The sequence below is a fragment of the Argiope bruennichi genome, chromosome 11, assembly GCF_947563725.1.
Source record: "Argiope bruennichi chromosome 11, qqArgBrue1.1, whole genome shotgun sequence".
Taxonomy (NCBI): Eukaryota; Metazoa; Arthropoda; class Arachnida; order Araneae; family Araneidae; genus Argiope; species Argiope bruennichi.
In genome coordinates, this window is record NC_079161.1 from 41,475,539 (window position 1) to 41,616,513 (window position 140,975).

The 140,975-nt window shown below is 29.1% G+C and overlaps 2 protein-coding genes across 3 annotated transcripts; one reads left to right on the top strand and one right to left on the bottom strand.

Moving 5' to 3' along the window:
* Nucleotides 1–68,672: 68,672 nt before the first annotated feature.
* Nucleotides 68,673–108,825, bottom strand: LOC129956459 (inositol polyphosphate-5-phosphatase A-like). Of its 2 annotated transcripts, XR_008782695.1 has the most exons (17): nucleotides 108,541–108,825; nucleotides 105,120–105,161; nucleotides 101,252–101,352; nucleotides 98,088–98,175; nucleotides 97,676–97,739; nucleotides 96,550–96,653; nucleotides 94,598–94,714; nucleotides 90,388–90,443; nucleotides 87,614–87,695; nucleotides 86,658–86,750; nucleotides 86,484–86,558; nucleotides 85,907–85,980; nucleotides 83,559–83,667; nucleotides 82,407–82,481; nucleotides 80,432–80,468; nucleotides 79,853–79,992; nucleotides 68,673–73,792 (listed from the first exon to the last, which is right to left on the bottom strand). XR_008782695.1 is itself a non-coding variant. In XM_056068344.1 (16 exons), exons 1-16 carry the CDS (start codon nucleotides 108,598–108,600, stop codon nucleotides 79,958–79,960), a joined length of 1,212 nt encoding a protein of 403 aa, XP_055924319.1. In that variant the 5' UTR covers nucleotides 108,601–108,825; the 3' UTR covers nucleotides 78,675–79,957. The 2 variants fall into 2 exon arrangements, 1 of the variants encoding a protein (XP_055924319.1); XM_056068344.1 differs by lacking the exon at nucleotides 68,673–73,792 and having other exon boundaries at nucleotides 78,675–79,992.
* A 489-nt stretch (nucleotides 108,826–109,314) lies between these two features.
* Nucleotides 109,315–114,815, top strand: LOC129956460 (BTB/POZ domain-containing protein 10-like). Its single transcript, XM_056068345.1, has 2 exons — nucleotides 109,315–109,524; nucleotides 112,865–114,815. Exon 2 carries the CDS (start codon nucleotides 112,915–112,917, stop codon nucleotides 113,911–113,913), a length of 999 nt encoding a protein of 332 aa, XP_055924320.1. The 5' UTR covers nucleotides 109,315–109,524; nucleotides 112,865–112,914; the 3' UTR covers nucleotides 113,914–114,815.
* Nucleotides 114,816–140,975: the final 26,160 nt, after the last annotated feature.

The following is a 140,975-nucleotide window of genomic DNA, read 5'->3' on the forward strand; positions in this document are numbered from 1 at the left end:
GAAACCTCAACAAGTTTCAATGCCCAAAAACACAACTTTAAAATTTACAAATGTGGCTAAAATGCTATATCATCCTTTCTCCATTTTTGCAGACTTTGAAAGTTTGACTAAAAAAGTACATACTGTTTTGCCTTCTTCCTCAGCTAGCTATAGTGCGAGCATAGAAAGACACGAGGCTATCAGTTACACCATAATTGTTACCAATGAATGATGATAAAATTAATTAATGATGAAGTTATATTTCACGAATATTTTGTGGGGGAAAATGTTATTAAAGAATTTTTAAACACTTTAAAATACTTATCGCAAAAATTCATGAAAAAAATGCATAGCATAATGGCAATGGTTGAAAATCCAAATGCAATGTACGATTCCACAATATGTCATATTTGTAAACAAAAATTTAAAATTGGGGAGTTGAGAGTTGGGGATCATTATCATTTTGAACAGGGATATATTCGCGGATTCGGACATCAGTCTTGTAATTTAAATTATAGAGTTACATATTTTTTACCGGTCATTATTCATAATGCAAAAGCTTAAAGATTGTTGATTTAATAGGAATTCTTCATTATGATTTAGCTGCACAACCTAAACTGTTAATAAATGGAGTTAATGTGCGAATTAAATTGGAACGACAGAAAGACTCTTTCTTTACTGTCGCACACAGATAACTATAAAATATGTCTAATATCTGCTAGCCTTTTCATTCGAAAGATTAATGTAGCAGCATCCGTTGTTTTAGCACAAAAAACTTTAGAACGTGGTCTTGTTAAAATGCCAATCAGACGAGCTGAGGTTCGATCTTTTGCTCTCAGCAGTGGTATTCAATCTTCTACTATTGTAATGCTTCCATTGGGCAACTTCCCACTCGTTTTATTTTAGGATTCGTATCGAATGAGGCGTATAACGGAAATTTCAATAAAAATCCTGGATCAGATTTACTGTACGGTCACCCTTGGCGCGATTTTTTTAGATTGGCGATAAATCTTTCTATATGGCAACCCCCATCCGACCGACAGCTAATTATAATAGGGTAATTGCATTAACCCTATTGGTCAACTGGTCAACTGAATGTAGACGCCATTATTTAATTTTCGTTTGACCACGTTGCACGTGTGCTTTTTTAATCTTCATCTCCCGCGTTGTTTTATTTGGATTTTTTTGTGATGGCTGCTGCATGGGGAATGTCTGAGGTAAGTGCGAGAATGTTTGGTGAGAATGATGTTATGTGGTATGATGAGAATGTTAATTTAAGGTATTTGTATGGATTAGATAAAGGGAAGGAAACGTTTGAATTTTGTATGAAAGCGGGTTTGATTGCGAATAAATATGAGTGTTGTGAGTGTGGCAAGGGCATGAAATTGGTTGAAAGGCACGATATAAGTGATGGTTTTGAATGGAGGTGTAAATCAAAGGTGAAAGGACAAATGCATGACAACAAAAGGAGTGTGAGAAAGGGTTCTTTTTTTGAATTGAGTAGAATGACATTGAATGAGATTTTAGTTCAGGCATATTTGTGGGTGACTCAGAGTAAGGTTGATTTTAATATGAAAGAAAGTAAATGTTCTTCTAAGACTGTGTGTGATTTTCGTTCTTATTGCCGTGAGGTTTGTGTGGTAGAGATGATTGAAAGTGGGTGGAAGCGGCGTGACTGTTGAGATAGATGAAAGTAAATTTGGAAAACGTAAATTTAATCGGGGAAAATGTGTGGAAGGTAAATGGGTGTTTGGGGGAGTTGAGCGCGAGACGGGCAAATGTTTTATGAAAGTTGTGGATGATAGGACGACTGATTCTTTGTTAAGTGTTATAAATGAGTATATTCTTCCGAGTTCGATAATAATTTCAGACTGCTGGAAGAGCTACGATTGCCTTTCTAATGAAGGCTTCGTGCATCTGAAGGTTAACCATAGTGTGAACTTCAAGGACCCGGATACCCACACTAATACCATAGAAGGAACGTGGGGGGCAGTAAAACGTGCTATACCAGCGAGCAAAGCCAAAACACAACTCGATTACTATTTAGCCGAGTATGTGTGGCGTAAAAAGAACAAGCACATGTGTAACAAGTTCATGGCCTTTGTCGACTCCATCATTCGTATTTACCCTCCTCAAAGAGCCGACAAGGAGCCAGAAGACGGAACATCGTCATCAAAGTAGAGGCGGAGTGAGGTGGAAGGTAGTGAGGGGTCGAGCGATAGCGGCAAATAGGAGAGAGGTATGTTTATTGTTCAATCGATTTCAGCGATTTCTTTCTCGTTTATACAAACTCGTTATACATGTTTATTGTTCATTATTAACGATTTCAGCGATTTGGCCGCCATTTCATTTTTTTCCGCGGGCAACATTTTCACTACGCTGTTTTCTTTAAATCTCGTTTATACAAAAAATCGCCATTTTGGCGACTTTTGGCGAGATATTGAAAAAGTCGCCAAGGGTGACAGTACAGTAAATTTTTACCAAAATCCTTTTAATTTTCGCCATTATAATTTAAACTATCTCTCCATATTAGAGGGCTCAAAAATGATCCCTACAAAACCTTTTCAACCTAACTTTGATAATAATTTATATGCTCGCTCTTATCTTAGTCTCTTCACCGATTTGAATAGTTTTCATAATTCACAGAATATAAATATTAGTTATGAAGAATATCCCAAGGGTTATACATTGTACGCAATTGACTTAACACCTGATATGTCAGCAGGTGAAACTCATATGAGTATTAATAGAACTGGCAACATTGCTATTGATATAAAATTCGGTGCTCCTCTACCAGAGACGGTTAGCTTGATTGTTTACGCAGAATACAGAAATACAATAGAAATCGATAAAGCGCGAAAAGTCTTTACCGATTTTTCGAAAAAAGTAACGGAAAATGGATACTTTTACCATATGTCGTTTGGCTTGTGGCGATTTTAATATTAAAAGACATTTTGGAGGGGTATTTGCATCGGATGATTTGCCAGAACAGAAGGGAGAATTTGTATCCTTTATTGTAAATTTAGATCCTAAGAGTCTCCCGGGTAGTCACTGGGTTAGTATTTTTTTAAGCACGATATGGCGGTTTATTTCGATTGCTATGAACGCCCGGCAACAAATAAAAACATTCTAAAATTTTTACAAAAAAATTCAAAGGAAATTCAAGGAGCTGAAAACTAAGTACAAAAATGTCACCAAAGAAGTCATTACATTATATCTTCGCTTTTGCAAGCTATGCCAGGTCAAGCTGTCTAATCCTAAGAGAGGTTTAGTTTCCAAGCCTTTGATATTTAAAGAATTTAACTCAAGATGTCAAGTAGACCTTATTGATATGTAATATAGCCCTGACGGCGAGTACAAGTTTATACTGAATTATCAAGATCATTTAACTAAGTTTGTATAATTGCGTGCTCTCAAAACCAAAAGAGCAGAAGAAGTTGCCTACCAGCTACTTGGTATCTTCACCAGCATAGGGGCTCCAAGCGTACTTCAATCAGATGATGGGAAAGAATTTACAAACCAAATTATAAATGAACTAATGAGCATGTGGCCTGAACTGAAACTTTTTTTTGTCTTCATTTCGTTCTAATTTATCCCAAAGTTTAGACTCCACTGTCTGTTCATAGATGTAATCCCTCCCCCTAATTATTCAATGTTAAATTTCCATCGTAATTGTACTCTAATTACAGTTAAGTGTTTAAATTGCCTGATGCCATGATGATCGGTCTTGCGAGATCTCTGTGCAGTCATTTGGCGTGCTGGTGTGCACGAGTCCCCCCCCCTTAACTTTGTACTTTCATAATTAACCGACTACATAAATTAGAGTTAACCTCTTTAAAAAGTAATGAATTAAATTAAATATAATAATATCTCTCTTCGTAATAGATTATTCAAAATGGTATCTATAATACTGCTTAATTCAATGGATCCAATTAACTTAATTTCAACTTGGCCAGGTACCACAGCTCCTCTCCTCACAGGTTTTGCAGATTTTTCAGGGTTCCTGTGGGGACTGAGCCAGGCAAGGTATGTGGCCCTTTTTATTCCCTCCCTCACACACCGCCATTCACTAATGCCTCGCATACATACACTTCAACACACAATGATTGTTAATGTATGTTCATTCTCGCTGTGTCTCACCCGACACTCCTGCATCTGTTTCTTTTACTTCTGTACCGCATTATATTAGTTTTATTTTAACATGTCTAACTCTTCTCATGCGCCAGGAAACCGTGTTTCTCCTGTGACTGCTTCACTTGTGAGTCCACCCAAGAGTGTTGCTCTACCAAATGTGGTGCTCTCACCGTGCGCGAACAATACTCATAATGTAGCCTCGCTCCCGTTTTTGTCTGTACCAAAGGTTTGCTCCGTCGCCAAACCATCGCTGCAAATTCTTAATCAGTCACTAAATGTGGAACGGCTTGAAGCCATCTTTCGTTCTATGCCCACTCAGCAAGACACAGCGATTGTACATAAATCGGATTATTCCCAAAATAGTAGGGAAGAATCCGAAATCGTCATCACGCCGTGTTCGATTCTGGTGCAGGACATTCCCAAACTTGGCTCCGCTATCTACGAGAGAACCAGATCTAAAATGCCAGCAAAAAACCAGGCTGCAACTAGTGCATCCCCCAACCTGAAGATTGAGTTGAGTCTTATTTTGCTGTTTCCATGTCTCCGGTCCGTTTTACCAGCAATACTTCAAAATGATCCCCACCAGAACTGGAGGGCCATCAAGCTAAGATAGAGGAATCTGTGCCACCGTCAACTCCTCCTGGCATGTTTGCTTCAGCAGGAGTTTCTCAACAGATGTTGTGCTGTGTGAGCAACAATTCGGAAGATATCGGTCGGCATGATCATCCTGAGTCGCCTGAAACTCCAGATGAAGAAGTCCCAAACTTATCACTGGAGTTTCAAGTCCTTTCACCTTGCCCTCCAATTATTTCACCGGCATGACCTCTCTCATTTAGCCCTCCACCACAGGAGGAACAACTGCATTTATCTCCGTCGCCAAATAAACAAATAGAATCGGTGGTAATCCATCTGAGCGACAGTCCGTCCTACAGCAGCCCAGAAATTCCAACTGAATTTGCAGACATTATCCTGGGCACAATCAATGGCCTTCCAAAGTTGAAGCCTTTCCCCGACTTGGAACCACATGGCAAGAAGTTCAGGTGCCACTACTGTGAGAGGGCTCTCTCATCTCCAGCTTCACTCAAAGTCCATTTGGAGGCGGTACACCTAATTGTGAATTCATCGAAAACCACTAGCCATGCTTCCCAACATTTACTGACAAATGTTGGTCCTGTAACCACCCAGAGATTTGTACCTCAGTTTTAATGCAAGAAATGTAGCTACATTTTCCACTTTCGCCCAACATTTCTGGCGCACAGATGCATTGCACTGAGTACGAAACCAACAAAGAGTTTTCCGAAAAACACTCCTCATGCCCGCACTACGAATGTTGCTGAGTCCACTTTAAATAGCCAGACCAAAATCACCCAAATGAATAGAAGAGATTGCGCAACTACTAGTAACCCTACGGGTACTGTCTCCAGCTCCCCCCCCCCCTCATATGCAGCGGTAGCGTCTGGGAAGACCTCTGTGAATCCACCATCAAGGCCAGCTTTCCAATGTCCACTCCGCCTTGCGTTTTTCAAAGGCCCCCTATAGACAAGGCCAGAATGATATTGAAAGAGAAACTAGCCTATTTGATTCGAAGTCAGGAAAATTATTAAATGCCCCTCTTAAATATCCGAGACTAGTTACTAGAGTAATTCCATCTCAGATGCCAAACTGTGTCTCTTACATGTCATCAGCAATTCATAAGAAAAATTCAAAAATAAAACAGATGAAATTGGAGCAACAATATATAGAGAAAGTTCTCCAGGAAAGCATGACAGAAAAAAAAAAGAAATACGATGAGGCAAGAGAATTTAAAAATTTGGAAGAACTAACGCAGCGCATTTCTTTAATAAATTTGAAAAATTTCTGGTATATTCATAAAAAAAATCAATACTTAATTTGAGTTTTGAATATTGAATTAAGTTTTGGTCCTGAAATTGCATTGTCTTTTGCAATAAATGATTTATTAGAGGTGTCAGCTTTTGTTAGAAAAACAAACCTGTCAATTATTCCAAATATTTCTTCTTTACTTATAAAAGTCAATAACATCAACAATTGAATTCAGATATTATTTCCCAGATTCATGGCTCCATGGATAATTTAAATGAAACCCAAGAAAAATTAACCAATGTTATAGCATTTATTAAAGAGCAATCTGCCTTGATTATTCAAAATGAACACAGTAAAAAGTACTCCAATGAAATGATGATATTCTGCGCATTATTTTATTCAATGCCTCCGCATGCATATAAATTTGTCTGAAAATCTGACTAAATTTTATTATCTCGTCCTGTGACTTTGAGAAATATAAGCATACCTATCAGCACTTGCCCTCAGTCAGAGCAGAACGAATTGCATTTCTTAAGGTACATTAAGCAGAAATCACAATTCATAGTATCTGCATATAAAAATGTGATTCCTCAAATAGATGAGATGCACATCAAACCCTACATTGATTACAAAGGGGGAAATGTATCAGGTTTCAGTTACAATTCAGAAAATGCCTCCACAAGTGTTATGACTACCATGATAAATAATATTTCTTCATCATATAGAGATGTTGTTCACATTCTTGCAGTAAATAAAATAGCAGCAGACGCTTTACATACATTCATTAGAAAAATTATTATTGAATTAGAAAACATAGGTTTTAAAGTGATATGTGTAGTAACAGACAATTCAATCAATCAAAAAAGCAATATCTCAGTTCGCTTCTCCTTCACTGTCATATTCAATTGTTTATCCTCATCCGGTAAATAACGAACGACTTCTTTTTTTCATTTATTGAAGAATATTCGCAATAACTGGATCAATCAGAAGAATGCTGATAAGTGTATGTTTTACCGAAATTTTAAAGAAACCATCTCAGAAAAAAATTTACAAGATTGTATTAAAAATGCTCTAGAAACTAATGATAATATCATTCACTCTAATGATGAAATAATTCACGGTTCTAGTAGTAAATCTGACAATAAAGTTGATTTTAATACAGCATCCTTCAAAACATTAAACATTATTGTATGAAACTGAAAAGAATAACATCGTTAAATATGCATATAATTTATCATTACATGCATTGGAGCCCAATAATTTAGAAAAACAAAATGTCAAATGAGTACTTAAAATTTTCAATAAATTTATACCTGAAAGTCTCATGAATTTGAGAGAGAAATATGAGTTCCACACTACAAAGAAACAGCACAATATATAAGAATAATTAATAGAAGGTGGGATATTGTTAATGTAAAAACTCCATTCAAAGATTTATTTAATATTTTTTGAAGTGTCAATAGAATAGAATACAGTTTCGTTAAATACTGTTTTTATTGCTTTCTTGGAGTTGACGCCACGGCAAATATTCATAAAACCCTTTTTGTATGAAATTGTTTTGAAATTAATCAACAAAAACACTGCAAGTGTATTTTTATATTATAATTTAAAAATTTATGTACCATATGTGAAGAAGAATTTTTGAAATTTTCTAATCAAAAATATTTTTACAGCAGATATAATTTTTAATGATTTAGTGAATGAAGAACAAGTATATGATTATGGCGAAGGCATTTCAGGACATAAACCAGAAAATGTTTATAGATTGGTAATTTGGTCTGCAGTCAATGCATTATTGAATAATTAAATGATAGTTTGAAAAGCTCTTCTAAAACCGGAAAAGAAAGAAAACTTGATAAATTTAGTAAAGATTTTCTAACAAAATAATGATAAAATATATAGTTAAAAAAGAAAGCTCTTCTAATGTTTCAAAGATTTATTTGATATTTTTTGAAGTGTCAAGGGAATACTGTTTCGAGAAGTATTGTTGTTATTGCTTTCTTGGAGTTGAGGCCACAGCAAATATTTATAAAACCATTTTTGTATGAAGTTGTTTAGAAATTCATCAACAATTTTCATTCCTTCAATTTTCACTAAATAAATAGTTTTAAATCTAGGAGAGATACATCTACTGGGAAACCTGCCCTGTACATAATGCAAAAAATGGTAATGCATACCAAGCGTCGTACCGTCAGAGTGATGTGGAAAGAGGCTGCATTTTAATTATTAATGAATTCTATAATATATGTGTGTTGAATTGCATGATATGGATGTATATGAAATGATATTAACAAGTAAAAAGTAATTTCTCCCTACTCTCTAGCGAGCAGACTCAAAGTAAAGGGAATGAAGTGTCACGTTTCGTTATGACGTCACGGAAGATAGCAGAGGCCTTGTCTATCGGGGGTTGTGGCAAAGGTCGGCATACACCCTACACCGATGTCCGAACTCGCCGGACAATCACTCCACCTCATGGTTTAATGGAAAAAATTTCAAAGCCGCTCTAACACCAACTGAATGTTGCAAAAATTTAATTCTCAGTAATTATCCACCAACAAGTAAATTTTTTTAATTCTGAAAATAACAATAAATTAGGGTATTTAAAACACGAGACAAAATCTCAGCCAATTTTATAGTTTATCAGTTTAAAATTTAAAATGTACAGCTACGAATGCGAAAATTCTAAAACAAAAAAAAGCAAAGCAAAAAGAGTGAGGCAAAGCTGTTTAAAAAATATAACACACGAAAATTTTAAAAACACTTGACTTAATGAAACTTTGCTTCGTCACAATTTTCTATACAGTCTAAAACACATACTCTTTCAGCACAAGTAACAAACAAAATTTCTTTATCTCCATTTTATGAGCATTACGGGAAAATGTTTCGGTCATCATACGCTGAACAGTCTAAAACACATACACGCTCTGCACAAGTAACAAGCAAAATTTCTTTATCTCCATTTTATGATAAATTATATTTAAATGATGGCATTACGGAAAAATGCTTCGGTCATCATACACTGCACAGTCTAAAACACATACACGTTCTGAACAAGTAACAAACAAAATTTCTTTCTCCGTTTTATGAGCATTAAGGGAAAATGCTTCGGTCATCATACGCTGCACAGTCTAAAACACATACTCGTTCTGCACAAGTAACAAACAAAATTTCTTTATCTCCATTTTATGATAAATTACGTTTAAATGATGGCATTACGGGAAAATGCTTCGGTCATCATACGTTGCACAGTCTAAAACACATACTCGTTCTGCACAAGTAACAAAATTTCTTTATCTCCATTTTATGATAAATTATATATTAAATGATGGCATACATTTCGTTCGAATAGATACATTTCGTTCAGAGATTTCTCTCTACTTGCTTCATAAGTTTTCAATTTAAAATTTTCCAGAAAGCTTTGATTCCTCCAGTACTAAAAAAAAAAGGAAATTCCATGTCGATTTGTCAAAGGAAAGTGTAGCCACGTCGAGTAAAATAGCAACACCTTATTCCATATATAGGCAAAGGCGTATGCCTAGAGCTCAACTTTATCTTCGATCGAAATTTACTTTAAGGACTTTAGGAATATATTGTATCTTGGCTTCATAAAAACCAACGAGAAAAGCGAAGTGAAGAATCGCTTCAACATTTTTCAAAATTTGTCCTTCATTTCCAGAATAAAATGTCAAGTTGAAGGCTCACCCTTCAACATTTCTCTAGTCCGTTCCTGAAGTGTGTGCGTGTCCCTTCTTGCATTTTTCGATTACACTTCTTGAAGTGTATGCCTGTGCCTTCTTCACTTTCTGGATTATACAGATATCTACAGCAATGGAAAATAGTGAGTGCAATTTGTATTTTTTCCTCCTTCGCTTAGATACGTTTCGTTCAGAGCTTTCTCTCTACTTGCTCCGTAAGTTTTGGTTTTAAAATTTTCCAGAAAGCTTTGATTTCTCCAGTACTAAAAAAAGGAAATTCTATGTTGATTTGTCAAAGGAAAGTGAAGCCACGTCGAGTAAAATAGCAACACCTTATTCCATATATAGGCAAAGGCGTATGCCTAGAGCTCAACTTTATCTTCGATCGAAATTTACTTTAAGGACTTTAGGAATATATTGTATCTTGGCTTCATAAAAACCAACGAGAAAAGCGAAGTGAAGAATCGCTTCAACATTTTTCAAAATTTGTCCTTCATTTCCAGAATAAAATGTCAAGTTGAAGGCTCACCCTTCAACATTTCTCTAGTCCGTTCCTGAAGTGTGTGCGTGTCCCTTCTTGCATTTTTCGATTACACTTCTTGAAGTGTATGCCTGTGCCTTCTTCACTTTCTGGATTATACAGATATCTACAGCAATGGAAAATAGTGAGTGCAATTTGTATTTTTTCCTCCTTCGCTTAGATACGTTTCATTCAGAGCTTTCTCTCTACTTGCTCCGTAAGTTTTGGTTTTAAAATTTTCCAGAAAGCTTTGATTCCTCCAGTACTAAAAAAAAGGAAAATCTATGTTGATTTGTCAAAGGAAAGTGAAGCCACGTCGAGTAAAATAGCAACACCTTATTCCATATATAGGCAAATGCGTATGCCTAGAGCTCAACTTTATCTTCGATCGAAATTTACTTTAAGGACTTTAGGAATATATTGTATCTTGGCTTCATAAAAACCAACGAGAAAAGCGAAGGGAAGAATCGCTTCAACTTCCATGTTGACCAAATCCCTGTTCTTCTAGAAGGGATAGTACACATTCAGGAACACCTTAAGTCAATGTAAATTTTTTACGTAGGAGTTGGGATATATCTAAAATTTCCCCCGATTTGAGTGCATGTATTAGAATCGTTCCCAAGTCGGCTTAAAGTTGATAAGGATGATTCTTCTACCCACAATTCCATGAATTCTAATGACTTTAAGGATATCATTGAGAGCATGAAGGAAATTAAAAAGCTTTTAAATGAATTTCCTAACCTACTTATACAGATTAGAAAACTTAAAAAAGATAAAACATAAGTAGACAAAGTTTTAATTCTGTCAGAAATTTTTGCTAATCTAGTCAATCCCTCCGAAAAATAATATTCAAGTGTAACAGCCTGCGTATTGTTTTCTGAAATGCAAATGGCATTTCAAACAAAATTAATGATTTTCGGTCCTTTGTAAATAAGTATAACCCCGATGTTATTCTTATTCAAGAAACTCACCTTAGACCGCAAAGAAAGATTTTTCTGGCTAATTACCACTCATACTATAGTTACAGGATTGATAACATTGGTGGTGGTATTGCAATTCTGGTTAAAAATGGTATACCCCATCATGAGATCACTCCTCCTACGCTATACTATGTTGAAGCCACGGTGGTTGCCCTAGACGTTAAAAATAATCCAATTACTCTTACTTCTATTTACATCCTCCCTAGTTCTGATAATGTTCTCTTTACTTTTGACATGGAAAACCTGCTACAAATCAGTGCAAATCAAATTATTTGTGGCAATTTTGACGCCCATCATATCACTTGGGGTTGTCAAAATAATAATGCACGTGGTAACACATTATATTCTTTTGCACTGCATGCAGGTTAGAAATTTTAGCTCCTTGCTCCCCCACTAGATATGGTGTTTATTCCGCTAGTACAATAGATCTTGCAATTGTTAAAGACTTTCTTTTCCCATTTGAAATAGTATCTATCCTTGAACTCAGTTCAGATCATAATCCAGTTCTTCTTAGCTTTTTTCTTAAATACCCACTCCCTGACAGCAATAGAAAAGTTGCCACTAATTGGACCAATTTTAAACAAATATTGTCTACTGCTAGCTTCGATCAACATTTGGATCCACAAACTCCTGAGCCACTTGACGAAATTGTCGAATATTTTGAAAAAATAATTATTTATACCAAAGTTGCTGCCTCGAAACCGCTGAAATTAATCAAAATTATATTGCCCCAAAAATTCGGTTTCTCCAAAAAGAAAGAAATTATGCCAGAAAGGTCTTTCAAAACACTAGAAACCCAGTCTTCAAGAGTTATGAATAAACTCAATAAAACTATCCAAATTCTTAATGAAAAAACTGAGCAAAATGAATTTATCAATAAACTGGTTAATGCTAACACATATGATGGCACCTTCTGGAATTTTGTCTCTTCCTTTAAAAAGAAAACACAAAAAATTTCCGTCCTTAAAGGCCCGGCTAGTATTGTTAATTCTGACTTTGATAAAGCAAACTGCTTGGCTAACAGCCTTGAGACCCAGTTTCAATTAAATAATCTTAAGCATGATGATACAGATGCTTGTAAATAACACAAAGACTTTCAGAATTCTCATCCTAATTACTTTCATGATGTTACTCCACCATCTATCACTGAAATTTCTGACTGCATTAAAAATCTTAAAATCAATAAAACCCCTGGCTTAGATGGTATTAATAACAAAGTTCAACGTAATCACCCCCCAAATTTAATTTCTGTGCTTCAACTTATCATTTATAAAATCATGGCCATTGGTCACTTTCCTATAAAATGCAAAACAGCTATTGTTGCACCCATTCTCAAACCAGGCAAAGATCCCACAGAACCAGCCAGTTATAGACCCATTTCACTACTTCCCTCCATTAGTAAAATTGCTGAGCACATCATTTTAAACAGGCTAAACAAATTTTTAGAAGACAATAACATGCTTTGTCCGGAACAATTTGGGTTTAGGAATAACTTCTCCACGACTCATCAACTTGTCAGGGTAGTTGAATGTATCGAAGAGGGATTCGCTAATAATCAGAAGTCTGCCGCTGTTTTCCTAGATATTAAGAAAGCCTTTGACAGAGTTCGGCAAGATGGCCTTATTTACAAGCTTATTACTTATAATATCCCTCATTATATCAAAATTATTATCTCCTATTTAAACAACAGATTCTTTTGTGTTCGCGTCAATAATAATCTTTCAGACATAAAACATATTAAAGCAGGTGTTGCCCAAGGCTCCAAAATTGATCCTATCCTTTTTTCAATCTACATTAATGACATTCCAAAACAATTTAATACTATGCTTTGCATGTATGCCGACGACACTGCAATACTAGCCAGAAATAAAAATCCAAATTTCATCTCAATAACTCTTACAAGACATCTTAAAACTCTTGAAGATTGGTTCACTAAACGGAAAATAGAAATCAATCTGAGTAAAACTGAAGCAATTATGTTCTCTAAAAATCAGGTTTACAAGGATTTCCGCCCAGTTAAAATTAAAAATCAAATCATCCCGTGGTCTAAGGAATGTAAATATTTAGGTGTTATTTTAGATAATAAACTTACATGGAAATCCCACTTTATTTATGTTAATAAGAAGTTTCGATACCTAACTCGTAAATTTTATTCTTAATTTCTCGAAACTCTAAAATGAATAGAGACAACAAAATACTTATTTACACTGCCTATCTGCGTCCAGTTCTAACGTACGCATGTCCGGTTTGGGGATACGCAGCCAAATCAAACTTAAGAATTATTGAAATCCAACAAAATAATCTTATTAGAAGATTCTGTAACTGTCACTGGTACGTGCCTAACAAAAACATGTACAAAGCTCTTGACTACCCACCACTTAAGAAATTTATTAAAAAACTTGCCACAAAAATTTTTCCGAATCTTGATTCCCATGAATAAAAGCAGTACTTGCTATTCCTGAATACACTTCTATTAAAAGACCCCGTAATATTCTGCTTTAACCCCCCCCCCCCACACACACACACACACTTTTTTTTTTACTTTTTTTTTATTCAACTTTAATTTTTTCATATATTTAATAAATTGCCCGGCAGCGTTTTCCCAATCCTTGCTGCACCTCCTATCGCATCCTGGCAGCCAATAGAAACATGAGCTTCATCAAGCACCTCCCACCTCATTTCCTGCTAATACTACTTAAGAGACTTCATTGGAATAGCCCCAAAAATAGTCCAGAAAAAATTTCTATAAATAACAGATTTGATGTACTAAATAGAATAGATACTGATAAACAAGAAGATAAAACTGAAAAAATCCCACCTATCATGCTAAAATATGTAAAAGACTTCAACAAAGTCCTGGAACAGATTAATCTTAGATTTGGCACCACAAATAACATTCTTGGTAATGGTTTCATCAAAATATTTACTAATGACGTAAATACCTACAAGAAAATTGTTGAATACTGCAGGGAAATGGGCCATGAATTTTATGTCATAAGACCAAAAAACCAAAGGCCAGTCAGGGTTGTATTCAAAGGACTGCCAGTAGATTACATAGATGAAGTTTTAGAGGCAGAATTAACCAAAAGAGGTTTCTCGGTCAGTAAGATTCTTAGACTGACACAAATCAGAACCAAAAACCCGCTACCTTTTATGATGGTCGAACTTAATAGGAACAACATAGTTGACCAAATATACAAGGTAGATAGTATTGACTATATTAAAGTCACAGTTGAACAATATAGAGGGAGAAACCAGACTATTCAATGCTTCAATTGCAACAACTTTGGCCACAAAGCCGAAAATTGCGGGATGAAACCCAGATGTATTAAATGCAATAAACAACATCAGACCAGAGAATGTGAAATAAAAGAGAGACATCCTAATCCAAAATGCATAAATTGCGAGCAGGAAGGACACGTCGCGGCTTATCGTGGATGTCCCAAATTCCCTAAACCTAACAATAATAACTACACTAATAGAACTCCTCAATTAATCAAGCCCTCTTATACAAAAACAAACTTATCCTATGCACAAGCTTTGAACGGCAACTCTGCCCAGCAGATGGCGCCACCACAGCAGCCCAACGCGAACAAACAAAATGTAAACAACGACTGCGGGGGTGGAAATATCACAGAACTCCTCAGTGCCATTAGTGAAATCAAGAAACTTTTTAAAGAAATACCGAACCTTCTTCACGCAGTAAACGAAATGAAAAAGGCTAATGATCCAATGACCAAATTACTTATACTAGTTGAGACAATTAGCCAAGGTAAACCAACTGGCTAGAGTAATTTATAGCTAGATCATTATCTCTAGTGTACTGGAACGCCAATGGGATTAAACTCAGAATCAATGAGTTTAGACACTTTATTAATAAGTATAACCCCGATGCCATACTATTACAAGAGACGCACCTGAGACCAAATGAAAAAATTTATCTTGCAAATTACAATGTATATTATAGCTATCGCGAAAAACAGGATATAGCGAAAGCAAGTGGAGGTACGGCAATCGCTATAAAATCAACGATCCCACACCATCATTTAATTCCACCGACACTTTATCATACTGAGGCAACTGTAGTTGTAGTTACCCCTAAAAACTCAGATCCTTTTACTTTAACGTCTCTTTACATTCCCCCATCGTCGGATGAATTATTGTTCACCTTCGACCTTGAAAATTTACTGCAGTGCAGCTCTAATCAAATAATATGTGGGGACTACAACGCGCACCACACTGCATGGAATTGCAAAAATTCTAACACAAGAGGAAATACTCTAAAACGTTTTGCAAATCAAATAGGTATAGAAATAATCTTTCCCCCAGAGCCCACTAGAATTGGACATAATTCAGCAACCACTATAGATCTAGCTATAGTCAAAGATTTTCTCTATCCCTACAAAATAGCATCCCTCATTGAACTCAGCTCTGACCACAACCCAATTAAATTAGATTTTTTCTTTAAATATCAACTCCCTGACAATAGTAAAATTAAAATTAATTGGAAAAACTTTAAAAATGACCTAACCAAAACAAACTTTAACTTCTATAACATTAACAGCCCAGACAAAATAGACAACCTTGTGGATGAGATTGAAACCAAAATTAATTTAACTAAAAATAAAAACTCTATCCCTATAAAACCTAACAAAAATTACATCCCCTATGAACTTAAAAATTTAATAACTCAAAGGAACAAAATTAGGAAAATGTATCAAATTACAAGGGACCCAAGCATTAAAACTATTTTAAATAAATTAAATAAAAATATACATAAAATGGATGAGGATATGGAACAAAACAGATTTGTGAAAAAATTAATAAATATTAATATAGTAAATGAGAACATTTGGGATGTTGCACGACGATTCAAGAAAAAGAAAATTGAAATTCCAGCACTAACAGGACAGGCCAGTATTGCACAAACTGATAATGACAAAGCAAACTGCCTGGCTGACAGCCTTGAGACACAATTCACACTCAATGACATCAAAAATAATGAAATTGAGGACACGGTTAAGGACACAATAGCAAGATTCCACACCAACACCAACACCCAAGTGTAATAAAGACCAACTGCCAACAACAAATGAAATTATTCAACAAATAAACAAACTTAAAAATGGAAAAGCACCAGGAATAGAAAAAATTAATAACCAAATGATCAAAAAACTACCTTTAAATGTAATTATAATTCTTACAATTCTGATTAGAAAAATCATAGAAATTGGACATTTTCCCCCATGTTGGAAAACTGCCACTGTGGTCCCCATTTTAAAACCAGGAAAAGACCCCACTAGCCCTGCTAGTTATCGTCCAATTTCTTTACTCCCTACACTTAGTAAAATAACAGAAAGTGTTATCTTAAAGAGATTAAACACACACCTACAAGATAGTAACATCCTGTGCCCAGAACAATTTGGATTCAGACCAAAACTGTCAACTACCCACCAATTAATTAGAGTCACAGAATATATAACAGAAGGCTTTCAGAATAAACAAAAAACTGGAGCAATCTTTCTAGATATTCAAAAAGCCTTTGACAGAGTTTGGCAGGATGGATTAATACACAAGTTAATTAATTACAACACACCCCCGTACCTGATCAAAATTTTAATATCATATCTACAAGACAGAAAATTCCTAGTAAAGGTCAAAGAGGAATACTCTGATATCAAAAGAATTAATGCAGGTGTACCACAAGGATCAAAACTAAGACCGGTGCTTTTCACATGTTATATCAATGACATCCCCAAACAATTCAACACGCTTCTTTGCTTATATGCCGATGATACAGCAATACTGGCCAAAAATAGAAACGTTAATTATCTCAGAATAGCTCTGAATAGACATTTAAAAGCCATCCATGAATGGATGACTTTGTGGAAAATTGAAATCAATGCAGGAAAAACTGAAGCAGTATTCTTCCATAGAGGAACCAGAGACGGAAAATACGAACAAACAGAAATAAATAGCCACAAAATCCCATGGTCTCAGGAGAGCAAATACTTAGGAGTCACACTGGACAGAAAATTAACATTTAAATCCCACCTAACGAAACTCAAAAATAAATTCCGAGGAGCAACGCGTAAATTCTTCCCCCTAATTTCTCGGAATTCTAAAATGGATAGGGATGCAAAAATGCTTATTTTTACTGCCTACTTGCGTCCAGTACTAACTTATGCATGTCCCGTTTGGGGCTGCACTGCAAAGTCAAACTTAAAAATTGTAGAAACACAATATAATCTAACGATTAGAAAAATAGCAAACGCGAAATGGTATATGAGAAACACCGACATCAGGAAGGCACTAAATTATCCCTCCTTTAGAGAAGTAATCAAAAAGCTTGCAACAAATTTTTTCAAATCCCTCGACGAACATGAAAATGAAGAATTAAATAAATTAACCCCATTCACCCCTAACCTTAAAAACAAAAGACCCCGTAATGTATTATTAATCTAAAACACTCTTAAGAAATCACCGGATAAAACAACCCCTCCCCCCACCGACCTATATCTGTGTTTCTTGTATACTTGTCATCTCCCAACCCATAAATAATCTTTCAGTTAGGTATATCCAAAAAAAAAAAAATTAAATCCATGCAAAAACTTCGCGCAAGCAGTCAAAGGGAAAGTAGAGCAGTTGAACACCCTTCACCCCTATCCCTCACTACATCTTGAGGAAGAAGCTGAACCAGAAAAATTAAATCCGTTCTGGAACGTACGAAAGGAGAGCCCTGGATTCGCCAGCCTTCTACACCCTCACCCACACGCCGCTTACGAGACGATTCTGATTGGTCGATGGTAAATCTTATATATACCCTGAGTATACCCAGTCAACCCTATTTTCCTGGTGGAAGTTAAGAAAAGTGGAAATTATAACAACATCTACAATGTCAGATACCTATCATACATCAGAGTAAAAATTGAAACTTACAGAAGACCTGCAAAAGCAACGATGTGTTTCAGATGTGCAGGATTTTATCACAGCGCTCGGAATTGCAGGTGCAATCCGCGCTGTATAAAATGTAATGGAAATCACGCTACGAATGAGTGCTCACAGAAAGAAAAAGTTCAAGAACCCATATGTATCAACTGCAATAATACAGGACATTTGGCCTCATGGAAAGGATGCCCTGCCTACCCAACAACAGCCCCAATGACAAGAAATAGAAAATCCTACGCTGACATCCTCAGAAATAGAAAAAGTAATGCTGAAAAAATCACAGAAACAGCTTTTAATAACAAAGAAAAATCTGCAGCAGTCCTTTTAGATATCCAAAAAGCATTCGATAGGGTTTGGCAACACGGTTTAATCTATAAATTAATTAATTCTAAAACCCCCAACTACCTCATTCAAATAATTCATTCCTACCTCTTAACCCTTTAAGCAGTTTGCCCGTACAGTGTACGTGCTACCCGAAATTGGCCTCATCTGGTTTGCCCGTACGGCGTACGGGCATCGATATTTTCTTCTTTCCTTTTCTGGTTTGCCCACATTTTTCATTATTGAATGAGACTATTTAGTATTATTATTTTTCAACAGATGGCGTGGCTTGTCCATGTAAATGAAATGCTTTTCATCCGGGTTTTTCTATGTAGCGGGAACTTTTCTTTGAAATTTTTGTTCTGCTGTATGCCGTGCTTGTGAATCTTATGGAAATTATGGATGGAATAGACGACGAAAATACTTTCTTGTTAGATGATGAACTACATTCTGATACAGATACAGATATTTCTTCTAATTATTTGGATTATTCCTCAGATGACTCGTTCAGTGAGTTTGGCTCTGATGAAGATTTGAGTTCTGCAAGAATTTTTACCGAGGTTGATGTGAAAAATCCACCTGTTCGTGTCCTCGATTTAAATTTTCTGGTATTCCCTCTGTGCACGTACAATTTGACGACACTTCTGATGTTCTACAATTTTATAAAACATTCATTGATTTTTCACTCATGAGTAAAATTGTGGAAGAGACAAATAAATATGCTAAACAGTGCATCCAATCCAGTGTTGCAAAACAATTCTCAAAGAGTAAATTTTGGGTAGAAACTACTGTGGAAGAGTTGCATGTATTTTTCGCTCTCAATATACTTCAAGGAATTGTAAAGAAACCTGGAATTGATCATTATTGGAGCAAAAGATATTCAACTAATACACCTTTTTTCTCTAAAATAATGTCTCATCGCCGATTCTGCCTTTTGCAACGCTACTTGCATTTTTCTGATAATGCAGCATTTGACCCACAAAATCACGAATGCCCAAAATTAGTAAAAGTTTGGCCAGTTCTGAAACATCTCAATGAGAAATTTAGTGAAACGGTGACACCAGAGCGAGATGTAACAATAGATGAGATCCTTATGCTCTTCAAAGGACGACTAGGATGGAAACAATTTATTCCACTCAAAAGAGCTAGATTTGGAGTAAAATGTTTTATGTTGTGTGAATCTATTTCTGGTTATATCTGGTCAATAATAATATATACAGATAAAGACACTATTCTGAAACCTGAGAATTCTAAACTCTGCTTTTCATCACAAATTGTCCTGACAATGATGGAGCCTTTGCTTCATAAAGGATACTGTCTTACAATAGATAATTATTATTCTTCGCCGGAATTAGCAGACAAACTTGTTTCATGTCGAACGGACACATACGGCACATTAAACCTCAAGAGAAAAGAAGTCCTAAAGGAAATGCAGAAAAAAAAATTGAAAAAAGGAGAGATTATAGCTTTTCAGAGAGGAAAAGTTACTGTGATGAAGTGGATGGATCAGAAAAAAGTTTCATTACTTTCCACAATTCACAATACTGAAATGGAACAAATTCAAGTCCGCTCTGAAATGAAAGAAAAACCGAAAATTGTCATTTACTATAATAATACTATGGGAGGAGTAGACTGCATGGACCAAAATTTGAAAAGTTTTGAAATTATAAAGAAAAGGGGTAAAAAATGTTACAGAAAGATTTTTTTCCATATTTTCGACATTGCTGTATGGAACTCATATGTTGTCTACCGTAAAAACGGAGGAAAAAACACGCAACTAGAATTTAGACTTGACCTCATTGACCGTGTAATTGAAAAATATCATTCGGGACTAAATTTCCACCGTGACGACCAGGTTCGGAGCCTAATCCTCTTAGATTGACAGAGAGACACTTTTTGGAAATAATTGCTCCTACAGATAAAAAACCGAGACCTGCAAGACAATGCGCAGTGTGCTGCTCGAAAAGAAATGAGAATGGAAAGAGAATCCGAAAAGAAACACGTTATTTCTGCCCTGATTGTGATGTAGGACTTTGCATTACACCATGCTTCAAATTGTACCATACACAAAAAGACTTCTGAACTGTTTGGAAAATTGTAAACTTCAAAATTCACAGTAAGTATGAGAGAAATTTTTGCAGAACTTGTAAACCATTCTTTACTGCATGCAGAATGTACTTGAAAAAAGCAAACATTTAGGGGGTTTTGTGTCCATAATTGTAAAATAAAAAATGTTGTAAAAGCATTAAAAGTGAAAAAAAAATTTAAAAATCTTAATATTCTTATTCTATTAAGTATGGTACTTAATTATATGCAATAAAAAAATATGCCTTTTTTGGAAGCATTTCTGGTAAAATAATTGACCGCTTAAAGGGTTCCTCTTAAATCGTAAATTTAAAGTCAAATAATTAAAGTAAAGTGTGTTGAGGAATTTGGGATAAATTTCAAATAACATAATGAAATAATTTTTAAAAATAAAAAACTTTAAAAAAAAGAAGGAAAAGACTTTTATCTAGTTTTTCCATTCAATGCTGAATAAACTGTTATTAAAATAATCCCGATATATATTAAATTATCTAATATTTAAAAGTGAGTTTTATTAGAAAAACTGAAGATGATATGTATCACAATTTTATTAACATTTAATCATTTCCAGTCGACTATAAGAATATTGAGATAATTAACTGAGCTAAATTTAATGGGAAAAAAAGGGGGACCATAAAAATATGTTCTTAAAGAAAACCTAATATAAATCAGAACATTGAGAGAAGAGGAATTTCCAGGTTCATCGAGAGGAAGCAGAAAATATCCTACAATCAACAAATCAAGAAGTAAAAAGCATCCAAAATTAAGCAATTCAATTACAGAAGAAAGAGGGTGACCTTAAAATCTGAACACAAAACTTATCCACACTAAAAGTAATAATAATTCTAAAATATAAACAATTGATCTATCTAACTTCTAAGGAAGATTAAAGAATTCCTGAAAAAATTAGTAGAAATTATCCAAAATAGCAAAAACCTCAAATATTCAACAAATAAGCTGACAAATTATAACTACAAATACAATCAGAGAATTTCTGAAGCAACATAAATGTAAAAGCCTACATACATTTCCCCCCTCCCCCTTTAAAAAAAACAGTCAATCTAATTGTCGGCTTAGACTAAATTCTAGAACTAAGTCAAAACTTCTGATGGAATGACTTAGAAGAAATTCAGAAATGTAAAAACTTTCAAATCTCATGCTCTTTTCACATTAATTACTATTTATAAGCCAAAAATTATTCGGAATGTAACCTAGTTTGAAAGGTTTCAATAAAGTTTCTAACAGATTTAAGTAAAACATTTCAATTTAACAATCTTTATGTTGTTTTATTCTGGTTTGTCGATTTTAAGTTTGCAATAAAACTTTCTGATAGGCAGAAATGTTTTAATGTTTTTCTACTCAAGCAAGAATCAAAAGTGAATAAAATTTATGTTGTTATTAAAATCACAAAACAAAATATGTATTTTTTTTCAGAGTTATTTTGTTCTGTTTTTGTAATTTTAATCCAGGTCAAAGGTATACACATCTAGGATAATAAGAAAACATGAATAAGAATCATTAATAACTTTTACCTTTCTTAAAATGCCTTAATATTCAATTTTTCCTATAATAATGAATATTAAAACTGGACATAAAAAAAAAATCCTCTGGTAATGTCCATACTCAAACAAAATAATTCAGTAAGTTGAAAAACTCACTATCAAAAGAAATTTAAAAAACAAACAATAGAAGCCTCATCAATAAGAAATATTGCGAGTTACAGAATGAATCTCAAAAGATAGAACTAGATTAAGTACCTTATTTTATGATACTTAATGGTAATATGGGTCCAAAACAGATTTGAAGACTTAGAATGGCAAGAATGATATTTAAACACAACTGAATCATTAAAAACATATCAATAATCACTAATTAAAAGTTCTTTGTAAAGTAAAAAAAGATTTTAAAAAATTATTCCTGACTTGATTAACAATAATTTCCAAATGTTATAAACTAAATATTAGTTATCTAAATGGTTGGCCATAATTATTTAGATCAGTATTACATAATAATTTGACAAAAGTAAAAAAGAAAGAAATGGACAAGGAAGGAAAAAAGTAAATATAATTTTCTTCAAAATTTCATTAAGGCAATCATAAGCTAAGTAAAATCAAATTAAAAAAAAAATAATGCAATAGTTGACAATGTTTTGCAACTAAACATATTTGCAGATCCTAAAAATATAAATATGAGAATGGTCATATGTAAAAACTTTTCTTTTGAAGGTAAATAGTAGTTGTGTAATTGAAACAGAACATAAGCTAAAAGGTTAATTAAAAAAAAAAAAAAATGACAGGGAATGGTATGCTACAGAATACATATATCGATACAATCCAAATCCATGGACTGTATCGATATATGTATTGGTTGGCCATAATGAATGTGCCAGATCTGTTAATGGCATATAATAACTTTAAAATGTATTTAAATTTTTTAATACTGCCTCAATATTCATTAAATAAGTGGCGAGTAAAAAAATAGCTGGCAGCTTTAGAATTCTATTTCCAACTCTTTTTTAGTAAAAGATAATCAAGTCCGAAGTCATGTAAAGATTCTTCCATTCTATCCAAACTATCCATTACTTTAATGCAGTAATTTGATACAATAAGTCAGTTAGTATCACCATTGACTTGCAATTCTTATTCAAATAAACAATGGTTGATAAAATTGTCTCTTTAATGCAAATAATATTTATATTAATATTTATTATAATTTTGATTTCTGCTATAAATTATAGCTAAATATAAGCTGGACCAAGTAAATGATGTCCTGTCAGTTAAGTTAGATTGTTTTGATTAATTCGTTTCCAGAAGTTAGAAATTTTCAATTCATATTCATATATATAATTTTTTTTTTTCCTTCTAGTTCAGACTTTTGTTATATGTAGCAAATGACACTCTGGCAGTAAAGGTCAATGGTTTCAAAATTCATCTTTAAAAAATTCTTTTTTTCAATCAAATGAGTTTTAATTTTATAAAGAGGAGCAATGGTTTATGTCCAAACACAAAAAGACTGAGTAAACATCTACATATGCTAACATTTAGACATTTCATGGAACGTGATCGTAACATCCAGAATTGATTAACCAGCCTATTCATGGGAATCTACTGCAATTCATACAACAATGTCCACTCCCATTAAATTGATGACTGATATATAAAATGCAGATTTTTGAAACATTTGAATGCAGTTACTTTAATTCAGGATACAAATGCAATGCCATAATATACCATAATGCAATAAGTGCACATTTTATTTGAAAACACTCATTTCTCCAAGGATGGCAATTTTTCATTTATATTGAAATCTATAATTGATTTCTCCTCTACAGTTGATAATTGTGATTCTTGCTGTAAGTAGATACATCAAAATGATGCCCTGGCAGTAAATGTCAATGATTTTAAAATTCCATTTTCAATGAAATTATTTTTCATTTTATAAAGAGAAGATCTTCATAATATACAATATATAACATCTATAATATATCGTAATCAGTCATTCATGCAATGAGATTTTAACATCCTGCATTGAATATACAATCTACTCAAGAGAGTCTAATGCAATTCGTACAGTAATGCCTAATCCCACTACACTGATGACTGATGCGACAAATTACAAATTTTGAAACTTGCAATCCAGATGTTTTATTTTAGCATACAACTGCTATAGACAAATCACAGTGCATTTCTATTTGAAAACACTCATTTATTAAAAGACGGCAATTTTTCATTTATGTTCATATCAATAACCATTTCTTCAATTGTTTTCATTTGCAGGCTATCATTTGTATTTAAAAAACTGGAAACTTAAATTTCAGATTTTTAAGATTTCATTCTCTTTTAAATTCTAAGAAATATGAGTTTATAGTATGCATGTAATAGTCTTTCCACAAATATATTATAGACAGCATCATATAAAGAGTTGACATTTTCAGATTTGAACACATTGTCGCTTGTTGAAATTTTTAATCTTATAATGCAAAAAACAACAATCCATGCTGTGAAATTGATGCAAGCATACTAGATGTACCAAAAAAGTTTCTATAATGCACAAAAATTAAATTATAATATGAAGGAAGAAATGCTCTGTATTAAATAAACAATCAGTTCCAATATAGCACTGTGCAATTTTCAATTTCATAAGAAATCATAGAATAAACAGTTTTAAAATATATGCATTCAACAAGTTTCTCTATATTTGAATATTATTTCTTAAAAATTTTTGGCTTTTGTAGGACTATTCAGTTCGTCTGCGAAAGAAAGCAGAGCAGTATTTGGAGCAAGAAACGAGATAAATACGAATATCAGTATTTCAAGAATGATGATAATGAATACCATAAAAAATAAACCAGTCACTGCAAATACCGAGTCAGTAAATAAAGAAACACACAAATGAAATTTTCGAAATAGCACATTTCACATAAAAGGGTGGATTTAAATTAGCATGTACAGCATTCCTTCAACACATCAGCTCCACAGAAACTCACTTTTCTTCTCAGAATGTAACATCTACTTCCAAGAGTTGCTACTTTCCAAGGCACCAAGCGCGCGTCAGCAAATTTCCATTTAGAAGCCATGTTTATTGGGGTCAGCAGATGATCAGAAATTTTAGCAGAAGAGGAGATATCGAATAGCTGATTTTACCAAGACAATAATCGCGAAAAAAAGAAAAAGTGCAGGTTAGCAGCAAAGTTCAGAAATTTTCAATAATTTTTTAGAAACAAATACTTAAATTCCGTCCAACACATTTCATCAGTCATATTCTACATTCCGCAGATGGCGACTCAAATGGTAAGTTTCCGGTTTGGTAGTCATTGACACTAGCATCTCAAACCGTCACGCTCAATCCCAACACGGCTGTGTGGTGGACGAAACCATTTTTTCCACAGGTTGGTAAGAGAGTGAGTGAGAAAGCCATGTTGAGATTTTACGTCACATCCGTGTTGGATTCGTTCGTATGCGCGAGATTCTGAGACAAGCCATTTATTATTCTTTGCAGATTTTATTGATGCGAGTGTGCTATCATCATGGCTGAAAAAATACTTTCTACTTTTATTTACGAAAGATGCGAAATAACATTTACGATGTTAAAGAATTTATGCCGTTCTTAAGTACGCGTTCGTTATCATTGCAACCGTTCAGGACGTGACGTCAGATGTGTATATGATGCTTGTGCCATATGTATTTTACTTGAACATTTAACAAAAAAATATAGAGAGAGAGTGGCTCAAAAAATTGAGAGTACACCTTACGTTTACTTGATAAATGCAACTTTCAATAAAAAAATCACATTACCGGGAAGTGCAAACTTGTTTTTATTTTTACACATAACAAATAGTTTAATTTAGAATAAAAATAAAGAAAAATCAACGAAAAATTTCTAAATTGAAAATTTTCAGAAGCATTTTAAATAAACATACGAAGAATTTTGCCTCAAAAAATTGAGAATACACCAATGAAATTTTTGCAATATCACGCATAGGAACAAAGTGTCACTATTAAATTGCATGCCTTTTGGCTCTTATAATGGTCTCTAAACGTCATGGTACCGATTCGACCAATTTTCGTGGTATCTGAAGATATTTTACCCCATTCTTCTCGCACCACTGGTTTTAAATGGGTTTTGTTTCTAATTTTGTAATTTTGAACCACTTTTTCGAGTATGGCCCACGAATATTCAATGACATTGATGTCAGGGTACTGTGGTGGTGTGTGTAACTGTTGTTTACAATGAAAAAGGCATCATATTTTGACGTTACGTGCATTCTGTTTAGAGTCGTTGTCCTGCTGGAAAATGGAATTTCCATCTAAACCCAAATTTTTAACACTTTCGTTTAGATTGCTGCTACCATATGGTTCATCCAACTTGTTTCAGAAACTTTTCAAATCATAGGCAGAAGTGTAAGTGGTGAAACTGTGCTAAATGCCATTAGACAAGCTGGATATAAAAGTAGCATTGTTAGAGAGAAACCGTTCATCAGCTTGCAAATTCAGAAAACGCATTTGAAGTTTGCAAAAACTCATCAATTGAAGACCAATATCCTTTGGAAGAAATCTATATTTAGTAATAACAACATTTTTTGCAGTGGCAACCATCTTACTGTATGGAGAAAGGCTAATACTGCTTTGTATCCAAAAAATTTACGTCCTACAATTAAACATGATGGTGACACCGTGATGATTTGAGGTTACATGGCTTCCTCCGGGGTAGGAAATTTAATTTTTATAGATGGCATTATAAATGATACAGTTTACTTTGATATACTTCGCTGCAATCTAAAGGAAAGTGCTAAAAATTTGGGTTTAGATGGAAATTTCATTTTACAGTAAGATAACGACTCCAAACAGAATACACGCAACTTCAAAATATAGTGTCTTTTTCATTGTAAATAGCAGTTACACACACCACCACAATACCCCGGCATCAATGCCATTGAATATTCGTGGGCCATACCCGAAAAAGTGGTTCAAAAACACAAAATTAGAAATAAAACCCATTTAAAACAAGTGGTGAAAGAATAATGGGATAAAATATCTTCACATACCACCAAAAATTGGTCAAATCGGTACCATGACGTTTAGAGGCCATTATAAGAGCCAAAAGACATGCAATTTAATAGTGACATTTTATTTCTATGCGTGATATTGCAAAAATTTCATTGGTGAATTCTCAATTTTTTGAGGCAAAATTCTTCGTATGTTTATTTAAAATGCTTCTGAAACTTTTCAATTTAGAAATTTTTCGTTGATTTTTCTTTATTTTTATTCTAAATTAAACCCTTTGTTATGTGTAAAAATAAAATCATGTTTGCTCTTCCCGGTAATGTGTTATTTATATTGAAAGGCGGATTTATGAAGTAAAAGTAAGGTGTACTCTCAATTTTTTGAGCCACTGTATATATTTAAAATAGTAATGTAAAATAAATAATAAACTATTTGGAGTAGCATCATGATGGTCAGGAAAGTGGAATTATATCGCAGGATGATTTATATAAAATGATATTGAGTGGTATCAATGCTTCATCGGATCAATTACACAAGCCTGTGTGTTTTTGAAAAATACAATAGAAGCTTCCGTTGACTTTTATGTTATTTAGTGCGCTGATATCGAAAATGACCTCCATATTGACGTCTTGATTCGTCGTGATTTTTTAAATCAAATCGATATCAGTATTTTTGTTAAAATCCTATTTGAAAAGGAATTCTCTCGAACAATTTTGCGTGTACTATCTGGTAACAGTAGTTTTTATTCATTTAAACCTATATAAAATCGATTCTTGTAGTAGCAAATGGATTTTTGAGCAATAGGTTAATTTTTTATAAGTTTAAATGAAGGAAAACCATTGTTGTTAGATCGCACGAGTCGCCTCTGTTCCAGAAAAAAACAAAAAGTTCCCTTGAGTTCAAACTTTTTACATAAAATTAGTGTGCAGTTTCAAGAAGAAATTCCCCAACATATTATTTTAATTCCTTTTTATAAAGTAACTTACATAAAATAAACGATTGGCCAAGAGGAGCAAATATTATGTATGTGTACATGAAAGTTTGTAACAAATTTTAAACTGAGCAAAAATCAAAACAAAACAAAAAGTTTATATCTAAGTAGTACTATTTTTTCTTTGAAACTTCTTTTTGATGTTCTTCTTTTATGTTTAGTCTCAGACCCAACTCGTTTTAATATCCAAAATTAGTCAGAGAGTATGTTCTTGTCCTATCTTCCTTGACATTGCACTCCATATTTTTCATGACTTGGTGGAAACTTTTACCCTGTTCTTCGATGACTGCTCCTAAACTGTCGGAATGGGGGGGAGTCCACATGTGTGTGAAGGAAAATGTATTTTGACACTCATGGAGCAACCTAACGCTTTAAACTTGCCCAGCATTTCCGTAACAATTGCTTTATAGTTACATAATTGCAATTACCCAGAAATTTACTGACGACATATTTGAAGGTAACTCAAGCTTCTTTTTCTTTTGTTGTCAAACTAGTCTCAAATTCTCTATCCTTCATGAGCTTGTGGATATCTGGACCAACAAATATTCCCTCTTTCAACTTGGCTTCGGATAAACCTGAAAGTTTTTTGCACAGGTATTGAAATAAACGCCATCTTTTGGAATAGCCCTGAGAAACTTCCACGTTACACGTCATTTCATATACAGAGGGGGATAACAATACTTTTTTTTTGGGCTCAACTATGCTATTCCTAATAATATTTTTTGTATCTATTTTACGATTTTGTCTTTTCGGCCATTTTTTGTTCCAATATTGAGTCTTATCATGGCTATCCCACTCACAAATGAAACATGGGAACTTTGAATATCCATCTTATTAATCAAGAAGCATGGTGATAACTTTCAAATCATCTCAAACGGTTCCTACCATGGTCGGCATATTTTATTTGTTAAGGACGAGATCTAAGTTTTCATAAGGTCCTGTCAAATACATAGAATATCTAACTAACTGGTACAGATGCATACTGGTTTCCGTGATGAAGAAGGACAGCTTTAAGGCTACTTTTCGATGACTCTATAAACAGCCTCCATTCTTCTTTATCGTAGATGATATTAAATTTGCCCATAGATCTGGGAACATCAAAATAGTAGTAAAATAGAACAGAATAAATTGAGGATGTCTATATAATAATACTTATGTTATTTATGAGTATGAAAATTTTGTATGATTAGAGAAAATAAAAGTTTCCTCTTTGCAGTTATAAAAAAAATGGAATTGGAAATACGAGAAAGCTTAACTTAGCTAGACTGTGACATCACTGTTTGTGTTTTAAGACATAAAAGTCATTTTTTGCTAAGCTGCGCTACACTCATGGTATTAAAACATTTATATCAATCTATATCTATACTTATAATAAAGCTCAATGTGTGTGTGTGTGTGTTGGCGCTCTACAGGCCAGACAATTTGACATACAGCTACCAAATTTGGTACATGTATACCTTGGAGGTTGGGAATGTGCACCTGGGGTTTCTTTTTTCGAATTTTTAATTAGAATTTTAATTATTAATTAAAAACTAACTTTCCCGCCAAAAAAATCTTCCATTTTCCCCACCGCCAACTTTTCCGCCAAAAAAATCTTCCATTATCCCCAGCGCCAAACGAGAAAGGCTTCAGTTTTTTTTTCTCCCAACAGTAATGAGGCTAGGGTTAAAATTTTTCGGCGGATTATTTCAATCGGTTCTGTTTATTTTCTTAATGTTTGATGCATTTAAAATTAAACATTGTTAATGAATCAATCTTTCAGATTCATTCTGAAGTACTTTTGAATTAAAATAAAACAGAATAAAGGAAATTAAAAATTTCTAATCCGCATAGCGTTACCCCAACTGGCGTAGAAAAAATCACGTATTTGCGTTACGTAACCGGCGAAGAAAATTCACGCATGCGCATTCTGTTCTGATTGTTGCTATGACAACGTTATCAATGGATGATTTAAATTATTTTTGGGATAGTTGCATGCTTTTGTAAGTAAATTGTATTTCTGTTAGTTATATATTTTTTGTATATGCTTATAGTTTTAAGTTTATCGTTTTTTAAGTAGTTTTTTTAAAACCAGTTTTCAACCGTTTATTTTAAACGATTCATTTTATTTTCTTAGTGTTTGATGCATTTAAATTTAAACATTGTTAATGAATCGATCTGCTCATAATGAATCTAAGAAAATTTTGTTGACCAACTCTTGAGATATTACATAAATTTAAAAAGATATTCTTTAGTGCCCATAAAGTTTAAACGCTGAGTGACTCTATTTTCAGTAATCAGATTATAAAAAAATGCTTTGTTTCAGTAAAAAATATTATTATATTAATTGAAGATAAATTCTTTCCACTTTAATTTAAAGCATAAATTCTACGGGTGCTAACAGAAAATGAGAGAGATACATATTACGTTATGACTGAAGGCGTTTCTAATATTATGAGAGAATTATATGACTATCAAAATTTGAAGTTTTAAAATATTTTGATGAAGAAGCTATTAAAGTAGAAATTGCATAAAATATTTAATTATTAAAATTTTAACGAACATTAAGATTGGCGAACCGGCTGGTCGCCAAAGGCGGCTAGTTTATAATAAAATCGAAACCTGGGATGTCTAAAAGTATAAAAATGAAAAAAGTGCAACAATGATATAAGGTATGGCACAGCACTAAAAACCGTAACTAATGTTTATATATGATTATGAAAACCTATATTTAATTAAAAAGATTAATATGAGGAGTTTGGGAAATCAAATAGCCCAAGTTAGAGTGAGATTTCTGGAAAAATATAAGAAGCTGCGAAAATCGTGAACTTTCTGCAAGAATGTGTAAAACAGATGTAGAATTTTTATAAATCGAGCAAAATTTGTTGATTCCCCCATCAACAAATGTCAGTAGGTGAATCGTGTGTGGCCATCACCCAATGTAGTTAAAAAAGTGTATAGTTTCATGTTGAGTAATGTGGGACAGACATCGCTGGTAAGCTTATAACGAAACTGTGCCCCCCCCCATTACGTTGCCTTTGGAAATGCAAAATGTGATTTATATATTTCTTGTAAACCGGAAAGGAATCTGTATTTTCAAGAAAGTAGTAGTCAATTTAGCTGCCATGTCAGCCTTTTCATTTCCTGAAATTCTCATATATGCAGGGACCCAACATAAAATAATTTGAAAGCCCTCTCAGCTAAGTTTGTCATACGTCTAACATATTGAAAAACCAAAAGATGGTTGTGAGCACGAAAAGATGATAGGGATTCCAGAATGCTCAGTGAATCGATATATATTATTTTGCTATCTGCAGAAAAATCTGAAATGAATGATAAAGCTTTCAAAATAGCAGTTACATCCTCTGTAAAAATGGAGCAAATGACTAAATCTATAAGTTACTGCATATATATTATATTGAAATGATATAAGCTGATTGGTGAAATTGTCATGACCGATAGTAAAATTACTGGACGTGTGCACGTGACAAAAATGTTCCACCACAAATTCTGGACGCATCTACTACAAATTTGCTGATGACCCAGCCACCAGTATATTTTTTTAACAAGATGTACTGGTACTGTAGATTATCTCTCGGAAAAGAAGATCAACACGTTGACCGTCGTGCTTAACTTCTCACAATGTAATTTGTGTGGTCGCCATTTATTCCCACGGCTGTTAGCGTGTTAAGGTACTAGAGAGGTCACATAAAGACAACGCTTAAAGATTTCAATTCAATTTTGTATCGGAAATTGTAGAATGAAGAGCGAAAAAATATATATTAGTTTTTACAAAAAAGATTAAACATGAACAGTTCATACTAATCGAAGAACAATACAAAATCTTGTTTATTATTTGTTTCAATAATAAATCTGTGGTGGTAACATTATAAGCCAGATAACAACGTCCGGATAAGAGTGTACACTTTTGTCTAGTGGCTTTGTTACGCGGCTACGAACCCTAAAGTTGCAAGTTCGAACCTCAACTTGCACAAACCTGTTTTATTTTTGTATCAGAAATTGTAAAATGAAGAGCGAAAAAATGTATATAAGTTTTTACAAAAAGGATTAAATAGGAATAGTTCAGTACTAATCGAAGAACAATACAGAAACTGGTTTATTATTTGTTTCAGTAATTGAAATTTTGGTCAAAGAAGGTCAAACTAAATGTTAAAAACTGTTATTTGATTTTGAAAAATAAGTTTCGTTTCAGTAGTGTTTTTATTTTTATTTTTGCAAGGATTTGACCAATGTGCTAGTTATAAACACATCGCCCATTTATTCTATGATAAAATTTTGATTGTATGGAAAATTTTTATAGTGCATCAAAAAAGAATAAAATTAATATAGTGTATGCGATATAAACAAATTTAAGTTTTAAAATAAGAAGCATCAAATTTTCATTGATGTTCCTATAATTTTGAATGAAGCAGATGCTAAGAAATCTGCGTTTTTTATAATAGAAATGAATACAACAAATTGTAAATTCATAATCTGCCAGAATTTTTTTTTAACTTTTAAAAAATGACTACAATTTAGTTTCTTACGCGAAAAATCTTGTAACTTCGCCAGCTTGTTGAAAGTAAAAAGTTGTGAGAAAATTAAAGAGAGAGAAATTAATAAGAACAAATACAGAACCAAACAAAAAGAAATGCGTTAGAGTAAACGGAATTCTAGAATTCGACGATCCGTAAACTCTGAATGTAATAAAATTTAAAAAGGAAGGTATAACCAGTTACATTATGAATGAAGTATATGCCAAGATTAGGTAAAATTATTACTTAATCTTGGTAATAATTTTAAATAAAATAAGAAAAAAGAAAGAAAGAGAAATTTTCTTTTTTACGAAATTACATAAGAAAAAAAGAAAAGAGAGATGGAAAAAAGCATTACCTTTCATTTAAAAACAATTCTTTAACAATTTACAATTCATTTAAAAAATAAAATGTTTATCTCACCTTTTATTCGTTTTATGATGCAGATGAAAATTGAACTCTAAATACTGAACCCTAAAACAAAACAAAACGATTTCTAGAAGTTTGAGCAAAAGAATTTTGTTCGAATAGGAAACTATAAAAAATCGTTCATTTATGCAAAAGGAGGAGAAAATCGATGAAAAAAATTAATATTCTCTCTCAAAATCTTATTAAAGTAATTGAATTATTTGAAAAATTCTAATGAAATTAAAATTATATTTAATCTCATAAAATTAATCTCATTAATTTAAGCATAAAATTAATCTCATTAAAATATTAACACTTTAATGAGAATTATAATTTATGCTATCAATTTCATTTTAATATAATTTTTCTCTAATTTTAAGAAATTTTATTAGTTTGATACATAATTTGTAACAATATTTTTCATTATTATAATGGAATTGAAATTAATTTTATCGTTCCATCAATTTATTTAATCGTCTGCTTTTACCAATTATAAAAATAAAGTAAAAATTTAATTTGTTTAAACATTGAAAGCGAAGAAGAATTTTTCACTTCCGCTTATATTTTAAAGTATCTAAACATTTTAGTTTACTCGTGTTAAATATTAATTACTTGTTATACACTGATCGTATTAATTAGATATTTTTTAATAGCAAATAGCAATTTTTTTCAAACAACGTAGCAAAATAAAAATTATAAAAGCATTCCATATTAATATCTTAATTAACTATCAGTAAAACCAAAATTCTGGACAAACGAGCTGGTTACCAAAGGCTGTTAGTCTAATATAAAAATGCCTATAAGTTTTTTATATTCGTGAAGTTGTTGGTTCCTTTACCTGGTTTTAAATGAACGATTTTTGTGTGATCATATAAATTTGTTAGATTCATTTACAACATGTAGAATAAAAGAAAATTAAAGTTTCAAACACCGAGTTAAGTGTCAGGTGAGTCAAAATTTTATGTGTTAAGCAAAAGTGTGTTAAATGTATATTTGTCACTTTTTTATCCCTCCATATAATTCATGTTGCAAGCCACAATTTTATTTGATTATTAGCTACTATATTTGTGTGCCCGTATTCTCTTTAACCCTAATTTGAATAGTGTTATTGCACAAAATTTCAATTAAAAAAATTTAATTTAAATTAAATGGAGTAGTCATACAGAAAGGAAATGTATGTTACTGATAAGCTACTTTCTCATATTTTAAAATGATGTAAAAATAACTTTTCTATAAAGATGTGTTTCTATATCATGGCGAAAAAACTTTAAATTCATTTACCCCATTAGTAGGTCGTATAAATTGTTTATACTTTAATTAATCTTTCCAAGTGCTAAGAAAAATGTGTGCTATTTTTTTATTGTGTTTTTGTCAATGGATGTGGAATTGCATAAGGTTCAAATGAATAAACGAATGAACATTCAATTTTATATACATAAATTATTACACACGATAATATATTACGTTTTGATGGTTTAATTTATTATTTTTCCGTGTTAACTTATGGTATTTGACATTCCATTTCGTAAATATTTTATAACAATTCCCTTTCGTTCTAAATATTTTAAATTTAGAGCGTAATAAAAAACTGAAAATGTAAAAAACCTTCCATCTTCGTGGTTTATGTTTTCAATTATTAAAACCTGCTGTTATCGTGTTACTTCAAACAATAAAATTGATACTTTCTTAAAAGTCAAACAATTATTTAAAAGTCAAACGTATGTATTTATAACCTTTTTTTTAAGAGAAAGATACAAAATCGCATATTTTACAGTCGCATAACGAACTGAGATTCTGTCTAGAAATAAAAATAAATATAAAAAATAAGCGAATATTAAAATTTTAAAATGCTTCTCTAAAAAGTTGATTTATTTTCAGGTCACTGCAAATTTTTGAAATTATCTTAAATTTTAATGCTGATAAAAGTACTTTTTTAATATTACCAGAAAAATGAAAAACTCTTTAATACCACTTCTACTCTGTAAAATCGTTTTCATTTTTTATTACATACTTTCCTCTAACGACACGTGTGGAGTGTGACCTCGTTTCGCAAAGTAAGGGCAAAAATACCCGTTAGTCTTGACATCGAAATCACCGTAGAAGTAGAGAAACAAGTTGTTTTTTTTTTCATCTGCATCCGTAAAGAAATGATGTTTTTCTTTTATTCTTCGGTTCACTTATTTCTATCGGTATCTGAACCGAACATTCGGAATAGTTCTCGAATGTTATTCGAGTCTTTTCAAGTTACCTCTTATGAACTTATTTCTTGAGGCGATTCACATCCAAGAAGTTTTGGTTATACTTCGAACTTAATTTAATTATATTTAGAAATATGTTATCTGAGATGAATGCTTATCAATATAATAATAATAAAGATAAATTTTTAATTTTATTATCTTATTAGATCGATGATTACAAAATCAATACAAAATTACTAACTCGTGTTTTTTTTTTTAATGAATTACATAAAAATATCTTATCAGTATTTTTTTAGGAAATATAATATATTTAAAATTATTTTTCATTCGCTTTTTTCTCTCTTTAAAATTCTTCGATGTACGAAAATAACAACAAAAGAAATCAATACATAATTAGTAAAATAATGCAATTCCAAAAAAAAAAAAAAAATCAATAATTTTATTCTTTTTTTTTTTTTTTTGTCAGATTATGAGTTTTGATAAAAAAAAAAAAATTTAAAATAAAATATAGCTTAATAACTCGGAAAGTTCATGTCATTCATATAAAAAGATTTAAAGCAATGTTGATTCTGTATTAAAAATGTTTTATGAATAGAATTAATCGTATTTAGAAATATATTATTTCAAGACAGAGTTATTTAATTCAACATCGATTTTCATTCGAAATTAAATTTATCCGATTTGTAAATAGTCAATCTAAATTGCATAAAAATCAAACAAAATCTTAAATCATAAATAGTTTTAAAAAAATTTACTCAGTAAAAATGTCAATAACTAAATAACTTTATTCAATAATGATACCAAAATTTATTATTTTCTTTTTCATAAAATTTATTATTTTCTTTTTCATATAAGTAGTAGAAAAATAAAAAATAAAAAAATATTCTAATCTTTGAAAGAATCAACTTTTACTTTTAAATCAAATTCGGAGTTTTAATGAACAATCTTAATTGTGAGACCAAAAAAACTAATTTTTGGAATTATATCTGAACTTAATAACTGAAAAACGTTGCAAGCTAGATTGATGAAATTCTGTATGTTGTCGGTAACCAGAAAATTGTTGCTGTTCCTCAGATTTTGGATGTAATCCATGGAAGGTAAGTGCTTCGTTCGTTTTTCTTTTCTTGTACATGCGAATGAAATAACTGCAAAACGCAACATGAAATGCTGAAAGAAATTTCCCGTAATTTTTTATTAGAACTGAAGGTCTAAATTTCCCGTAATTTTTTATTAGAACTGAAGGTCTCTATTAAATTTTGGAGTCACGATTATTAAGGGGGGGGGAAGTTATGGAAAGGAATCCCTATGGAAGTATTTCATCATCCCAGTGCTGCTCAATAACATCTCATTTTGGGTCCTAATCCACAGTTCAAAAAAGCTTATTTTATGACTCATCTTTATTCCTAATAAAGGAGATTGTATGCGAGTGTTCTGAGTTTCTGCAGTAAGAAACCGCATCACTTAGAACTGCGAAATCATGCACATGGTATAACTTAGTTTATTTTAATTATACTAATCCCTCGTTTTAAAGCAACACCAGGGCTATTTTCGGACCGACCCCGTAATTCTGAGCCGAGATCAGATGACGAGGACGACACCTGAGCCGGCTCCCTTAACAGTTTTATTAAAATTTCTGAAAACTCACTTTCTTTCTAAACACTTTTATTAGGTATATTTTGAAGTTTATAGTTTAGTGACGTTAACGTCCCGTTTTAAAGCAAACTACGGCTATTTTGGGATGGATCTCGTAATTCTGAGCCGCGGTCAGATGGCGAGGACGACACCTGAGTTGGCACCCCCTCTCCAAACTTCCATACCACACCAGTGGAAGGTCGTTTGGCCCAGACAGATTTTACGTGCACCAAACCCACTTATACTACGGTTCTTCGGCGGAATCGGATCTCGAACCCGGAACCTTACTACCAGGCCACCGCGGCCTTAAGAGTACTTTGAAAGCAATAATAAATACCGAATACGGAAATTCCAGACAATTTTGAATGATTTTGTAGTCTTATATTTCACCTGATGCAATCAGGTTGAAATGATTGCAATGTTTCATATTATAATACAAAAAAATGGCTATTGATGGAAAAAAAAATCTTGATTGCAAACATTGACTAAATAATGAAGTCACAATTATCAGTCGAAATTCTTCACAATCATGTTTCTGTTCTTTTATCTATACAAGGTGGAATCCGACAGACAAATTCTGAAGGATGATAGCAGGAATCAAGTGTAGGAAAAATTACCATAGAACATAGGATCTCAAAACACGTTAAGTCAGTGAAAATCGCAAAAGTACCAATGCGCCGATTACCATAAATTCTTAGTTTTGTGTAGGTTGGCTTGTGTAGGTAGGTCTTAGTCTTGTGTAGGTTGACATTTCGCAGTCACTACTTCGAAAGATTCCTATTAAATTTATCGTCCTATTTCCTTTCTGACGTTGAACTGCGATGCAATATCTGCATTGTAAACTTGTTTTACATCAAAGTTTTTTCTCCTTTTTATTATTGGCCCTTTTTGCAGAGCCGGTCTTCTCTGTGAAGGAGCCTGGGTGCAAAAAACCATCTGGGACCCTAATTGTTTACAAAGAAAAAAAATTACAAACAGTATATACAATACTATTGCATTTTTATTTATTACGTGATTTTGTTTTTGCTATTAATTATTTCAGAAAAATTACAATTTTGGCAATTTTTTTTTCGATGCTTAGTGCATTTCAGAGTTTTGCACACATGCCTGACCCAGAATTTAATATTTTTTTTAATTTGCTGTAACAGTGCTCTGGCATGCATTTGCTATGCTGACTGGCAACGTAAAGAGAAGTTTTAACACTGTTAATAGATTTAAAAATAACTCATTATAATTATTTGTAATGCAATATGTCTTGTGCCTTACATTCATACATTCTTGTGCCTTACATTTACATTCCTTTCTTTCAAAATCAAATCCTGTAGCAAACCAATTTTCTCTATTAGCGTTTCATCCACATCCTGTTATAAAACTTCACAACATTTTTTTGTAAGACTGTAATAATATCTGAACTTTGTATATTTTCAAACTCATCGATTGTTCTAACTAAATTTCTTCTTCTCTTCTTTCCAAATTGCTGTTATTATTCAGAACATTATTTTAGTTCTTCATCATGTTGGGGCCCCTCAATCGCGGGGCCCCGATGCATTGCATCCTTTGCACCTCCCAGATGGCGGGCCCTGCCTTTTTACCCCATTCGATGTCACATCCTTCACAACTAGGTTTGAAATTTTCTCCCACTAAATAAAGTTTGTGACTCATGTCTATGGCAATTTTTCGTCACGATGAAAAAACACCGCTCTGAATTTCGAATTCGGCTGTACATAGATTCCCCCAATATATAAATTCAGTTTCTTTTGTCTCGGTATTGAAATGAAGAGAAAAAAAGTAACATGTAAATTGGTTTTAATAAATAATTTATTTTATTCAACATAAACAAACTTATTCACATTAAATAAAAAATTAAAATGATTAAAATCTGAAACAAAAATCAACAGTGATAATACTTTTTTTTACAAAAGATTTGTTTTATCTACTACATAAAACACTATTATGCCATAAATAAGTGCACTATTTATAAAATGGTATGAATACACACACACAATTAAAAACGACTTTGTTAATATACATCTGACAAATCTATAGGATTGTGAAAACGATACAAGCGATTAGTTACTTTAATCTAAAATGCATTTGAAACTAGAAACTTGTGAGTAAATATTACTTTACTTTTGTGACTGAGATTGAAAGGAATGAATGCATAGCAAGGCTAATTAATTTTTTTTATTATCAAAAAAAAAATTTAAAAAATCTCAAATTTCTCATTAAAACTATTTTTTTTATTACCTTGCAATCAATTCCTTAATAAACATACTGTTGTCTTTATATTAGTACATATTAGATTATTTTATTTTACATTCAAAATTATTATCATAAACTATTTTACACAGTGTATTATAGGTAAGTTAACAAATTTTTAAATTTATTTTTTTCTTTGAGTGCCGCCAAATTTTGAAATTGTTAAAAATGTGCCGAGACAAAAAAAAAAAAAAAAAAATGGAATCACTCTTCTAGAAATTAACTATTCTGTCACGATTACGATGGATATTCTGTATGCAGTAAAACCTCTTTAATGCATCGTTCAATGGACCCTTATAGAACAATATATTATTGAATAATCCTTTTAGTATATTATTGCGCTTCAGATTTGTGGCAATAATATTAAAATTTTAAATATTTTAAAATGCAATATTTAAAAAAAAACATTTTAAAAAAGAATTGAGCATATGTTATGATAAATACAATATTTTATAATAACCATTTCAAATGTTCTTTTTCTGAAATTTCTATCTGAAATTTTTCTGGTTCCGATTATTTTAAAATGAATAATGAATTCTTTAAAAAAAAAATCTTTCATGTTGTTTGGTGGCAAACTATAGAATACTTACAACATTATAAACAATACACATAAACAATTAGAATGAAAACAGCTCCAAAGAAACAGTACGCAATAAGTAGATTTTAATGATTCCTGAGCAAAAAATGGCTACATCTCGCCTAGACGTATGAAGGAAAAAGGCATACTAATGACCAACTTACTAAAGAAGTTTCTCTATATTGTGAATATTGCACTCATTAACCGCTTATTTTATATTCAATATTCTAAAACTAATTGCTATATTAAATGGACTTCATTATGTTGTGCATTTCAGAAACGAAGCAGAATTTCATTTTTAACATTATTAATAATTCTAACGCATTATACACAAGCAGCAATAACAATTACAGTAAACTCCCGAGTATTTGGCTTAGTGTGGCGGAAAGGTAGGCCGGATAACAAAAAATCCGAATAGGCCGAACTATGAAGTTATTTCTTTGCCCACCCAGAAGACAAAGTTTTTATGCAATAATTCAATGCTATAATACTTATTTTTTTTTCCTTCTTATGGAGTTCTAAGCCCTCTATTTATGTCAAGTCTCTTAGAATGATGAATGTGGTCGCTGCCCGAAGAATCATATAAGCAGTTACCGGTTTAAAATAGAAGGCTCTGTACTGGTAGTTTATATATGCTTATATACTGCACTTCACATTTCAAGAATTTATTAGAGAAAAAGTAAATTAAAAGATATAAATGTTCACATCTTTGCATAAATTTTGTTATCTCCACCGTGGTACAGTTAAAAAAAAACATTAAGCGTACCCGAAGAACAATTTCCGAATCCCGTACGTACTGTGTAGCTCTAATCAGGAAAATCAGCAACGATTGAGGTATGTTACACACTGACGGAACAATGAACAACAAGCAGAACGCTGCTCTTTTCCTGTCACAGCTTGTATTTTGCACACAACAAGTAGGAGGACTTTAGCAGACACCCACTTCCATGACTTGGCAATGTTGCCAATGTAACGCGTTGCCTTCCTCATTTAATTACGATAAAAAGAAAACTTGACCGGATAGTACGGAAGCTGGATAGTCGCGAGCTGGATACTCGAGAGTATACTGCATTACTACAGATGTAAAATCAATTATCAACAAAGTACAATGAAGTGTCAATAACTGGTAATACTGTTTCTATCATTTTCGCCACTTTTCCATACATTGTAAGTAAAATTTTGTAATTACCAAAAAATGTTTTTCTAGATATCAAATCAGTCAATTATATTCACGAGTATAGCGCCTCATCTAGATTTCTCTATAATTTTTATCACACTACGATACATCAGTCACGGACTAATGGCTACCAGCCAACTAATTATTTAGAGTCCAACACTTTCCTGTGCATTATTTTATTATAATGAAATAGAATAGATCGCGGTCATTATCAGCCGGCATATACTTTAAGCCGGAATTAAAGACCACTCTACGCCATGCCAATGGAGCGGAGGCGCTCCAAAATCGATCATCAGTGCGAAAGTCGATCAGAATTGGTAAAGCGAGGAGTGGAAGGTTTGATATTTATTCAGTTCTATCAGTACATTACTTCGATCAGTGAAGAAAGATGGGGAAAGAAATTTTTGGCTGCTTGAGTTGTGTGCTCTAGACATCCACTGAGACGGAAAGAATTGGATAAAGGAGGGATAGAATACATGTAAATGTCCACCGTAAATGAATGGATTAAAAAAATGGAATAGCAAAAAGTATTACCCTTCCATTGGCGAGGCGTAGAATACTTGAGAAGGATCCTTCTTAGAAACAATAGCACTAGATTAATTTGCATACAAGGTGAACACTAAGTCTTTCCATTATTTAAAAAAAATTTATTGCGAACGGATTATTTTACCTAGATATATGGTCATTTTTTGAAATTCTAAACAATACCCAGATACGATATTGATGCCTTTCGAAAATATGAAAGTTTATTCAAAGACCCAAAAAACACGATTTAAGAAATCATTGTTATTACTTATTTTGTCACGAGTCTCATTTAAAAGTCAGCTCGCCTGGAAATATTCATCTGCTTACAAGATCTGACGAATAAATGACACTAACATCTGTTCAACCCCTTCACACACTTCTTGAAATCCCTAAAGTGAGGAGGAACAATGAGTGAGTGGGTGAGAAATCACCAGATGAGTAAGCGGTTTCTCGCTTCTAATGGGTCTACTTCTACTGGAAAGATTGGCCCGTGGCTGGTAACAACCTTTGAGACATTACCTTCAGTTTGTGTAATGTAGTGATTCAGGTGACACTGGATGCTCAAGTGAGAAAGGTAGATTTTTTTTATGGTTATGAAGTCTTTGGTGGTTACGAAAGTAATCAGTCTCCCTAAACTTTTCATATTATGACTGCATATTCCTTAGTAATGAAGAATGGTGTCCATAATAAAGTCTAAATTCTCACTGAAAAGCAATTTTTTTTTCATGGAACCACAAAACATATTGCGTCATATCCTTATCACCTCAATTTCATTAAAAATGTACTTTGATTTGTTGCTAGTATTTGTTATTTATTAGACTTTAATATTAAGTACAGAGGTATGGAAAAGTTAAAAACTTGAAATTGTTATCTTTAACGGTTATTTCGTACCAAAATTTTGTAAAAAAGGAAACACCATGCTCACCCTGCATGTATGTAAATTTCGTAAATACGCTTAAAAATTAAATCTATATTAAATAATGTAACAAATTTATAAATATTTATCTAACAAATAAATATAAATAATTTAATTATAGTACCATTCGAGGGAAAAGGATGTAATTTTAAAAGAGACTAATTATTGGATGTAAAAGAAGAAAAGTCTTTTCCTTTAATAAAGAAATTAAATATCACTTTTTAAAATCAGTAATGCCGGGTTTACACTCGGCCAGTTATAAGACGGCCAATATGCAGCGCATGCGCAGAAAGGCTGAAAAATGCTGTTCGGTCGATGGCAAGTAATTGTCCCGAATTGACAACAACATGCTACTGTATTGTATTTTTTTTCTTCTTTTATATATATATATGTGTGTGTGTGTAACATATTTTGATTGGAGTAGAATGCAGGTTCGAAACAGTGAAGATAATTGGTATTTTTAATAACGTTTTATTCTATTCCGAGTGGCAGGCATGATTATATGCAAGAAAACGCAGCGCGGCACACACAGAAATAAGAAAAGGGAAAAAAAGGGCCAAACAGATGATCACTAGCCTTATATAACATTGGATTTCTGGCCAGGCGCCAATTCAATACAAATGTGACCTTTGACACCTTCTGAAGGGTAAAAGTATCACTTTCATTTAATACGTAGTACTGATGGCGCATTATTTTTACAGAGGGATTAATTAAACCGAAAGTAGAATTGGATCACAAAATAAGAGAATATTTTAGAATGAAGTTACTATGGGCTAAATTAAAATAAAATTCTGGAAATTAATTAAATTAAAATATCATTACATATATATATATATATATATTCTGATGCAAGGGTTTTTTTTTTCATTTTATTTGCCATTTCTTTTCTATAGTTTTCCAAATTTAGGTATGTTGACTTTTTTTATTTTACCATGCTCCTTTGTGGAAATTTTCATCATTTTAATGCGATACACAGTGAAAAGAGAAATTCAGAGATGCTAAAACGATTATAGATTTATATCCAAGCATGGAACGCCTGAATCTATTATATAAAATTGTGGCAAACATAAATCGGTCCCTTTCTACGCATGCGCTGCCTACTGGCCGTTTTATAACTGACCGAGAGTAAACCTGGCTAAGTGTAAATATACGATATTACTTAGCATTAATTATAAGAAATTCCAGTCTTTAGTTGAAAGAAGCAAAATTAAATAAAAATTATTGAAGTAAAGTGGGATAAGAAACTAGTATTAGGAAACGGGTTCCTAGAATTAAAATGTCAAAAACTGCAGTAGAAAATTACAACGGAAAATTTATTTAGACAGATTAACTAAATTTGCAAAGTATTCTTTAAGAAATGCTGAAAATAAATTTCTGAAAACAAAACGTGCTCAAGCAGCTTTTAGTATAGTGAAATGAGAAACAGTATTTACAAATGAGACAAAACTTTAAAGTATCCATTCATTTTTTTAATATTCTCTTATATATAGTGTAGAAATAATAATCATCATAAAATTCGAACTCGAGATTTCGACGGATCTCCACGTTTTAGGCCTCCCGGAGTTCTGAAAACACATTTTTGGGAAAATGCCCGTCTGTCTGACAAAGATAACTCAAAAATACTTTGAGATAGACAGATGAAAATTGGTATATGGTCTTTATGCCAAATTTCCTGTTTTCTAACAAATTTCTAACAAAAATAAATTCGAAATGATATTTTGTTATTATGTAAAAAGGAAACACAAAACAGCAAAGAAAATTTTGAATTGCTGACGAAATTACACCAAAAACATTCGAACTGGGCAAGTAAAATTTCAAAATATCTATGCACTCATATTTCATGGAATTCATTTTCTCTACAAAAAAAAAAAAAAAAAAATTATACTAGAGGTCTTAAGAATAATTTCAGATTAAGCACAATTTGGCACTAATTTTTAACATTCAACGTATAAACTTTGTCAAAATTAACTGTTGATTAAAAAAAATGTGGAAGTGAATGGAAATTTAAAGTAATTATAAAGAAAAATTATGAAGGAATATTAAGTTTATGAAAATTTTAATGAAAATCGTTTGACAGTTTCGTTTTTGTTTCAGTGCATTTTCTACAGATTTTAAAGCCAATACGGTTGAAACAGATGATATTCAAAAGAACAGTTATTTAAAATGTCGACCAAATAGTCGCAATCAGAAAACCGCATGAAAACTCGAGCTCCATATTTGTACATTTTCCTTTTTTCCTTTTTAAAATTTCCATTTGCAGAAATTCATTGTTGTGTAACTAAAAATTAAAAGCAATAGAGTAATGGCATCGACTTTTTCTTTTAACTGTTGTGATTTGGTTATTGCAGAAAAAGAAATATCGAACCGAATATGTTAACAAGTGGTGGAACTAGGTATTTTAAGACCCTAGGCAGTGCATAGTACTAGGCCACTTTTTCAAATAATTATTTACATATGTTAATAACATCTCAATAATTCATTTAAGGTTTTACGTAGGTCATCGTTTATTCATTAAAGTCTTGTATACGTAGTATAGAGATGTAGAATTTTTTGAAGACTGCTACATATATTCGTAGTAATCTTTAAAAAATTCGAACTCGAGCTTTTAGCGTATCTTCACATTTTAGACCTCCCGAATTCGTTCTGTCTGTGACAAGGATAACTCAAAAACGCTTTGCGCTAGATGATTTAAATTCGGTATTATGTTTTTACACCAAATTTGCAGATTTTTATCAAATTTTGTGTAAAAATCTGTTGAAAGTCCGGCTGTTCGAAAATAAATTAACACGATAATTACAAAATGTAGAAAGCTATGTAGATAAAACTTGGTACACAGATTTAATATATATAGTGTTTACATCTATCAAATTTTGAGCCAAATCCAACCAGGGATTGACCGTCTGTCGGTCTGTACTTTCAGAAACATGTAAAAACGCGGTAGCTTAAAAACGCAATGACTTAAATACATTCAATGTGGTATGGGATTTTTTTACTAAAAGTGCAGTTTTATGTCAAATTTTTGTTTCAGTCGGATGAGAAAAACATGTCTAAAACAAAAATTCGATTTTAGGATACTATTAACTCGTGCCAGAGATTAATCGTCAAAAATCACGCCAAAATGCTAAATTCCCGCCAAAAGTTAATATTTCGTAGCTATTGTATGCCAGTGTCATGTAAGGCGTGACAAATTTCTTAGAGCGAGAAATTTAAAAGCGAGAAAGTTTTGGGAAGACCACTGCCATTGGTTTTTTTTTTTTTTTTCCTTCTCTCTCTCTCTCTCTTTCTTTTTTCCTGAATTGAAACGCATTATTCTATTTTACACTGATCATACGGAAAAATAATTGTAATACGAGTAAAATTCCGGAACACATTATTGTCGTTAAGGAAGTTTAGCTTTATAGGTTTGTATTTTGCTTTTGTATATTTAAAAGCCTCCAGTCTCTAATTTTGAATTACATTCTTTTTTTTTGGGGGGGGGGGCAGTTGTTTGTGGGTGTCAAAATATTTAAAAATATTTTCAAAATCAATTCAATTTAGTTAATATGCTTCAATACCAAAATCAGTTTTTCATTAAAAAAAAAAAAAAAAGAAAAAAAAACTTTTCTGGGAAGGAAATAAGCTTTGAACCTGCTATCTAGCTGCTAACTACTTTTAAAAATAATGAAATTACATTCAACTTAACGTTGAAACAAGAACGTTGACGCTTGAACAAGAAAATCACCTCCCAGTCCTCAAGGTTAAAGCGACTTGCGTGGGTTATTAAACTCTCAAAGGACAAGTTGGTTAAATATTATTCCAGACGCCCGTACATCTACATGATTACGAACTAAAAGGGTCTCAAATTTCTTTTATCCCCCGTCCCCCCTCCCGCGCCTTCCCGCTTGAGCAGCTGCCGGCAACTGTCTGAAATCATTTATCAAGGAAGTTGTTTTTCAAAGATTTTAAAGAAAGCATTCATCCTACTGGTATATTTATCATAAATTATTTCATTATATATGCAGGAAATAACTTTAAGGTTTAGAGAAAACTAACAAAATTGTCCTGGACCCTAATTGAATAAGAGAGTTTATTTAATACAACACATTTTTCTCACTGGTTTTCAGAAAATATTTTTATGACGATAGGATATAAAGATGATATCTGGATTTGTTCAGCTAACATTTATTCGAAGTAATCGAAGCCTTAAAATAATATTAATAAATAGGATATAAAAGCGATATCTGGATTTGTTCAGCTAACATTTATTCGAAGTAATCGAAGCTTTAAAATAATAATAATAAATATCATACAGTATGATTTTGATGTGAGATTACACGTCGTAAAATATTTCAAATGACACATTTCTTTACTTAATTTTGAAATTGCATTTACAGGTTACTGAGATCCAAATAGGACATTGCAAATAACTTCATTTACAAGTCTGTTAAAAAAAAACTTTTTGGAGTAATTTGGCATTTTATCAAAGCTGTGCTGTTATCTTCGATTAATAGTGGATTTTGAGCTAAGCAGATTAGATAGATACTAGGGCCATTAGACTGAGAGAGGACCCCAAATAAGTCGATTAAAAACTTTATTTTAATAGTTATCTAGTTTGGTTTAGTTATATTAACGTCCCGTTTTAGGGCAACACTAGGGCTATTTTGGGACGGACCTCGTAATCGAAACCGCTCTCAGATGACGAGAAGCACACCTGAACTGGCACTCCCTCTCCAAACTTCCACACCACACCATTGACAGGGCGTTTGGCCCCAACTAAATCAGCGTGCACCAGACCCGATTACACGACGATTCTTCGGTGCAATCGGGTCTTGAATCTGAAGCCCTCCGATTCCAAAGTCGATACCTTTCCACCAAGCCAATGCGGCCCCTTAATAGTTGTCAAATAAATAAGTTTAATATAAATTCTTTGAATAATAAAAAATTATAATATTAATATTTTATTAAATATAAATGGCTCGGTTCCTATATGTTTCATTACGTTCACTTAGTGATTAAAAATCTATAAAACTGTGCATCTGCATGAATAACAATGTGTACAAATGTGATGCCAGGCAATCTGGAGTTATAACACGAGTAAGTTTTTATTAATTCACAAAATTAATTAAGTAAAAAAAACTATTAACATTAAAATAAATCATTTATGTATTAACAATGTGCTGAAATGTGAAACTAATTTGACAATGTTATTAAAAAAGAAAAAAAGTCGTTCGATGTGCACTGGGTCGGAAAATTTTCAAATCTGTCACAGCTCATGGTTTAATGCAAACACATGTTTTGTAAAATAATTGGAGAGCAAGAAAAATTAAAGTCATCTTACAAGTTTGAAAACTGGCCCTTCTTCAAATGGGATTTATCAGGTCAGATTTCGACACTTTCGATCAATGGCTGTTTTTCGTTAAGCAACTGTATGTGACTACATAACTGCGGTAGTTGCAAACATTAGATTAAGTTAAAATATGTTTATTATCTCAGTTAAACAGTTTTTAAAAAAATTGCATATTAGGAAAATATTAACACGTTCTCAAGTGCCCTCGGAAAGATGTCTATCTGTTTCATTAGAGTTATTTAATTATTCCAACATTATTATTAGAATTATATTATTATTATAATAACAATGTTAATACTAATTGAGCTACAAACATAAAAGTTACGTAGTCATAAATTTTAATAAATAAAAACACATAATTTTTCACAAATTACTCAAATAAAGTTCAATCTTGAATATTTTGATTAAATTAACCAGAGTGAGTAGTTTTCTCGCAACTTTTTAGCATATCCTTTTTACTTTCTCGTATACGTAATATAGACAGGGCCCGACTTAGCCTAATTGGGGCCCGGATCAAAACTTCTTTGGGGACCCCCTCCCCTATGTCTTTTTTGTTTTTGAAAAGCAATGTTAAAAAAAGTTCATTACAGAAGGAAACATAAAATAAACTTTCTATTCGATTTGCGGGGCCCTCCTCTGATGTGGGGTCCCGGAGCAACTGTCCCGTATGCCACTGTCTTAATCAGGCTCTGAGTATAGAGAAAAGCATAATAATAATCGTCAAAAAATTCGAACTCCTGAGTTTGACGAATCTCCACGTTTTAGATCACCCTGAGTAATCTGGTGGCAATAAACTACAACCCAGTAGATTTACTTAATAAGACGACCCTGTACATTTGAGAAATCTAATACACTCTTTATTTTCTTCCCTTACTATATACAGGGTAAAAATATCATAATAGTAAAAAAGGGGGAAAAATGGCCATAAGAATTTTAATAACGCTCACATTTCAAACTCCTTTGAGATCGAGAAATAGAGTTTTGGAATTATGTCAATCTTGTCTGTGAACATAGTAATTCAGAAACGTAACGTAAGGGATGTAATTTGGTAAATGATTTACATCTAGACAAATTAGACAGCTAGACCGAGAGGGGACCGAAAACAAGTCGTTTCAAAACTTAATTTTCCGAGTTGCCACATCAATACGTATGCAAAAAGTGCAAATTTTCGACGAATATTAAAATTTAATGCTTAATCAAGAGTATTTGGTCAGGTTCCTATATTTCATTACTTTCGGGTAGTTATTATAATATTTATAAATACCAAACCTCTGATTCTGAGATATTGTGTATCGCTTGCCAACAGAATCTAAAACCCTCCGCTCTTTTGCGCATGCGTTAGGATGGGTTAATTCGACAAAATAGGGGTGAGAGGAAAGATAAAAGGGGGAGATGTTTACATTTAACAACGAAGCAAATTCCGGAAATGCGCGCGTCTTTCCACGTCTCACCCCTTAGTAAGATAGAAACATCGAAAAATGGTTGTCTTAGGATACTGAAACGAACGGTAATACAAAGGTGGTTGCCGTGCAGTCTGAAGTTATAATAGATAAACAGAAATATATTTTCACAAATTTAATAAAGTAAAAAAAAAAAAAAAAAGATTAATCCAAAATACATGATTATTGTTTTAAAATGTGCAAAAATGTTTTTTTTTTTTAAAAAAAATGATCATTTAAAAAAAGGCGGTTTTATAATGTGCACTGCATAGGGCTTTAAATACCTAAATATGCTATAGGATGTGGCATTTCTATTCCTGGTTTAAGTTGGAGACCGAATTTTCAAGCGGCGAGTCTGTTTTCAGGCATTCAATAAATAAATAAGCACAACAGATGAATGAAAGACGGGACAAAAAAGTGACTATAAACCGTGCAGGGAACAAGAACCTTTACACTGTAGTTTCCCGAAAAATCCTTGTTGGAGATCCGGGTCTTTTGACATGGATGAAACGACTCGGCGCAGGCGCAGTCCTCGAAGCGGGAAAGGTGACGCTAATACGTGGAAGAACCATGTCGTGGTTATTTGCTGAACGACCATGATTCTCTTTGTGGTTCCCTGTAAATATAAAAATATTTGAATAAATGAGCAGGAAAAATGCTTTCAAGAATGAAAACCGATGAAATTCAAGCATTCATTTCCTAATCACAAAAGCAAATTCAACCAGCGGGAGTAGTCTTCTTAAAACTTTCTCGCATATTCTCTAAATAAAGGTGTTATCCCAGAGAACGCGTTGCATGGCACTGTTACAAACATTAAGTTTCAGCGTGGATTTAGCATTTTTACTGAATCTATCACGTCATCCTTGGCGAGAAATTTGGCGACTAATTTCTGGCATGCGATTAATAGCATTCGAAAATCGTGTATACGTTTTAGATGCGTTTTTCACAACCAATTGAAAACAAAATTCCATGCTGAACTGTATTTGTAGTCACAAATTCACATACTAAATTTGATTTGTTTAGGTCACTGTGTTTTTGAGCTATCGTTTTTACATGTTTCTGAAAGTATAGACAGATAGATGATGAATCCTTTGTTAGATGCGGCTCAAAAAATGACAAGTTTTTACATTACAGATGCTAAATCTATATAGCTCTCTTCGTTTGTAATTATCGTGTTAGCTTATATTCGAACAGCCGGACGGACGGATTTCGAATTTCCTCCTTCAAAATTTGAAAGAAATCTACAAGCGTTTTACCAAATTTCAACCAACCAGCTCAAAATTTTTTCCAGTTATCTTTGCCACAGGCAGGCAGATAAATATTTTCTAAAAAGGTGCTTTTCGGACTCAGATATGAAACATGGACATTCGTCAAAATCTCGAGTTCAAATATTTTTGACAATTATCATTTTTTTCTTTGCATACAAACAAAATTTTAAAAATTCAGATAAAATTTTATCAATTGATTTTGGTTTTCGAGAGGCTAGAACATTGAAGTACCTAACGGATGCTTGGAATACTTACGAGATAAGAAAGTTCTGGTGAAGAAGGTAATGGTTGATAACAGAAGTAAAATAAAATGAGAACATTGTCTAAACCGGCTTGAATAGTCTCCCCTAAACTTTCTCGCATATTCTCTAATAAACTTGTCATGCCAGATAACACCTTACATGGCATTGGCGTACACCAGTTATGATATATTAATTTGGTTGTGAATTTAACATTTCTATTGAAGCTATCGTGTCATCCTTGGCGATTCATTCTTAGCATGCGTAAATAGTATCCAAAAGTCAAATTTGTGACGGCGTTCTGACCTAGGGGTGCGCATCTTCCTCGTGATCTAGACGTCCCGGGTGCAAGTCTTGGTTTAGGCATGTGTTGTTCTTACCCTGTGTTCTATCCCCCCAGGGGGGGCACCTTGGAATAAGGATGAGATGCTTCCGGTATGGTAGTTGGATCTCGCCACCCTGGAGGGTACACTAATAGGCGGGGGATCTGACTCCTCCCATCGATGACGGGACGTACTTCCTTCGGGGAGGGTTGTACCGTGGCCGCTGACGGCCTTTAGAACTCAACCACAGTTCCCGCCAATGTTTCTGCTGCGGCGGTCCGGTCATTCGGTTTTTATGGTTTAAATCCGTGTGCCTTCGTGGCGGGTCGGGGAGTTAGATGGCTGACTTACCCTGTGTTCTATCTGTGAGGTGTGTGAAAGAGCCCTCTTGTATAAAGGGGTTGTGCAAGCGAGTGTGTGAGTGTCATCTTCATATGAGCTAGAAATCAGACTTCTGCCCTCGGGTGCTGAGGGATCTTTACCCCCAGAAGTTACTGCACCCCCTTTCCGTGGTAACGCGGACACGACATTATCATCATCAATCAAATTTGTGTTTTAGATGAATTTGAGAAGACCGATGAATCGATGGAAACAAAAATTTGATACAAAACTGCACTTGCTCTCTTCGTTTTGTAATTATCGTGTTAACCTATATTCGAACAGCCGGACAGTCGGATTTCTTTTGAACAGATTTTACTCAAAATTTGACACAAATTTGCAAATTTGGTGTAAAGACTGTATACCAAATTTCAACCGTCTAGCTCAAATTATTTTTGAGTTATCCAGACAGACAGATGGACATTTTCCAAAAATGTATTTTTCGAATTCAAGGAAGTCTAAAACGTGGAAATTTGTCAAAATCACGAGTATGAATTTTTTTTTATAGTTATTGTACTTTCCCCTATACTATATATACGAGAAAATAATAAAGGAATGGATTTTATGAGCAATAAGAATTATTAAAAATTGTCTGTGACAAAAGTAGATCAAATCGAAATGTGGAAAACTGTCTTTGTACCAAACTCGTAGATATCTATCAAATTTTGAGCAAAATCCGTTCTGAGGAAGTCTGTCTATCCCTCAATCCGCATATAATTTGACTCGATAATTAAAAAACGAAGAGAGCTAAGTAGATTAAATTCGACACAGAAAATTAACATCTATAGTTTAGATTCCTTTCAAATTTTGAGTCAAATCCAACAAGGGATTGGCCTTATGCCGGTCTGTACTTTCAGTTAACACTGTAAAGAATTTGACTCGAAAATTGCCAGAAGATAGATGTCAGCACCGTATTGGTGTAGATCAAAAATATGATGACATCACACCGGTAGTACGTTTGGCAGACGTAGATTTCTTTCGGCGAGAGTCAGAGTGGTGTTGTGCTATGTGATGTGATGTTGTGTTGAAAGTGAAAGGCATTGATGCCTTGTGATGGTGTTCTATCTTGTGGATTAAGATGATGGTCGTGGGAATAGATTTACAAATATTGTAATGTATGAATTTCTTTTTGTTTATATGATGTGAATATTTTTTATGTTGTGTGTTTTATCCGACTGTGATGTTATAAATGAACAAATTTAAAAGACAAATTTAGCCTATTCACTCGGCAGTATTTTCATGACATCACAACACGTAAACGTGCTAACTCAAAGATGCAGTGACTTAAATATATCAAATCTGGTGTAGGATTTTGTGACTACAATTGTAGTTATGCGTCAAATCTTTCTTTCTATCGGTTGGGAAAAATGCATCTTAAACACAAACTCAGTTTTCGGATGCTATTAACCACATGCCAAGAGTTAATCACCAAATAAACTCGCCAAAAAAAATTTCGCCATATTTCTGTAAAAATACTATATTCACGCCAAAGGTTAATATTTCGTAACTATTGTACGCCAATGCCATGCAAGGCGATCTCTGGAATGACACCTTTATTACAGAGCATGCAAGAAGGTTTTGGAGAGATCACTCCCCCTGGTTTCATTTGAAAATTAAATAGAATTCAGCGGCATAAATGTTGCTTATTAACCTCCATGTCTTATAAAATTGGTACGCATGATAGGGCAGCTTGTGAATAACTAAAACTTTTGTTTTAAAAAAACGCCAGTAATGATGAAGCTACATTTATGCAAAATGGCGGGCGAAATGGTTATGTTAAAGTATATTTTAAATGCAGCAAACTTCAGAGCCGAGTTTCTACGTACACACCTATTAAACAACGTGAAGTGCCTACAATTCGATTGTAAAAACATCTGTTCAATCAAATGTAACCAAATTTGATCTTCATGTTATTTGGTACTTTTGATTCATGCATTTGGCGATGCATTTTCGTAGAGGTGCATAATCCACGATTTTTTGAATAACAAATAATTTTGATATTGTTATTTTTAAATATTGTTCCAAATATCTGTTATTTCAATCATATTATTAATTAAAAATTATTAATTAGATGTAAAATTTATTAATTGTATTTAATACTTAATTTACTAATTTAAGTAACGTGGGATTGAATTCATTTATTTATTTCAGCTTACTTCTTTAATTTAATTTTTTTCAAAACTATTTATTTAATTTCTTTATTGGAGTAAACCTTTTTCTGAAAAATTTGAATTAAATATATGTCATTTCTTTGAAATGTTTACTTTAGTTCTCTATTCTACCAATAGATAGCGCCAGCAGCAAACAGAATAAATGCAATCACAGTCATGTCACAAGCAATTAAAAATTATCTTTATGGAATAGTGCATCGTCAAATGCAAATATCGGAAAGTCAAGGTCACTCCCATGAAGTGGAGCGGTGACTTCGCACTTTGCAGTGAAGTCACCGCTCCGATAAGTTTCAGTGATATGCAATTCAATGATACGATAATTCCAAGAATAACCGGTCCGTTCACTTCAGTGGGTAAGGGACTTTCCCTGCATGATTGAACTCTTGTTCGAGAGCTTCCACTGGATAGATCGTATCGATTGTCACTTTCTATCGTGATCCAAGACCTGTAATCGAAATATCACCAATACGATCGTATCAAGGATTTGAATCACACCCCTCTTTGAAAAGTATTGATCACTGGTATTTGTGACTTTTTGATATTGGTTACGTAATAACCGCTCGTAAAATATTCGTCATCCCTACATTTTGATTTATTCAAAAGAAAAATTTTCGTTACTACAATATCGTGCCATATACGCCGTTGGTTTAGTCAGTTAGTGAAAAGAATAAGTGATGCCTCAATTTTTACTAGAAATTTTATGTTGTCAATGCTGATACCTATGGTTCAATTATCTCTGAATTGTTCTAAAAAAATGCAAATTCAATATCACATATTTTACCTCAGAGCATAGCAGTTCAATGCTGATTTATCGAATTTGCAATACTGTGCATTATTTTATGTAAACCTTATTTTTTTAGATGATCCCACAACACAAATTAAAAGAAGTAAGATCCGAGAAACGCAGTGGACACCTGCAAAGAATGTACGGTGAATAAGAATCCATATGTCTATTAGATACTGTCTTATAACTTTCAGAACTCATATCTAGAGCAGGGAGGTAACTGCTGACACCTACGCTGTAGTTAGAAGTTATATCTCTGCGCAAACATAGAATATATGACTATACTATTTGTATTGTTGAGAACAATGGAGTCAGAATATGTGACAGCGAATAAAACTAAACAATATCCTTTAGTGATCGCAAGACACTAACAATCTGATGGATTTTAATAATGTCATAAGTGACAACAATGTATTCACAGTATCATTAAAATAAAAACGAATTTCATCACTTTAAAAAATTCAATAGCTGATTTACCGTGTGATAGTATATAGCACATTATTTCAATAGATTGGATATTGCGAGAACACTGCTTCCATGTATTTCAAGATGCAAAATCTATTCCTCATATTTGTAACTCTTGTGGAGTCTTTCGGCAAATCCTTTATCTTCTTATTTATATAATATTTTCGAAATGCTGCAGCAGCATTATTTTTGTTCTTTAATACACTTTTATTAACAAATGCTTTTATAAAGATAATATGCCATAGATACCTATACAAGTTCACCAAGTGATGTTAACTGTTGATCTTATGGCTGTCTTATTCGGTAAGTTAACTGAGTTGCAGCCGGGAACGCTTGAAAATTATTGCATTGATTTAATTTTGAACCAAAAATTCATTTAATAATAGTTTTAACTATGCTAAAATCAAAAATATGGCTAAGGCTAATAATCAAATAGCCATAGATTTGGTAATGTTACATAAACACGAATATCAGTTCAAAAAAATTCAGAGATAATTAGTGAGAAAATGATGATGAAGTATTAGTTGCTTTCATTTTCAGTAATAAAATGCAAGGTGGTTATAATTAAACTTCCGCTATAAACAGCCTTCTACAACGCAAACGAGTGAACGGATTACAACGAAATTTGGTATATAGACTAGACACGAGAAGCGCTCAAGGGATTTCGAAAAAAAAAAAAAAAAAAAAAAAATAGTTCCAAAATGTCAACCAGAGGGCTCCTTTTCCAGAAAAACATTAAATTTAACACAGTAAATGATCAAAACGGAATACAGAAATAATATTAACCACCTAGAACAAGAATTATGAGCAAGAAAATGTAAAACCGGGAAAAGCTGTCAGCTCTAGGAAAAAAAGTGTCGATATTTGCATACTTACGAAGAAGTCTAATCTTTATGCAAAAAAGATTAGGGTATGAAAAGTTTGAAGACGTTGTCATGTTTTATGTCAATGTTTCCGGCTGTAATGATGACGGTAACTTTAGTTGAACGTGCGTTATTGGTGAAGCTGTTTTACGAAAACAAGGGTAATGCTTCTACTGCAGTTCGTGAATTTCGTCGTGTAAAGAACCATGGCGTGGACCAATGAATACTAAAGGTATCCGGTCAGTCAACATGGATTTTTTAAAACTTCAAGAAAATAATCATGAGCATATTTAAGACGGTACTAGAGGGATGGGGGTTCCACATTGGCAGAATGACAACAAGTGAATCTGTTATATATACTGCCGATTCTTCATCTCTCGAATTTGAAATCAATGTTAGGACCACCGATAATATTATGCATGTCGGCAGAATGTTGAATATTTGATTAAATTGTTGTTCACTCAATTAGTAATTTGTACAACATTTGGTATAATAATTGATGACATTATTAGCGGCAAGTGAATCAGATATCGCAGTTTTGCTGTTTGTTTTTAATTTGTTGATTAAAAAATCAATGGAGGATGCCAAGAGAATATTAAGCATCTGATTCAACTGCAGTTCATTCAGACTGTAATTTGTACGAGGTTTTCACGGTATGACCGATATGATGGTAAGTACGTTACGTGTCGCATTTTACTCGCTGCTTTCGGTTGGTCGGCTAAGAAACTAGCATGACGGAGTTAAAAATTGTACAGATTGTTACTTAATCGATTTATTTTCATCGACTATTTTGATCACTTGTTGTGAAAGTGTCAGGAAAATTACAGTATTATTTTATAAGACCAAAGTGCTAAATAATATACATCAAATACAAGGGCGTTTTTCTGTTTGTTTTCCCTGATTAAATTTTTATTGAGTTTATACAAAGAGAAAGGAAAAAAAAAAATGCTACCTTTTAAGGTGAGAAGAATTTATGGAAATTTTTTTTTAAACTATTGGTGTTAAAAACATTTGCGTGAATTTTAAGCATATGAATTGTTTACTATAATTATTCATATTGTTCACTGTAATTCTTACTTTTTAAAAAGAATTCATAGTAGTCTTAGTTTCAGAAATTGAAAAATACGAACTGTTATTTATTAGAAGAAATATTCGGATAAATATTTTTAATTAAGAGAATTTGGTATTAATACTCATATTTTTATTAAGTAGTAACTTTATTTCAAATAAGTATTTACTTATTTCACCAAAAATGTTAAAGTAAAAAGCGAAGTGAAATACCTTGATAAACAATAAAAAATTGATTGGAAAAATTCTTTAACAATTGATTTTATTTCTTATAACGTCCATTTAATTAGTCATTAAATTAATTCACTTATTTAATTTAATCAAAATTAAATTTAATTCATTTAATTTAAAATATGATTCAGTTGTCAAGTTTAACAATAAGTTAATTGTTTTCAGTTGCCTTGATTATAATTTTATTTTATAAGATTTAAGTAATAATGTGAACATTTGTGCCCAATATTAGTTTGGTATATTTCATATAATATTATGTTATATATTTAAAATAATAAGTTAAGCCAATGAATCAGATACTCAGCCCTAAACACTGATCCAATTTCGCCTTTTTTGTTTAATATAAAAACTTATGTTCTCTAAATATGGGATAGCTCTTACACTCTCCATTTTCGAAAGAAAATGAAAAGTACTCCATGTGTAAAAAAACTACGACAGAATTCCCAGCCACAGCCATTGTGTTGATTTCGGTAATTTTTGTTTCATATGAATACATATGACTACTTGATACGTCGTTAATGGTCATCTACCCCCTTCCTATCTATTTTGAGAGATACCGCAAAATAAAATTTCGTCTGAGTCCTCAGCCACAGCAATTCGACCGATTTCGCCACTTTTCAGCGCCAACTTAACAATTTCACCACTTTGAAATATAGCTAACCAATCAAAATGCTTTATCAATATTATTTAGTTTTTACTTGCATTATTGTAAATAACTTTTATTTGATCTTTGTTTTGATATGATGTAGCTCACCAAAGTTTGTTTGACACGACTAAATTAATCATTAATACTAGCCGCCTTCAACGACTTAATTATTTTAATATAGTCATATCAATCAATTTTGATTAAATATATCTTATGAAAATTAAAGAAAAATATATTAAAATTATAATTGCCTAGCAGTGGTAGCATTTTGATTGCTTAATTAGGCTTTCAAAGCGGCGCAACTAGTTAGTGAAATCTCTGCAGTTATTGAGGTTGGGGCCCTCTTTCTAAATTTTATATTGCAACATCTCTCGAAAATGGAACTAGAGAGGATAGACGACTTCTGATGATATATCTAAGAATCACAAGCTTTCATGAGATAAATTTTATGAAATTGGTAAATATTGTCATAACCTGTAGCTCCATATGGTTGTTCCGACCTTATATATAAAAGGAAATGAAGTGGAGAGAGAAGAACGCGGGAGTGAGGCGGTTGACATCGGTAAGAGTGTGTGTTTGTAAAAGATCCGAGAAATGAGTTTAGATTTAAAATTCAAATCGAAATTTAACTGTACATATGTAAATAGTCATCAATCATTTAATTCATGAGATATAATAAATTTGTATTGCCAGGAAATGCGCCATCACTTGTATCAAGGCACGTGATATATATTTTATAAATGGCCGCGACTGGGAAGTTATATCAAGGTTTTCCCCCACAGAGAACGTACAGTGCAGTAGAGTTTATGAAAATTTTCTCGAAATGGATGAAAGCAGAAGATCATTGATGATGTATCTAGGTGTCATTAATTTTCATAAGAAATAAAAATAGCCAAAATCAGTTTCAGAGGTTATACCTGGGGGAATGATTTTCCGATTTTGACAGTTATTTTAAATATATAGATCGTGGCAGAACAGCTGGTCACCGGAGATGACAACTGGATTCTTTATTTTCACTTGTGGTGAATAGCATATAAGCCAGTTAACAACTCTTCTACCCGAACGATCGTTTTGGTATAATGGTTTAGTTACTGGACTGCTAACCACATGGTCCCAGATTCTATCCTAGCACTTCACACTCATTAATTATCATTAGGTTCAAATGATGCTTATTACCTCAATACTGAACAAATAGTTCAATTATTTATTATTATTATTTTTATTTCCCACATAAATAAAGAAGCAATACTATTTTGTACTTTTGTTGTTCTATGAATTCCACAGACAATAAATACTATAAAGTCAGATATTAAAAAATTTTAAGTGTTCTCCTGCATATGGATATCCAGAACAAGCAAAAAATGTCACCAACATTGATTCAATTTCAGCCTTAGTTTCTAAACATGTTTCCGAAGACAATGAATTTTCAGCATTCACTGTACGGGATTTATAAATTTGAGAATATAAAAGTTATAAGTGATTTACGAATTTGCAAGCCAATTTCTTTAACTTAATTCTTGTATTAAAAATATCAGCAACAGCGCTTGTTTTTTTTTTTTTTTTTTTTTGTTACTGTTGTGTTTGCGTTACTGGCAAATGCCAATCTACAAGAGACGTACTTACATACAGGGTGAGTACCAACAATGGACCCAATTTTAAAATATCATATTTTCGGAATTACTGCACATATTACAGTATAAGAGATACATGAATTTAAAGAGAAATATACCAATTTTTTTTCAGTTACAAATGTTTGATGTGTGACTCTCTTGTTACACGGTATATGTCTGATCTGTAATCCAGTGAGTCACAAACATTTTGTAGCTTCACTCTGTCAATAGTTCTGAACGCAGCACAAATACGCTCTTTTTTAAGTTCTGACAGTATTTTCGGCAATGGTGGTGTATAAAAAATGTCTTTAACGTAACCCCCCCCACACACACACACAAAAAAAAAAAAAAAACAGTCAGAACTTAAAAAACACATTTGTGCAGCATTCAGAACCATTGGCAGAGGAATGCTACAAAACGTTTGGAACGAGCTGGATTACAGATTGAACGTATACCGTGTAACAAGAGTCACACATCGAACATTTGTAACTGAAAAAAAAATTTGGTATATTTCTCTTTAAATTCATGCATCACTTATTGTAATATGTGCAGTAGTTTTGAAAATATGATTTCTTAAAATCGGATCCATTATTTGTGCTCACCCTGCATAATGATGCTCAAGGCAAAAACCAAAACAGTGTCCTACCCCCCCCCCCCCCCCATCTACAATCCTCATATTAGTTCCCCAATTGTTGTATCAAAGTGGGAGTTGAAGGCAAGTTTAAATAATTATATATAAAATCTTTTGAACTAATATCGGTTAACAACTTACCAATAAATCTTAATTCTTTTAAGCAGATTATTTAAACTATTTATAAAAACTAAGTAATTATAGCAGTTGTGAAGGCAATTTGAAACAAAAAAATATGGTTAAATCTTGTAAAAGCATTTGAAATTATATTTTAACACATAATGATTAACAAATCGAAATCTACATTATATGCGATTATTTCAGTTAGCAGCAAGATTATTCTGGTTCTGATGAAATCAATGGAACGTATATTTATTTTATATTTTTCTAATAGACCAAAATTTTTATTAAAATCTTTTCATTGTGGTTTAGGTTATTAATATGCCAAACATTTCTTAAACATGCATTGCAAAATTTAGTAAAAAGTTTTATTGTGTCTTATGGCACTTTACAAGCGCGCTGACAGTTTTCTGTCAGCGATTTAAGCCAACTGGGGCGAAGAGTATGACTGAGCTACTCGCACGTCACAACACTTTTTACGGGACGGACTTCATTCACGCATTTCATTCATTCATCTACAAATCTTAATTTAGACCTGAATCAGAGAACGAATGACCAAAACGATCAGTGGTATTAGTTTCGACATGGAGGACTTTGTGACCACGACAGATTTATCCGTGCGCCAGCCACCACCACACACGGTGAGTCTTCGGCAGGCGAGGTTTGAACTCGCAACCTAAGGGATGCAAATCCAACGCCCTACCAACCAGGCTATCCCGGCCCTTTTCAATTACATACTTACGACAAATCATTACAATGCTTTTTAAATGAAAAAGTCACCTGTATTTACTGTTCACTGTACAATTATATCTATTAAAACTAAAAATGGAAATATGTCTCTTCTATAAAAGCAACATATATTCTTAACTGTGCACGCGCAGCATCTGTCACAGAATGACCAAAACTCATCTATAGTTACATAATTTCAATTAATTCCAGAACAGAAACGATTTAATAAAAGTTAAAAAATATTTTCATTTATCCAAGCTTAATACCGAATTCTTAGTTTTATTTAAAAAAAGAATGCAGTATATTAACTCATTGCCTTAATTTAATCTTTAAGTCTTTTTTATTTTTTTAGTATTATTTCAGTTCAAACAATATCTTATTAAAATAAAAATTTTAATCGATATTCTATTCTTTTAAATATACATTTTCAGTAATTGTAGTATCGGATAATGAGTTATTTTCTTAAATTTAACTTGATAAAAAACAATTTTTCGAGTATTTGAAATAAAAAAAATATAACGAATATTCAAGCGTAAGTTTGAAAGATTTGTTTTCAAGTAGAATGCTAATATTATGAGTACCCCCCCCCCCTCCTCCAACACACACAATTTTTATTTTTCTCCCTTGGTTGTTCTGATTTGAATTTGCAATGAAATAAATTCATTCTAGCGTCAAAAAATAGTAAAAATGCCCAATTAATAACTCATTTTTCTATCCAAAACTCTTCCATCACATAAAGTTTTTTTTTTTTTTTTTTTGCTCGTAATTTCTATCCGTGATACTTTTATTATTGAAATTCATTACCGATTCTTGTCATTTAGTTTATTTTATAGCAATTCTAAACAACGTATTAGGCATTTCAAAAATACTGATCTTTTTTTTTTTTTTTCCCCCTGACTGGTAACTTACCACTTACTAAATAATTTCATTGCCATGCCATTACCCAATGAACCTGTTCAGTTCGCAGATTAAGAAGCTTCAGTTCAAGCATTCTGCAACACTCCCCTCAAATCGACAAGAATGTGTGGTGAATATAATTATGATCTTTCGAGCTCCTTTATATTAAGTTCGATTTCACGCTTAACCCTTTAAAGTGCCCTTTTTTTCTAGTCATATTATGTTAAAATATTTTTAGGCTTCAAATTAAAATAAGAAAAGGGAATCATTTAGCTTATTAGATAAATGTAATTTGATTAATTAATAATGAAGAAACAAATCAAGACATTTTGTTTGAGATAAAGAACTGAAACATATAAGTTTCTGACTTACTAAAAAAATGTGTCAGAACTTATGCCAACCTACATAATTTCATACAAAGATTTATAAATTTGGTGGGAAGCATACTTCCCACGGCCCTAGAAAGGCTTAATCTAGGTTATCAAATACTACTCGCATAATTCGTTTATACTATGCGATATATTTGCCTCAGCTCTTATAAATCGAAAATATATTTTCAAACATTCTTAACTTGTATCGACTAGGTCAGAAATGATATTTACGTACTAAACTTAAATAGCAGTTTGAATTTCAAAATTAATCTAGATAACTAAGTAAATAGAAATACTAAAATGGGAAGAAAATCTCATGCAGATTCAGAGCAAATATTCAGTGACTGGCATAGATGTTAAAAACAAATAACTAAGCAATAATAATGCAAGGACAAGGAACTAGGGGCGTTTAACCGGTTAGGCCATTTGTTTCTAGTTTTTTTCTTTTCTTTTCTTCTGGCACAAAAGTCAAAATGTTGTTTCTAGCAACCGAATGATCTCAATTCTAGCTTCAGTTCATTGTGTGAAAAGGGTGGAGTAAAAAAGAAAAATATTGTCTGATCAAGGGCGTTTAATTACTTTAGCATTTCATTTCAAATGTGGTAATACGCCGCATATTGTATTAATTATATTATTTGCTACATGAGATGCTACTGGGTTCTACTTCAAAGGAATGCTCTGGGTGTTTGATAGGGTTCAATAAATGATCATTATTAGCAAAAGTGCTTTGTGTTTTCGGCCAGTGAGGAATAAAAGCGAGGTTACGAAACTGCAAGAGGTAAAAAATAAGAAGAATCGGAGAGTTACTTTTTTAATAGCATTATGTTGCCATTAGGATGGTCAATATATACAATGAATGAAAGATATTCAAGATTATTAAAATAATACAGCTTTCATGTCTATCGGAACTTAACTTTTAAAATTTTTTTCTAAGTAAAATCATGGACATTAAAGTATGTTTTGTAGATTAAAATAAAAGTAAGCACAACCAGTATTCTCAGTAAGTAGGTCATAAAAGCGCCTAACATTTCCTTATAAAAAGTGCCCTTATATATTTTATTATATTAATATAAAGTGGGAAAATAAAAAATACTTCTTACATGCATAAATTAATCATGAATAAGATGAGGGATAGCAGAAGTTGATTAACAAAATTGTATGGCTTTAACAACACAGGTGACAATTTTTTTCCCTTCAATTATATTTAATTACGTATGTATTTTGGCTATGCCATAGACACTCATATTTATTAATATGGCCCTACATGGCCCAATTTACCTCTAACGAAGGATTTCAAATAATTTTTCCTTCTCATTTGTTTGCTGTGACTATACAAGTTCTGCAACATTCTCCACAATTTTGATTGAATATATTAAAAAATTATTATTCAAACACATTAACAAACACATTATTAAACACATTATTCAAAAAAATATATTTCTATTATTCAGGATTTAGCTTTTTGATTTCAATGAAAATCATTTATTTCTGCACAAAAAAAATTTTCCTAGAAATTTTAACACATCTAACCTAATTAATTTAACTACAATATTTTTTCCCATTTTCTTTAAAAAATAAGTTCTGTTAAAGATTTAATTTTTTTTAGGAAACACAAAAAATTATCAGTAAAAAAATTTTAAGAAAATAAAATTAACATGACTATTTTATTTAACTTTTATATAAGGTATACAAGGGATTTAATTTATAAGTTGTGTCCTTTCATTTATTTAATGAATATTTAGATAATAAATATTTAATTCATTAACGAATATTTCATTACTATTTAAATACAACATACATAATGACTACCCTATATGTTCAGTTTATGATTGGATCAAAATATTTGTTCTCTGAATTGCAAATGCAAATTAATTTCATTTCAAATAAACATAATAATACACAAAATACAGTTTGTTCATTTTCCCTAGGATTGTAAAGTGATTACCTGCATCACTTAAGGTATACAAGGGATTTAATTTATAAGTTGTGTCCTTTCATTTATTTAATGAATATTTAGATAATAAATATTTAATTCATTAACGAATATTTCATTACTATTTAAATACAACATACATAATGACTACCCTATATGCTCAGTTTATGATTGGATCAAAATATTTGTTCTCTGAAGTGCAAATGCAAATTAATTTCATTTCAAATAAATATGATAATACACAAAATACAGTTTGTTCATTTTCCCTAGGATTGTAAAGTGATTACCTGCATCACTTTTTCATTTTTAATATACCATATATGGAAGAAACTTATTAAAAAATATAATATCTGATTGTAAAAGGATTCAACTCCATCAAATTTTAAAGAAACCGATCCAAATAGTAAAGCAAATGTACCAACACAATCAGGAAAGCAAAACATACTAAAAAATCATTACAATATATTCTTTTTTTTCTTTCCCTCTCTCTCTCAAAAAAACACCAAACTTTCATTTCTTCAGTAGCTTCCATGACCTTAGCACAAGCTTTTAAAAATGAGTATATAAGATAAAAAGAATCAATCCACAAAAAAAAACTTTCAATTTCTAAATCCAAAACTTAAAGATGTTAATATGAATGAAAAATAGTCCTGGGATTTATTAAAGAACACACTAAAAAGTAAAACCTTTTATTTCATTGGTTTATTCAAATAAAAGAAAATGAAATACTGCTAACATATTAATAATATTTTAAGAATACAATTAAAAATTCAATCCATACAACAAAGACTTACGCACAAATTGCACTATTTTATCACAAACCATTTAAAAAACACTAATACTTGAAAAACATTAAATGTAACTTCAAAAGGAAATACACGTGAAATATGAAACAGATTAAAGGAATTTTTAACTATTTTATAAATAAACTTATGGAGTGGCAACTCATTTACTAAAATTCCTCTTTCTAAGCAGTCAAAGGTAAAAAATATCCATTTTATTGTCATCAAACAGTAGCTATACACAGCAGTGTCGGAAAAAAGTTTCATATAGTATACATAGCAAAAATTGTTTTAATACAATAACATATCATGAATTCTTTTTTTAAATTTTCAGTTTCTAAGCAATTTTCCAAGTTAAAAGCAATAAAATACTGAATAAAATTACATTTATTAGTAATACCTTTTAGTTGCACAATATTTCCACAGTTATTAAACTACCATGTGTGTTAAAGAAGCAGCATAATACAGAAAAGTAAAAGATAAAATAATCCATCCATTAAAATAAATAAAACTTTATCTTAATTAAAAAAAAAAAGATTTTTCCAGTATTAAAAAAAAAATCTCCTTTTCTCTAAGAAAAACCCACCTTGTTTGTCAATATCAATGAATAACTGCAATGTCAAACAGAGAGTATTAACAACATTGTTATAGAAATTTCATGTTCTGCCTCAATGACATCAAAGATTCAAGCAGATGATAGTTGATTAGTTTTAAGATTTAAACACAAAATCTAATATAGAATTCTAAATAAAAACATATGCATATTTTTTTTAAATAACTCAGCTTAGTGTTTTAAATGATTTAACTTTTTGCATGATGTAGCAAAATATATTCATTTTCTTCTATCAAAGTATGAAAATAAAAGATGACTCACTCCTCTATCAGTATGACAAAATGCACTATAGCAGTTCAAAATGCAAGAAAATGCCAGACATTATTGGACATTAATACAATAATCAATTTAAATTTAAAATGTTATAATTTCACAATTGATTGTAAAATCTGTTTATAATACAAGAGAGATCTACTTTGTCCTGACAAATTGAATTAATACATAATAATAAAAATAATAAATATTAGCCTATTTAAAAATTCCCAAATGACTTTAAAGTCTTGTTATATATTTTTCCCCCAACAGACCAATGATATTTCACAAATGATTCCTTAAAAATCAAAGATTTTTTTTTTTTTTTTTTTTTTTTTTTTTTTTGACACAGACTGCTTAGAAATAGGACTTATAAAATGTTCGAAGTAAAAAGAATTGACCAAATTCTTTTAAAATACCTATTTTACAATAATCCATATTTTTAAACCTTTATATTTAAAAATTACCACACCTATTAATTTTAAAAATCATGAAACAGTCAAGATTTATTTTTAGTAAAAGCATTTGATGTATAGTGGCAGTTTAATTATATTACATAAGTAATTAAATTCTAATTAATAAAATGTCGAAGTCAATTAGCATTACTTTGCAACTGATTAAAAAATTTTCTAAATTTAATTCTTGAAATTCAGAAAATACTGAAAAAATTACTATTTAGAAATCTTTTATATTGTAGGACAAAAGAAAGGAATTTTTCTTCAAATATTGTTATAAAATTTGAATGGAATCTTATTATTGATTAAAGATTATAATATTCAACTTCCTTTAATGGATTTAATTAATAGATTTTTAATCTATTAATTTAGAATATCTCTCCTCATTTCAAAGGTGTTTTATCAACATATATTGCTTGCTTCAAAATAAGAATATAATATATATCTTAATACAATATTAATTAACCACCAACAAAAAAAGAATCAAAATCATTTCCACATATTATTACACGAAAAGTAGAAGTCATAAAATAGTATTAGACAACTATTTAAGAATATATACATATAAAAGTTTATTTTCATTCCTATCAATTAAAAATTACATTTTAAAGACATATTTTCATATTTATAGATCAAGTTATCTTTTAACATACTTTCTTTATTAAGCATAACAGATTTTTATTCTATCTAATAATTATCTAAGTGAAATAACCAAACATGTTAATAATTAAAAATAAATAAAATTATAACCTATCTACATTAACATATAAAATATTTTTTATAAATAATATACAAAAAGTGCATTATGAACATTACATAAATTACAATATCTTGGAAATAGCAGCATTAATTCTAATTAGTAAATATAAAATAACTATCATATTGCCAAATTTTCCAAAAGAAATTAGAAAGTGATTATAAAAGGAACATTTAATTAAATTTTTAAGATTCAAGTAGGTGAAGATATATAAAGCTTAGAATAGATCTCTATTTTAGAAAGCAATCCCAATACAGATCATTAATTAAAATAATTTTTCTTTCACAATAACTTTTTAATATAACAAAATAAAGGAAATTTATTAATCTATACATACAAAACTGAACACGTTTCTGAAAATCTGTTTTGAACTTTATACAGCTGCATAACAATGAAAGATTCGAATAAAATTTAATACAACTAATAAAATTTTGTATATATATGCTTCTTAACCCATGGGATTAATTGCAACATTTAACAGCTACAATCACCTTTAAAAGGGACGAAATGGGAATCGATAGATTTTGTTGCTTTGTGTAAAAACTTACTACAAAAGAATGTTTTCACAGCATCTTAAAACTGAAAAAATTAATTGTCGAGATCAGAGAATGACAATTAATTTCATTGTCATTCTGTGATTATTTGATCAATTTTCAAAGTTAATTTAAACATATTTTTATCAAACAAATTTTCTTTTTGTTGAAAAATTAAATCCATCTCATTGTTTAATTACACATATCATTAGCGATTTTTGATAATATTAAAAGCTTTTTAAGATATATATATATAGAGAGAGAGCAAAAGCAAACATTTTATTACACATTTGTTGTAATTCATTATTAAATGTTGTCTTTTAAACTGTTCATTAACTACTTGGCATGATGTATATATTATGTTTTAGCACATTTATGATTTTAATGTGCCCAGCTGAATTTATTTTATTTTAGTTCAATGAATAAAATTTTATTTCCTTTGACAAGATTCTCGGTTTTTAAAAGGCATTAACAAATATTTTCTCTGAGCCTTTCACCTTAATAACAGACTTTTGGCCTTGCTTTAATTTCACATCTAAAGTTCAGGCATTTTTTTTAGTTCCTGCTAATCATTACTGCAGATCATCAGACTGAAGTATTGGGTTTCAAATGTTTGATTATATGTTATAGTAAATTCGAATAACAAGGTTCCTAAAATAAAACAGATATGAATGTGAATAACAAAACTTTAACTAAATAAAAAAATATTTCTGCAATATATATATATATAAATCAAAAATATTTCTTATGTTCATTTATATACATCTCGGCATTCTTCAATACACACATTGAATTTTACAGGATGAAAATAAATAACTTGCATATTATCTGAACCGTTCATTGCCGGAATTTGCTTTTTACTAACAATTCATATTAAGATTGAAGGTTAATCAACATGTGTTACATCAAGTATTACATTTTTAGGCCTATTATCTAACATCAATAAGCTTTGAGGTTGAATTTACTTGCACCATTAATTTCTTAAAGAAGCCAATATGAACTAATAAACTCAATGTTTCCCTCCTGGTTAAATATATATCATTAATTACTGTTGAATGTCTTAAAACTTCTGAAGGGTATGAGTATAAAAATATTTGTGTTCTGGTTTTTTTCTTACTTGCATATAGAGTAGATAAAAACAAGTGAAGTTGCTGATATAGCTAGTCTATTAAATAAAACAATTTTTAGATAAACTTATACAACAATGCAAGTCAAAAATGCTGCCTTAAACATAATAATAAAATAAAAAATAATAGAATAAACCAACTGAACTCGTGATAAATAAAATTTCCAAATTCAAATCATATTTTAAAATTCTTAAAATTTGGTAAAATTTTATTTCAAATGAAATTTTTTTCTTTCTTTTTTCCAAATTTAAATGTTTAATTCTGCAGAAGTTAAAATAGTTGAGCTATTATTTACTAAAAAAACTATTATTAAAAATATTTATCTTAAACAATTATTATTTAGCTTATAAAATAAGTTTTTTTAAATATAATTTGTAATTGCAACATTAAGAATAAAAGAAAATAAATATACATTTTACATAAAAAATCATATTTTATTACAACATAAAATTACATTTTCTTAATATCAGTTAAAACTATTTTAAATTCAAGAAGTCAAACCAAACTACTGCTCAATAGATAAAAAAGTAAAAATCATTATTCAAAAAAAATAGTTTATATAATGTATGATTCAACAAATATGGAAAATGTAAGGATAAATTTCAATAATTTTCAAAAAACATTTTTTTTTTTTTTGAGAAAAAAAAGAATATGGAATTACAGATTTTCATTTCAAATACTATTTTGAGATCTCTTATTTTTTGTAATAAGCAATTTTTATGAGAAATTTGGTATATTCTGGAAGATTAGGCAATTTTAGTCTGCAATCTGTAAGGCAATTTTTAGCTTGTTCAAAATATAACTATTCAAACTACGTAATATTTAAAATGCTCAGTTAGTTTTTAAAAAAAAATCCTCTCAGGTTTGTTGCTTGCCACTATTCAACTTCAATATTCAATACTGTTTCAACTTTCGATAACAATATCTATTTCTAAAGTGGAAATAGTTTTGAAAGACAAAAATACCTCTGAACCATCTACCAACACCAAATAATCTGTGATTATTACATGCATCAAGAGTTTTTAAAGGCTCATTTATAAACACCTAAAGATGGGGGGGGGGGGGTGATTATCTTTTAAAATGTAAAATAAAATGCTGATACTGTGTTTCAGTTTTCTCTAGCAATAAAAACTATAAATCAAAAATCAATTTAAAACAATATGGGCAATCTTTGAATTCATTTAAAAAAAATTCTGTAATTTTTGATAACAAATGAAAATTTTATGATAAAAAATTATAAATGCATCAAATCTGAAAGAATTAATAAACAATTCAAAAAGTTAAACAAAAGCTATTCATCTTTCATCTCCATTTTCATATATTCAAATTCACATGAGGTAATTATATTAAATAATACAACAGCAAAAGAATTTTTTTTTGCATATTTTTTTTTATAAAAATTCAACTTTGAGTTTTTATAAATATGTAGATTATTAAAATTTTACAATGGAAGAACAGATGATGAATTGCCAGAGGTACATACAAAATAAGAAACAAATATTTACAAAAAATTCACATCACATGCAAAATTAAATTAACATTTAAAATGAGGCACAAAAAGTTCCCTGCAAAATCACTAAAAAGTTACACACTTGTACTTTAAGGAGATTCAAACTTAGTCATGTGTGAACTAGCATAGCTTATAATATAGCTCTCAAGAATAAAAATGCCCATGATTTTTTTATAAATAGCTAGCAATCTGAATAAAAAAGGAAATTTTTGACAGACGCAAATTCAGAAGATTGTATAGAGAACTGAATCAAAAATTGTGGGACATCAAAAAGTAAAATATCTTTCTTATAAAGTAAATTTTCATTAAATTTTGAATTATTGTTTGAGAAATTCTAAAATGCCTGAATTTTTTTATTTGAACAAATGCAATAAAGGGGTGAAATGTATAAATAAAATACTACATTCTTAATATAAATTTTTTGAATAGTTCTGGATAACTTTCTTACGACTGAACGAAACAGGATTAACAGAACTAAATTCCATTCAATAAGATGTCTATATATGTTTTTTTATTGTTTTTCTTAATATATAAAGAACAAAAGAATAATTGGATTTTTTTTATTATTATTAACCTCTAAAGAACCCTATTTAAATTAAAAAGAATTATATATTTCTCAGAAACTGCAATACTTAAAATTAAAAAATATATATATCCTTAAATGATTTTATTATGCAGTATAAAATAAAGATATAGAAAGAACAAAATTTGAAAATAAAGTCAGTTTGGTTCTTTTAAAAAATGAAGACACTTATTAATAATTATTAAAGAAAAAGTCAAAATATGTCACTCACAAAATATGTCAATAGTCACTCATACATCTAATAATTGAAATAATCCTAAAAACTTCAGTATTCATATAAGCTAAATGTAGTATAAATAATCCAAATAGAAAATAAAAAACTTATCTTAATTTTGACATTAAAAGAATATATTTTCATTATACAAGAAGTAAACTAATCACGGCTCAATAGCAAATTTTGAAACTGCTGGGGATAGGAATACACTTTTAATTATTTAAAGAATTACATTTTATGTTTTTTGAGTCAATAAATGGACTTTTGAAAAAAATACAATGTATAACTTTTTATACAATCTCTTTACTGGTTTCATTAGCCAAATTTAGCAAAATATTCTTGGCAGCTCAACATTTTTAATAAAATAAAAGATTCCACACTTCTGCATCTGAATCTGACCAGATTATGAAATTTTCTTTTGAATATAGTTATTTTAGACTAATTTAATAAAAACTTCAAAGAAGATATATCACCTAATGCAAAGTGTTTAAGCATTTTCTTAAGGATATTGATTAATCTAAAATAATAAAATTTGAAGTTTCTTAACTTGGTCAGTTTTAGTCACAGAAAAGTAGAACTTTTTATGTTAAAAATGTTAAAAAGTACAAAAATATATTTTACTATACATGACTAAGATGTTCAGGAAACTGTATAAAAGTTTAGATTTTTTTTTTTTTTTTTCCTTCCAAGAGTACATTTATAGACTCAAACAATATAAAATATAATTCTTTACATAATTTTCGAAAAAAAAAAAAAAGTATATTTATATCTCTAGAAGCTAAGAATGAAATTGATTAATAGTCCAGAATAAAAGTGAGCCCCTAGTATAGGAAATTCAAAATCATAAGGAAAAACTTAGATTAACTTATTGTAATTGATTAGCAATATGAATAACAAAATAAACCTATTCACTAAAACTTTCATAAATAAAAGTCATTCAACAAGAATATGACTTGCTTATAAATGTAGAATATATTAAATTGATATTTTGAGAAATGGAATAATCATACTTTGAAAAAGACTAAGCATACCCTAGGTAATAGTGGTGTCAAAGAACTTCATATGACAGTAATACACCATATACTTTTGCACTGAACCTTTCCATGAACTTAAAACTTCATCTAAAAGACTTACTAATTTGACATTATTTCCAAAACAAAAACCAATAGCATTTATTTTGATAACGCACATAGAAAAATTAATCATTTGCTATAAAGGTCATATAATCTAATTGAAAACAACATACTTTATAATTTGCAGAATCTTCTGTTCAGGAAAATTATTAAAATAAACTCGAAAACTCTGTTTAAATTGTTAAATAAAATTTATTCTTCAATACACCTTATTTTTTTTAAAAAACAGGTAACTTTAAATCATAAACCTTTTTAATAAAATTTCAGACAATTTAAAGATTCTAAGATGTGAGTAATTCGTTGCCTATAAGGGGCTTCAGCATATTATGTCATTAAAATTTTAAAACTTGCATGATACAAAGAATGAGAGTTAGTTGTAATACTAACTATACTAAAATAAGAGAGGAAATATATTCCTTTTAAGATTTCTCAGCAATATTGGCCAACAGAAACAGGAAGAACTTCCAAGTATTTATTTAAATTGCAATGTAGCTTTATAAGTATACAATTATGACATTACCTTACACTGAGCTATAAATTACAAAGAACTTGATGAATTTATAAATAGAAGAGACATCACAGTCTATTTTTGTTAATGCTAAATAATAAAGGCAGTTTCAAAGCAACATTCTCATATAAGATACAAACCTGCAACATTAAAAAGACATTTATCATTAGTTTCTTAGGTCATTATTATTTTTGATTTAAAATTAAGTCAAACTAAAGGAGAAAAAAAAGGGGGGGGGGAAGGGAGGAGGAAAAATAACATGGAATTTAATGGAATTAAATCAAATGCCACTTGAGTAAAATAAATAATTTTTAAAAAATGAAGAAATGGAAGAAACTATAAATGCAACTCTTGGGAAGTCCAAAGAAAAAATGTCAAAATTTTAATTTCACTTTCAGAATGGGCAATAAATAATAATCTAACTTTTAGAGTCATTTGTTCTACTTAACAACACTGGTTGCACATACCTTACAACAATTTGCAACTTAATTTAAGAACATTTAAAGTCAGTAAACTGACAACTCAGTGTATCTTTTATCAAATAAACTTTCATTTCCATTTTTTTGTAACAGATAAAATAATGTTAATTAACATTTATTTAAAATGTCACCATTTGAAAAACAAAGAATAAAAAAGCCCAAAAAATTTTATATCATAAATTTATCATTCAAAAATTTAATGATGACGGGCATATGAACATTTGACACTTTTTTCATATGAAAATTTTATTCATGTTCAACAAAACTGATAATAACTATTTGATGTCCAACTAGCTATTAATTTCAGCTGTAAATTAACAAATGGGTAGATGGAGACCTAATTTAACACTCTGCAATGAGAAGTTTAAAAATATCTTCTGCAATCTATGTAATACAGATAAATGTATTATTAAGATGACACGTTACTAAGAATTTACAAAATAAACATTTTGTACTTCTTAAACCAAAATTCTTGTAAATTCTTAAAATAAAACCAAAAAGAAGTAAACCACGAGGGTGTTCATTATGAAATTTGCATTTTATACTTTTTCCTCAAATCAAAAAGAATTCGTTCTCACCACATAATACCTACAACTACCAACATCCTTTTAAAATAACCTGAGGGTCATATAGACCATTAGTCTTCAGACATTTGAACTATTCAATATAAATTATACATGCACTAACACATTTAGGTTAAACATCTAGGAAACATGGGCAATTAATTCTTTCTACATTACACGTATAAAGATAAAAATATGAAAAACATAACAAATCTAAATTCAAACTAAAAAGCAACATAGAATATAACAATATTACTTTTAAAATTATTTTGAAGTGTAAAAATGACTGAATAAAATAAACATAAAGCACATAACAGAACATAACTTCTCTAAATAACTGCTGCATTACAATGAACAAAATATAAAATAAAATTCTACATTGAGGTATATGTTTATATACAGTGATTAAAAAAAAGGAAACTATAAATGCTCAACTAAAAATATATGAAACATATCAAACTAAAAAAAATGATGAAAAAATTACAAATGAAGGAAGGGTCTGAAGATCTTGAGCAAAGTGGCCAATGGGCTTTTTGTCATGCTAACTAATATACATATTTATATCCACAGGGCTGACATTCTGATTGGATGATGATATTCAAAATAACCTGCACAGAAATGGATACACATGAATTCAGATTCACATTCCATTACACAAAAATACAATAACACAAGGGATTGGATACAAAATAATGTTCAATATTATATGCAATTAAAAAAATTAACTGCTTTCATATTTAGAAAAATAGACGTTTAAACTATTATTTCAAGCAAATGTTAAATTGCTGCTTCCTAAAACTTTTTTAAAAGAACTGAAAAAGAACAATACCTTCAGATCAGTTATTAAAATTATTAAAACGCCAAATTCAAAATGCTCATTAGTTTAAATAATTTTAAAATTTGCTGGCAATGGCACCTTTTCTTTAAAAAAAATGCATCATGTTTATAATGTACCCAAAATCTTTTAAATATAACTAAAATTTTTATAATTGCATTAAACAATAAGCTTTATTTCAGTGAGAAAAGTTGCTGTTTGAAAATGCAGCCTAAATATTTATTAATTAACAAATACAAATTCATTGATTCAGTAAATGCAAATTATTATATTAAATGAAAAAAAAAAGTATTGTAGACAAAAAAAAAAAAAAAACTATTATTTTATTGATTTTATAATTTGTTAAAGCACAAATTATGCTTATGTAATAGCTCATTATATCATATAGTTAATAAATTCATATACAAATTTTAGTTGATCCTTACTTCTACCATCTTGAGATTGTCATCAATATTCAGCAGAAAACCATTAATAATTAGTGAATATTATTAATCATTATTATGTGCATTGGCCTTATAATATCCTCCTTTTGAAATTCCAAAACACCCAAGAGTATATTAGGAAAGGTTAATATTACATTCTAGTTTCAATACATAAATATTAAAAGTCAGAATGGAATTAAAATCATTTCTTCCAATAAAAGAAATAAATGAAATTATTTAGTTGTAACCTATATTATTCCCTTGTTTATGCTGAAAATAAGATTTTGCTATGAAAAATAAAAAATCATGTTCATATTATTTACAATTTTCCTAAATCTAAATGAATGTTTTAAAAATAATGAATAACATCAAAATTATAGTTCTACGTGTTAGTTCACAGAAAATAAATTTCAGCTAGTTACTAAAGTGTTTGTATAATACCACCAAAAATTAAAAATATCTATAAATAATAGGCACAAATTATAGTCAGAATGAAATAGAACAATGACAGTCTAAAAGAAAGGAATGCTTTTGATATATTTTCAGCAAAAGTCAGCAATGAAGACTACATATTAATAGCATCTTTTACAACTCATACAAACAGATACACTATTATTCTCACTACTAGGTGTCACTAAATCATTAAAATTTCTTATTTTGGAAGGGTCGAAATACCATCATTAACCATCATAGTTTTTTTGTTTAGTTCTCGAATAATAATACTGGTTTTTAATTCCATATAACTGATTTTTTCCAATATATACAAAACAAATTCTAAGTGCAACAATCATGTTTCACTATATAAATGGAAAAGGGTTAAAATGCCACATGATATTTATAAGTAAAGTGATCCAAAAAATAAGAATCAGAAAGTTTAAAGGATTTAAAACAATTTTATTTTCTATTTACATTCAATTCACAACTTTTCAGCAGGATTTTCCATTAAAATTTCAACACTCATTTATCAATAACAATAAACAGATTTGATGATTCTATACATGTCATAAGCTGCAGTATGCGTGTTTTAAAATTTTCAGAATTAACATCTACATAAAATTACAGCCACTATAAAATAGTACAGTGAACATTTCACATTCTTAAGCAGCTTATATCATTTTTAAATATAATATATTAACACCGAAATCTTAACACATGAAAGAATTCAAAACAGTAAAATATTCATGATTTAATACTTTGAATTAAATTGGCAACATCACATAAGCCAAGTTCATTTCTATGAATACTACATGATTCATGTTGAGGGGGATATCCGCTAAATAATAAACAACGTCTTATTCTTTTTTAAAATATGTTTCAATCCCATGTATCTGTTTACTTTAATAATTAATTTTAAAAATTTGATTAATAAGAATTTACAAATTATATAACTTTTTTAAGTGCTATTTAAAATTATTAACTTAACAGCTGATCTAAAGATTGCACATTTAAATTAAAAAGCAGTAGTAAATCCTATTTCAAAAAATACGAAAGAAACAGAAGATGAATTTTATGAAATATGATTTCGATTATATTTCATAAAACTGTTTGTGAATTTTAAACTTGCTGACCAAAATTTAAACCGGAAATTAAATTTAAATAAAACACCGAAGAAAAAATTTACTTCTAAAAAAAGATAATTAACTAAATTATCAATGTATAAGATTGTACAAAATAAATTATGCCAAAAAATATTCGATCTGTGATTTTGAAATAGCTTGATGACAATCTTATTTCATTTCTCATCAAAAACCTTATTATGACTTAGATGAATATTTTTCTATGTAAACAAAAACATCCTGAACCTCATGATTGCACTAAACATTATACTACACATAAAATGCACAGTAAAAAAAAAAAAAAAAAAAAAAAGGCATTAAAAGATACTTTTGAAACAATCAACATCAACAAATACCAACAACAATGCTGAATGATAATGGGATAATGCAAAAAAAAAAAAAAAAAAAAAAATCTTAATAAATATGAGTAAATGAAAAGACTAAACCACAAATATAAAATAAAACAAAAATATTTTTAATATTAGCAAATAATCTTTCTAAGTTAATTTAAAACAAGCAGAGGGGACATTATAGATGTAATGCCATTTGGAAGACTAGTAATTTTTCTTTAATGAGCTTATTACAGCAACATACTTCACTACAAAATGATTAATTCTACCTATTTTTCATTTAGCAATTCACATTCATCAAATAAAGCTGCATTATTCTAGAACAGACTTTTATTATAATTAAGACATAAACAGCAATAAGCAATGAAATTGAAACATTTTAGGGACCTATAAATAGAGGTATTATTTGAGAGAAAAAAAATGTAAGAAATTAATTCTACCCTGAGTAAATACTAGCTTTTGTAGGAATATAAAATATTTCTACAATTGAATCTAAAAATTAGATGACAGACAATTCTACAAAGCTAAAATGAATATAGATTATGCATATCTGTTTGCGAAGAAATAAGAGGAATGGTATCTCGCCTTTCAAAACTTAGAAACTCTATCAAATAAAAAACTACACACCACCCTAAAATTTGATTCTAGAATTCATTAGAAGATGTAAGTTCAATTTTTTTCAGCAAATAACAATAACTTTTGCATAATAATTTCAGCAAATAACAATAAAGTTGCATAATTTTTAGCAGCTTCATATTTTAACACATCCTTATATTTCTTTACATAAATAATTTGTCAAAGCACATTCTGTGCAAAAAGGCAAATTGGTTTCAAACATTTACACCTGTTTTAGATATTATTTTAGAGATCTTAAAACAGGAAATCTTTTTTTAACATCATTATATGTTTTGAACAATCCTAAATAATATAAAAAAGAGCCATAGTTCACAGCAGAGATTAAATAAATGACTTCTCAAAATAAATGTTGCTTTAAAACCTCAAAGGAAAATTTGACTTTAAACATAATTTATTTGGTTTACAATGTTATCAAACAGAATATGCAATAAATGATTTTGGAAAAACTTAAACATATTTGAACTGTAATACCATGAAACAATTCCATTTAATATGAAATTACCACTTGGAAACAAAACAGCTCATGTATTACATTAAACATCAGCATAAACTGTTAAATATACGATATTTCTTTAAAATAAATTAGAAGAAATATACTATAAAGTAAATTAGAAGATAAATATTATACTTTGAACAAAAATAGGAAGTCCCCTTTTCTTGAAAAAAACTTCTAACGTTCTTTTAAAATTAAAAAAATAAATCTCCATTCTTTACATTTTTTTCTCTTAAAATTAAAACTTCTGAATTTTTTAATTTCTTACAGAATTTTGTTACAAATGTTTTATACTCAACAAAATAAAATGAAATTTTAATAATGCAAAATATCAATAATTAGTTTGATTCAGCATTTAAGGATTCTTCACTATAAAAAAAAATTGAAGGGGAAGGGGATAGTGTAGTGCAATTAATACTAAAATCATGTGTTAGTCATTTTGAATTCTCAAACTTAATTTTCAAATTTATTTGTAGTTATTGTAACATTTTTTTAAAAATCAATCTTGTAAGGAATAAAACTATATATTAGAACCTCTCCCCCTAAAAAAATTATGCCAGAAATAAACTACAAACTCCCATAAAATACTAGAACAAAATAGAAAATTAACTGTTTTTAATTACAAATTAAAGTCATGGATTTTAGATATTAATTTATGGTCTACAGAATCAGCTCGTGTAATTAGCTGGTTTTTCATTCTTCCTTTTTGTATAATTTTATTTTTTTCAGAAATGGATAAATCTGAATGATATAAAATTCCATAAAAACTTTAAAACAACATTTTAGAATGATTATGATTTTATTCTATTCTTTCAGAAATTAAATTTACCTATCAAGATTTTAACTTGGATTTTTTTTTAAATTTACAATTCCTGATTTTCAGTATTTAAAACAGAAAAACTGCAAAAATTCCAACATATAAGCAAAGCCTTTAAGAATAATTGAGTAGGGAAAAAAAAAAAAAAAGAATATAGTTCTTATAAATAATATATTCAAAAATTATCAAATTTTCATCGTTCATAATTTAATCTATGAAGACGAGGGGAAAGATAATTAAAGTTTGAACAAATATGTATCAAAGATTAGCAAGAAACAGATTATAGGATTAAGTATATAATAGACCTTCATGCTGATAAAATTTACATCATAATAATAACAATTTTGTAAAGATTGTAACAAAAATATTTTTTAAATGGTTATGCATATAAAGGAAAAATTTAATATAAAACATTCATACAGACTAAAAATTGATTATGATGACAAAATTTATTTACATTAATTCAGCATTGGTAAAAAGTATTTATGACAAGAGGTATTCTGAATTAAAATAAGCTCCAGAATCAATGGACAGTATAAAATACATTTGGAAACATGGATATTTGGGTCATATTTAAAACAAAACAAATTAAAAATATATATATAACTGAATGAGCAATGATTTAAAGTTTATGAATTTCCTGCTTTAAAAGACATTTCAATAAACCCTTGCTTTATTTAATAGATATTGCACAAATCTAGCTAAATGATTTGCATAGTTTTTAAAACGGTCATAGTTTTTTAAAATGGTGTTAAGAATGAAAGAATTATATATTCTATTATACAGATTTAAATGCACATGGTGAATCAGAAACTATTGCCACTTTAATAAAATCAAAAGAAAGGCTGGAAATAAATTTTAAAAAATTAAGATGTGTTCTTCAATTAAACATATAGATAAAAAAAACACTTTAAGCATTCGATGGTACTATAGTAACATTACTATAGTACTATTCGATGGTAAAGTATTGACAGTTAACAATGGGCTGCAACATCTAATAACACAACAACTAATAATGGCACATTTAACTGCAGTATTTAAAAATAACTGGGTAAAAGAAAACATACTGCAATTCCTTTCTTGGTTCAAATTAAAAACTCTCACAGCAAGAACACAGAAAATGCAATAGCATTTTAGCATACTATTAATTCAAGATATTGGCTCATAACTATTGCTCTTTTACACGAAGATACAGGAAATTGCATTGACACTGAACACATTAATACTGTTTCAAAGATTGATAACACTAAATGAAAATTAAGGATGAAAAAAAAAAAATGAAAATTTATTCCTGAGTATAAACAGAATACTGCTATTTATGGTAATCAATGAACATCAAGACAACAACTACTCTGTATATCAGTGCAATATGTAAACTGAGAGAAAAAAGACGATAAATAGTATATGGGTCATGGAGATAAGATTGGATAGTATTGACTAATAAATCACTACTAAGACCAGTTGCCTTTCATAATAATGTCTACACTGTGAAATTTGGAATATTAAAGAACAGCTAATAAACAATGATAAGTTAAACCTAAGATGAAACATTGCATTACTTGATGATTTTTCAATGGTCATGTACTGGGTGATTTAGATTTTCACAGCTCACTATTCGTTGAGCCAGATCGTTCAGTTTTGTACTCATTTCTAAGAGCTCTGTGCTAAGGTCCATGAAGCTGGTTTGAGTTGTTTTTACCTGAAATTAAAACTACAAAGCTCACACAAGATAAACAATTTAAAATGACAGATGCAACAATGTTGAATTACAAGACACAGCCTAAATGAGAGAGCTTGGATATTAAAGAATTGCATGTTGAAAGATAAGATTCAAAGATCTAATCAGAAACTAATTTGTTATAGCTTAAAATCATTATAGAAACAATATCTAATAAATAATTCTCAATAAAGACAATCTTTAAAATTTTAAAATTCCATTTGATTTAAATAAGGAAAGAGGACATAATGTTAAATCACAAGAAAAATATTATGTTGGAATAAATCGTTATTTAAGAAAAAGAAAAAAATAAAGAAATTATTAAAAATTACAAAAGTTTAAATATTCTGAATAAAAATAATTATAATAAAACTAACTACTACAAATATATTTTTAAGTGTATTATTTAAAAATAACTTACTTGGAAAACACCGCAGGCTGCAAGATAACATCACAGGCTGCAAAGAAAAATGGCAAAGTTTCAATACAATTCAAAATAAATAAAAATTAAATTTTTCGATTAACTTCTGTACAAAAATTTTTACGCAAAATAAATTGTATTCTTCTGTTGCAGCAAAATTAACGTTATGATAATTGTTTTTTATATGCTCTTTAACATTTAAAACATATAACAGAATCAACAGAAAAAGAATGCAAAAGAATTTGCATATGAATAAAATATTTTTAAAAGAACAATCAACAAAAAGTTCTTGAAAAAAATTCTAAAATAATATTTTTATTAACTCCAATAATAATATTCAACTGAAATCTGAACAAAATGCATCTATCTTAAAAATTAATTCTGATAAGAATGCATGAATTTCCAAATAAAAAAGTCATACTTGTAAAATATGAAAATACATTCAGATATGAATGCATAAAATTTTTGAATAGAATTCATATTAATAAAATATCACAATGAGCAATAAGATCATAAAAATATAAAAGAAGTAATAAAATAAAGGGAGGGAAATCCTATACATGAAATACAATTTTCAATATATTCATTATGTAGAAGCATCAATATAAAAATCTCCCTTTTCTGATGAAATTTAATCAGACGGATATTTGAATCAAAAATGTCATTGTCCTATAACACAAAGTGAGTTAAAAATATCCCTAATATTTTGGCCTGCATCAGTATTGGTTGCAAACTCCCAACTTTTGTTGAGGCATCTAACAACTGTGACAGATTTTTTTAAATGTTTAAATTGATTGATTTGTCAATGAGCTGAGGTTTGTAATTTTTATTATTTTATATTTATGCTGATTCATTATTTTCTCCCTTTATAGGCCAAACTAAGTTATTGTTAACATTTTCATTCAGAATTATTTTTATCTTGTATACTCAATATTACATTTTTTTTTTTCTGCTAATGGATCATTATTTGTTTGAATCTCATTTTAATGCTTAGGTTTTGATTTGAGTGTTCATGAACGCTATGGAGAAAAATTCCACTAAAAGGAAACAAAACTTTTAATGCAAATATATATTTACATCTAAAATGTCTTACAAATATTATTCCCTTTTTATTTCTTAAGCACTCAGTCAAAGTGCATGAGATATTCTTTCACTAATTAATCAGTGACAGTCAAATTCAAGATACTGTTAACAGTACTACAACCTGTCTAGATGAAGACATCTTATAGTATAAAAATAAGAAAGTTTACAAACTAATTCTAATGTATTGATGACAATATCCTTACAAAAACTGTATGACTCTCTTGTTTTATAATATAACAAAATGCATCAAATGCTCTTTCGAACTTCTAAAGAAATGCACATTTTTGCAAAGAGTATAAATTTTAGTCTGGAAAATTATTATAGAACATTTTATCAGCGTAAATAATATTGAATGCTAATAATATTGAATGAATAATGAAAATAAATTATTGTCATTTTTGTACAGGTACATAAAAGAAGAGTAACATTAAAATTTTCTTTGATTAATGAAATATCTTTCTGACTAAATATGAAAAATAAACAATTCTTTTTAATGGCTTTTTATCAATTATCTGAAATACTAAAATCATTTTCGAACTCTTCAAAAATACAGGAAGAAAAATTATACAAAAAAGCAGACATTTAAAAAAATAGAATACAAAATCCTTCACTTTTATCATTAAAAGGTATTAAGAATAAGAGAAAATGTACCATATACATAGATATCATCTTCAGCATGTCACTATACAAAAATATATGCACATTTTCATTAAGACATTTCAATGCTGAATGCAAGGGAATTGATACTTCAAAAAAATTGGAGCACAATAAATGGCAGAAAACTGTAGTCATCATATTGAAATGTTAAAGAAATAAATTATTTCCATGAATAATTTGGATATGTTTATAACATTAGGAAAACAGCAAAAAGACATAATCACATGCAAGATACCTTGTGATCACCCATGCCCATGCCTTCACCGACTAGCTGATACACAACAGGAGGTTTGCCATTATCTAATGGAGTCTGTAAACAAAACTGTTTTAATTATTCATATTAAGGCAGTTTATAATTAAGTAGTGTTTGTGCACTATAAATCAAACATTTATAAAATAAGAATTGTATGTTTTAAATTGAAATTATATACATCAGGCAAGTTAAAATTATTGATAACAGTCAATATAAATTTCAAAATATTTAATGTTCCCCTTTCCTGTCTTTATATGAACCTTAAAGTTGAAATGTTTTTAGCATTCACTATACAACAAAGTAAAAAGATGTTTTTGTTTTTTTTAATTACTATAGCAGTTTATTTCTGCATACACATCAGCTTCACTATTTAAATACCTGCATAATGTATTCAAGATCAATTATTTCAGTAAAAACAATGTTATATAATTTTACTTACTGACATAAGTATGTCTAAAAAAGAAGATAGTATGAAAGCAAACAAAAGCCATGACATGTTCACAGCAAAGCATATCTTTGAATTTTTAAATTATTTCTTAAAAAAAAAAAAAAGCCAAGAAAAGTGACTTAGAGAAACTAAATACACGAAGATTTTTTATTGCTCAACTATATTCCAAAAAAAAATTTAAAAAAAAGCTTTGTCCTTTAAACATAGCAAATGAATAATTAAAAAACTGAGTAAATTGTGTAATTAGTACCTTATCCAAAGTATTATCATCTGAAGTATTATGAAATAAAATTTCTACAAAGTAACACACAAAAATGGCTGAATGCTTGCTCATTTTTCATATTAATAAATTTCAAGTATCCTAAAATCAAATTTAACATGATACTTAAGTAATAATTTTAAATTTCAGAAAATATTCGATGCAAAAACAGGACACTAATCACTATTTTTCATTTAGCTGATGCATTCAAAAATTAAAGGAAAAAATCACCTAGTTTTTACAATAAAATCTGTACTAACATGATTTAAAAACTATTGTATCAAGTTTCAAATTTTAGCCTTCTCAGTAATCAATCAAATTTTATAAGATATAGCTGAAAATATCTACAGTTATAAACCAAAACACATATTCACAATTATAGACAAATGTTTCCAACTGTGCAGCTAAATCAATAAAAATTATTTACCATATTAATAAGTGACAATGCACTCCGAGTGAGAAAGATTCGATCACACCAAGAAGGGCATCTGGTCCTCATATAACTAGTTCCACTCGCATCTTCTTCAAAAGGATAGCTGAACAGAGTAAGAGAGAAACAAATGAAAAAAAAAAAGGAATGAAAACTAATAAATTTGATAATATTAATTAAAATTATGTATCACAACACACACAAATAACGATTTTTCTTTTCAACATTCGAAATGTGAATTTAACTCAAAAAACGTAATGAATATTTTAACAGGTTTAGGCTGATCAGAAAAATATTTTTTTCATATTACTTAAAAGCAAATTACTTGTATATATATATATATATATATATATATATATATATATATATATATATATATATATATATATATATATATATATATAAACAAAAAAAAAACCACTCAAGCATGAACTTAGAAATTTTCCAATGATCGGCAACACAATTTGGCAAATTCTAACTATTTGAATATGGAGAAGCATCTTAAATTTTATTTTGAATAAGTGAATTCCAACAATAATCTGAAAAATACATTGCAAAAATAATAGTGCAAAGCTTTTTATCATTCAAATTTTGATTAACTTTTTGAATTTTTAACTGCTTTGTTTTTTTCATTCTTTAATTTTCTAAAATATACAAATCTATATTATACAAAAACATTAATGACATTACTCTTCTTTAACTATTTTAGGCACAAATTCAAAATGGCACATCACATAAAACAAAGATATAGAACTTATATATTCAATAGGACTGCTTACAAACTCATTAAACCCAAATTTTTTACACATTATCATTATTATTCGAAATGTAAAGACATATTTAGTAGATACAAACTCAAGTGTATTTATAACAAAATAAGACTTTTAAAAATTCCTTTTATGATAACGTTTTAGCAACACAAACATAGTACAAATCTGAACTAATTATATTTGAAATATCATAATGAGATATAATTTTTAATAGAGAGATGATGAGAAAAAAAATTGTGGAATGAATGGATGAGAAGAAAAATTCAGTAAGTACTTGCACACTGTTGAACTACAGAATTTTATTCCTTTCTTGGCAGAACAGAATAGCAAAAATTTTTCTCCATCTCTATGATAAATGTGTAATTTCACACTCAAAAAGATCTAATGGTTACAACATCGATTCAGATGATTTTTAAAATCTTTGCAGAAAACATTTAATATTGAAACTTCTTATAAGCACTTTAGATAAAGAGTATCGGAAGTGTCGTAAGGCCGAGAGAGTAAAATACTTCCTTCTAATTTCTGGAACTGTTCTACCAGAGTCAATATTTTGTCGCCATGAAACTTAATTCATTATCTAGATTGGACTTCCCATATTGCCAAGATTAAGACTATTAACATAAAGCTTTCTGAGCCACTAAGCAGCATGTGGAGACATAACAATACACTTACTACAAAACATATTGATCCAGAATTCTTGCCTTGAGGGGGAGAAAAAAAAACTTATTTATAACACACACATATCCTTTTTTATATTAACAAAATTTAGAAAAAGCAAATTTAATAAGATAATTTTTCTCAACTACTCAGAGTAGCCAAAAGCAAAATTTTGCACATGTGGAGAAGAAATTACTGATACCAATTATCCATATTAAAAAAACTCTAATTAGAGCTAAAAATGAGACGAATATAATATGCCAATATTTTCATGTAGGACACAAAAGTTGACTTAAAAATATATCAATATATTCATTAATAAAAAAATTTTTAATTTAAAAAATGACATACAGAACATAGAACATACTTTCTGTAATGACATAAGTCACTACAGAAAGTAAGTAAACAAAAGGAAGATTATTACACTTTCCCATTATATTTGACATAATAAAACGTTTTAAGAACTTGGGATTAATTATTAAATATTTAAAATGAAGCTTAACATGTTATTTCCCAACACATTAAAATACATAGGTTCTATTTAGAGGCCTAATCCAAATAAAGAACTGTGATATTTAAGCATTTTACCCATAACATTTTTTTTAAATATCAACTTAAAACAATTTTTTTTAAATTCCATTTTAAAAGACATTTCCACACTTTAAATAACAAAACAGATTACCTGTATAAACAAAACTGCTGAAATGGTACAAAAAATTTTTAAAGTAGGATTTTAAAAAAATATATTAATTATAAATTATTCAACGAATTCAAAGATATTCTGTTATTTTTGAAAAATTTTAAAGCAAGAAGTACATTATTGCAATTATAAATTCATAAATATTAAAAAATTTCCTAAATTATCTTAAAATTCTTTCATATTACAATCTTTTACATAAAAACAAAGAGTCAACTTACCTTGGAGGGAATGAAATTTCAAATTCAAAAAGATCCTTTTCAAAAATTTTAGGTTCTTTATCAAATTCCTGCAACTAAAATAATGCAAAACTGTTAGTACTATAATTTATTTATCAGAATTGCTTTGAAACTTTATATAAGTTATAACTAATGAAATAATCTACTAAAGATTTATTCATTATATCGAACATTTGAAATATTTTTTTAAAAAATACATCAAAACATAGAGAAATTTTAAGAGACTTTCATATCAATTAAAAAATATATGTTTCATTTCATTGTTTTGTTTTCAATGTAATGCTAAGTGGTAACTTAATTGATCTTATCAGCTATTAGTAGGAAAAGGGACTATAAATGTCTTGGAGAAATTTCAAGGTCTGACTGTACACTGTCATTTTCAACCAACAGCATTATATATAAAGAAGTAAATAGTTCAAAAATAATAAAAAATTTAACGCTTCATAAAATAAATTTTGTAAAAAAGTCCAAAATGTGTTAAATAATAGAATAATATTTTCAATTAACAAGGATTAACACATTTTTTAAACCAGAAAATATAATTCAATATTAAACTCACCCATTTTTCTTTACCTAAAAAAGTTGCTTCGTGTTCATCTAACTCAAACTGTTTCTTCCCTAAAGTAAGAACAACCTGAGAACAAGAGTAGAATTGAATTTTAGATAGAAAATATATTTCACCTTTAAGCAATAAATAAATATAGTAAATACAAACACAAAAATAAACAAATACCTTATCTTCATTACTTTTGTCTTTATATACAATTTTTTCAACTTCATTTTTGGCACTTTTCACATATACAGGTACAGCTTTCTTTGTAAGTTTCTATAAAAAATAAACAGTACACATTTGGATAAGCATTTTCAAACAATCACATTAATGAATAATTTTAAAATACAATAATAACCTTAAAATAATAAATTGGGTTACTATGTGAAAAGGATTACACACGCTGGAAAGCAATAAATTATTGGATCAGTTGCATTAAATTGAAAAAAGTTTACTTAAAAATATTTCTTGTGTAAAATGAAGATTAATTTAGATAATAAGATAACTACATAAACAATAATTAACATTAACAAATAATAGTATTTAATATGTTTACATTCATCAATAATAATATTATTGGTGAAAAATTAAAAAAACATAAGTTGTGAATGCTGAAAATATTTTTTCGTTTTTGAAAAAAATCAACTGTGACTGCTTAATGGGGGAGGTATCAAACTTCCTAATATTTAACACTAAATATTCTATACATTAATTTAATGAATTAAATAAGCCCATTAATATAGAGAGTAAAATGTTTTTGATTATATAACAATTCAAATATAGATTAACATTGAAAAATTAGATGTTGGCCAATAAAATAAAACTTCTACTGTTAAGAGATAGATTGGGTTTTATAATTTCTAATAAAGCTGGATAAAATTTCCTTAATGGCACAGAGAAAATACTATTTATGCATTTTGTTTCATTTTAGTCTGGTGCGATTTTTTGTGTGTGTGTGTGTGGCAAATTCATTATATGACAAATTTCCAAAACTAAGGACTCCAGCTCAAAGTCCAGAATTAGTATATACAGAGTTTTGCTTGAAGAGATAAACTAAATGAAGTAAATTTACATTGAAGGGAAAAAAAATCTACTGCTTTATTATCAGACTGAAAAATTATCATAAATGTGCAATTTACCTGTATAATACCTTTAGTATCTAGACGAAAGTTAAAGTCCCCAAATATAAATAATGGTACTTTCTCATTACCCAGATTAAACCTAAATGGAAAAAAGATAGACAAATAAATAATTAACAAGTCTCAAAATGGGAAGTGAACTAATACATTTTTATGAAGCAAAGTTATTTTAAAATGTTGTTTCATTCATGTTGCAAGATTACACCTCTGAAAGATAGAACTGGTTTTTCCCATTAATCATGCTCAATTCAAAAGCAGATAAATTGTATTTACATGCACATTTAATTTAATACCCATGAATAAAGAATTTAGAGATATTATTAAATACAAAACTGATCATTTTGCAAAAGAAAAATAATTAAGTACTTAAAGAACTTATGCAACTGTATAAAAGGTAATTTTGGAGTTAGTTTACACATAGAATAATTATTTTATATCCCAACACAGAGTTGGGATATAAAAGAATTATTTACAACTAACTCACTACAGGCTATGCCATCTATTAAAAGAAAACACTCATTTTTAAATGATATCAGAAAATAAATTTTAAATCAATAAAACATAAGTAATCCAAAAATAGGGAGCAGCTTTTGGACTTTTTTTTTTTATTATACATATTATATGAACATTTCAGTATTTAAGAATGCAATTAATATTTGTATTAACTTTTTGGGCTTTTTAAATATTGATTAATTTATTTCTTAATGAAACTGATGTATTCAGACAATTTTCATAGAATGAATATAGCTGCTTTATTAATTTTTAAATCTATCAAAAAATATAAATCAATTTCATTTTCTATTATCTGATCAGAACATTAAAATAGTTACAGAAACCTATCTAAAACAATTCACATCAAATTGTTTCACAGATTTTAGAAATAACTCATACATTATATCCAATAATTTACATTTTAAGATGACAAAAAGCAATTGTACATAAATACAACTAAAAATTCATAAATACTTTGTATACCATAGAAATGTAAAATATTAAATAGTCTTTCCTCAAATTTTGCTCAACAGCAATATAAGGCATAAGAACATAGATAGCAATTAAATAGAGAATTAATTTTTATCTTTGGCCCCATCATTCCTACAGAATGAAATTATTTATGAAAAAATTAGCTTTCAGCAGTTTTTAAACTCCTCTGGTCCAGTCAATAGCTTATGGAAGTAAAAAGATTTTAATTTTTTTCTATGCAACTGTATTCTGACATTATTATATTAAAAAATGTCTTTATTTGTATCTATGCTGGCATTCTGACAAGTACTATTATTAAATGTAATTTTTTTCTACCAGTTGCTTTAGTTTTTTTTTTTTTTTTTGTCCAATGCTTTATTTAGAATATTTTTTAAAGTAGAGAGTTATTTGTAAATTCTAGTTGCCTTTGGTGACCAACTAGTTTGTGTAGAATACTATTTATATATAATTTCAGTTAAATTGCTTAAAAATGTCCACGATTCCATCAAACACTAAAATTGTGTTATTTTAATTGTCTAACATATATTCTTTCATCACGTACATATATTTTCTAATGATGACCAGTCTTATGGCATCATATCACTGTTAAAAGTGCAATTGTCCAGTTCATTTCACTCACAATTTTTCATATATTGTAAATTCACTTTTTATTCACCTTGAAAGCTACACAGATAATGAAAAGAATCTTTCTTCCTTATTTATCACCAATGGAAGGAAAGGCCACAATCATATATTTGGGGAAACAATGAACACAGTTTGAATTTTAGGGCATCAATATAATCTATTGTTGAAAATTCGCAAAAAGAAATGTTTTAAAAAGTACAAAAAATCTGGAAAAATTTGCTTGACTGTTAAATGTGCACCATTAAACAGGTAATTGTTTAAATTTTGAAACAGGATTTAAAAAAAACAGTTTTGTGCAATATTTTCATACGTTGTTATGAAAAAAGTAAAAATTTAGCTTAATTAAAATTGTAAAAAAAATTTTAAAAAAATTGCACAAAGGTAGATGTTTTTACTCACTAAGGTACATATGTTCTCACCTTTGATGGCCAGCTGGTTTGCCGAGAATATTGATTACATTTAATTTCAGATAAATTGTTTAAATATAACTTCTATAAAACAGTCAGATATGAAAACTATATTATTCAGATTTAATTTGTCATTTATATAAGTTTTGTTAATCTGTATATGAATCTGTCCATTGGGCACCAGTTCTGTGAATTCATAGCATTATTAAAACATAAATAATTGATTCATCGATCACTAGTTGAAGTGCATTAAAAAGTTTTCAAAAGTCAGGAAAAACTTGCATAGCTGTTAAACTGATATCATTCAGAGAATCTTTTAAATTTTTAAAAAGGTGTAAAATTTATTTTTGAGCAATAATATTTACAAAAAAAAAAAGAAGAAAGAAATTGCAAAAGCAAATTTTGACTTGATTTTTAATTAACTAAAACTCAAAAAAGTCATTCTGAGATGCACAGTTACATTCCAAATTATATTTGTGTCAAATTTGTACCTGCCGGTCAAACAATCTGTCCTGTAGAATGCCAACATAGACACAGAATAATAATACAAATACTTTAAATTTTATAAGAAGATGCTGAAGAATAAGGAATGTATCTTGAGAATTAAACAGGTAATTATTTTTATTAATTAATGACATACAAGTATTTTAATCTTCAGCAATGCCATGTATATCAGTTAGTTATACACAAAATATAAAATTATGAAAAATTTAAATTTATAGAAAATGCATTTTTGTATGCAGCAAATTATATAATTACCTTTGCAAGGTATAAACCAAAGCAGTTTGTCTGATTTCACTATACCTTGAAGGATACTAAAGGAAATAAAAGAAAACTTCTTAGAAAGTTCCTTATCAACTGCTAATATGAAAGTTAATATTTCAAATTAACAAATCATAAAATAAATGGTGTGTCAGATGGTTTTGGGATTAGATGAACTGGCATTTAAAAAGAATCCCCCTTTTTTACATTTCTTTTAATAATTGTTACAAGATATTTTTTTTTATCACAGCCTATTCAAATAATGCTGTATTAAAATACTTATTATTGCTACATTTTATCTGGAACTTATAATTGTTTTCATGCCCTCTTATTTAAAAAATGATTAAGAGGATGAACTATTTCATACCACTGAAATATCCACAATTATATAATTTCAATAATTTAGAGGCTAGAGATTTAGCAGTGTATTTTCAGATTTGATGGCTCATAACATTATCTTTTATTCAAATAATGCTATTAAAATTTTAAAAAGCTAGAAGTAATGGCACAAAATATTTTCGGAATTCAGACTCATTTAAGAAAAATTCATTTAACCTACTCACAATTTGATTTGTCAATTTAATTAATTTATAATTACGCAAGAAATCAAAGTACTTAATTTAGGTTTTAGATAAGAAAATGAACATTTACGTTTTTGCTTAATCAAAAGATTTGGCAAAAATTTAAACCAGTTTACTTTTTAGAGCAAAATGTTAGGTGATAAATAATATGTATTTGTTAAAATCATATTATAGGGTCATTGAAACTATAAAGAGAGTTCAAGTTAGAGATAGTACTATAATGTAAAGGACATTTAAATTGATAACACAAAATAGCTCATTCAGTATCTGTATTGTTACAAAAATTATAGCTAAATACAGAGAAATAAGAAAGCATCACTTGCAAAAGGTGATTTTTTTTAAAAAGATGCAAATAAGCATGAATATGAATACAGTACACTCCCGATTATCCGCGGAATTGGGTGGCGCGGCCGCCGCGGATAACAAAAATCGCGGATAATCCGAAAAAAGCTAAAAACAGGTATAGCAAAAGAGAAAACAGTCATTCCAACTTTGAAAAATCGCTTTATGTACAATAAAACGTAAAATAAACAACAGGAAATCTTTAACCAACGCTTAATATTTTAGTATATCACTCAAAACTAACCTAAAATGCATTTTGTTAATGAAAACAGAAAAGTGCTTTGTACTTATGAGAGGCGACAAGGATACACAGAAAAATTAATACATATGTACTGTTTTAATACAGTAATGTATTATGTAATTACAAAAGCATAATTGTAAAATTACACCTTTTTGAAGAAATCAGTCATTTGTGTTTGCTTCTTGCTTTGGAAGCATTTTCTCTTTGCTTGGAAGCAAAAAAAAAAAACTTAGTGCGGCAGACGCAGATAATCGGGAGTCTACTGTAGCATGAATAAGCTTGTGCTGATTTCTTCGGCAAAATTCACACAATGATGTCAATACTGGAACTTAAAGCAGCATATTACTTGGTATCTTAAGCAACTGCTATTATTTGTTGTTTTTATTCTTTTATTCAGTGGATTTGAGCTGGAAAGATTATTAAGAAACAACAGAAATTGTAGGAAATTAGCCAGAAAGTGCCATACAAACATATTATTAATACATTAATGAAGATATTAGAAAAAAGTACAATAAAAAATTAAAGGAGATATTTCAAATTAAAAAAATATATTAGGTGGCTTGATTATCACAAATATTGTCTGAAATTTAACTGCAATCAGATAGAAAATGATATGTAGCTGTAAGCTATCATAAAAGGTTTGAGAGACTAAGCCTTGCTTGACTGACGAAAAATAATCAGCATAGATATGCAGCATGAAATAAAAGAATGCAATGTGAAGTTGAACAGCAGAACAAAATGACAAAGGCTGCAAGAATTTGGTATGGATGTTAAAATTCCATAAAGGAAACCATTCTCTTTCTCTGACTCACTTTCAGGATTAAAAATTCCACTGAGGTAAAATTCTGTTTTACTTTTAGCAGTAGAACAGCATTATTTGGAATGATAAAATCACAATCTTCCCATCTAACTGCAATGCCATAAAATATGCTAAGAAATAAATCTGAGAATAATTCCATTACGACTACAACATATTTAGGATGGAATAACATGTTATTATCAAGATATCTGAATATGTGAAATCAGAAGATATATGCCAAATTAGTAGGATTGACAAGAATACATATGTACAAAAAAATACTTGAAAACAATGAAAAATCTACGGAAATTGATCCCCCCCCCAAATAATAAAGCATGCATACTTCAACAAGTTTTGATTCTAAATCATATTGTGAATGTGTGCAGCAATAAGATAATTATATTCTACAATATAAAAAAATTTGATCCCAGTGGAAAGTTAATGCAGCGAAAAAAGTATTTTAAGTAGAAACAATCCAGGGACAAAATCTTCTACTGATCAACAAGAATTCTTGTCGATCAGTAAATTGATTATATTGCTAATTTAATTTTTATAATCATTCCATTTCTCTTCTTGTTATGCTATTGTTTAATAAAATATCACATTCACCATCTATATTTCCATTAATGTTTTATCTTCTGATTAATTTTTTGAGTGGAGTCATGAGCCATCGTATTTCAAAGATACATTTTTCTGAAGGATTCCCATTCAATTTTAACAACTAGCATATGAGCAGAATTATGCTGTATATTTGAAATATTCTGACCATAGATATAATAAATATTATGACTCTTTATTTAATTTAGAATGAACATTTTTAATTTGTATCCCTAATGTTAGAAATGCATTTCAGCATAACCAAAAAAATTATATATATTTTCAGTAAGAATTTATTAAACACAAAAAATAATAGAGAAAATTAATTCAATATGTAAAATTAAAAATATTATTCTGACAGTCTACCTTTAAGCTTTTAAATGTATAAGTACAGAATATTTTAAAGAAAAGATAAAACAAATGAAATTAAATATATATATATATAAATAATAATGCATTATTTAAGAATATGAAAAGCATAGCAATTTAAAGAGATATAATCAAAATTTTAATAATCAACTTTGATTACTAGAAATTTAATATTACTAATGTAAATTTATTATAAAGCAATGAACGTTTTTAAAAAAGTACATTACCACAAGTACTGAAAAAAATAATTAAATTTTAAACAATTAATAAATTTTATCAATGGAAAAGCCATCCATCTAAACATTAGATAATTTGATCATTAACTTATTAAGAGGAAATTTGATAATAACGTATTTTTCAAAGATTTACATTACTATGATATTCCAGGTAGTTAATTAGCACATCTAAAAAATATGTATGGTAAGAAAAAAATAAATTTCTACAAGATGTCTATAAATATGTGTGTAAAATAATATCACAAAGAATAGTTCCCTTTCCAACTGAATGCTTCTCCTAATAAATTTTTAGGGAAAAACATTATTTCTGTTTTCAATCAACTTTGAATATACATCTGAAAGTGAGAATGCCATCATGTTTTTAGCAAACTCCATATCCAGTCTGTTTTAATATGGCAAAATCGATTTCAATTTCTAAGTAACTGGCATAATTTGAAGTCAATTTTTTTCAGCCAATTTTTTCCCCTCACCAATGACCTGCACTTTAAAACTGACATACTAAGAAAATCACACTTTTACAGTACTATTTGCAAATTATACTTCAATGGGCAAGAATATACTTCAAATAGAAAACCCCCGATCTTAAAACAGTATAACTTTTATAACAGAAATATAGTTACATATTTCAAGACTTGTAAATTCCTGTTACAAAATTATTTTTTTAAAGATAAAATCTTCATTATCATCACCATCATTAGTCACCTTAGGTAGACAATTAAAAAAACAGAAAAATGGAATATCAATATTTCTGATGTAATTAATCTTTGATATTATGTGGCTAAACTAATTAATTTGAAATGCTTTTTAAGTTACCACAGAATTTTTAATCACATTAACTAAATACAGGGAAACAAATATTTTAAAAATATATTTACAGATTACATTTATCAAGACAAAATACATACTTATTAAAAATTATTTATCTTTTTAATAATTTATAGTAAATCAAATACATAAAAACAAGAACAATATTCATGGTTAAAGTAAGATCCAGTATCAGATAAAGCTAATATGCATATATTTTAATGATTATTTATCTCACCTTCTCCATGGCTGTGAAATTGCATGCATCATGAAAAAGATGAATGTTGACTAGATCAAATGCAGCACAACCGATTCTCCATCGAGTTCTCATGAAACCTTTTCTAGAAAACTTACTCTGAAGAATAAATCAACAAAAAAAGTATTACATATATTTTTATAAGATATTGTCATATTTAAAAATCCATTAATATATAAATGGTACCAAAATTTTAAAAACCACATTGAAATTACTCAATTTTACATAGTTTGAAATTTTATTTAATAAAATATCAGTAACATGAAAAGAGTAAAGGAATTGCAGATGCAGATTTCATTTTTTAGGCACAAGTAAATAATATATTTCAGTGACTTAAAACATTAATTCATAAATATTATTTGACACATATATAAAACAAGAAATTATTATTTATCCTCATCCCCGAAAACATCGTAATTACCAGTTCACAGAATTCAGTGGAAAAATTAAGTTTCAGAGAAATGAAACTATTTTCATTTTATCTTCAATTTAGCAATTTTCTTTCAATTTAAAAATTTTTACACATTAGGAAACTATTATATTATAAAATTTTCTGACCTAGTGTAATAAATGCATACAAAGATTTAAATTTAAATAATCAGAAGAAAAAACTGTGGTGGCAAACTATCCTTGAATTATGAGATCAGAATTATTTAATAGGCCATATTATTCAACAGTTTAGAGGGAGTCAAAATTCCTGTAGTAATGCTCATATATTAATAAAGGATTTTATTGCTTACTGTATTTATGATTGACATTATTTTCGAATATATTCAATTAAAATATAATTTTCTTCAAAAAATATATTCTTATTCTTCTTGAATCTATTACTTTCATACTTAAAAAATATCAATATTCATAATATTCTTAATTTTAGTATGATAATAATAATAAAAAAAAAACCCTTTATGTAGACTAAATGAATGAAATAATATTTTAACTTAAGAATGTTCCTAAAAACAGGATCAAAAGAACTTTGTCAGGGGAAACTTATTTAAGTAAAAATATGGCATTAATTTACCAAACACAAAGAAATTCAGAGCTTCAATTAAAAGAGAAAATTAATAATGAAAACAAGTTCTTCTCATATTTGTTTAATTCAAGGCAATAAAAATCAAGATTTGACAATTGCAGAAAATTATCAGTTACAGCAGAATTCTTAATATTCCACCAACAAAACTTCAACAGAGCATATTTAAACATTTGACTTTGCAATATGATGAAATAAATTACAATAAGGATAATATAATTATCTATTCATCCACTGTATAATTGAAATGCAGCTCAACTACAGTATCATATTTTATTAACACTTAAATACAAATAAAATAATATAAAATAAAATGATTTATACAATTCAGGCTACAAAACATCAATAAATTACATATAATTATAAACAAAACAAATCTAGACATTTACAATAAATAAAGCATGATAAACACTATGCAAAAGAAAGGTGTTTAAAATTATTACACTTAAAAATTCACAAACTTAAAAAAAAAAAAAAAAAAACTACACACATATATGAAACATTCTTTGAACTACAACTTAACAAACCTCAAATTAGATTTAACATATTGAATATGACATAAGTTTTCTCTACTAAATTAGCTATAGGCATATTAATTTTTTTAAGTTACTACTATGATCTCAGCATTATAAATTTTATAATAATATTTGATACCACAATTTCTAATTTAACAATCTATTTTAAATATTTTTCCAAACAATTCAAAATTTAATGAACTAGCAATTTTATGGAAATGTTTTTTTAAACTGGCCAATTGAATCGAATTTAGTATCAGAAGGTTTTAATAAACTTGACTGGGTTCAAATATTTGAATGAAATAAGGTTGACAAAACAGATATTTAAAACAAACTTTGGATGAAAATAATAATAATAATATTATATATATATATATATTAAAATTTACCTCTGGAAATAATATCAAAGGAAATTTTACTTTCTCCTTTGTTCCTACATTTTCAATATTCCCATTATGAACCTCTTTGCCAGCTGCTGACTTGAATTTATTTTCTGAAAAGAAATGATTCAGTTAAATCCTCTAAATAACTGATATCTAATAAAATATTTAAATTTTTGAGATTTTTACTGCACAGCAATTTAAGTAGTTTAAACTATTATGTGAATAAATATTTTCTTGAGACTTTAAACTTATCCACATTGATTACCATTGCCAAAAATTTTATTCTCATGGAAGCTAAAAATTAAAGGAAATAAAGAACTAATTCCATTTTTTAAAGTAATAATAATTATTATTATTAGTAGTAGTAGTAGTTTTTTTACAAAAAAAAACAATGTAAATAAAGGATTAATAAACGAAATTTTATATTGATCTTATGGTTACTTAAGAAAAAAATAAAGAGGAATATGAATTTTAGAGATTTTTCTCTGAAGTGTTAACATGTAGCAAACTTGAAAGATTTGCAAAGTTTAAACTGTAATATTTAAATATCAGTTTAAATTGAAAAGATAACTTAAACTACAGTAGTTTTCTAAATATTCTGCCATAATCGTTTACTTTAAAAAAACAAAAACAAAAACAATAATATATAAAAATAAAAATGGCAAAACACTTTTTTGCAAACTGATTTTTTTTTTCTTCCTTCTTTTTTACTTAAAAACTTGTTTCAATTTTTTTTTTTTTTTTAAAGAAAAAACAAATTTTCATCTTTAAAAGCTTAAGAATTTATTTTTTAAATCTACACACGTTATCCAGATATAAAATAACCAATATGCTATAATATATCACAGTAAAAAAAATTTATTCAATACAGAATTAACAAAAACAAACCTGATTTTTTGTCAATTCTCTGAATAGATAATTATTAAAAAATGTTCAGTAATCTATTTATTAAAAGAAAAAATAAATCAATGGAAATAAAAATTAATTAAATTTTTAAAAAGAAACAAAGCATTAATAATAAATCATTCTATGGCAATATAATACTATAAGTCTCAATACTTAAAATAAAATTTAAAACCATTTAAAGGCAAAGCATCAATATACTATCATAATTATAAGATATTTTACTTACCATTAAAATCCCATATCTGTACATCTTTAAGACTATTATGTACAAAATATAGATTTCCAAGAGCCTATTTATAAAATAAAATAAATTACAAATGGAAATTTTAAAAAATATATATCCCATTTTTTTTAAAACCTAAAGCTTATATAATTAAAAAAATGTTAAATTTAAATTACTGCATCCTACCAATCTTCAGTTTATTCATGTGAATAATTTTCACACCATATTCATTTTCTACTTAATAAAATAATCTAGGCTGTATAATTATTTACTTTAAAAATGCTCATTATATTATCTAACTGATAACAATATATTTGTAAATGTAATTAAAATAGAATATTGAAATTTTTAAGGAACATACACAAATTTTAATACTATAAAAATCCATAATTCATAAACAGTAGGAATATACTACCGTGTACTTTGCAGGATTTGTGTAATCTTCATCAAGAAATAAACGTATTTGACCAAAATGATGTAGTTCTTCACTTGTCATAAGAGCTCTAGAAATTAAAGATCATTGGATATAAAACCACAACAGCCATAAGCAGATTTAAAATACTTTCAGTAATGTACATCAAATCATGAAATTAAAATGTTAATATTTAAATAGCAGAAACAGATTTATTATTAGCATATAAATAATAATCTTTAATCAGAGAATAAAACGAATGATTAAATTAATTGCATTCATGATTTTAAGTTGCTATTTTTAGAAATAATTAAGAAGATCCAAAATCCTCAATATAATATAGAATAGAGCAGTTTCATTTATAGTTATAAATTTTAAGATGGAGTAATTATATGAAGAAACTATGATTGTTGTTTTTGTAAAAACTCTTTTTTTTTTTAATCTTTTAATTTTTATCACAACAATTCTAGAAGGGAAAACACATTTATATTCAGAATTGGAGACAGAAATTTGTCTTGAGACAAATGAAAAACACATATATTAAGGTACTCAAGATATAATCATGAATATTACTCTTTCTTTTTAAAAAAAATCCTTTATATATTTATTATAATTTAGAACCGTTTAAAAAAATTAATGAAATAAAATTTTTAGAACTAAATTTTATTAATAACCATCAAATCTGAAATTATAGTGAAAACAAAGATTGCAAATCTTAAAAGGATTAATTACTTACTATATTTTCCAAGATAACTTTTCAAAAGTTAACTTCTTAAATATTGTTATAAAAATACAATATTTAAAATTAAATTAATATAAACCAGATTAATTTAAAATGCTCGATTAAAAAATCAAATAAAGATATATTAAACTGTAATTAAATTATATAACTGAAATACTAAGAAATTATGTTCAACTCCTTTCATAATACAAACATACAGGTAAATATTTAAAAATTAAAGGCATCAGATGCTGAAAAATATCTTTTAAATAAGAGTTGTGACTGCCACTGTTAAAACAGTATACATATAGGAATCAAACTAATTTCTGACACATTTTTCAGATGTCCCAATGGAAATGAGACAGCGTGGGAATAAACCCTAAGTATGCTAATATCATGTTTTAAAGATAAACTGGGTTGAACGGGGGGCATGCATCAGACGACATTTACACTTGCTAAGCCACTGATGAAAACTGGGAAAGTGAAAATTATTCTCTGACATCCCTTATTCTTGCAATGCCACTTATACATGTAACTATTTTTCCAATATTATAAAAAAGTATGAAAATAATATTTAGCAAATATTTGCTCCAGATTATAAAATTTATAATCATGGAAAAAATATCATTCATTGGCCTCTTAAGGGAACTTTTTGAACACTTAAATTTCTTTCTTTATTAAAAATTAATTCCTTCCTATTGCATCATATAAATAATAAAAAGAGAAATATATTCAATTTTCTTTCTCTTATACTACAGTTTTTCTATTTCATTTTCAAATATTTTTTTACCAATACCAATCACAATTACAAAAAAAAGATGAATTAGGAACAATAGAAAATTAAGAAGATTACAACTGCTCATCAGTAATGTGACGAATTTACATTAACATTCCATTAATCGCACTTAATCTGACAAATACATGATTACTTCTGTTTTCAGTATCTGAGAGATGAGAAAATACAGCCCAAGGGTTTTTTTTTTTTTTTTTAATCTTTCAGACTTGTTTTGGAAAGAATATTAGTGCAATACCTGCACTTCAAGTGCGATGTTCAAAAAGTCAATTGTTTAAGGTTATCTACAATAACTTTAATAAATATTTTTTACTTTTACATTTTTTCTTGTATTTTCTATTTTCTACATCAATGACAATATTTTTTAACTTCATTTTAAAACTTTTACACTCAGTTTTTCTGTGTTGTAATGTATCTTGTAGATACAGCATGACCACTTTTTCCCATTTGCATGCAAATTATTTGTATAAACTTACATTTTATGCTGTAAGTAACAAGAATAGAGATGTCATAATTTGGATGGTTACCCAAATATGTCATTCTGGCCAGAACGTTACAGTAGACAATTGGTTTAGTGATTATCTTTTTGAAATCATTATCTCAAGAGTACCGTTAGTCATTTGTTGGAACTTTAAGTGGCAAACACCTCATGAATTAAAAAAGATAAAGAATCAAGGGATTTCATCCATCCTTTTAAGTTTTCAGAAAGAGGGTATATTTGCTTCTATGTCCCCCAAAATAAAAGCATTAAAAATGCTTTATTAATAACATTGATGCATTCCAATGAGAAAATTCATAGAAATGCAGGAAATAAAAACTGGAGATAAAAACCTATTACAACCGCAACTAAGGTTGGAGATATAGTGGACAAGATGTACTTATCATATTCAATTGCCAGGAACATCAAAAGGCAGCCTATGGTACCCTTGCCCCCCATCACTTAATACTTCAGGACTCGAATCTATTTTTCGATAATGGAAATGATGCAGAGTATTTCTCAAATAACTTAAAAATTGTGTAAAAGAAAAGAAAAAAATATCAGGAAGTTAATAACAATAATGGCAATGATAATTCTCCTTGTAAAAGGTGCAAACTTTATTAAAAGCAAAAGAAAACATGCTTAACTAGATGCTCATGCAAAAAATTGGGTTCAAGTTTGTGTTTGCAACATTGTGCATTTATTTGCTCTTAAGAATGTGGAGGTAATCAAATGGTGAAAATAAAGATTAAGTAAGAAGAAATTTTTAAAAAAAATCATTTATATTCTTTCTATTCATTTATATAATCTATATTTGCCAATAAAACTAATTGTAATCCATCAAGAAACTTTGAATATTGATTTTTGCATACATAATTCTCATGTGTATTTTAATACCTTAATTCTATTGTATACCATAAAATATATAAATGATATCAAAGAATTCAATTTAAAGTTATCTGTTTCTACTTTAAATTATGTTTTTAATCTATGTAACTAATTAATGTTAACAATATATAGTAGTGTATCTAGCATGAAAAAAACATGCCATTAACAAAGTGTTAAGCGATAATAACTTATGCCACAAATTTTATAAGGAATTTTAAAGTTAACTTGCTAAAATGCTAATAAAAGAAAAGAAATTTAGTTAATATTCAACTTCAAAAAATACCTACCTTACAAACTCTTCAACCAGTTTCATAGCATCTTTCGAGTTCTTTCCTCCCACTTCTTGGCAATGCAAAGCTAGAAACTTGGGATCAGATCGTTTCACCACCTATTTTAAATTGACAGAACTATGAATAAAAATTACTAAAAAGTTTAAATATTTTGTTATCTATTTAAATATGAATTAAACTGAGATGAAATTATGTAAATCACTGATTTTTTAAAAATGCTAAATATAATAATAAATTATATTAAATGCTACTTTTTGAAAAATATAAAAAAAGAAGTAGATAATTTTTCTTAGACAGAATTGGTATGAATTTAGCATTGTTGTTAAATGAAAACTAAAACTATTAAGAGACTATTTAAGTGAGAAAATGAAAGAAAAAGATTTAATTTCAATAAGTAAATTTAAGGTAATAGAATATATTAGACACAGGAAATCCTATAAAATATTTGCAATTCTTAGTGTTTCCAGTTGCATGATCTATAAAATATTTTATCATGCAAAATGATGTCAATACATATATGCAGTTGTTGATTTTGTTGTGCAAATAGCAGTTAAACAATGAAGTCAATAGCATTGTTGTCAACTAAACACATTTGGAAAGAATTCAGTAACAGCAATGATATATTACGAGATGCATTTCAAATTCCAAAAGAATTAAGAATGGGACATATATAAAAAAATCTATATGTCCATCTACATATGGCTATAAATGTGCTCAGAAAATCTGATGAAAAATAAAAATCAACATACTCAAAAGTTTAACATTTCATATTATATATATATATGACCAGTTTATATAGAACAAAAAATGATGAATTTGTTAATTGCTATTTGGCAACATCTCGGAAGTTTGCGTTACTCACATTTTTGAACAGACAGAAAGTCAGAAACAAACTTTTTTATTCCCAAGTTAAATAGTTTGAACAAAATAAATTAAGGTCATGTCATGTAATTTGGATTGTAAATCAAAAATAAATTAGGATAAATATAATAACTGAAGAGTCATTCATAGAAAAAACCAGACGGAATAAAAGAGATAAAGTTGTTAAGAATTTTGCATACAGAAGAATGCCTCTGAATTAGAGCTGGAAAGTTCCGGAACTATGACAGGAATATATTCTTTTGGTCAATTTGTATTAATAATAATAAATCTTTTAGAAAAATCTGTTTAGTACATTGGGAAATATTCAAGAAATTGCTAATCAGTGTTTCACTTGAATAATAATTATTATGATGATGATTATAAGAAACATATAAGGGAATATAATTCTTCTGTAACTTTTGCACCCATGGGAGCACAAATTAGAATTCTCCCTAAACAAGGTCTTACTATTATTGGATTAATGATCAGACAGGCCATATATTTTCCGCCTTCATACAGTGATCATAACAAAGCAGGATATCATCAACTGTATGTGTTTGAAATAATAAAGAAATAGAAAAGTACAGGGAAAGAAATTAATGTTTACTCTGTATTATGAAAAGAATTATTTTTTTGTTGAAAGTAATTAATCCCTTCATAAAATGTTACTAGAATATAAATCTTTGATGCAAATGTAAAATGAATACAATCCAGTTATAAAAATCAGAATGGCTTTCATGGAGACACAATGAACCTATTTTGAAGACAAAAAATATCACAATACTTATTGAAGATAATATAAAAAACCACTGGCCATGAAAACTACATTTTTCGAGTTGGCAGTAATTGTGATATTATTTCTCTTTTAAATCAGTGCTGTGATCTCATGATCTATCCCTCACTATTTCCAAAAGAAGAATTAGGTTAAAATATATATTCGTAAAAAAAATTTTCAAAAATCTAAAAAATTGCAAAAATTACAAATTTTGTGTAATAAGCAAATAGTAAAAATAGCCCAACAATCTAAACAAGATGTTGAATAATGATGTTGATTCAACACAAACACATAGATGACACATAAATAAGAACAGCACAATAAACAGCAGCATACAAGTAGCAAATCAGTAGTAAGTAACTATACAAATAAAAGTAACCAGAAAGATCCCCACAAGAAGAGAAACTTCATACAATTATTCACATCTCTTAAATTTCTGATAATCTCCACTGCCTACTCGCTTAACTGAACTTCACTGCTGACTCAATTATACAACTGGCTATTATGCACACAACCTAATGTTACCACAATACTTGACTATACGACTCAACACATGATATAATACTAAATTCACAACTGACTATTAGCTTGAGCTCAGCTTCAATGACTCAACTCCAACTCAGTCTTCTGATACTTTATAACTTCTAGAAGAATTGTCATAATTCATTCCCATCACCAAAATTCTTGTTGATTCTAGAATCTTTCATTTTGTTGCAAAGTTTGTCATGGAGGCAAGGGAGTTAATGATCCGACATCAATTCAATATCACCTAGAGTTGTATGTAAAACTGTCTTTCTTACAATGGAACTATATGTGCTGTGAAATAACATTACAAATTCACAACAATATATAAGAAACATTTTACAAAAGGAAGATCCAAATTACAATTAAGTTGATACTGCTTTCTCAAATACTTACACTTGAATTTTATGCTTACTGACTTGCCTTTTAGCATTCTCTATTACAGAGAAAAACTGTTCCAACAGATCTGTAAAAACTAAAGGATCATATCTCACTTATTTACAAAATAATTATCTATGACAGAACTTTATTCTTCATACCTGGCACATTTTAGGGAAACATATGTAAATTCAAGTATAGCAAATAAAATTCCAGGAAATAATTCAAATAGAAAATACATGGAATACATCTTGTTCCATATGCATCAGAATTACTATGATACATATGGTCAATTGGTATGGAAATGGTGTGGAAATTAGGATGACTTTTTATATTTATGACAGTTCCTTGCATCCTATTAACAAGAATAGATATTTTAAAAGATCTGGAAAAGCACAATGCCTTGAAGAGAGTAAATGTTTTTAAAATGAAATTTATTGAATTTATAGAAATTGCAATAAGAATTCTGTTTTGGATTTATATTTTAGTTTTTGAATTTCTTACTCACACACACTCACTCTCTTTCTTTCTGTCTCTCTCTCTCTCTCACACACACAGACATATACACAATACATATATATAATTACGTTTCTAGAAAATTTTAAATTTAGAAGTTTATGATTTAGTTTTTTGATACTGATGAAAAATTTATATTAGCAATACATGCAACTTCCAGTAATTTAATCTTTATTTCCATAACTAATGTACTTACTGTAGTTACTGTAATGTTACTATTGCTAATGTTACTGTAAATTTTTTATTTTTAATAAAAGCATATAGGAAACAAGTGAAACAAGGCAGAATCACATAGGGATCCCCCAAAGGACTGCAAAATGATACTTGAGGGTTGGCGAATGTAGCGAGTAGGGGATCTTAAACTGTTCTCAAATACTTTAAAAACTCATCAAACAGTAAAAATCAATCAAATCCTAAATATTGAATATGTATAAAAAAAAACTTTGAAGTAGTTTTAAAATAAAAAGTAATAAAAAAGTACAATATTGTTTTTATTCATTTTGATATTTATATAAATTGTGATATTACTCTGACAATGACAATTACTGACAATTATTCTTCATAATAAGCAGTTTTGGATGCAAAGTATATTCATTTTTAATTAAATTATATAAATGACATACATTTAGCAGCTTGCATATTATAAATTCAACATCAAGAAGTAGCAGAAAAAAAATTAAATACTAAAATCTACCTAAATAAAGTTAACATGCAATTTTGATAAAATATAAAATACCAAACAAGAATTTTAATCTACTTGAAATAAACTGAACTTGAAATAATAAGTACAAATAAAATTTATTTTCATATTACCAACAGGAACTCTTTAAGCCATGTTTTCAAAAGATTTTCTGGCTAAAATAGAATAGTAATTTCGGGTTAGTACACAAAATTTTTAATTAAAAAAAGAATTTGCAATAAAATTCAGTTCATGACATAATAATTCTTATAAAGAGCAATATCTCATTTTAACTCAAACTAATACAAACAATACATCAATATCTCAAAATAGATTACATTTCAGTGTCAATAATTTATAAAAGAAGAATTCAATAAATAACAAAAACAATCCACAAGGAGAATATTGTTGTAATTGAACTTTCATATGAATGAGAAATTTTATTTCTGATTCATAAGGGATACTTCATATTCATAAAATTCAATTAATTTTTCTTTTACTGAATGAATAAGATGTAAATAAACTTAGCAATTTTAAACTTGTATGGTGGAAATGAATTCTCCAATAGATTTTAAAATAAAACATTAATATTTAAATATTTTCGTGCTTTTTGTGAAAACTGGCTCTACATAATGTAACAACATCAAGACAAACATATCCTACAACTGAAACAAAAATGCTATAATGAAAATAGTTATAAAAAAATGCAATATTATCCCATATCGTATTAAACAATTAAATTGAGAAAATTATTTATAGACTTCAGATCTCAGATAATCACTTTTTCCAATAATAAAGCAAAAAAAAAAAAAAAGAAAGAAAGAAACTGGCATATGATCTTTTTATTAAATTTGTAGATCTGTATCAGATGAAATTTGAGAAAGACTGTCTACCAAATGATTGAATTAAAACATAATAAGGCAAAACTGCAATGAATGAGATGGGTGAAATTTGGCATCTCCTTTATCAACAGAATTGTAGATCTTACAAAAATTATGTTTATTTTTACCTATGGAATGACTACCTGTCACTTTGTCTATTTAAAAGTATGTGAATATGATAAAAATGAAATAACCTATAGAGATAAATTTCAACAAATGATATTAAGATCAAAATCCATATTTGTGTCAAATTTTGGACCCAACTGATGAAATGAAAGCAGTCTAAAGTATATACACAACTAATTTTAATATGCAAAGATATTAAAGACAAAATGTATCATATTAAATAAGTGTACTATAAAAGTCATTAAAGAACACTTATTGACAGTTAAGACATAAACAATCTACAAATTAGTCAATATTGCATGTTCAACACATTTTTTTACAGAAAATTGTCAACAAGTTTTATAATTTTACTACTGGATTCTTAAATCAAAAATTCTATGTGTTTTCATATCACTTCAAATGAGTCACATTCTAAAATAAAAATCATGACTATATTAATTTACTACAGATCATGCATGTTTGAAAAAATGTAACTTCACAACTTAAAACTAAATTTCACATTTTTTTACCATTTTTGAATAAATCTCATTGTTTTTATCTAAATAATTATGACGATAAAAATCAGGTTGTTTCATCAAAACCTTAAAAACTTTTTTACATAAATAAGTAAATAATATTTCAAAGGCATCAAATTTTAAATCCTTTAAAAAAACTTAATATAATAAAATTAATGATAAAATAAATAAGTTAATAAAAATAAAATAATAAACTTAATGATAATATTTATTATATGTTCATAATAAATAGTTACATATTTTTACATATTTTGATTTGTTCATGTTTATAAAGATGGAATTTTACTATAAATTTGATTAAAATGTCAAATTATTAAAGCTTCTTGGCAAAAGCCTTATACTTATACATTTATGTTTTGGTTTCCAGATTATAATAGAGGTAATAATGAACTATTATAATAGAGGATTTTATTTTCCATTTCAACTACATTAATTAAAGTATATTTTTCAAAAATGTTTTAAAATTACTAAAAAATTGCACTTATCATTTTTCATAATAAAGGGAAATAAATTCTAGGTAATAAAATTTTCACATGCAATGTGACAACTTTTAATGTATAAATATTATTTGAACCTATACACTCTTTCAGCATAATATAATGTCAATATAAACAAAGTAACAGCAAAAGAAAATTTTACTGAAAGATATAACCATAATGCATAAGAAGGTTCAATTGTAAAAATTCATATATATTTTGAAAAATTTTACTTGAAACTAGTTCAAATTTCAGCTTGAAAAAAATATCTAATAAATATCCCTTAAAACCAACATACTTTAAAACAAATCATATCTGTAGTCATTACAACAATATCAATAAAGAATATTTTCTAAATTAAAGAAGCAACCTTTTACTCAATATCAACAGTACATTTTAATGTGTCTCAAATATACTTAGGCATTTCAAATATACTTTAATAAAACTTATATGTCAAGAGCTTTACTTCTTAGAGAATATACAATATTTGTACAGAATATAAATGTTTATACAATGAATATACAATTTTCTGAATAGATAACACAATTTTAAAAAAAATTATATTATAAATTAAAATTCAGAAAATAAATATTTCATTAATAGTAAAAACAAAAATACACTACTAATTCAAGCATACTAATGTTTAATCATAAATGATTATCATTAAAAAAGTTGTATTTGGTACATAAAAGAATAAAATACTTTTTTATTGAGAACAAAATTTAAACAGCACCACACAGATTTGAAAAAAGTTCTCATCACTTGTCCATTAGAAGAATAAGAATTTGAATACAATAAATTATTCAGATAACAAAAAAAGATTTATTACATAATATTTTAAATAGGATCAATCAGAACATTATCTGATAATCTAAATAACATTTGATTATAATAAGAGATATTTCAGTTACTGAGCAAGTGAAACAAACATAGTAACTGTTCCTCAAAAAATCTCTAACTATAACAACATTGAGTCCTAAACGATGCAAAATTATGAAATGTGAGATTTTAAAAGTATTTCAATTACTACAGATACATATTTTGAAAAGGTAAACAAGAATAAGTAAATCAATTATTAAAAAAGAAAAAATTCACTTTTTCTTTTTTTTTTTTTAAATTTAGATATACTCAAATCTCATTAATAGATTCAAAAACAGAAAAAAAATAATAATTTGTTTATAATGAAAAATATGACTTAAAAGAATATAATCAAAAGCACACATAAAAAAATATTTTTATAAAACTGGAATAATCCATTTTTACAGTAAACTATAAATAAAATTTTAACAATCAGCAATCATTATTAAAAAAATTCATAAATTCATTTCTCATAAAATCCTCAATATTTATGTGTATGTTAGGAAGAAGGCGATTTTCTTTAGAAAAATCAAAATCGATGTTAAAAAAATATGATTCTGTTATAAAAGACGGATCATAAGACATAATTAAACAGAAAAAGCAATGTAGTTTAATCTAATTAGCAACTCGTACATGGAAATAGGCAATAACTTGATTATCATGGATAAAATGTGGATAATTTGTTTCCGTCATACTTACATCTTCAAATATAGATCCAACGTTGGCGGATACAAGCAGAAATGACACTAGCTCATCCATAACCAATACCAAAACTGTTTTGGTGAACAGCGTTTAATAGACAACTACCCAATTAAGTGGTGCCCATATTTCATGACAAAGGACACATTCATATTTACCTAATCACATCAGAGACAACAGATTTAAAAACGCAACATGAAAGTGGAGTTAAATATGTATACATAAACCAAACCATAAATAAATTGTGGTTTTCTTATTAACATTGAACATCATGGAAGGATGTATTCAGACTGCTGCCAATTAATACTACATTGGATAAATTTTTCTTCTACGCTCAAATATTCCCTTCTAGGGAATTATTTCCACCACAATAGAAAAAGTTGTTTCCCTAACTTGAAATTTTTCGAAGCAAAAGAAGAGTATTAATGTTTAAATAAAAATACTAATATAAACTTTTTGTTCATAACAATTAATTACGAAATTTTCCTGTTTAATAATACTGTAATTATCAAATCTTGATATTTTAAGCTGCAATCCTTCCTCCTCAAATAAAGAATTTTATTTCGAATTCTTTTGAAAAATGAAGCTTTTTGAATTATTTTAAGATTCTGCAGTCATTTAAAATGAAAATATCCCATAATAAGTATCTGAAATCTCTCGGGAAATTGATCTAATGATATTTTTATTTGGAACAAATTTTGCTGAAGAGCGACTGTGAATAAAAATCATTGCCAGACGTTTTCAGTTTCGTCTGCATTTTACGTTTATTATTTCCCCATGTTCTGAATCGAGAACTATCGAGAGTGTCTGTTCAAAACAAATCCATACCTAAATCTGAAGTTCAAGTACCACTTGTGAAATTTTATCAGACTTATTTTATTGAATAGTATATTTAAAAAAGAAAACAAAAATTTACAGATTCTGAAACTATGAAGCAACTTTTTCTATTTATTTAGAAAATCTGATTATGTGTATAATACGTTAGTAAGTGTTCTTTTTATCAATGATGATTTATGAAATAATAAAATTTTTATTTGTTCCCTCATGGAATTTATTTATTCCTTAAATTTTGATTCAATGTTGATTGTCGATCTTATGCATTCGTAATGTATTTTATTTTTAATAAAATAAACTGACATGTCAAAGATTCGAAATTAAGTGGATTTCTGCTGAATTTGAACTAAAATTATCGAAAATATGTTGTTACTGCCCTAATATCACGAATATTAAAGATATAATAATTTATAGAAATGTATTAGGATTTGTTTCTTCATTTCAGAGTTTTTTATTAAATAAAATGTATTTAAAAAGATTATTTGTACTTTATCTAATATTTCATTCATGAATTAGTTATAAAATGTCAGGGAATAATCATCTTTTAGAATGCAGAATTATCTGAAATAATAAGGTATTAAAAAGTGTTTTTATACAACTCGGAATATGTATCAGTTTCTTATTAAAATGGCATTTGTTAAAAAAACAAAGACAAAACGATTAAGAATTGTAGATTTTATTTTTGGAAATAAATAAAAAATACTTTGAACGAAGCATTTTTTTTTCATTCTGCGTCACTCTTTTTCATTTCCCATTATATAAAACTGATGATATTTTATATTAAAATATTAAATATCTTTATTCTGCTGTTTAATAATAGAACATTTGGCTTCAATAACAGACTTTATAGTTTCTTGCATGTTTAGTAGGGCAGAGGAGTGCAATAACTCATATTTTATATTTATTATACTTATTGCATTAATGTTATTTTGATATTATTTCTGAGCTAAAATGTCAGATTAATGAATTTTTTAAAAATTATAGTACATTATACTGAATTATAATCAATGACAGCATGACTACATTTATGCAACTTGTGTGTCTAAATTATTAATTAATAACATAATATTTTATTCTGTACTTTTTTTAGGGTTATAAAAAGACTCATTTCAAATAGACATGCATATTAATTTCCATATGCATTATGAATGCTTGTGTATCAGAACTAATTAACTGATATATGTAATTGTGAGCTGTCAGTCACATTCTTAGAGACATGTAATTGTCACTGACTGTAAGAATGTGATTTTATATAAAAGTAGTTGGATTCACTATTGAAGTGCAAAAGGATTAATCATATGCATGTTTATCAAAGGCATTTTTAATAGAAATTGCATAGATATCAGATCATTATTCAATTTCATTTTGTAGTTATAGCTATAATTAATTGATAGCAATTGATTTTTCACATTAGTATAGATTAACGTCATAAGATGCTTATGCATTTGCCAAATCTACACAAATTAAATAGCATTAATCTTCTGTTAAGTAAATTAAAAGAAATTATTCGGAGGTAACTCCTCACTTGGATTTAATTATAAATGTCATTATTTAATTTTAGTTTCTGTGAGTTAATGGGCTATTTAGAAGAATTCATTTTTTAGAAATCTTATTTAATATATTTATGTATATAAGGATATCTCTTAATTTAATTCCAATTCTAATTAATTTCTATGTTAAATTAGCCCTTGTTACTTTATTCTTTTTCTCTTATTTCCTGATCCAAATACCACTTTTTTCATTTAGTTATATATATACACTCTAAAAAAATTGCTGATGCTTATTTCCTATGCCATGAGCAGAGGGATAAAAATGTCTAACACCTACACATTCCTTTCAATCATACCTACAATGCTCTTTCTCAAATTGGCATGTGTCAAAGAAATCTCTATCACAATCTCTTGGTGAAAATGCTAAGGAAAAAAATTATTTTCTATTTCTTAAAGTAATTCTAAAGCAATCTTTCCTTTAGTCATTTTCACTTTCAGAAAGTTTTCTGGTGTGAATGAAAGCATTTTGCCTTTGTCTGTTTGTACATATTATACTTCCCATAGAAAAATAAATTGAAGTGAAATTCCAAAAGTATCATCTTCTCAGCCAAATATCTACCAAAATTATGCGATAGATATAAAGTTTGGATGACTAATATCTGTACATGAAATATTAAACTTTATCTAGAAAAGGTTTATGTATGGAAAGTAAAAGCTTGATGTGAATTTTTCATTGAAAAATTATTAGATTATTATGAAATTTTAATGATGTTACAAATAAAACATGTTTATTACTCGAAAAAAACAATTCTGTGAAGTCAACGTTAATTTTTTATGAAAGAAAGATGTTATGAAATATTTTAACCTAAGATTGTTCAAATTTATATATTTCAGAATATTGAAATACTCTTCTTAGGATCCTTCAAGTTTAGATAACTCGGAATATTAGATATTAAAGACAAAAAAAAAAAAAAAACTACCTCCTCAAAAACTGCATTTGCAACTCTTGTTCTTACAGAGTTGACATATAAAAGAAAGATATCTTTTAAGAGATGGTTATTAAGCAAGTATATGCTCAGTTATCCTTTGGGATTTCTGAAAAAACTTCTTTGTTCACCAAACATATTAGGGCAATCATTTCTGCTAAACAAATCAGGCACCATGAATATTAAATCAATCACAGCAAAGGGAGAAGGAAATTTTGCAATGATTTCAAAGCATCTTGGGCTAGTGTCATAGTTTTGTTTAGCGGGTGTTTGGAGGTCTGTCAAATCTTGTTTGGTATTTTTGTATGTTTTATAGCTGAATGAATAAAAACTTACGATGTTAATAATTAATTAGCTAGCATAAATATTAGTTGAATGTGTATACCTTCTTAAATTTTTCTTTTTCATGAGAGCATGTTAGAATATTATATAAAAGAATTTAATGATAAAATTTAAACCTGAATGATATTTAAATCAATCTATTTTTATCTGTTTATATATATATATATATATACTTAATTTCTGCATATATTTTCATCTTGACTAGCCCCTCAATTAAAAAAAATGAAAGACTGCATTTCTTTTGTGCACATATATATTTTATTCTAATGTCAACACCTGGAATTCTTGAAAATCACTGCACAAATGAAATATTGCAATTAAATCAACAAATGTAATAAAGTAGGGGGGGGGGGATATTTTTCTCTAAATCCTGTTTGTTCTTTTATTATTACTTTATCAAGAAAAATATAGGAATTAACTCAATACTGTGAATTTCTATATTTTTCCTGATTTTGATAAATTAATTTTGAAAAAATATCTGCAATAATGAAAATTATTGAATTTCAAATAAATGTCATTTGTTAATATGATACTAATATTATAAGAAGCATAGTGATAAAAAAATATATCAATGTTCTCTTTATATCTGACCTTCTTTATTTTCTTATTTCTAATATTAATGTTTTGATAATAGTGTCTATAATATATTTTTTGTTTTTCATATTTTTTCAGAGCTTGAAACATTCTTGGTTGCTATTTAGGAATTGTAAATTCCAAAACCAATGTCATCTTCAGCATCAAATTCTACTAATCAAGGGTTAGCAACTCCTGCTAGCGAAGAGCGGGTAACTTTAGTGGTTGAAAATACCCGTATTGTTGTTGACCCTAGTTTATTTGCGGATTATCCTGACACCATGCTAGGCCGAATGTTTGGATCATCACTGGAGAACAATATTACTCGTCCTAATGAAAGAGGGGAGTATGAAATTGGAGAAGGAATATCTGCATTAGTCTTTCGAGCTGTGTTGGAATATTATAAAACCGGGGTTATACGGTGTCCTCCCAACGTTTCTGTTACTGAACTGCGTGATGCCTGTGATTATCTTCTTATTCCTTTTGATGCAAAAACCATCAGATGTCATAATCTCAGGGGTTTTCTGCATGAATTATCTAATGAAGGAGCACAGAGACAATTTGAGAACTTCTTAGAAGAGCTAATACTGCCTGTCATGGTTGCATCAGCACAGAGAGGAGACCGTGAATGTCAAATTGTTGTATTGTTAGATGATGATATTGTTGACTGGGATGAAGATTATCCTCCTCAGACTGGAGAAGAACATTCACAAATCATATACAGTACAGAAATGTATCGTTTCTTCAAGTATATTGAAAACCGTGATGTTGCGAAGAAAGTGCTCAAAGAACGGGGATTGAAAAAGATTCGATTAGGCATTGAAGGTTATCCCACTCACAAGGAGAAAGTGAAATGTCGTCCTGGAGGTAGAGCAGATGTGATTTACAATTATGTCCAAAGACCGTTCCTTCGAATGTCTTGGGAAAAAGAAGAGGCTAAGAGTCGCCATGTTGATTTCCAATGTGTCAGAAGCAAATCTATTACTAATTTAGCAGCAGATGGCCTTGAAGGATCTCCACCAGCAAATAGTGGTGTTGCAGAAAGAGCTGTTGTTGATGGCAACTATGATGAAATATATCTCTTACCCCCTCATCCATCACCAAGAGAACCTTATCCTGAAGTACATTTGCCTCCTGATGAATCTTAAAAGTGTGATTTATCAATATTAATGTGTACTAACAAATGCAATTTATAAGATTCATATCTGTGTACTACTTTATACTCAGCACTTATTTATATAATATTGGTGTTTACCCTGATTCCTAGCTTTTTATTGATTGTGTACAAAAGATGCATTTCACTATTTATCCTCAAAGCTATGTTCACTTATTTCATTTACATTAGTTTCCTTTAGAAACTTTCTTCATATCTATCAGACCAAATTAAATAATGGATGTTGTGACATTGTAATAATCTTTGGCTGATTTTCTCTGAATATTTCTTTTTCTAAATAGTTTGAGATCTGTTTCTATTGCAATATGATATCCAGATTAGCACTGAAAGTAATTTCTCTGATGCATTTCAATCTGTGTTTCATTGTAAACTTAGTAACTTGAGTAACGTTTCTAGCCTTTGCTGTTTGTGTTTACTTCAGAAAATTTATTTTATAATAAAATTTCTGCATTTTGTAATCTATTTTGCCTTGCTCATTCAAAAGTCATTATTTTTTTTTCTATTTAATGTCATTTATTTGTAAAAAAAAGTAAAATATATATAAAAAAAATTGAAGAATAATTTTTATAATTTTTTATTTTATATGATGAAAAGACTGAAATGCTTTTAAAATAATATAGCATCATCCAATAGATTAAAACACTAAATAATGTTTGGTTTAAATATGAACCCTTGTAATCAGAACAATTTCATATTTTAATTGAAGAAATTTAAATCACTATTTTTGCTTCCTGTGACATACAGTTAGCAAATTTGTGAAATATAATCAGTTTGAAATTATATCATTTTTTTAAAAAAATATGTGAGGGGCCATCTTGAATTTAGAGATTCTAGTGAGTAATAGTATAATCTTTTTGTACATATCAGCTGTTTATGTAAAAGTGTAAAATGAATTTAATTAAAAGAATTAGTTATCTGTTTTTGTGTTTCTGTTAGTAATATCTTTCTGTCATCAAACACAAAATTTTTTAATGCATTATCATTTTTTATTTAATATAAAATTGTAGTAATTTCTTATGTTGTATCATTAATGACCTTAGATCTAATTACAAAGTCTTCTACTTTATATATTTGTTGCAAGCTAGTAAGCTCTCCTTTAATTTTTGCTCCTATTTTTAACATTTTAATAAAATTTTGCATTTATTAGATTCTCAAAATTTCTTCCCGATGTAAATTTTAATTTTGAAGTATTTTCTCTCCTTAAAATATGCATTCGTGTTTATAAAAATTATGTAATTATACCCCTAGCTAAAATACTAAAATAAATATTTTAGTCCAAATTTATTCTCAAACTGAGGCAAAATCATTAAATAAAATATCCATGTATATCTTTATTATTATACTGATTCATTTGTTTGTCTCTTTTGTAATGGAATAGTCTATAAATCCCCTTATGTGAGGAATTAAAAAATTAACATAAAATTTCTTGATTCCAATACATTTAAAATATAGTGATATATTTTTCTTTTAATTCAATAGTGCATCTTTAAGATAGAAACCTTTCGAGGTAGTAAGGGAATGTGCATTTAATGTCATTATTTAACATCAATGCATGATAGTTATTATTAAGACTAATTTTTCTGCACTATTTTTAAAAATTACTCTTAACTATAGCAATAATAGGAAATACATAAAAAATGAATTTAATATCTCTATATACTCAGTAATTAAAATATTGAAAAATATTTTAAAATATGCTCAAAAATATTTTTAAAATAATTGTTAAAACTATATGAAAACTGTACAGGAATAAAAAAAATGTCACTAAAAAGTTATTTTTTTAATTTTAAATTGGTATAAAAATATTTTTACCCAGTAATATGCTGTGAAATTATCAAGCAAAAATGTTAAAATTTAAATTTTGTGTAAAATTCGAAATATTTTGGCAAATTGTTTCTTAGTCAGCACTTTCTACCCAAGAAAAAACTATTTACCAAATTTAGCAGCTCTAGATATAATGAACTTTTCTATAGAATACACTGTACAAATGTTATTATGAATGACATGTCACACAACTCAATTTACAAATCCTATCCCTGCTTGTAAATATTGTCATATTAAAAATTTTCGGAAATAATCAGAATTATGACTATTCATCTTCATCAAACATATAAATAAATATGTTTATATAAATAAAAAAAATTGTTAAGTATAAGAGTTTTTAAACATTAGTGAAAAAATTCGTTTTAATTCATGTTCACCTTTTTAAAAAAACTGTGCTTGATAAACAAGGTTCCTGCAGTACCTGGAGAACCAAGGAATTTCTCTGAATATTGTGTGAATTAAAGATAATAGCCATAGTTCCAAAAACGGAACAATATTATTCGCGATTATGTAATCGTGGAAACTCGCTCCTTTTCTATTCGCTTCCTTTTTTTTTTTTTTTTTTTTTTTTTTTGTATAGATCAGTTTAATTACGATTTAAGAGACAGTTGTTCTCTTTCCATGATATTCCCGGATTACAGCTGAAGAGAATACGCGAGACTGTTCTCATTTCGCGAGAGAATATAATAAATTTCTCTAGCAGGAATAGTAACATTCAATCTGCGGGAGTATCGCGGTGATGTTTAGAAACTCACAAATGTATATTACATAATTCGTTTATTATTTTAGAAATTGTGAGCTTATTCAGAATAAATTAAAGATGTTTTAAAACAATGAGCTGCTCGAAATCCGTATTTAATGCAAATTGAACGGGTAAAAATATGGGAGAATGGTATTTACTAGTCATACCAAAACAGAAAAAATTACGCGCCAGTTTATTAAAGTCATCACTAGGGATTGCAATATCGGCCCAAAATTTCAATACCGGTTTTCGGTATTTTTTTAGATCTTAATACCGGTAGTAGAAATTTTAGAAAAAGAAACAAAACACAGGTGTTTCTTTGTTTTATTAGAGAGTGTAAATATCACAAAAAATAATTTGTAACTTATAAATTATAACAGTATATAAAGAATCACAAAAAAGTAAAGGAACATCTTATTTATTTAAATCACAAAGAAGTGTAAATATCACTATTCAGTCTGTGGTACTATTACAAATTTTTGAAATGTGATTTTTAAAAAATATAATGCATCAATTGTACTTTCATTAAGCCTGGAACGTAATTTTGTGCAAAAATTACCAGGTGTCGAAAACGTTCTTTCGGCATCTACGCTAGTTGGTGGTTCTGTTAGCAATGAGCGATATTCTTTTTCCAAGTATTTACCTCTAAATCCCTCATCTTCAAATAAATCGATTTCTCGTCGGATGGTTTTGGATATAGTTGATTTCTGTATTGTATTTTGGTTTGTTGAAATTTTTTTATTTATCTCTAATTCTAATTTTTGTTCAAAAGACAATTCCTTTTCACTATCGACATTAATATCATCATAATCTTCGATAACTGTACCGAATTCTTCTGAATGTGGATAGGTTTGTGGGTAGAAAATTTTAAGAAAATTTACTATAAACTTGATCAGTTTTGAATTGGTTAGTTTCTCTTTTTTTTTTTTCAATTTTAAAATCATTATAATTATGTAAATATAATTGTAAATATAATTCTAATGTAAATGTAATATATAATTCTTCAGATAGTGATGTGTGCTGTTCTTTCAGTGACTACAACATGAAATTTATTGCTGCATTAGCTGTTAATAAATTAGAATCTCTCCGACATAATGCCTCAACAGCCAGTTTTATTGGAAGTAGAGCTGATACAGTTCTGGATATTAAGTCGAACTCACTATCTGAAAAATTAATTTGCAGGTTTAAGTCGATTATTGCTTATTGGATTGGATTTCAAAAATCGTTCCATCATTAGAAGTAAACTATTCCAATGTGTTTTAGAATGGAATATTAACATATATTCTGTTTTATTTTCAGTTAGTATATATTTTTGTAATATGGCAATTTTTGTAGGGAAACGTTTAAATATCTTAACAATTTTTCGAACTTTATAAATTATAGGAAGCAATTCTTGATTGGTAAATATTTCATCCTCATTAGCAATATCTTTTTCAACAATTACATTGCAATAAAAAAAAACCTTTCAGGAATGGTACTACGAAAATTTTACATAATATCATTAAGTATTGTGACTAAGAAGCAGAAAACGGGGAATTAAAATATTCTTCAAAATATTTAATAACATATAAAAAAGAAACATTTTAATATTAAAAAGATCATTATTATTTTGTAAAAAAGTAATTACCAGATTTTTAGATAACAGAAATTTTTCATTTATTCTTCATAATTTTATGTTTATGTCCCTTATATTAAATAAAAATTCCTCTGAAATATTTTACTGTGCATTAGTGCCTTTTTCCTTCTGTATTACTAATTATCTGTAATGTTTATGTCTGATTAAATCGCGAGTCTTCATTATTAAACGTAAACATCTCCTCCTTTCACCTTTCCTCTCACCCCTATTTTGTCGAATTAAACCCATCCTAACGCATGCGCAAAAGCGCAGGGGGTTTTACAATCCGTTGGCAAGCAGTATTTTATCACTTCTCTTGATTGTACGATGCAACTTTGTATTCACAGTCTAATTTCGCCAGTTAAGGAAACATAAAAACAAAAATATAATATTTTGCTATGTTGGCGATACTTGAACATATAATGAAATTTTTTTTAAAAATTTCTAGTAAATACCGAAATAACGGTATTTAAACTTGTGAATACCGGTATTACAAAATTGTACAAATGGCTCAAAATACCGCTATTCGGTATACCAGTATTGCAATCCCTAACCACATATATTTATTTTTTGTGGTCAATTGAAGTCGGTAATACTTCTATTGTATAATAATTGCTGCCTGTAAATTAGATTTCAAAAAACAGATTTTTAACGTTAAATAAATTTAATTCATAGTTATACAATTTACTTATTCCAGGGATTTATAATGAATTCACATAATATGGCTACAGCAAAGTAAATCTTCTCAGACTGCATATTGCACAAGAGTGTCAAAAGAAAAGAGTGTTTTATTAAATTTAGTTTAACCATTAGCTAAATTTTAGTCGGGGAATTCTCAAAGTGAAATAAAATAAATTAAATTTCGTAAATAAAATAAATTTACCTAATTCCTTCCGGAGGATGTAACAGATAGATGAAAAAAATACGATTAATTTCAGAACTGTTATACATTGAATTCTGAATTAGGTAAACGAACTCTATCGCCCTATCCATGTATTATATAAAAGTATATATAACTCCACTTGCAAGTAATCGAAATACTCGATAAAAATATTTTTTTTCTCGTAAGCTATAATAATACTTTAGCCGAAAGACAAAGATTAGTAGGCAAAAATGCAACGTCTTATTCACTTGTCAGCTTATTGATTATTCTGCTAAATATAGAGCAAATTAAAAGCTGGATAACCAATTGAAGGGCAGACCTGCACCCTGAGGTCGACTTTTTCTCCATGCGCAACCTTTGCGCTAACGTCGAATGCTTTAGGCGGGAAACCGTGGAATCCCTCCACCATACTGTTCTTTAACCTAATTTTCTATGTGTGTCTGTAGTGAATTTTGTAGTGTAGCTGTGTTTGTGAAGATTAAAAATAGTGTATTTTAAACCAGACAGTTCCTTAGAAAACCACCACACACCACTGCAATAGTGAAAATAATATAGCAAATTTCACCTATCTAGCATGCTGTTATATCGTTTCTCATACATACGAATAAATAGCATTCTAGCATTGATGGATTTTGCTCGATATTTGATAAGTATCTATGACTTTGATGGAAAGGTCATATAGAGAATAGCAAAGAGAAATAGCGAAACTGTGTTTTCTAAGTTATCGGGTTCAAATACGCATAGAAAGACGAATTGACTGATTGTAGAATCTTACAAAGACTTATAAATCTAGTAATGGAACTATATATCAAACTGTATTTAGCTTGATGCGTTTTTGGGTTCTTGACAGAGAGATTGATGTTCCATACAGGGATTTCTTCCAAAATTTTTGGTATAGTTCTACCATCTTGATATCTGCTTAACGTATCTATATTTTAGTTACTAAATTTATTCTCAAATATCTAGGGACAATATTAAATAAATTGTGTATACACGCACGTCGCTTGCTTTTCTTTTCTCTAGCTTGTTCTATTATTTGAGTTATTTTATAATGAGCTTGTTCTGTTATTGTGTTCACAGACAAAAAGATAGATATAATAGAAAAACATACTTTTCGGACTTAGATTAGAAATTCAGTAAAACATCTAGATCAAATATTTTGGTGACGAGAAAATAAAAAGTTGAGTTTTAAAATACTCTAAATCCATTTTTGAATACTCGAATTAGAATGTATTGGATTTTAATAATTTTTTTTAAAAAAAAAATTCCGATTTCTATTCCGAAACATCTAGCATAGTGCGTCTTGCTTGATTCGGTTATCTTTATTTAATTTTAAAACTATAGCGCAAAGGCAACGACTTGTGCGCGGGAACGTATACACACAATGTATTTATTTAATGTTAAGGTGAGTTTCCATTCGGACAGTTATAAGAGGCCAGTAGACAGAGTAGAGAGAGGCCAGTAGAAAAGCTGAAAAATGCTGTTCAGTCTATGGCAAGTACTTGTTTTGACGAGGCAGCTTGATGGTTGGGTTGACGGGGCGCCTAGCCCCGGCAGGGGCTTATCCCCTTTGACGAGGCAACATGCCGCTGTATTATATATATATATATATATATATATATATATATATATATATATATTTCTTACTGCGCATGCGTTTGTAGAATTCGACTTTTTAATTTTTGGCGTGAAAAAATTGATTACGTATCATAGATTAATCTCGACATTTTTTGTTCTTTGTTCTTTCTGATGCAAGGTTGTGTGTGTGTGTGTTTTCATTTTATTTGCTATTTATTTTCTATAGTTTTCCAAATTTAGATATGTTGATCTTTTTTTTATATTTTATCATGTTTCTTTGTATAAATATCCATCATTTTAATACGATACGCAGTGAAAAAGAAAAATTCAAACGCCGAAACCGCAATTTACAGCCAACCATGGAATACCGGAATCCATCTTATGAAATTATAAGTCAGTCAAACATAAATCAGTCCCTTTTTGCGCATGCGTTGTCGTATTGACCGTTTTATAACTGGCTGAGTGTAAAAATACCTTAATTCTACCTTTTTGACTATAATTTTAGTAACTAAAATAGTAAAAAGTATTGTTGTAAAATATTTGCACAGAAATAAAATTGCTATCCCTGAAAAGACTATTTTTTAATATTAAAGTAGTGTAAAAATGGGTTTTGTACAGTCGTCAGTAAAAAATATGGAACCCCTCTATAGCTTTGTTATTTATTATCGCTTCTTCTCAAAATTTATGTCGATGAAAATAGCTTAAAGGGGCAGGTTTGTTCAGATAGACAAACTGATTAACCGAATTAATTAACATTGATAATTAAGTATTATCTTGACATTTTCCCATTAATTTAGTTCAACAGATTTTTTTTAATGTATGTGTATCTAATTTCCTTTCAAGATTCGTAGTAGATCTTGAAATATACATAATTTCGTATGTTGAAAACCCAGCCTCAAAATGGCGCCATCCATTGGGGATTATATATTAAACAACCATCAACTTGTTTATAGCAATAATGTTTCTGCATTTTTATTCATAGGAATTTCGGAAGAATAAGCAACACAATTCGAATTTATCCTTAATATGAGTATAATTTTTCAAGATACAATTTTTTTTAAATTTAAATATTGAAACATTTCCATTACTTTTAAAATTAATTCATCTGTTAACTATTTTAGTTAACCCCGCCCTAAGAAATCGACATACATCTTAGTTTTTACTATATTAATCGTCTGAATTTCATAAATGAAATTGTAAAGAGTGAAATATTTCGTAACTCAAGTAGGAATCATTTTACGGATATTTCCAAAATATCCTCCATTCAATTAGAGAAATTTATGAATGAGAGTTTAACATTAAGCCATTAAGCATATAAATAATGGTTGCTAGTTAATTTCCTTATTTCAGAGTTAATTAATTTACTGAATGGTAAGAAATGGTGCAGATTTTCTTAAATCTTTATTTAATTTACTGCAAATGATAATTGTTGATAAAGAGTAAAAATTAATTAAACATCCTACAGTCAATCTGTTCTGCAATCAAATTTTATATCGTCTGAAAGAAAGCAAAAAACTTCCATTTTTTTTAAAAAACAAATTTCATGTTAAATTAAAATCGTCTGATCTGAAAATGAATTCAATATTAAACTAACTGTGATAATATAATGGCCGTTGAAGCTCGTGTTTCATTAAAAATAAACCTATAAATACAAATAAATTTAATGTACGGTTCTGAAAAAAATTGGACGTTGTAAATCGACTGGGGGTATTTTACAATTTTTATGAATATTTCGAAAACTATTTGGGATATGCACATAATTTTTTGAATTCCGGTCACTTTGCTACCATCCAAAAAATTTTTCATGTTACAAATTGCTTTTTTTCTACATTCATGTTTAAAATTTATTAAAAAAATATTACATTTGTGTTATTTATGCATTTAGTTCGGGAAATTATGAAATATAATAATTTTCTTTAAGTGAGTGAAATGTTTTAGGAGAAATACATAATTTTTTCCGCGATATCACCGAAAGTTCATAGGATTCAATTAATATTGAAGATGTCATTTTCCAAAACTTTATAACTCTCATTATCAGAATTCCATGAAATTTTATTGAGAGTCTAACGTTATGACAACAAACCGATTCAGTGAAAAAAATTGATAGCCGTAATATAAAAACTTCGACTTAGTTAATTAACTATGTTAATAACTTGGTTAATCATTTTGTTGACAACTGTACAATAATTTGCTTCAAAGTTATTGAGGAACCAGAGGAAGTATTCGCACCTAAATTTTCTCACATTCTTTTTAATAAATGCGCTTATGTAATCACATACCATTGCCGCACAATAATTGAAGAGCATGCGATTCCTGGCAATTTTAATCTCTCAGATACGATTATAAAGAAACCAAACCAAAAGTGCGTTTTGGAACTCTTTTCCGATAGATTAAAATTTGATATAGAACTCCAAATATAGTCACAAGATCTTATACAGAATTTCATATATTTAAATAGTTGCCTTTTCGACTTATTGCATTTACATACTTCTGAAAGTACAGACCGACAGACGGTCGATTCCTTGACGGATTTGGCTTCAAATCAGTACGTAGCATCAATTCAGATGTTACATCTGTGTACCAAATTTTATACATCTAGCTTTTTTCATTTTGTGGTTATCGTATCCACTGTACTCGAACAACTCGACAGACAGACAGATTTCATTCAAAATTTGACAGAAAGCTACTAATTTGGTGTAAAAAACTTATACCAATTTTCATCCATCTAGCTCAAAACGTTTTTGAGTTATAGAATTCACATGCAGTCATATAAAACCAAAAATGTATTTTTCAGAATCAGACAGTCTGAAACTTGAAGATGCGTCAAAATCTCGAGTTCAAAATTCTTTTTACAGTTACAATAGTTTTTATTTGTAAAATTTAATATACACACAAAAAAAAGGTAAAAATTGTTAAAATTTTGAGTAACTTTTAATTTAAAATTGATTTGAAAAATTCACTGCTTTTAGTGAATAACTATTACTGCTGAAGTTATTACGTGCCAAATTTGACATTTCTAAGTCCAACAATCTGCTCTGGAGAGCGTTTTGAAGATTTTTACATCTTGTGCATAGACTGACTCATTTTACAAATAGATACCATCCTATGAATATCCTTATTCTCATTTGAAAATATAATGAATGATTTTCAAAATTTTAACCAAAATGATCTGTTATTTAAATTTGAATAAATGTTTTTCTGTTAATTAAATTAAACAGAAAAAGAAAGCTCCAATCCGTTAATACAAATCCGTTTTCATCAAATTTATCTTTTGAGAACAAAAAAAAAAAAAAAAAAAAAAAATTACCTTTTATATCTTAAACAGAAAAATAAAATTCAGATTCGAAATTTCAAGAACGATAAACAACTCTTCTCATGCTTATAATTATGTTATTAAACTTAATCAAGGACTTTTTTTTATCCTTCAACCAAAGCTTATGAATTGCCACCAAGATTCGACCCGTGGATTGAATAACAGCAACAAGTGTTTCATGTTTAGTATAAAAGGATAATTGTTCTTGACACTACTTTAGTTACTGACTCAGCATTTTTCTTCGCTCGAGTACTTTGATCCGTCTTCGTACGTAATAGAAATGAAGAGGAATGTATAAACAGGCCTTTGTGCGTAAGAGAACAAAGCTTGCAGAACAAATGCGCAGGTTCTCATTCGAGAACAAAGGAGGCTAATTTTAGAATACGTTTCGGCATGAATTATGGCTTTCCTATTTTTAATAAAATATTCGGGAAAAATATGGAAATGTATGCTTTCAGATAATACGTATTATGAAAAACTAAATTATGTGAATAAATTGTATTGCATAAATAATCATACTTAGGTTGTAATCAGACAACTAACCAAGATAATTCTGTACTATTAATACTATTGTTGCTACATAAATTATAAATATTTCATTTAAAAGTAACTCACAAATAGTTTAATAAGTATAAATATTATTTTGTAAATAGTTGTTAATTCAGATTGGCAACAGTGATATGTTATGGAATTCTGGAGTTCATTGTTTAAAACGATATTAGAATTTGAATAAAAATAAGTTGATGTTAATTTGGTAAAATTATTTATAATGAAGTAAAATTTCGTTTAATAATAAGTTTTTCTGCATTTTATTTTTGTTGACACACGAATGCAACACTATTAGTTCTGCTAATAATAAAGTTAAATATGCATGCGTGTGTTGCTGCTCCTTAGACTAAATCTTTTGACCTACAATTACTAAAGATGGTACATACGTACCTTGGAAGGCGGGGATATGCATCTAGGAACGCTTTTCTAAAATAAATTTAGTTAGAATTGCATTATTTAAAAATTAAGCTGAATTTTGTAGTTTTCTCCCAATAACTTCAGAAAATATTATTTCTCAAAAAAATTTCACGCATTTTCAAAACTTAAAAAAAAAATGTCTCTGTAATGATACTAATTTAATAATCGTGCAAAATTTTAGAAATAAAAAAAAAACGGGACTGGAGGGAGGCTAATCTTCAATAATTATATGCATTGTTGCCCTCAAACTCATATTGTTTTCGCTATTTCATCAAATATTTGATTTTGATTTTCTTCCATTGTTGAAAGCCAAAGAAAAAAGATTCTGCTTAACTTCTGTGTAGTTTACAAGACGAAAAAAAGTTTGAAATTATAATAAAACAAAATTTAGAAGATAGATGAATTGCAATCATATTTTTAACTAATCTGCATTAGAAAGATTCATGTATGCAATCAAGTTACATATGTAAGATAATTAAAATAACACGGCTTTAATATTTGATAATATGGTAGAATCATGAACATGAAAATTTATCTCGAAGATTTAACAGGGATTAAATATAACCAACATCCATGACGAACCAGCTTTCCACTAAATGCGACTGTCTCTATTACTAATAAAGGTGAGCGTTTATGCTTTTTGTATTTGCGTTGCACAGGCCAGACCGTTTGACCTATGACTATAGAATTTTGTACAGGCATACCTTCCACGTGAGGGGGGAGGTAAGGTGTGAACATCGGAACGATTTTTTAAAGTTTTAATTAATTAAAAATTAAGCTAAATTTTGGTATTTTTCAATGATTTTTGAAAATATTGCACAAAGATAAATTTTATTCTGCTTCAAATTTAAGAGAAAAATGTATCCTTTTAATGATGCCAATTTAGCAATCGTGCGAATTTTTTCCTGAATATTGGCAATTTTTTATTGCTTAATTTTTTAATTGCTTGATTTTTTTCCATTATTGAAAATTAAAAATGAAAGATTTTGTTTAATATCTGAGTAATTTACAAGACAGAAGAAAAAAATAATAATAATAAATAAATAAAGCAAAGTTATATGTTCGCGAAATTTAGAATAAAAATGAACGGGATGTTTTTGCTTTTAACAGAGCTTTGATGTTATGGGACTGTCCCATTAGAGAGGCCTTAGTTAATAAACAAAAATTAACTAAGGCAGTTAAAATAACGGGGCATTAATTTCGATTATTTGGCGGAAACATAGAAACGAAATTATATCTAAACGATTTATATGAAATCAAATATAATCAATATTCCCGGCAAATCAACTAATCGCTTGAAATGATTAAAATGAATTAAAAATTGGCGAAATTCGATTAATGTTTTTGGCTGGAGGAAACCAGTTTAAATTTAATCGACATTGAAATACATTGGTAAAAACCAGGAAATTAAAAAAAAAATAGCGAGAAATTGTCTTTTTATTTTAAATTAAAAATTAATTATATTTTAAATATTAAAATTTATAAAATAGAGAGAAAATTTCAGGAAAAATTGTCCTGCAATTAAATTGGCATAAATGAAAAAACATTTTTAAAAATTTTAATGCTATTTAAAGATTTAATTTGTGTACATTATTTTCGAATATTACGGGGGGGATAAATTTCGCTTAGTTTTTAATTAATTATAATTGTAATATAAATTTTTACAAATCGCATCAAAATGCACATTTTTACTTCTAAAGTATATCTGTCAAATAACTTAGCATACCTAGGCCCTGGCATATCTGTTCGTAACTTTATGGCTAATAGTATTTCCTGTAAAGCTCCAACTCACACACACGCATACGCTTAGTACTGTGAAAAAGTAGCCGTATAAGGCGTTTTTTTTTTTTTTTTTTCCCTCCGATCTAGCAAAGCCAATTAAAAAATGCATTTTTATCACCAAGGACGCATATCAAATACTATTTATCTAAGTCATTGCGATTTTGTGTTATCGCTTTTACATGCATGCAAAGTACAGACAGACAAATAATCAGCCCTTTGATGGATTTAGTTTAAAATCTGAAACGAATCTATGCATTAGGTACTCAAAACTGTGTAATAGATTTTATTTTTCTAGCTCTTTGCGCTTTGTAATTATCTTGTTCTTGTTTTTATACAGACTGTCACACAGACGTCATGTGATACAAAATTTGATAGAAATCTATAAATTTGTTGTAGACCACATACCAGATTTCATCCATCTAGATCATCTTTTGAATTATCGGTGTTCGCATACAGACATAATTCCAAACATTTATTTCTTAAACACAAGAAAGTTTGAATCTCTCGTTAAAATCTCTCTTTCTCTCTCTATATATATGAGTAATAATTTCTAATTAATTTTATTTTCTAAAAATAATTTCCTTATAACTCAAATCTTGGCTTCATTATAACCTTAATCTCTGGGTAGAGCGAACTATTCATTTTCCCACAGAAAAAAAATGCTGAGTAATAAATTTTTTTCCCTTCTGAATTTAAATAAGCTCCAAATATTTTCTCACTCTTCTCTTTCCTGCTTTCTCCCTTCCTATTCGATGCTCTAGTCATGGCTTGGGCAAAGAAAACAAGACAAAAATGAAAATTAGACTGTTTCACCGAAAGCATGAAGAATAAAAATTTTTAACCCTTCTTTGCATGATGATGGAAATTTCCATCATCATGTAACTAGGACATAACATTTAGTGAACAAAAAATTGTACTCAAAACAGGTGTACTGTAAATTGGTTGTTGCTGGCAACTTTTTTCACGGCTATTATGTGATAAGAAACGTAGCGGTAAAAAAAGAAGAAAAAAAAAAATGAAATGAAATGTCACAATCATTATAGCGGGTTTAAACTGTTTGTTGTGGTTGGAAGAAACGTGCGATTTCTTGAATATTTTTTTATAACTAATCTGAGATTTTTTTTGCTAATAAAAGCGATAATGAGCGGAGAAATGTAGAAGAGAGGGACATTGAAGATTATGTACTGAGCTTAACATGTAAATTTACATGATAATGGATATTTCCATCATACTAATTTTTAAAATTATTTTATATTATACATTTATACTAGGATTTTTTTAAAGCATTTTTCCTTTAATGTAGACCATGAATTATATCATCCTGATTTATTTCACAAAGAAAGAAAAAAATCATGCAAAGAAGGGTTTAAAAATTATTCACTTGCATCTTCAAATCATGTGTCTCACACACACACACACACACGCATACGCACGCACTATAAAAATTACGAAGTACGTACACTTAGTTAAAAATAATATTCTTTGCTAAAATTAGGGAAATTAAACATTTGAGATATGATAAATAACAATATATGAATTATCTTCAAATCAAACAACTAACAATAGAGAAGTGTAATTAATATCAGAAAATAAGTATGGATGCAAAACTAAAAGAACAAATTTTACAAAACTTTTACGGTTTTATCGCCAATAGTTTCTTAAGAAAAATCTTGCAACGATTTCACGCCCGAGCCATCAAATCGACAAGATCCGCCACTGACTTTCGGTTCGACGATTCTATTTTTAGCTCACATCCTAGCCAGTGGTGTAGATGTAAATAGCGCCGGAACGATCGGACCTGGGTGGTATTGCTGGGGGCGGGGGAGTTGACGAGTAATCTGGAGAGTGAGCAGGGAATCCCTTCAAATGCTCCCCCCCCCCCTTGCGATTTAAATTGAATAAATTTTTTTGTACGTGTATTGAAACCATAGAAGAATAAAATGTCAGTAACGAAACATTGCTAATTTTGAAGTTATTTTTTAATCAAACATTAAAATAATGTGTATTGTACACAAAACACAAATATAATAGAATTGTTAAAGATTTTTTTTTTAAAAGGTTACTTATTTCGAGATATTTAAACTTTATAAATAATCAGCGTAAAATCATAACATGGTAAGTAATATAAAAAATATATTCAGGACTCTGCGCGTGGCTGCCGCAGAAGAAATAATTTTGGATATATCGCTTGAAATTTGAAATAACTATCTTGTTTAATTAGAAATGATAGAAAAGATGATACTTATTTTCTTGTCGGCAATGAATACATTCACTGAGATTGAATGATATATAAAAGAGAAGTATAAATTATATTTATTCAATATTTTTAACATTATTATTCAAGTATACTTTAGGATAGACAATATATATATATATTTCGTCTTCAACAAAAACAAATAAATTTCGTGGCTGCCCGAAATGTGAGCATTGAACAAACAATTTACCATGTGAAAAACACGGATTTTTTAGATTCAAAACAGTAAGTTGGCCGCTCACAAAATGCGAACAAACAAAAATTCATTTTTATATATTAGATATAGGAATTGTGCTATGCCTATAACCTTCGTGCATGTGCAAGTAATAAGTTGGCAAAATTTTATCGCAATCGCGTGAACGGTACGGCAGCTCTTAAAATGCGAGCAAAAAATTCATTTTCATATCTAAGATTTCAGAATCAAGACATAAAATATGTTTATATATTTGTAATCTTAATTATATTTATTTCCTTTCCATTACGGCCTGAGAGTTATATATTGCTTTCATTAATTCAATGAATCATATTATTAAATTATTAATTTAATAATATGATTAATTAATCATATTTTCAAAAGTAGGGATTAGAGAAAAATTATACTGTTTTAATAATATCATAAAAATTTAAAGCAGTTATTTCTTGTAAAAATTGGTAATCAAAGTGCCAAAACAATTTCGACGGCATTCCGATTTCAATATAATCCTAGCGAAAGATTAGTGAACAACAAGAGTGAGAATTCAGAAAAATTTACAATAAGGCTATTCCATAAGAATATGTTATGTATCTATTTAATTTATTTAGACATCGATCAATTTTTGCCATACTTGCACATATTAGCATCGATTCCAAAAAAATGTCAAATAGTGTATTTGAAAATTTGTTAAAATCCTAGGTATTTAATTAAGATTAATACAGTAAAAACCTGATTCGAGTTTGACTTGCTAAGTGTGGGATATCTAAAATGTTTTTTGTCCCACGGAGGGGGGCACCTCGTAATTGATGATGAGAAGCCTGCGACATGGTAGTTGGTTCTCGCCACCTCTGTGGGTACGCGAAAACGCGAAGGTCTGACTTCTCCCATCGATGACGGGGCGCACTTCCTTAGGGAAGAGTTATACCGTGACCGGTGATGGTCTCAACCACAGTTCCCGCTAGTGTTGCTGTTGCTGCGGTCCTGTCCGGTCAGTCAAGTTTTTCCGTGTGCCTTCCGGCGAGTCGGAGTAGTCAATTTGTAATTATCCGAAAGGTTTATGAAGAGGGGAATTCAAAAAATCCGTGTTGTTCTGCACGAATATAATCGCGACTTTTCCGTGAACGTGCAAAATTAATAAATTTTTTGAATTCTTATGTAATAAACTATCTTATAATATCTTATGGAATAAACCAGCTGTCTCGAACTTTTAAATACCGTGATATACTATTTTGAAAACAAATCTATAGCGACCTACTTCAAATCGGTAGAATATTAAAAAAAAAAAAAAAAACGAACAGCATACGTTTTTCAAAGGATTTATGAACAATAACAAAAACATAAAATGCAATAAATCTTTGTAATAATGTTTACACAAACGATAACGAAACCGCTTTAATCCTTTCCACTCGTATGGTGACTGTCATCATCATTCAAGACGGTGTATCATTTTGACGTTTCATTTATGTATTTATTTATTTTGATAGTTAAACATACCTGCAGAGTAGTAAAAAGATGTAAATTAATTAAACCAAAGAATTCAACTTAAAACAATTATGTATATTTATTTTTGGAGCAATGAACAAGTCTTTGCATTAGGTGAATAATTATGCATCGAATGACCTTTCCGAGAGCAAAGGTTTAATATTAATGCGTATGAAAACTAAGTTAAACATTCATTGACAAATCAATATTTGTTCCCCTCGTCTTCCTGCTGAGTTAATGGCAATTTTCTGTGCTCTTCAGAAAATTTCGGCTGCTACTCAGCATAATATCATTATTTATTCTGATAGCATGAGTGCTTTAAAAGCTCTTTCTAACTATCACAACGGAATGCATCCAATTGCTATTCGAATTTTGTTTATGTTGCGTGTATTAGAACAAGCTGGTCTAAACATCTTATTTTGTTGGGTTCCTAGTCACGTGGGCATTTTAGGGAATGAGAAAGCAGATTCAGCTGCAAAATCTGCTTCGACATTTATGATCAAAGGACTTCCATTTTGCGACGTTAAATTGTCTCTTAACTGTAGCATTTTATCTACCTGGCAAAAGTCATGGTATCTGCAGATCCATAATAAATTACATTTAATCAAACCGAAAATTAATTTGTGGCCAGTTAACACTATACGACAGGTTGATGTCAAATTGACTCGCCTCCGTATAGGATATACTCGTTACACGCACAGGCACCTCATTTTTGGCGAGACGGCGCCAAAGTGTCTCACGTGTGGTGTAGATTTTACAATAAATCGCATTTTAATTGAATGCCCATCTTTTAATTCCATCCGTCTACACTTTTTTAAGTCTTCGTCATTAACTTTACAAGACCTGGTGGGAGAGAAATTCCACCCAAACATTTTTAAATTTTTAAAAACTATTGGTTTTTATATTTGTATCTAGTGCTTTTTAACTACTGCTAATGCTTGATTTTTTTTTTTACATCGTTCTATTGTAGCGTTTTTATCGAATCAGTGTTTCATATAGAATTATTACCATGCTTGCACATTTATTTTCTGCATGTGTATTTGGATACCTTTCGATTTATATTTTAATATGTGTGCTTTTACTGTCTGCCCTGTCTTCTTACCATTTGCTTGGCGCAGCATGGTCAAAAATGGCTTTTGCGCCAAAAAACCAAACCAAACCAAACCAAACCATCCCCTCGTCTTCCGAATCAGAAAGGTTTGAAAAGTACTGATTTATCAAAATGTCGAAATGGAGTTTTCCGACAATGACGATGCTTTACATTTGGGTATTCCATATGAAAGAGACCTGAACGATTCAATGTTTATATGTTCTTTTTTCTTTTTTACTTCCACATATGCGTAGTATAGGAAAGTATAGTAATCGTCAAGAAATTCGACACACGAGATTTTGACGAATCTCCGCGTTTTAGACATTCCTGAGTTCGAAAAATACATTTTTAGAAAATGTCCGTTCTGTGGCGAAAATAACTTTAAAAACACTTTAAGCTAGATGGATGAAATTCGGTATAGGGTCTTTACGCCAAATTTGCAGATTTCTATTGAATTTTGAGAAAAATTTGTTTAGAGAAAATTTGTCTGATTAAATGTTAACGCGATAATTACAAAACGAGGAGAGCTAGATAGATAAAATTTGGCATACAGATTTAACATCTATAGAGTAGACATCTGTCAAATTTTGAACCAGAATCAACTTCGGATTGACTGTCTGTCGGTCTGTATTTTCAGAACATGTAAACGTGATAATTCGAAAACGCAGTGACTTAAATGTATCAAATTTGTTATAGGACTTTGTAAACTAAAAGTGCAGTTTTATGTCAAATTTTAGCTTCAATCGGTTGAGAAAACGTGTCTGAAACACAAATTCGATTTTTTGGCTGCTATTAACGCAGGCCAGGGATTAATCGCCAAAGATGACACGATAGATTCAGCAAAAATGCTAAATTCACACCAAATGTCACTATTTCACTATTGTACGCCAATACCATGCAAGGCGTTCTCTGGCGTGACATGTTTAATAGAGAGTATACGAGAATGTTTTGGGGAGATCTCTGCCGCTGGTTTCGGATTAGGAAAGTCTTGTGGCGGTATGTGATGCGCGAGGATAGAAGGTTGCGTGTTGAAATCACGTCCGGGTCACTAATGTGGTGGTATGTTTTGCGCGAGGATAGAACCTGGGACCTTGTGGTTCGCAGTCCAGTAACATGACCATGATACAAATGCAATTGCTCATGCAGCGTAGTTGTTAACTGGCTTATAAACTCTTCACCACAGTCTCAAGCAGATGAGAAGGAAAAGAAAATATTTTAAATGTGACTTTGAAGTTTTTAAAGACGGTTTCAATGTTGTTGGAGTTGTAGGCTGTTGCCCTTGACATCTCTAATATTGTAATGGATAATTCTGCTCATATCTTACCATAAATAACTTCAACACTTCATTTTCTTTTTGTTCGATCCATTTGATAGATTAATTTCTAGTATTGGCAAGTACTAACTTATAACAACAAAATTTCGAATTTTTTTTCTTTCATCAATCTATAATTCAGTTTTCATACCACTTTCTTTATATTTCTATTAATAATAAACATGAATGTATGTATGCGTGTGTGTGTGTGTTAGTGCTCTGCAGGCCAGACTGTTTTCCCTACAGCTACCAAATATGGCGCACATATATACTTTGGAGGATAAGAATGTGCACCTAGAAGAGAATTTTTTCAAAAAAAAAATTAGTTTTAATTAATTTAAAATTAAGTTGAATATTACCTTTTTTTTTTCGAATAACTTCCAAATATTATAGAAAAATCATCTCTAAAACAATCCAGTTCAACTGAAAATCAAAAAATTGCCTTCTTAGTAATCCCATTTTAATAGTTATGCGAACTTTTTCTGAATTTTGGTAATTATTTAATATATATATATATATATATATATATATATATATATATATATATATATATATATATATATATATATATATATATATATATATATATGTAAAGATTTCGAATCCTGTCGGCAAAATAATATGTAACATTATTTTGGTTGAAGCAGAGTGCAGGTTTGAAGACATAGACGAGACGTTGTATTTTTACTTTCGTTTTATTCTCTCTTTAGTATCCATCTCGGGAAAGCAATTTATATACAAGCAGATGCAGCGCGGCACAAAAGCAGAAGTATGAAAGAAGCGAAAAAGGGACGAAACAAATGATCACTAGCCTTATATAACATAGGATTTCCGGCCATGAGCCGATGGAATATATATGATGACCATTGACAAGGGCAAAAGTATCACTTTCATTTCATACGTTTCATTTAAACCGAAAGTGGAATTGGATCACGAAATGAGAGAATACTTTAGAATGAAGTTACGAAGGGCTAAATTAAGATAAAGTTTTGGAAATTAATTTGGATTAAATTAAGAGTTTAAAATATCATTACACACACACACACACACACACACATATATATATATATATGGCTACACAATATCCTTACCATTACTTTTAATGCAAACATTCTTATCACTATTTGTAACAAAGTCGTATTGTTTATATTTGTGTTTTATATGTTTTATACTTACCACTATTTTTAATCATTTATGTTATATATATATATATATATATATATATATATATATATATATATATATATATATATATATATATATATATATATATATATATGAGCTAACTTTCTTTACAATATATATATATATATATATTGTAAAGAAAGTTAGCTCAGTCAATAGATTATATGGTAGTTCTGAAATTAAAACCGTTTTCATCATTTCATCAAAAATTTAATTCTTATTTTTTTCTGTAATTAATTTAAGAAATTAATTTCTTCTTTAATTCCTTGAGTTTTCTTCCATTGTTGAAACATAAAGAAGAATTATGTTTAATATCTGTATGCAAGATGAATAAAGAAATTGAACTATAATATAGCAGAAATTAGAACACACATGAACCAGATATTTATATTTTTAATAGCTCGATGATGACATGGAACTGATCTCCATTAGAAAGGTTCAAGTACACAAAAAACAAAATATACGAAACACAATTAAAAATAAAACAAATTTAATTTCTGATAATTTATAAAAGCACAGACTAGAAGTTATATCTAAATCATTTATTTGAAATTAAATATAACTAACATTCTTGGCATACCAGCTAGTCGCCAAAGGTGATTAATACTACACTAACCAGGCTTTCTTTTTCAGAAAATATTTTTCTGTTATCTTATCAAACATCTTATTTTAATTTCTATTTCTCAGATTTCTGAAAACTCTTCAAATGAATGGTGAAAAATTAACATTAAACTATTTAAATGAAATTTTTACTTTATCATTATGTACACACAGATTCAGTTGCTTTCTTTACAGCTTCAGAATCAATATTTTTTTTCTATTAATTTCCCGTTTCGCTCCGTACTTTGATATTGTAACCTGAAATGGACCACAATAATTAACATTGTGTTTCTCGGATTAGTGACCTAGGATACAAGAGTTTAGTTTAGTTTAGTTATATTTACGTCCTTTTTTAAAGCAACACTAGGGCTCTTTTGGAATGGACCTCTTGATTTTGGAATCGCGGTCAAAAGACGAAGACAGCACCTGAGCTGGCACCCTCTGTCCGAACTTCTACACCACACCAACGGGAGGACTTTTGGCCCTGTCGGATTTAACATGCACCAGACCCGCTTACACGACGGTTCTTCGGTGGAATCGGGTCTAGAACCTAAAGCCCTCAGGTTCCGAAACCGAGACCGTAACATCAGACCACCGCGACCCCCCTACATAGTTTAGGACCAAGGGATGACAAGACGAAAATAAATAAAATCTTTCAGCAATTTTTGAAATTTGCAAATAAAGAAATGCAATTCTTCAAAAAAAAAAAAAAATTTTCGTTCTAAATAACTTCGTTTCTAAACAGTATAGTAAACAGCATTAAGTTTCTACTAAAGTTCTGGTAAGTATTAATTGAGACAGCTTCGCTACAAAACGGCAATACATACCGAGATAAGGGTCAATGATCCAAGATACATTAGACTCGATAAAATCTAAATTTTATATCTTTTTTAATGCCCTTTTTTAAAAAATGGTATGTTTGCTTTGCTTCAAATATTTCATGTTTAAAAATCATATATGATTTTTAAGCAGTATTTAAATAGACATTAAAAGGGTATTTAAAAAGGTATTAAAATATTTTTAAATCTTAATTCTCCCCTTTCTTCTTCCAACATTAACATGAATATGAAAATATAGGGTGTCCCACAAGGTGTGAAACGTCTAATATTTACAGATTCGGATAGAACACGTCAAGACGAGTATTTTGAAGTACAACATGTGGGGTTCCCTAATATAGCGTCAGAGTCTAATTAAGTTGCGAAGCTTGTATTTGAAAACTTCAAGAAATGGGAAAGAAAAAATAAAATAAAATAAAAATAAATAAATGAAAATAAATATTTATTGAGAACTTTCAATACAACAGATTTTCGAAATGTCGACTGTTCGAACAAACAATGAGGCGATAAGTCTGGAATCGGAGCTCGCAATTGTTTTCTGCAAAACATTTATTTCAGTTTCCTTGACCTCGGTTTTAATTGCTGCTCTCAAGTCGTCCAGTGGTGAGGGATGTGTGATATACACTGTGTCTTGCAGAAGTCCTCATAACAAAAGTCGCACGGGTTGAGATCTGGGGAGTAAGGTGGCGAATCTATAGCACTGCCTGTTTTCGTAATTGAATCCAACCCGATCAATCTATCATGAAAATGTTCCGTTAAGAGATGGGACTTTCGCCGAATTCGGTGAGGCGTAGCACCATCGTGCATAAACTAATAATCGTTTATCTTGTTTATGCCTTGCCAGAATGGGAATTATTACTCATATTTCGAATATTTACTCATTTCAGAATTACAAAGATTACTTCCAGTATACGGTAATTTCTCAGCGAGTAACTCGCGACTTATTCTTATTAAACCTGTTTTCTAGACTAATATACCACGGCGGGAATTTGCAATTCACTTGCAGACGCGCTTTTCCTCTCATTTGTTGCCACAAATTTGTATAGTCACCTAGAGAAGCTTCCATGTTCTGCTATAGTCATATGCATCGTAATTTGGAATACAAACTGTCGGATTTGTATTTAACGTTCTTTGTGTAATTAGACTATGAAGCTATATTCGGGAGCCCCACATGTTATACATTAAAATACTCGTTTTGTTCTATCCGAATCGCTAAATATTAGACGCTGCATACCTTGTGGAAAACCTTGTAATATTTAAGTCAAAATCAACGAGTTGATATTTGAAACTTTACATTGGTTTGTTACTTAGAATTCTTACGAGAATGATTCTATATATGACGAAATCGAGCTTCGAACTGGAATAAAAAATACGAGCCACTGAGGATCATATTTTTGATGAAGAAGAATATGTTCAATGCATAATTTACAAAACTTACGCAATAAACAAGCAGTGTATCATTTATTTAAGTTAACTGCAATTCTGATGCAGATTGACTTTTATGTTAATTGTTTAAATAATTTTACCTTTATTTATCTGTAAATTAAACGGTATCATTTACTAGCGATTCAAGTCAGCGATTTTAAGCTGAGAGAGCGTATCTTGTATTTCAGTAGCGCCATCTAGAGCCAAGAGTACGTCTAAGCTACTCAAGCATCACAACCTTTTTTACGGGCGGACTTCATTCATTCACCCACAGATCGAAACACACACATTCGCTTGCACAACCCCTTTTTACAGGGGTGTTCATTCACACACTTCATAGGCAAAACACAATATAGGGAACAATCATGCCCGAACCAGGACACCCAGATTACGGGGATCACGCGATACCCCTAGGCCAGGTCGCCGGCTATTATGTTACTAATAACAATTAACAAATGCTTTATGCACTTTAATTAATAAAAGAATGGTAAAGAGAAAATAATCCTAATTTGTTGTTATTGTTACAATTTCTATCATATAGTTACAAGCACATGGGTATACAGGGTGTCCCAAAAACCTTGACCGCGGCTTTTATTCCTTAAATATTGATTATAGACATCGTGTAAAGTGTAGACATCGATAATTACAAAGTCGTAAAAAAAGGTGTAAAATATTATGAAAGCGATTAAAATTTTTAAGGGATTAAACTTTAAATATATATATATAATTTAAATTTTTAAACGGACCCTGTAAAAAAATTCCCAATGAGTAAAATGTGCTTCATTCTCCAATAAGGTCATATACAAAATTTCATCCCACAGATATGTTAAAGCAAAAAGTTGGTGAAGAGTCAAGCACAAATTAAAATGTAAATGTTTACAGCTTCAGTGCAGATGACTCGACGCAGGAATGCATCCAAAGGAAATAAAATATGTTTCATATCTTTAGTTTTAAATACAAATTTTAAAATCTATGCTTCCTGAAAAAATACTTTAAAGTTTTATATCATGAATTACAGAATATAACTTAAAAATAGCACAGTCAATTAACTTTTAAAAACTTATGTAACCTTTAAGTTATTATTTCTTCAAATTTTTAAGACTTCTGAACCAATAAATAGGAAAATTATTATTTATTCAATCATTACTTTCTTTGTTAATTTGTGTATGATCCCTAAAAACACGAACATTCGACACGCTTTTTCCTCTTTGCGAACTCATATCCAGGCATCGAAAAGTGGTTTAAGTCAGCATTTATGTAGTTTCATATCTTTGAGACTTTTTGTGATATATTGCTAAAATTTTGTATATGACCTTATTAGAGGATGGGGAACATTTCACTCATTGGCAATTTTTTTTGTATGGGGTCTGCAAAAATTTTAAATTTTGTATTTTTTGAAGTTTAATACTCTGAAAATTTTAGTCGATTACATAACATTTTACACCTTGTATTTTATAGTATATGCCTATGATCAATATTTAAGGAATAAAAGCAGCAGTCAAGGTTTTTGAGACACACTGTATGTAGTTTATACCTGATACTGATATTACCAAAAAAAAACGAAACCTGCTCAGCGACTAATAACCTATTTTAGTGAATGTTCTGGAGTCATAGACACATCATCAGAAGAATGGATTTGGAAGGAAATAGATGAGGTGTTTGAAATAAAAAAAATTGACGTGAGTGCCCGGCGTAAACGCAAAAACTAGGTGCTAATCCAAAGTTATTAGAAGTTTTTGAAGAAATGTCGAATGCGAACTTACGAATTACAATTATATCCATATCAATTATATAATTTTAATTAAAAATATGTAAAAATTATAAAATAAACTAAGTTTTCTTAAATAAAAATTAAATAGTTATTTCACACATAATTTTTCATTATTAAATCTTGCTGGAAGGGGTTAAGCAAGTTTTAACAACTGAAAAATCTTGACAAATTATTAAAAAAAATCAATAAAATTAAATTTTTTTATGCATACTATGATTGAATAGTTAAGTTAGAAAAAAGGTAGTTATTATAAAAAAAACTCTTATTTAAAAGTTATAAAAACTCAAATGTCACATTTGATATTATATCCATAATTAAATTCTCAGAAAGATAATAAATTAAACATCTGTATTAGCTCTGAAATAATATTCTATTAACATAAATACTAAAATTTTAAGTAAATAAAATACATCAAATATACTAAAATGTTGTGTATTGCTTTTTGCACATAATAAACACAAAGACAAACATCTCTTGGTTGTTAAATTTATTAGTTTCTATTAGTCAGAAGCACAAATGTAACAAACTGTAAATAAAAATAAACATCTCAGATTTAAGTAGTTTCAATTCTTCAAAGACAAAATAAATATTTTGCTAAAATAGAGCACTTTGTAGTGAATAGTGCATTTTGATTATCAGTTTCGAAAATCAAAGTTACTCTTCTGTTAAGCAAGAGGGGAAAGAAAGAAAAAAAAAAAAAAAAAAAAAAAAGACAGATGCATAATTTATGTTGCCATATGCAACAAATTACCATTGACTTTGTATATTCACAATTTAAACAAAATCCAGTGCTGCTCATATGTAACTAATTCCAAAACAGAATCAAAAAGGTAATTGTATATTTAATAACAAGTTTTTAAAAATGATTCTTTTAAATATTGGAGCATATTTTCAAACCAAACCGTTAACCCACAAGAAATAACTATATCATACATATAATTCTTTCTTAAAACTATACAAAAAACAAGCAATCATAAAAGTATAAAGAGGAATTAACATACTACATATTTTTTCAAAAATCTAATTTTAGATTAAATTTTAAATAAAGTGAGGTAACATATCATCTGTATGAAATTAGAAACTGGATAATGTTAGTAGCAGATGTGAAACTGATGAGTGCAGAACCAATGTGTCAGTTATTTCACAAGTATATTTTATTACAAAAATTGCATATTTATTACAATAATAAATATCACATAATTATATTTTAAATTGTAAAAAAATTCTGAATAACTTGAATAAATCAGGATTTTAAAAACTTTTTATCACTTTCAACGCATTTAGTTGCCAAAATATTTCACAACTCGAATATTTGCAATTTCAAATATAAAAATAAACCAGAAAACAAAATGGGATTAACATTAAACATGAATCTATAACAAACAAACAAAAAGTAAGCAAATATACTTATTTTTTAAAATTTCAATAAAATTTTAGATATCAAAATAGTATTTTGAATTGTTATTTTCACTTAATATTGATAATTTGAATCAAATAAAATTCAAAATTCATGCATTTGAATCCCACGAGATTAGGATTCGAATTTAAGAAGCCCCGGCATATAAAATATATAAAATGTCCGTTCATTATTTTTTCTAGATATGCTATAAAATACAACAAATTTTCTTAAAAAGTTCTGAATTTAGCTCATATATAAAATAATACCTCTTAAGCATATGTTTTCAAGTTGTGCAACATTTTCAGCTTTCTTTTAGAAGTAAAACTAAACATTGAAATAGTAGAACTAATATTTTTTAATTTCAATATTATATATATATGTTCAATATACTATAGATGCATTATCTATCTTAATTTAGAAAAGTTCACAAAATAAACAAAAAAAAAAAAGTCTTTTTTGGGAAGGGGTGGAGAAAAGAAATAGATTTCTCTATATGCTATGGTAATTTTATTAATAAAAATGCATTAAGGAAATTCAATATTTTCTAGAGAAATTGCAGAATCAAGATAAAAGAAATTATAATTGTAAAAAATTAAATATATATCTAAATAATGTCTTCCATCTCGGTGAACATAGTAATCAAAATGAAAATGGGAACACAATTTTTGAGAATATTTACTAACTTTATAGTTTTATAATATATATGTACTTTCAATTCATGAAATCAATATACAAAAGCTAAAGTGTACAATTTTTTTTTTTTTTTTACTTGCAATAGATTTAAAA

Excerpts from the sequence above, each read along its gene's own strand:
- LOC129956460 (XM_056068345.1), top strand. The coding sequence starts at position 112,915 with ATGTCATCTTCAGCATCAAATTCTACTAATCAAGGGTTAGCAACTCCT.
- LOC129956459 (XM_056068344.1), bottom strand. The coding sequence starts at position 108,600 with ATGGATGAGCTAGTGTCATTTCTGCTTGTATCCGCCAACGTTGGATCT. Across the intron at positions 98,176-101,251 it reads CTGGTTGAAGAGTTTGTAAG|AGCTCTTATGACAAGTGAAG; the intron begins GTAGGTATTTTT and ends TTTAATTTCTAG. Across the intron at positions 82,482-83,558 it reads CATTGTCACTTATTAATATG|ACTCCATTAGATAATGGCAA; the intron begins GTAAATAATTTT and ends TTTTGTTTACAG.